This window comes from Arachis stenosperma, chromosome 1 (genome assembly GCF_014773155.1).
Source record: "Arachis stenosperma cultivar V10309 chromosome 1, arast.V10309.gnm1.PFL2, whole genome shotgun sequence".
NCBI classification, from domain to species: Eukaryota; Viridiplantae; Streptophyta; class Magnoliopsida; order Fabales; family Fabaceae; genus Arachis; species Arachis stenosperma.
The window spans coordinates 2798507-2912664 of record NC_080377.1 but is presented as its reverse complement, the minus strand read 5'-3'; the positions used below and the strand labels follow the sequence as shown (position 1 = coordinate 2912664).

At 28.2% G+C, this 114158-nt stretch overlaps 8 protein-coding genes across 9 annotated transcripts; 3 read left to right on the top strand and 5 right to left on the bottom strand.

Moving 5' to 3' along the window:
• The first annotated feature begins 26487 nt into the window (after positions 1–26487).
• Positions 26488–33088, top strand: LOC130936533 (indole-3-acetate O-methyltransferase 1-like). The gene is made up of 4 exons (XM_057866622.1): positions 26488–26638; positions 27315–27734; positions 30280–30555; positions 32566–33088. Exons 1-4 carry the CDS (start codon positions 26525–26527, stop codon positions 32923–32925), a joined length of 1170 nt encoding a protein of 389 aa, XP_057722605.1. The 5' UTR covers positions 26488–26524; the 3' UTR covers positions 32926–33088.
• A 359-nt stretch (positions 33089–33447) lies between these two features.
• LOC130962187 (65-kDa microtubule-associated protein 1-like) lies at positions 33448–38353 on the bottom strand. Its single transcript, XM_057888353.1, has 10 exons — positions 38240–38353; positions 37295–37388; positions 37008–37211; positions 36626–36883; positions 36332–36547; positions 36005–36160; positions 35614–35925; positions 34863–34950; positions 34102–34250; positions 33448–33919 (listed from the first exon to the last, which is right to left on the bottom strand). The coding sequence occupies exons 2-10, from the start codon at positions 37364–37366 to the stop codon at positions 33623–33625; spliced, it is 1752 nt and encodes a 583-aa protein (XP_057744336.1). The 5' UTR covers positions 37367–37388; positions 38240–38353; the 3' UTR covers positions 33448–33622.
• Positions 38354–46753: 8400 nt separating this feature from the next.
• LOC130940711 (uncharacterized) lies at positions 46754–48841 on the top strand. Its single transcript, XM_057868963.1, has 3 exons — positions 46754–47151; positions 47696–47848; positions 48390–48841. The coding sequence occupies exons 1-3, from the start codon at positions 46834–46836 to the stop codon at positions 48453–48455; spliced, it is 537 nt and encodes a 178-aa protein (XP_057724946.1). The 5' UTR covers positions 46754–46833; the 3' UTR covers positions 48456–48841.
• A 577-nt stretch (positions 48842–49418) lies between these two features.
• Positions 49419–52784, bottom strand: LOC130935792 (grpE protein homolog 2, mitochondrial-like). The gene is made up of 6 exons (XM_057865691.1): positions 52479–52784; positions 51801–51984; positions 51528–51721; positions 51285–51452; positions 50647–50775; positions 49419–49926 (listed from the first exon to the last, which is right to left on the bottom strand). The coding sequence occupies exons 1-6, from the start codon at positions 52620–52622 to the stop codon at positions 49855–49857; spliced, it is 891 nt and encodes a 296-aa protein (XP_057721674.1). The 5' UTR covers positions 52623–52784; the 3' UTR covers positions 49419–49854.
• A 3194-nt stretch (positions 52785–55978) lies between these two features.
• LOC130974036 (EH domain-containing protein 1-like) lies at positions 55979–62605 on the bottom strand. Of its 2 annotated transcripts, none has more exons than XM_057899112.1 (16): positions 62521–62605; positions 62250–62329; positions 61956–62024; positions 61207–61273; positions 61001–61059; positions 60865–60907; positions 60720–60781; positions 59900–60013; positions 58914–59016; positions 58791–58840; positions 58102–58230; positions 57754–58005; positions 57561–57640; positions 57195–57321; positions 56261–56404; positions 55979–56164 (listed from the first exon to the last, which is right to left on the bottom strand). In XM_057899112.1, exons 1-16 carry the CDS (start codon positions 62603–62605, stop codon positions 55979–55981), a joined length of 1650 nt encoding a protein of 549 aa, XP_057755095.1. The 2 variants fall into 2 exon arrangements, with proteins under 2 accessions (XP_057755095.1, XP_057755658.1); XM_057899675.1 differs by having other exon boundaries at positions 61216–61273.
• A 4410-nt stretch (positions 62606–67015) lies between these two features.
• Positions 67016–68908, top strand: LOC130943739 (protein transport protein SEC13 homolog B-like). Its single transcript, XM_057871745.1, has 2 exons — positions 67016–67225; positions 67841–68908. Exon 2 carries the CDS (start codon positions 67845–67847, stop codon positions 68748–68750), a length of 906 nt encoding a protein of 301 aa, XP_057727728.1. The 5' UTR covers positions 67016–67225; positions 67841–67844; the 3' UTR covers positions 68751–68908.
• A 1930-nt stretch (positions 68909–70838) lies between these two features.
• On the bottom strand, positions 70839–77513 carry LOC130936444 (uncharacterized). Its single transcript, XM_057866515.1, has 4 exons — positions 76941–77513; positions 74662–75111; positions 72641–72965; positions 70839–71220 (listed from the first exon to the last, which is right to left on the bottom strand). Exons 1-4 carry the CDS (start codon positions 77379–77381, stop codon positions 71087–71089), a joined length of 1350 nt encoding a protein of 449 aa, XP_057722498.1. The 5' UTR covers positions 77382–77513; the 3' UTR covers positions 70839–71086.
• A 10017-nt stretch (positions 77514–87530) lies between these two features.
• Positions 87531–93914, bottom strand: LOC130932830 (aspartyl protease family protein At5g10770-like). Its single transcript, XM_057862265.1, has 3 exons — positions 93634–93914; positions 89593–90045; positions 87531–89210 (listed from the first exon to the last, which is right to left on the bottom strand). The coding sequence occupies exons 1-3, from the start codon at positions 93812–93814 to the stop codon at positions 88381–88383; spliced, it is 1464 nt and encodes a 487-aa protein (XP_057718248.1). The 5' UTR covers positions 93815–93914; the 3' UTR covers positions 87531–88380.
• Between the last annotated feature and the right edge of the window lie 20244 nt (positions 93915–114158).

Below are 114158 nucleotides of genomic sequence, written 5' to 3'. Positions count from 1 at the left end.
CCAAAGATATTATTAATTCTCATGAGATTAAAGTAATTAAGTAACTCAGGTTAAAATAAACACACAATTAGAATATGACACATCAGAGAAGGTAACTTACATGTTGCTTTAGAAATGGTAGGATAGCATTAATTTTAAAAAAGTTGATTGATGGTGACTGAAAAAAAGATTAATTTTCTAGCATTACTTTTATAATAAATGCTATGGTGCCTATCACTTTGTACCTAAGTTACTAAAAAAAGTAAATAAATAATATTTAATAAATTTGACATGGTTTACTTTTTATTTTAAACATTTTATTTTTTACTTTAAAAAGAAAGTTAGACAATTTAAACACCATAACAAAGATACCATAAAACTCACCTACTTTTATAGTTATTATATCTTTCTTTTCGAATAGAAGTTACATTTCGTAATGAAATAAGATGGCTCACATTGTTTAGTTTTATTTTATCATCGTTATGGTTATATAATATTAAAATGAGAAGGATTTGGATGCCAAACATGCGGACATAATAAGTCTTGGTATTAATTTTTCTATAAAAAAAATTACAGATAATGAAATTTGTAAAGAATTAATAATAAAATTTAATCAATCATATCAAAATCAATTATTAATAATGAAATTTGATACATTACTCTGTTAAGTTTTATATCTTCCCATGATTTAAAAATAATGATTAACCAATTTAAAAAAATGGTGTTGGTTGTGTTTCCAGAGTTACCTGACATCGGATGTGGATTGGACTTGCTTACGAGCGAGTTCCAAACATTTAATGAAGTGGTCTTTGACTTGTCCTGCGTCAAAGAGTCGCTATCCGAGTTGTATATTTGAAAAAGTGGGGTTTAGTACTTGCAAGACATGCCGATACCTAAGTTAGTAAGGGGTTAAGCAGGTTTATAGTATTAGAACTTAGGTGTATCTGAGTGTGTCAGAGTATTTATAGAAAATGAGTCAATAATCATCGTTAAAGTAGTTCCACTTTTGATAGTGGATAACCATCCCTTTATTTTAAGGTTGTTGAGATTTCTCTTCTAGAAGTGAAAGAGAAATTTACAGAAACGGTTATTCATTTAGATAAGTGTTAAGCGCCTGACCATGACTCGGACCTCTTGGTAAAGGTTGAATTGGTGGTAAAGGCCAATCTTTTTAATTAGGCCTTTTAACTTAATTTGAGTCTTACTTATTATATAGGACAAAATATGATCAGCTTGTTTAATTAAATATATTGTATAATTTAGTTTAAAATGCTAACTAATTATATCCCCATTTTAAAATTCTTTCCCTGATATAATTAGCTTAGATTTTGCATTCAAGTATTTTTAGGTTTAAAATTATGATGTGTACATAAAAAAAAAATAAAATCAACGATCAAATCATAAGCATTACGTAAATTTGACTATGCATTCCCTAAATTTCATACACATGTCTTTCCCAATATAATTGAATTTAAGACTCACCATATTCTCTTGTCCTGATAATGATTTCTTGATTCAACAGTCTTCTCGTATACACAAATATGGTTGCTTCAAATAGATCCAACTAAAATATCAACAACTTCTTAATTCATGCAACAAGATAGGCATGTGAGTGCATTGCCTCATTTTCACCAATGCTAGTAGCTTCTTCTTTATTAGGCTCATTATTATTTTGTTTATGAAATTGCACTATGGGACTTGGAGACTATAATTTATTTCTACCTTATTAGCCAATCAGCATGGAATAAATTTAATAATTGGTAGAGTCTAGTACCTAATAAATGTCATTTTCCTCGAAAAACAGAAAGTCAATTTTATTAGTAGTTTTCTTTGTCGTGTGTTACCCACTACCAATGTCTTTTTATTTTGCCCCAACAAATATTGTTAGAATACATGCTATGTTAGAATAAGTTTGGGAAAAATGTTACTTTTAAAATTTGCATAAGTGGATGAGTATTCCCTTAAAATCTAAGGGTTATAGCAACTTTAATAAAATCAATTTTAGATATTATTTTTTATTTTTATAGTATTAAAATAATTTAAAATTAAAATTTGTATTAGATATTATTTTTAAAATGATAGTCGTATTAATAAGGAGAGATTTATTATTTTAAAGAAAGATTAGTGATATATTATCACTTATATAATCTATTAAACTCATTAAATGAACATTAGAATGTTATTATGGTAATGTTGTTAATATAATATTACAATAAATATTCAATTAAAATATACTCAAATAAAATATATGTATTCAATTATACTCTTACATTTTATTATTTTATTTTTTATTATCTTCTTATCAATTTAGTAAAAAAATAAATTTAAATTAATTTAACATAAGTTTTTTCAGTTATTTATAAAATTCTAATTTTTCTTTCAATTTAAATGTACAAAATTCTAAATCCTCACATTCACATAATTCTAATTTTTTCTTATTTTTAAAATAATTAAAAAATAATTTAAAATTTTAAATTAAAATAAAATCAAGCATTGAAATGATAAACCTCACATTGAGTTTCAAATTAACTTTTATGAAATATGGTCTCATAAATATTTATGTGACACTTTGTAGGATTCAAAATGAAATAAAACTAAAATCAGGTAATGTAAATGCTCTTAGCTTGTATATTTTACAAATTTTACATTTTTTTGAAAACATAATTTTTAGATGGTTTATAAATATGAATATCTTTTATTTTTTGAGTTAGTTTTTAAAATTGAATTTACATCTATATAATTTTAAATTTAATATGATATTAAAAATTTAAAATCTATCTGATCTAATATATTATTGAGTTACTCAGTTATAAATATTTACATTCTAAATAATAATTCAAGAAAATAAAAGAGATATATATAAATCTTAATCATTCATTATTGTAAGAATCTTGTAAGAATCTTGTAAGTATCTTTATAAGTATTTTAAAATTTTTTAATCTATTATATTTAACATCTTTTTTATTTTTAAATCCCAAGTCTCAATAATCTAATCGCTAGGTGAAGTTTATCTGAACTTTTATTAATAAAAAGATATAAATTTTGAGATTTGATTTTCATGATTAAAAAGTAAAAGAGAACAAAATCATGAAATTTTATAATTAGAATACACATAATAAAATAACACAAAAATATTATACTACCTTTATGGTCTTTAAAACTTTTTATTAGATCTTCATTTTTGTATGAAATGTATATTCTTAGTTTCTCATTTAAAAGGTGGGAGTAAATAATAAAAGAAATGTATATGAGGGTGGATGAATATTACGTGGCGAAGCCACAAAAAAGATTATTATTTCTTTTAAATTTAAGGGAAGTTAATTAGTTCTGATAAATTCTTTTGGACAACTGATCCAAAATTCAAAAAAGCTAAATATACTCAATAATAAAATTTTACACTCCAAATAATAATTTAAGAAAATAAAAAATATATCTATGAATCTAAATTATTTATTATTGTAAGAATTTTGTTAATAAATAATTTGTGAGTATGTTTATAAATATTTTTAAAATTTTTAATTTATTATATTTAACATTTTTCTAATTTTTAAAACCCAAAGTCCCAACAGTCTAATGGATACGTGTAGTTTATCTAAACTTTTCTTGATAAAAAATATAAGTTTTGAGATTTGATTTCTATGACTAAAAGGTAAAAGAGAACAAATTCATGAAATTTTATTATTAGAGTATCCATGATAAAGTAACACAAAAATATTGTATTACTTTTGTTTTTTTTTATTTTTTATTAGATCTTCATTTATATATGACATATACATTCTTAGTTTACCACTTAAAATGAGAATAGACCATAAAAAAAATTAGATAAATATTACTATTGGAATCATCGGTACGTAAAGAAGCCACAATCAAGATTATTAAGTTTTTTTAGTTTAAGAAAAGTTAATTAGCTCTCAATTGGTTTTAATAAATATTTTGGATAACCTATCTAAAATTCAAAAAAAATAAGTATACTGTTATAAATATTTATACTACAAATAATAATTTAAGATAAAGAAAAAAGATATATAAGAATCTAAACTATTCATTATTTTAAGAGTTTTCTCAATAAATAATTTAAAATTATCTTTCTAAACATTTTTAAATTTTTTAATCTATTATATTTAATATTTTTTTATTTTTAAATTTCAAGTTCCAACCGTGCAGCCTGTGAAGTTTATTTGATTTTTTATTTATAAAAAATATCAATTTTAAAATTTGATTTCTATGATTAAAAGATAAAAGAGAACAAAATCATAAAACTTTATTAGAGTGTACAGATAGAGTAATATAAAAAAAATTATAAAAAAAATTATAACCATCGGTTATGATATTACTTGTTGGACTATCGTGAAAAGATATTAAATTAATGGATCATTCATTTTATAAATTTTTTATTTTTTTTGTTTTCTTTGACGTGACACTAACTTTAACATTCATTACACTTGTAACATTAACAATAATCAAGATTATTATCTTTGTTCATTTAAGTTAAATTAATTAACTCTTAATTAGTTCTAATAAATTTTTTGGATAAACGACCTTAAACTTGAGAAAACTAAGCATACTTAGTTATAAGGAGACCACTTTGATAAGATATTAAAAATATCTTTTTTTTCTAAGAAGTTTACATGTATCATTATATTATTGGATATCTTTATTAAACCGGTTAATAAATTATTTTTTAATAAACCAAAATAAAATCGGTTTATTATAGCAACAATAATAAACCCAATTATCCGCATTATAATTATTAGATCCGATTTGATGTGATCGATTTATACAATCTAAATCCAATCATGTTTAAATTTTTTGATATAAAGACAAATATATCCTTAATTTTTGTTAAAAAAAACTATGACCCAATGGGTTATGTAATTAGTCGGTTCGACCGAATCTAATAACAATTAAGTTTATTGTTATTATTATAAAAAAAAATCAATTTTATTCTAGTTTGTTAAAAATTTTAAAAATAACCGGTTCATTAATACGTCCAATAATAATGCGACACATAAGTGTCTTCACAAAAAGACGTTTTACGCATCTTTTTAGAAGCATCCTCCTAATTATAAATATTTACGCTCTAAATAATAATTCAAGACGATAAAAAAATATATAAATATAAATTATTCGTTATTTTAAGAGTTCTCTCAAAATCTAATTTTTTAATATCTTTATAAATACTTTTGAATTTTTTTATCTATTATATTTAATATTTTTTATTTTTAAATTTCAAGTTTCAATAATTCAACCACTATTTGAAATTTATCTGAACTTTTATTTATAAAAATATAAATTTTGAGATTTGATTTTCAATAAAATCTTATCATTAGAGTACACATAATAGAGTAAAACAAACATTGTACTAATTTTGGTGTCCTTTAAATTTTTTATTAAGTCTTTATTTTTATATGATATATACCTTCTTAATTTATCATTTAGAATGAGAGTAGATAATAGAAGAAATTTATATAAACGTGAGTGAATATTACTATTGAAACTATCTCTAGAGAAGCTATTAGAGTTGGCAATCTATACCCTACCCGCAGGTACTAAACTCGGACCAATCCGTTCGGGTAGGATTGTCTACCCGACTCGTTGCGAATAGGATAGGGTGCAATGCAGATTTACCCGCGGGTAGGGTAGGGTACGGGTTCAGGTATATCCTACCCTACCCTACCCGCACCCCCTAATATATTATAATATATATGTAAAAGTTATGTATGTAGTAAAGAAAGTGAATATTGAACCCACAATCTTCCTCTTATAAAAACTTGAAATAACCACTAAGTTAGTTGATGATCATATTATTTGTAATTTTATGTTAGATTTTTTTAAGATTTTTAATTTTAATTTAAGCTTAATTTTTTTATTTTATTAATATCTATGAAATTTAAAATAATTGAATTTTATATTTGCTTAATTTTTTTATTTTTCTGCGGATAAATTCGGGTAGGATCGGGTTTAGAACTTTAGGGTACACGTAGGGTTAGGGTTGATAAATTCTCAACCCGCGGGACAGAGTAGGGTAGAATTTTAAAATATTTTTCAACCCATGGATAGGATTGGGGTAGTATCCAAACCTTACCCTACCTTATTTATTGCCAGCCCTAAAAACCACACTTGAGATTATTATATTTTTTTAATTTAAGAAAAGTTAATTAATTAGTTCTTAATTGATTCTGATAAACTTTTTGGATAATCGACCTAAAACCCAAAAAAAACTAAGTATACTCAATTATAAATATTTATACTCCAACTAATAATTCAAGAAAATAAAAGATATATATATGAATCTTAGTTAGTCATTATTATAAGAGTTTTCAGTAAGTGACATAAGAACTCAAAAATAGAGATTTTCAATAGTATATTTATTAATCAATTGAAATAGTATTTCAGTACAAATGCGCAAACAAGTTTATATACATATTTTTGTATAGCCTTTTGAAAATTTTATTTGTATAGAAGGATTCTTTTCCTCGCGCAAAAAAAAAGGTCGTCAACTCCATTTATTAAAACAGTTTACATTGAGTCTATGCAGATATCCCTTTTAATTTTTATTCTTGCTTTATTTCTTAATGATTATTTACTTTCCGAAATTATTCGTGAGTATCTTTATAAATACTTTTAAATTTTTTAATCTATTATATTTAACATCTTTCTGATTTTTAAATTCAAGTCCCAACATTTCAATCACTGCATGAAATTTATCTAAACTTTTATTTACAAGAATTATAAGTTTTGAGGTTAATTTTCATGACTATAAAATAAAAGAAAACAAAATTATAAAATATTATCGTTACAGCACAGATGATAGAGTAACGCAAAAATATTGTATTATTGTGCTATCTTTGGATTTTTGAAGTTTTTTTACTAGGTCTTCATTTTTATATGACGTATCACACTCTTATTTTATCATTTAAAATGGAAATAGACAAAAAAAAGAAATTTATATAAAAATTGATGAATATTACTATTGTATCAGAGCCATAATTAAGATTATTATTTTTTTATTTAAGTTAAATTAATTAGCTTTTAATTGATTATAATAAATTTTTTGAATAAGCTACCTAAAATTTGAGAAAATTAAGCATTCTTAGTTATAAATATTTACACTCTAAATAATAATTTAAGACGATAAAAAAATATATGAATATAAATTATTCATTAAATTTGAAAAAATTAAACATACTTAGTTATAAATATTTACACTCTAAATAATAATTCAAGACAATAAAAAAAATATATGAATATATATTATTCATTATTTTAAGAGTTTTCTCAAAAACTAATTTTTGAGTAATTTTATAAAATATTTTTGAATTTTTTATTCATTATATTTAATATTTTTTATTTTTAAATCTCAAGTTTCAATAATTCAACCACCTACCATTTGAAATTTATCTGAACTTTTATTTATAAAAATATAATTTTAAGATTTGATTTTCAATGGAATTTTAACATTAGTGTTCATGATAGAATAACACAAATATTGTACTACCTTTGATATCCTTTAAATTTCTTATTAGGTCTTTATTTTTATATGATACATACATTCTTAATTTATTATTTAGAATGAGAGTAGATAATAGAATAAATTTATACAGATATGAAAAAATATTACTATTAAAATTATCTGTGGAGAAGCCACACGTGATATTATTATATTTTTTTAATCTAAAAAAAATTAATTAATTAGCTCTTAATTGACTCTGATAAAGGTCTCAATTAACCGACTTAAAACCAAAGAAACTAAGTATATTTAGTTATAAATATTTACACTCTAAATAATAATTCAAGAAAATAAAAGAGATATATATGAATATTAGTTATTTATTATTGTAAGAGTTTGTTAGTAAGTGATATAAAGATTCAAAAATAAAGATTTCGAGTAGTGTATTTATTTTTTTTGGTGACTGGAGTAGTGTATTTATTAATTCAATTGAAATAATATTTCAATATAGATACATAAATAAATCTATATACATATTTTTGTATAACTTTTTGAGAATTTTATTTGTACAAAAGAATTCTTTTCCTCACCCAAAAGAAAAAGTCATCAACTCTATTTATTATAACAGCTCTCACTGAGTCTCTACATCTATCCCTTTTTTATTCTCGCTTTCTTAATGATATTTTCTTTCCGAAATTATTAGCGAGTATCTTTATAAATACTTTTATATTTTTTATCTATTATATTTAACATCTTCCTGATTTTTAAATTCAAGTCCCAACATGTCAACCGCTACATGAAGTTTATTTGAACTTTTATTTAAAAAAATTATAAGCTTTGAGGTTTAATTTCCATGACTATGAGATAAGAGAGAACAAAATTATGAAATATTATCGTCAGAGTACACATGATAGAGTAACGCAAAAGCACTGGGTTACCATTGAATTTTTAAAATTTGTTATTAGGTCTTCATTTCTATATGAGGTATACACTCTTATTTTATTATTTAGAATGGGAATAGACAATAAAAGAAATTCATATGAAAATGGATGAATATTACTATTGGATCCATCAGTATCAGTGTCAGTATCAGAGCCATAATCAATATTATTATCTTTTTCTATTTAAGTTAAATTAATTAGCTCCTAATTGGTTCTAATAAATATTTTGGATAACCCATCTAAAATGTGAGAAAGCTAAGTATACTTAGTTATAAATATTTATACTCTAAATAATAATTTAAGATAATAAAAAAATATGAATATAAATTATTCATTATTTTAAGAGTTTTCTCAAAAAATAATTTTTGAGCATCTTTGTAGATACTTTTGAATTTTTTTATTTATTATATTTAATATTTTTTTATTTTTAAATCCCAATTTTTAATAATTCAACTACTATTTGAAGTTTATCTGAACTTTTATTTATAAAAATATGAATTTTGAGATTTGATTTTCAATGGAATCTTATTGTTAGAGTGCACACGATAGAGTAACACAAACATTGTACTACCTTTGGTGTTCTTTAAATTTTTTATTAGATCTTTATTTTTATATGATATATACACTCTTAATTTATTATTTAAAATGGGAATAGATTATAGAAGAAATTTATATAAACGTGAGTAAATAGTAAAGGTAGAGAAAATCGAGATTTTACGTAAAATCGAAAAAGTAAATAAAAAACGTAAAACGTAAAATCTTAATAAGATTTAAATCGTAAAATCGTCAGACTTAGTACAAATTTCGTAAAATCGATAAACTCATTTAAAATCGTAATATCAGAAGATTTTAAGAGTTAAATCGAGATTCTAACTACTAAGACAATAAAAAAATTCATATAAGAGTGGGTGAATATTACTATTAGAATGATTCGTAAAAAATTCACAATTTAAGATTATTATATTTTTTTAATTTAAAACAAGTTAATTAACTAGCTCTTAATCAGTTTTAATAAACTTTTTCGACCTAAAACTTAAAGAAAACTAAGTACAGCCAATTATAAATATTTACACTTTAAGTAATAATTCAAAAAAAATAAAACCGACACATAAATTTTAGTTATTCGTTATGGTAAGAATTTTGTCAATAAATTATTAGTGTGTATCTTTATAAATATTTTTAAATTTCTTTATCTATTATATTTAACATCTTTTTGTTAAATAAAGTTTATCTTAACTTTTATTTGAAAAAAAATATAAGTTTTGAGATTTGATTTTTATGGCTAGAAAATAAAAGAGAATAAAATTATGAAGTTTATGATTAAAGTACACATTATAAAATAACACAAAAATATTGCGCTACGTTTGGAACTTCTAAAATTTTTTATTAGATTTTTTTTATATGACATATATACTCTTAATTTATTATTTAAAATGAGAATAGACAATAAAAAAATTCATATGATAATGAATGAATATTATTATTGAAACTTTTCGTATCACCGTATGTAGAGAAGCCACAAATCCACGATCAAAATTATTATGTTTTTTTATTTAAAAGAAATTAATTAACTGTAATAATTTTTTTGAATAACCGACTTATAACTCAAAAAATTAAGTATAGTTAGTTCTAAATATTTGCACTCCAAATAATAATTCAAAAAAACAAAGAAGATATATATGAATCTAAAATTATTTATTATTTTGAGGATTCTATGAGTGAATGATTTGTGAATATCTTTATAAATATTTTTAAATTTTTTAATTTATTATATTTAATATTTTTATTTTTAAATTTTAAGTTCCAAACCATCCACCTACTTTGTGAAGTTTATCTGAACCTTTGTTTTTAAAAAATATAAATGTTGAGATTTCATTTTCATGATGAAAAAATAAAAAAAGAACAAAATTATGAAATTTTATTGTTAGAATATACATGATAGAGTAACGTAGAAATATGTATTATCTTTGTGTCCTTTAATATTTCTTACAAGGTCTTTATTTTTATATGACACATACACTCTTATTTTATCATTTAGAATGGAAATAAACAATAAAAAAAATTCATATGAAAATAGATGAATATTATTATTGGATTCATCAGTATCAATATCAATATCAGTATCAGTATCAGAACCATAATCAAGATTATTATCTTTTGAGTTATTATTCGCATACAAGCGATTAAAGCTTATAAACCTTACAAGTTCAATTAAAACTAACTCAAAACGCGCTTCGAACCATTCTTCTTCTTCGTCTTCTCCTTTTTCTTTTTTTTCGTTTTTTACCTTCTCTTTCTCCTTCTTCTTCTTGCTGCACGTTCTTCTTCCTCTTACTCTTCTTCTTCTTCTTTATTTACGTTCTTTTCGCTTTGTTTTCTCGTTTTTTTTTTTTCGATTTTTCATGGTGAATAGTATATTTATTAATCAATTGAAATAGTATTTCAGTACAAATACATAAAGAAGTTTATATACATATTTTTATATAGCCTTTTGAGAATTTCATTTATATGGAAGGATTCTTTTCCTAATATAAAAGGAAAGATCGCCAACTTCATTTATTAGAACAACTTCCATTGAATCTCTCTACCTATCCCTTTTTTATCCTCGCTTTCTTAATGATTATTTTTTTTCCTAAATCATTCGTGAATATTTTTGTAAATACTTTTAAATTTTTTAATTTATTATATTTAATATCTTTCTAATTTTTAAATTAAAGTCTCAACATTCTAACTGTTATATAAATTTTTTAATGATTACTTGATTTTAAAAATTTACACTCAAAATAATAATTTAAAAAAAAAAAGATATATAGATATAAAATTATTCATTTGAAGAGTTCTGTCCGTAAATAATTTTGAATATCTTTAAAAATATTTTTAAAATTTTTAATCTATTATATTTAATATTTTTTTTTAAATTTCAAGTTCCAACAGTCTAATTACTCTTTAAAGTTTATCTGAATTTTTATTTACATAACAATATAAATTTTGAAGTTTGATTTCCTTGACTAGAGATAAAAGAGAATAAAATTATGAAATCTTATAATTAGAATACACATGATAGAATAACACAAAAAATATTATACTACTTTAAAATTTTAAAATTTTTTATTAGGTCTTTATTTTTATAAGACATACACTCTTAATTATCACTTAAAATAAAAGTAGACAATAAAAAATTCATATAAGAATTGATGAATATTATTATTGAAAGCATCAGTATGTAAAAAAATTTCAATCAAAATTATTATATTTCTTTTTATTTAAAAGAAGTTAATTAGCTCTTAGTTGGTTCTAATAATTTTTTTGGATAACCGACTTATAACTCAAGAAAACTAAATATATTTAGTTTTAAAAATTTACATTCCAAATAATAATTATTCAGGAAAATAAAGAAGATATATATGAATCTAAAATTATGCATTATTTTGAGGGTTCTATGAGTGAATGATTTGTGAATATCTTTATAAATATTTTTAAATTTTTTAATTTATTATATTTAATATTTTTTATTTTTAAATTTCAAGTTCCAACCATTCACCTACTTTGTGAAGTTTATCTGAACCTTTGTTTTTAAAAAATATAAATGTTGAGATTTCATTTTCTTGATTAAAAAATAAAAAAAGAACAAAATTATGAAATTTTATTGTTAGAATATACATGATAGAATAACGTAGAAATATGTACTATTTTTGTGTCCTTTAATGTTTTTTACAAGGTCTTTATTTTTATATGACACATACACTCTTATTTTATCATTTAGAATGGAAATAAACAATAAAAAAAATTCATATGAAAATAGATGAATATTATTATTGGATTCATCAGTATCAATATCAGTATCAGTATCAGAACCATAATCAAGATTATTATCTTTTGAGTTATTTTTCGCATACAAGCGATTAAAGCTTGTAAACCTTACAAGTTCAATTAAAACTAATTCAAAACGCGCTTCGAACCATTCTTCTTCTTCGTCTTCTCCTTCTTTTTTTTCTCTTTTTACCTTCTCTTTTTCCTTCTTCTTCTTCTTCTTGCTGCACGTTCTTCTTCCTCTTACTCTTCTTCTTCTTCTTCGTTTACGTTCTTTTCGCTCTGTTTTCTCGTTTTTTTTTTCGATTTTTCATGGTGAATAGTATATTTATTAATCAATTGAAATAGTATTTCAGTACAAATACATAAAGAAGTTTATATACATATTTTTATATAGCCTTTTGAGAATTTCATTTATATGGAAGGATTCTTTTCTTAGTATAAAAGGAAAGATCGCCAACTTTATTTATTAGAACAACTTCCATTGAATCTCTCTACCTATCCCTTTTTTATCCTGGCTTTATTAATGATTATTTTTTTTCCTAAATCATTCGTGAATATTTTTGTAAATACTTTTGAATTTTTTTAATTTATTATATTTAATATCTTTCTAATTTTTAAATTCAAGTCTCAACATTCTAACTGTTATATCAATTTTTTAATGATTACTTGATTTTAAAAATTTACACTCGAAATAATAATTTAGAAAAATAAAAAAGATATATATAGATATAAAATTATTCATTATTTGAAGAGTTCTGTTCGTAAATAATTTTTGAATATCTTTAAAAATATTTTTAAAATTTTTAATCTATTATATTTAATATTTTTTTTTTAATTTCAAGTTCCAACCGTCTAATTACCCTTTAAAGTTTATCTGAATTTTTATTTACATTACAATATAAATTTTGAAGTTTGATTTCCTTGACTAGAGATAAAAGAGAATAAAATTATGAAATCTTATAATTAGAATACACATGATAGAATAACACAAAAAATATTATACTACTTTTAAAATTTTTAAAATTTTTAATTAGGTCTTTATTTTTATATGACATATACACTCTTAATTTATCACTTAAAATAAAAGTAGACAATAAAAAAATTCATATAAGAATTGATGAATATTACTATTGAAAGCATCAGTATGTAAAAAAATTTCAATCAAAATTATTATATTTCTTTTTATTTAAAAGAAGTTAATTAGCTCTTAGTTGGTTCTAATAATTTTTTTGGATAACCGACTTATAACTCAAGAAACTAAATATTTAGTTTTAAAAATTCCAAATAATATTCAGGAAAACAAAGAAGATATATATGAATCTAAAATTATGCATTATTTTGAGGGTTCTATGAGTGAATGATTTGTGAATATCTTTATAAATATTTTTAAATTTTTTAATTTATTATATTTAATATTTTTTATTTTTAAATTTCAAGTTCCAACCATTCACCTACTTTGTGAAGTTTATCTGAACCTTTGTTTTTAAAAAATATAAATGTTGAGATTTTATTTTCATGATTAAAAAATAAAAAAAAGAACAAAATTATGAAATTTTATTGTTAGAATATACATGATAGAGTAACGTAGAAATATGTACTATCTTTGTGTCTTTTAATGTTTTTTACAAGGTCTTTATTTTTATATGACACATACACTCTTATTTTATCATTTAGAATGGAAATAAACAATAAAAAAAAATTCATATGAAAATAGATGAATATTATTATTGGATTCATCAGTATCAATATCAGTATTAGTATCAGAACCATAATCAAGATTATTATCTTGAGTTATTTTTCGCATACAAGCGATTAAAGCTTGTAAACCTTACAAGTTCAATTAAAACTAACTCAAAACGCGCTTCGAACCATTCTTCTTCTTCGTCTTCTCCTTCTTCTTTTTTCGTTTTTTACCTTCTCTTTCTCCTTCTTCTTCTTCTTCTTGCTGCACGTTCTTCTTCCTCTTACTCTTCTTCTTCTTCATTTACGTTCTTTTCGCTCTGTATAGAATATTTATTAATCAATTGAAATAGTATTTCAGTACAAATACATAAAGAAGTTTATATACATATTTTTATATAGCCTTTTGAGAATTTCATTTATATGGAAGGATTCTTTTCTAGTATAAAAGGAAAGATCGCCAACTTCATTTATTAGAACAACTTTCATTGAATCTCTCTATCTATCCTTTTTTTATCCTTGCTTTCTTAATGATTATTTTTTTTTCCTAAATCATTCGTGAATATTTTTGTAAATACTTTTGAATTTTTTTAATTTATTATATTTAATATCTTTCTAATTTTTAAATTCAAGTCTCAACATTCTAACTGTTATATAAATTTTTTAATGATTACTTAATTTTAAAAATTTACACTCGAAATAATAATTTAGAAAAATAAAAAAGATATATATAGATATAAAATTATTCATTATTTGAAGAGTTCTGTTCGTAAATAATTTTTGAATATCTTTAAAAATATTTTTAAAATTTTTAATCTATTATATTTAATATTTTTTTTTAAATTTCAAGTTCCAACAGTCTAATTACTCTTTAAAGTTTATCTGAATTTTTATTTACATAACAATATAAATTTTGAAGTTTGATTTCCTTGACTAGAGATAAAAGAGAATAAAATTATGAAATCTTATAATTAGAATACACATGATAGAATAACACAAAAAATATTATACTACTTTTAAAATTTTTAAAATTTTTTATTAGGTCTTTATTTTTATATGACATATATACTCTTAATTTATCACTTAAAATAAAAGTAGACAATAAAAAATTCATATAAGAATTGATGAATATTACTATTGAAAGCATCAGTATGTAAAAAAATTTCAATCAAAATTATTATATTTCTTTTTATTTAAAAGAAGTTAATTAGCTCTTAGTTGGTTCTAATAATTTTTTTGGACAATCGACTTATAACTCAAGAAAACTAAATATATTTAGTTTTAAAAATTTACATTCCAAATAATAATTATTCAGGAAAACAAAGAAGATATATATGAATCTAAAATTATGCATTATTTTTAAGAGTTTTATCAATAAATAATTTGTAAGTATTTTTATATATATTTTTTGAATTTTTAAATTTATTATATTTAATATTTTTTTATTTTTAAATTTCAAGTTCCAACAATACAACTACTTTGTAAAGTTTATCTAAACTTTTATTTTTTAAAAATTATAAATTTTAAGATTTAATTTTCTTGACTAGAAGATAAAAGAAAAAAAAATTATCAAATCTTATCGTCATTAGAGTGAGCACATGATGGAGCAATATAAAAATATTGTATTATTTCTGTGCTCTTTAAAATTTTCATTACGTCTTCACTTTTATATGACAAACACACTCTTTGTTTATTATTTAGAATGAGAGTAGATAATAAAAAAAATTCATATAAGCGTGAGTGAATATTACTATTAGAATCATTCCTAAAAAAAATTACAATTAAGATTATTATGTTTTTTAATTTTAAAAAAGTTAATTAATTAGCTCTTAATTAATTCTAATAAACTTTTTGTGACCTAAAACTCAAGAAAACTAAGTACAGCCAATTATACAGACACATAGATTTTAGTTATTCGTTATGGTAAGAATTTTGTCAATAAATTATTGGTGTGTATCTTTATAAATATTTTTAAATTTCTGAATCTATTATATTTAACATCTTTTCGTTAAATAAAATTTATCTTAACCTTAATTTGAAAAAAAATATAAGTTTTGAGGTTTGATTTTCATGGTTACAAAATTAAAGGGAATAAAATCATGAATCTTATGATTAAAGTACACATTATAAAATAACACAAAAATATTGCGCTACATTTGAAACTTTTAAAATTTTTTATTAGGTCTTTATTTTTATATGACATATATACTCTTAATTTATTATTTAAAATGAGAATAGACAATAAACAAATTCATATGATAATGAATGAATATTACTATTGAGACTTTTGGTATCACCGTATGTAGAGAAGCCATAAATAAATCTACGATAAGATTATTATGTTTTTTTATTTAAAAAAAATTAATTAACTGTAATAGTTTTTTTGAATAACCGACTTATAACTCAAAAAGTTAAGTATAGTAAGTTTTACATATTTGCGTTTCAAATAATAATTCAAAAAAATAAAGAAGATATATATAAATCTAAAATTATTCATTATTTTAAGGGCTCTATGAGTGAATAATTTGTGAATATCTTTATAAATATTTTTAAAATTTTTAATTTATTATATTTAATATTTTTTTATTTTTAAATTTCAAGTTCCAATCATCCAACTATTCTGTGAAGTTTATCTAAACCTTTGTTTTTAAAAATATAAATGTTGAGATTTCATTTTCACGATTAAAAAATAGAAAAAAAATAAAATCATGAAATTTTATTGTTAAAATATACATAATAGAGTAACATAAAAATATGTACTATCCTTGTGTCCTTATGTTTTTTACAAGATCTTTATTTTTATATGACACAAACTCTTAATTTATCATTTAAAATCAAAGTAGACAATAGAAGAAATCCATATGAGCGTAGGTTGAAACTATCAGTGAAAAAGCCACAATCAAGATTATTATATTTTTTAGTTTAAGGAAAGTTAATTAATTAGCACTTAATTGGTTCTAATAATCTTTTTCAATATTCCACCTAAAATTTAAAAAAAATTAAGTGTACTCAATTATAAATATTTACACTCCAAATAATAATTTTAAAAAAATAAAAGATATATATTAATTTTAGTTATTTATTATTGTAAGAGTTCTATCTGCAAGTGATCAGTAAATATTTTTATAAATATTTTTGGATTTCTTTATTTATTATATTTAACATTTTTTTATTTTCAAATTCAAATTTCGACAGTCTAACCGCTATATGAAGTTTATCTGAACTTTTATTTACAAAAGATATAAGTTTTGAAGTTTGATTTCTATGACTAAGAGATACCAAAAAATTATAAAATCTTATCGTTAGACTTAGAGTACACATAATAGAATAACACAAAAATAGTATGCTATCTTCTTGGCCTTTAAATTTTTTTTTATTAAATCTTTATTTTTATATGATATATACACTCTTAATTTATTATTTAAAATAGGAGTAAACAATAAAAGAAATTCATATGAGTATGGATAAATATTACCCATGGAACTATCCCTATCACCCTATGTGGAGAAGCCACTAATTCCTCAGTTATAAATATTTTCACTCTAAATAATAATTTAAAAAAATAAATAATATATATAGATCTTAATTATTTATTATTGTAAAAATTCTGTCAATAAATCATCTGTAAGTATCTTTATAAATACTTTTGAATCTTTTATTCTATTATAGTTAACATCTTTTTAATTTTTAAATTCCAAATTTCAACCGTTTAACTATGAGTTAAAGTTTATCTGAACTTTTATTTATAGAAAACATAAACTTTGAGGTTGGATTTCGTGCCATGATTAAGTTCTCAACACTAACCTAATAATTTATATTCTCAAAAGACAAGATAAAAGAGAACAAAATCATAAAATTGTACATATGATAGAGTAATACAAAAATAGTATGTTATTTTTGTGGCCTTTAAACTTTTTTACTAAAAGTTTTAATTTTTAGTTGACATATACACTCTTAGTTTATCATTTAAAGTGGAAGTAAATAATAAAAAAATTCATTTAAAATGGAGTAGTGTTCAAGGGATTAAATTAGCAAAAAAAAATTACTATGTCACTCAAATAAAATAATTATTAAATTCAGATAATAATTGAGTTAATTGAATTTGTCATCTCAATACTTTTTATTATAAGATCAACGTTTTTTATTTTATGTGATGTCATACTTTTACGGTTGGATACTTGGTCAAATTTTAAAATTTGTTAGATTATTTGTCTTTTGTGTTTTTTAGGATTCTTTCCGCGTCAAAATTTTTTAAGTATATATTATATTAATAGTTCACTCTTTAAGAAGAAATCTTGCTTATGTTTGTTAGACAAATTCATATTCATCATTTCCATATATAAATTCATAAGATATATATATATAGTTTTCAAAATTATTTTGTACACAACAAATTAGTCTTATATTAATCACAGTGTATTTGTATATATATATATATATATATATATATATATATATATATATTAATTTATTTTTAATATATATTTTATATTTTAATATATATTTTATTTGAATAATTAATTTAATAATTGATTTTTTTGTGTATTGTAAGATGATTGATCTTTTTTACTTTATTTTCATGTGATAAACTGATGTTTTTATACAAGGGAAGAGAGAGAGGTAGGTAAAATTGGACTACAAATTAAAAATTGGCGACACAATAGTGCTTCAAACTGTTTTCTGTCACCTTTTCATTAATATAGACAAACCAAAGTTGTTCATAGACATACATAGTCTTAAACATGAAACAGCAAGCATAACTTCGTTACATGAATATTAATCATTAAAGTTATATGTGAAACTATATAACTTAGATATTGTTGGGAAAAAGATCCATGGAGGTAATAAATTAAAGCACCAAACATGGGGCAACATGTTGCAATATATAATATATTATTCAAATTTATAAGGCCCCCTCATACATTTGTCTCCATGTCCATAGTTCATTACCTGAAGCTGGGGGGGTTCATTCAAGCAAAAATATAGACATTACACATTGCATAAGCTTATACGGAAAATAAAGGTAAATAATGAATACTATCTTTTTGACCATACCACCATTTTTATGAACACTCTTCTGATGAGTCTTCTCTTATTTGTTAAAGGTTTTAATTTTACATTCTCTTTTGGCTTGGATGCCCTCATTTAGTAACCTCCGGTATGGATATCCCCCCAAGCATAATTATTTCAATTCCACCAAGTAAAATTAGTGATGATGATTGTTCTTGAATCTTGACCCACTAATCAAATATCATGTTAAATTTCGATTTACACTGTATCTACTATAAGCTGAGATATATATGGACTCATTTCCACCTTAATTAGGTTTGTTGAATATTAAATGAGTAGAAGAAGACACATTAATAATTATAAATATTTTTAATGCGCTCTTTACATAAACTTGTTTTGTTTGTCTTTTGTTTAAATTATTTTTTATTTTTTAGGATAGATAAGAATTTAATTATAAGATTTTTTGTTAAAGAAATTTTGTTATCATGTTATAAAATTATTTTTTATAAAAATTTAAACTAATAAAAAAAGATACATAAATTATTACATCTCTAATAATGTTATATCCAATTTAATAATAATGAGAGTTTAAATTAACACAATATCATCATATTATTTAGATAGAAAAACTACTCGTATAATTCTATTTGATTAATTTTGAAGGGGGGGAGGGGGGTTTCTTGAGATAGCTCATCAAAATTTCTATAACCAAAATATTTATAATTTAATTCTTGTTACTTTAATTTCATTCTTCCAAATAAAAATAATTTTAGTGCAAGATACATGCAATAAATATGTTTATTATATATCAACACTTCAAGTTAAAAAAAAAAAAAAGAAAAAAAAAATAAACTCTACATGAAGACTAACAATAAATGTCCTCGTCTTGGAAAAATAATTTGTCGACACTTTTATTCATCCAAACTGAGGATAGTGTGCACAGATTGACTGATAATTTTCTTTTCTGTGGAATTTTTTTTTTCCTGATAACATTTATGAAGCACAAAGGATGTACATACACATTATGTTTTCTACTATTTTTGATCAAATTTTATAATTTACCGAACTTATTAAAGGTATGGAAAGCATCACAAGAAAAAGGACAAAGGTTGCGGCTACAAGCTATGTCCTCTAGAATTTGCATGGCTAATTGTGGATATGGGCAAATATTATAATGTGTTGCCAATTAAAGGCAGGAAATACAAGCATTGTGCAATTATAAGGGTAGTTAGGTTGTTGCAGAAAGAGGGTAAAAGAAGATCCAACATAGTTTCACGCCAGTCGCCGAATATCACGCCTGCTTTGGACTTTGAATAACGTTAAGGCGGTTATTAGATATCACGTTTGTTTTTGGACTTTGAACAACGTTGAGGCGGTTATTAGATAAACTTATTTTAAAATGCGAAAAGATAAATTTAGAATTACATTTATTTATGACAGATATCACGCATTCTTTGAATTTTGAACGATTTAAAATGTAAGAAGATAAACTTAGAATTACATTTATTTATGACAGATATCACGTATTTTTTAAATTTTGAACGATTTAAAATGTAAAAACTGACTATTAGATAGACTTAGAATTACAATACAATATTAAATTCAACTTTAATATTATTAAGATGAAATTTTGTCATTTTTTTGGATAAAATTTTATATTTGATGTCAATCTTTTTATGTTAGAAAATAAAGAATAGTATTAAGTGATAGAAAGATCAAGAACATTTACAAAAATTATATATATTACAGATATCTAGTTAAATTTTTTCACTCATATTTTATTTATTACAGATATTAGGTATATTTTACACTTTAAACGACTTTAAAACCTGAAGGCGCTCATTAAATAAACTTAGTTAGAATTATAATACAATATTAAATTCAACTTTGATATTAAGATGAAATTTAGTCCATTTTTTAGTTAAAATTTTATATTTAATGTCAATCTTTTTATTTCATAAGATAGAAAGTATATTAAATAATAGAAGGATCAGGAAAATCTACAAAAATTACATATATTATAGATATCTGTTTGAATCTTTTTTATTTACATTTATTTGTTACAGATATCAGATATGTTTTGGACTTTGAATGACGTTAAAACGTAGAGACGGCTATTAGATAAACTTAAAATTACAATATAATATTAAATTCCACTTTGATATTAAGATAAAATTTAGTCTATTTTTTAGTTAAAATTTTATATTTGATGTCAATATTTTTATTTTAAAACATAAAGAATAATATTAAATAATAGAAAAATCAAGAAAATCTACAAAAGTTACATATATTATTGATATCTCTGAATCTTATTTATTCACATTTTATTTGTTATAAATATCACACATATTTTTAATTTTGAATGACTTTAAAATATGGAGACTGCTATTAGATAAACTTAGAATTATAATATAATATTAAATTCAACCTTGACATTAAGAAAAAAATTGGTCTATTTTTTAGTTAGATATTTGATGTCAATCTTTTCATTTTGAAAAATAGAAAGTGGTATTAAATGATAGAAGGTTGAAGAATATCTATAAAAAACATATTACAAATAGAGTTTTTTCCACTCATATTTTATTTGATATAATTAATAAAGGTTAATTTTACCGGAGAATTTGCAACCAAACCTTTTTTTTTACGTGACATTTTTTATATGTACTAAATTTGTGCAATATGTTGAGGGTGTGGAAATATCCTTGATAGGTTATAGCTGTTTAAAAAAATTTAACTTCTACACATAAATCTTATGAAAATATTTAAATTTTATATTCAAATCTAAATATATATATAAATTAAAAAATAATTTTAAATGTTAAAATTTAAATATTAAAAAAATATTTAAATTTTAAAAACATAAAGCTTTAAATTAAAGGATAAACAATATATAATTTTTTTATTCTATTTTATTCAATTAATTGATATTACTTGAAAAAATTGTAACCTTTTTTATCTTATATTAAATTAATTAAACTTTATTTTATAGTTGATATTTATTAATCAATACTACAAATTCATCATGCTAATATGCTATACATATATTTTAGTAGTTAGAACATATGTATAGCATGATGTATTTGTTATGTTTATTGATAAATATTAACTATAAATTTTTTTTAGCACAAATTTAATAACAAAATCAAAATAAATCTTAAAAAGAGATGATTATATTATAACTTACACAGTATTTATAACAATATAACTTTTTATAACTCTTATAAACTTAAGAATTATTTCTTGATACATTTTAATGTTACTATTTTTGTTGTGAATAATTAACAATGAATATAATTAATTTTTACTGTTATAATTTAATTACTGATTTATATGTAATTATTTATTTGTTTGTTGTATATGTATTTATTTGTGTGTTATAATCTTTGTTAAATTTATTTTTTATTATTATAGCATGTTATATATACTTATATAACTAAATATATTAATACTAATATATTAATATTAAATATAATATTAACAATTAGATATATATATATATATATATATATTTAAAAAAATCCTTTCTCGCTAAAAGCTATATGCTTTTTTGAATTTTTAAAAAATAGAAAAAACTCTTCTCGCTAGCGAATTGCGTTTGGAGTAATTAAAAACACTAAAAAAATTTCTTACGGGCCGGGTGAACCCATCAGCCTAAAATTTAACACTAATACAAGAAGTAAAACAAGATTTCTAACAAGCAAAACTATGCTGAAATTATCACATACAAAAAATTGTTGGTGCCACATTTTGAGAAACACCAAGCTCCTTAGCCAACAATTTTTGCACCCAAAGGACCTCAGCTTCTGCATCTAAACTTAGTAGAGGAACAGCTCACTGTTGTATGTTTCCTACTGCTCTAAAATATTGGTAGGGCTGCACACGGATCGGATCGGATATAGCATAAAATTTTATCCGATTCGCATTGCACTCATCGAATCGGATCGGATACGATATTCGCAATTTTTTAGGCTGGATCCGATCGGATATCGGATATATCTGCATAATTTAAAAAAAAAAACTATTTTAAGATTATGTTTGACTGTTTTTACAAAAAAAATCCAAAAAATTCATTTTTTATCTGTTTAAGCCTATTTACTCCTAAAATATTATCAATAACATTTCTTTTGAATAACAAAAACAAAATAATAACACAATATTTAAGTTTAATTATTTTAAGTTGAAGTACAACATAAACAATTAAAAACAAAATATCATAAAATTCATATCACATTAGGGTTTACTTTCTTAAACTATGCTATTTATATGTGATGTGCGGATATACAGATTTGCGGATCGAATCCGCGGATATCACTGCCGAATCCGCAATCCGATCCGACCATAGTGCAGATCCGATCCGATCCGATGGCTCTGCAAATCGGATAATATCCGCAAAATTTGAATTGAATGCGGATAATTACCGCAAATATGCAGATATTATCCTATCCATGTGCAGCTCTAAATATTGGATTGCCACCTAAAAAAACACAATATTCAGATCCTCCAAGTTTTAAGGTAAAAAGCATTTGAGGTGGTAATGGTTTTGCTCCATTCATCCTTGTAAGAGTTAAAAGATCTAGAATATAATTGAATTGTGGAATGTGTAAGTCACCATTGCAAAACAAATTAAACTCAAGTCCAAGAAAGTAATTTACTCTCAAACTATTCACATAAATTTATTAGAGACAAATAAAAAATATACTATATTTAAAATATTATATAAAAAAGAATAAAAAAGTATTTAAAAAATATATAATATTTATAGAGATGTAAAAAAGAATCAAAATAATTATTAAAAAAATATAATATAGAATATTATAATTATTAATAAATCTCATTATAATTAAATATTAAATATTAACAAATTTAATTATTTAAAATAAATAATATTTTTTAAAAATAGCATTAATATGTATTGGTACAAGAACTGTCATGTTAGTATATTTAGCTCTAAAATTTATGTTCATGCGCGATAAAAGAAAATACTATATATAATATTCACAGAAATATAAAAAAAAATTGTAAAAAATTTTAAAAAATATATAAAATAAAATATTAAAATTATTAATCTATAGAAATATAAAAAAATTATGATAATTATTAATAAAAAATAAAAATAATATTAAAATTGTTAATAAATTTTAATATAATTAATTATTAAATATTAATTTGTGTATAATTGCTTACGCAATTCCTTACTGAAAATTGGATGAAAAGAGAGAGGTAACTGGCATTAAATGCTTAGGTGTCATAATGTAACATATTATATTACGATAATTTTATGGTATTTATGAGTTTTTATCTAAATTTTATTTAATTTATTTTTTGTAGTAAGTTTTGATTTTTTAAATTATTTATTTTTATATATTTTAAATTAAATAATAATTTTTAATTTTTTTTTAATAAATAGGCACTACTTTTTAAATACTATAACATTTACTATTATAGTATTAGAATTACAGATTATTGATAATTGATTCTTTAAAATATAAATAAAAAACATAATAATAATTAATAAAAAATATGAAATAAAATATTAGAATTATTGACAAATTTTAATCTAAATAATTTAATGTTAATTTATATATAATTGATTATATAATATTTTTTAAAAAATAATTAAAAAAAACGTATGCAAACTGATGTGCGGCACGTTAGCGTGTTTGGGCTAGAACTTGATTTTTTTTTTTTCAGTTTTACAAAATATCCTCAAGAGACTCGTTGTATAGGCTTATCCAATTAATTATAGGTTGCACATCGCAGAGATTAATAATAATAATAATAATAATAATAATAATAATAATAATAATAATAATAATAATAATAATAATATAATAATAATAATAAGTTTATGTATAATTGTATGCTGCAAAATTAGGTCCATAATTATCGCTTTTTTTAACCATTTAACTATGCATGCATCGTTTGTTCCCTTATTATACGTATCATTAATTAGTTAATAATTTCAGTTGCATCTATTATATATTATTAAAATCAAATTTTTTAATTAATAATATAACTAATGTGACATATTTTTAAAAATATATTTTATTTTTAATTTAATTATTTAAATACATTAATTAATTAATTAATTAGATCAAATTAAGTATAATTAATTCATTATATTAATTATTTAATTTTATTGAAATAAATAAATTGATTTTATTTTAATTTGCATTAATATTTTTGTTTTATATATTTTGATTGATAGTTTTTAAAACTGTTATAATTAATTATTTATTTTATTTGACTATATTAACTATGAGTCTATAACTAATAAATTATATTAATCATATTTCTTCGATCTTAAAATTTTTATTTTTAAATTTTAGATTTCTAGTCATTTTTTTTTTCTAAAATTAAGATAGCATTTAAAGAGAGTGATATAAAGTTTAATGTGAGATCAAAGAAATAGTAGAAGAGTTTTTTTAATTGAAGTTATAAATGGCTATCGTAATAAACAATAAACTAAAAAAGAGAAATACATTAAAAAAATTAAAAAATTTATTTTTATTCATCTCTTGACAAATCTTCACTAACTATCTTATAGTCATAGAGTAGAATTAGAATATTAACACATGAATCTTACCGAATAAAATGGAGTTATTTGTAAAGAGAAGTTAGGATCTTAAAATATTTTTTAGTCATTGTTTATAATTTAGTAATTGTGCAGTTATACAAGGAAAAGTTTAAGGGCGAACAACTTTATTAAATATTAAATAAGATAAAATTTAACTATTTTTTTATTTTCATAGTATTATCATTTTTTTTCAATTCTCCTAAGATTTTATATATACTCGTTACAAATGATACTTTGGTTGAGAACCACCATCTGAAGAGAATTATCTATGGAAGATTGTTGCTACATAAAGTTTCCCTGGTTGTATATGATAAAAAAATATTTCTTTAAAAGAAGACCTAAAAGAAATGGTTGTATATAATTTTTTTTATATAATTTCTATTATATATGTTGTAAATAATGAATAATAGATAATAAATAATTGATAAAGAAGTAATTGAAAAATTCACACACCGTTGTCATTTAAAAGTTCTATACAAATTAATTTCTTATACATATTCATTTATGTGTTAAGAAAAGTGAGTAATTTTATACTATTAAATAAAATCTCACATTATTAAAAACATACCACTCATTCCAAAAGTTTCGACTAATAAAAAAAAGTAACACTATACAAATATTTTATTGACTCATTGTACTTTTTCTTAAATAAATAATGAATTTAAATTTTTTAACGAAGTATATATATAAAAAAAAATTTCATTGTACATGGCACAGATATCTACACAGGCTACACACGAATTGCTTAGTAATTGTAAAAATAAAAATCCGGCGCCAATCTTGGTCCTTCGTTGATGCATGTGAGGCCCATATTTTATGATTCAACTTTTTATATTTTTGTATTTTCCCTTTTGAATTGGTAACTAATCCATAATAATTGTTGCTCCTTTCTTGTCCTTTGTATACATAGCGGCAAAGAGTATATAAAATAAATATATATATTTAGCAGCTATAATTATTGATATACGTACTACTCTTGTCTCCACTCCTTTGTCTATATATATCAAACCTCTTCCTCCCTCATCACCATATCTACACACACACATACATAGCCTCTTCTTCCTTTTATTATAGATGTTGCCCGCCATGGGAGACAATGTTGTAGTGTCCAATATGGAGCTAGAGAAGTTGCTTAGCATGAAAGGAGGCAGAGGAGAAGCCAGCTATGTCAACAATTCCCAAGCACAGGTACGTACCCTACTCTAATCTATTTTCTACCTCACTTGCTACTAGATCTTTAATTTCTCATCACCTACACCAAACAAAAATACGTTTTTTTTTTCCATCAGTTTGATATATTTATTTAGCTTTATTAAAAGTTTAAAATGAAAAATATTATGTAGCAAGAAAGTAGTAGTCATATGTTTCTAACTATATAAACAATACACCAACTTAAATGAAAAATATGAGCCATGATAATATAATAATATATGGTAAATTATATGTGGTGGCCGTTCTATTGATTATTAGATTGAGGGGCATGTGTCCCCAACTAAGAGTCTAAGACTTGAGACTAGCTACTTTAGAACTACGTAATATTTATATATTTTATTCGGATGATTTTTTTATACATCTTTAAATGTTGTATTAACGCAGAATATTTATGCATTGAATTATTTTTTTAATTTTTTAATATAATTTTTTGAAAAAATTGAAGTAATAAATAGGTTTAGGTGAATACTCAGGTGCAATTAACTTCATGTGAAGTTGATAGTTGAGATTTGAGAGTCACCTGTCAAATTATTTAACGATTCTCAACTATCAACTTCGCATAAAATTGACTGCACCTGAGTTTTTACCATAGATTTATTTGTATCAACTAAATTTTTTAGATCCGTTACTGATTAGACGATATTATATGCAGGCCATGCATGCGAAGTCAATGCTTCACCTTCTAAAAGAAACCCTAGACAGAGTTGAAGTAGATGCATCAAGAGAGATGCCATTTGTGGTGGTGGATTTGGGTTGTTCATGTGGGATCAACACAATAAACGTTGTGGATGTGATGATAAAGCACATTATGAAGCGCTATGAGGGTTTGGGATTGGATCCACCCGAATTCTCAGCTTTCTTCTCCGATCTTCCTAGCAATGACTTCAACACTCTCTTTCAGCTCCTTCCACCCATGCCTAACTATGGAGTCAGCATGGAAGAGTGCCTCGCCGCCAAAAACCACCGTTCTTACTTTGCCGCCGGAGTACCCGGTTCTTTCTACCGGAGGCTTTTTCCGGCCAGGTCCATCAATGTTTTCCACTCTGCCTTCTCTTTACATTGGTTATCTCAGGTACTCTGTTATTTATTTTTTGCTTATTTTTCTAATATCTATTACTTCATGTCTAATTTTTGTTGAATTTGTTTTTTTTTTTATAATAAAATTTAAATATTTAAAGTTCATGAATCTTTAACATGTTTTGTTACTCTTTGCATTTTTGTGGTTTCTACTTCCTTTTTTTTTTTAGTGGTGTATTTAAACTCTAAAGTCATTCTTGTCATTGTTTTGGTGTTCCCAAAATTAGTAGACAAATTATTTTCTCCAAAAATGATACGACAAATTAATTAGATGTTCAAACTTCTCTTAATTTGAAATACCCTTTAAAAAAAATTTAGAGTCAGCACTTTTATTAGATGTAATCTCGTACCATTAAAAATATTAATAATAATTAATTAATAGATATAAATCGCAAAAGTTACAGATAATAATATTTTTTATATTTTTATTTTAGACTAATAATATAACATTTATTAGAATATATTAGTATTCATTAGAATTATTTAATATATCTATATATTTATTATAAAATATTATATTTTTATTATTTTAATTTTTTTAATATCTGTATATACTTTTATATATTATTGGGGCCATTCAATAATACAGAATACTTTGAATATAAATAGTTAATTAGTAACTGAAATTGAATATCAAGGAAGCATTCTTCATTTCTCCTTTTTGTGATGACTTTTCTAAAGAAAACTCTTCACCTGTGAGTCAATGCAGTAATTTGATTTCTATTTTCTACGACATAATTAATATGAATAGTTTGCCACTTCCCGAGGATAATATAATGGGAACCCGTTACATGTGTAAAGAATTTATTTTGAAGGACAAGTCCTAAATTATGGTCAAATTTAAAGTATAGTTGATGCAACAGCACCATAGGGTCACAACAGTAGATTTGAAAAAATGACCTTATTTTCAGGGACATCGTGAGTAGTGACGTATATTTGGATTGGTTCTCAATTCATGCATATAATAGCAACAATAATGCAACAACATAATATAATGTTTCTTTAACTCCACTCTCAAACTTATATATATCTCTATCTATCTTGAGGCCGGCTTTATTTGATTTCCAAAAGAGACACATAATACTGATTATTGGTAGTAATGTGCTGACAAAGGCGGCTCCATTTAAGTTAAAGAAAAACTCATGTACAGTCATGTACAGTCAATTTTATGTAAAATTGATAGTTGAGAATTATTAGATAAAAATTTAGTCAAATCAATCAAATTATTTAACGACTCTCAGCTATCCACGTGAAGTCGACTACACTAAATTTTTATCTTAAATTAACTAGAGAAATTTTTTATATATTTTGACCACGGTTGATTTGGTTGGCCATATGTGCTCGTTAATTTTTTTTCTTAATAATATTATAAGATGAGCATAATTATTATTTTTAATTAGTAATTAATCTATAATATTTAAAAATATTGATTAGAAATATGATACTAAAATGCTAGAATAAAAATATTAGATTACTGAGTAATTAAAGAATTAGTTAATATAAATCAAATTGTTAAATCTTAAATTTTTTTTTTGAGATATCTTTTTCTAAAAATATACAAGAATATACATATTTATTCAGATATATTGTTCAAAAATATATGTATGTGTACGTTTTTTATATGTTAAAATGTTGGTGTAGTTTAAACAAAATAATATTTGTATTTTTACGTGTTGAAAATTATGTGTATTTTGAGCTCAAAATTAAATGGATTCTTTTAAATACTTTATTTTAAAATATATGTGTACATATAAATTGTATAAATATGTGTATCTTGTTTTTAAATAATATATATTTGTGTATTTGTATTAAAAATATTATATATTTAGTTTGACTATAAATATTGACAAAAAATTTTCACCATGTAACAAGTTTCTCATTATTTTTTCTGTACATCTTTCTTCTTTGTACACTTTTTTATAATATATATATATATATATATATATATATATATATATATATATATATATATTATCTTTTTATCATCTTTTATCAATTATTTTTTAATATCTCAAATAAAAAAATTTATAAAAAAAGAATACATATATATAACCTTTTTAGTAACTTATTAAGTTATTATATATAAATAAAATAATTATATTAAATGTATACTAAAAATTAGTTATTTTAAAATATATATTTAAATATAAAAATATAAACTAAAAAATATATATTTATATGTAAATTAAAAAAATATTTAAAAATAACAAAATTTATTATTTTTATTAATAATTAACTAATAATTTTTTAAAAATATAAATTAAAAATATTAATAAAAAATAATAAATTCTAATCCCCTTAAACTTTTCTCGTATATAATATATAAAATGGTGAAAACTCAAATGCAGTCGACTTCACGTGAAGTTGATAGCTGAGAGTCGTTAGATAAAAATTTAGTCAAATCAGTTAAATCATCTAACGGCTCAGATATCAACTTCATGTGAAATCGACTATACCTGAATTTCTACCGTATAAGATTGATTTAGTGGTGAAATCATATTGTGAATTTGGTGGTGTTTTGGTGAACGATGCATGCATAGGTGCCAGAAGCAGTAACGGAGAAGAGGTCAAGTGCATACAACAAAGGGAGAGTGTTCATCCATGGAGCGAATGAGATAACAGCCATTGCATACAAGAAACAGTTCCAAACAGACTTGGCAGCGTTCCTGAGGTCAAGATCTGTGGAGATGAAGAGAGGTGGGTCCATGTTCTTGGTTTGCTTGGGCAGAACCTCTGTGGACCCCACCGACCAGGGTGGTGCTGGTCTCCTCTTTGGGACCCACTTTCAGGATGCTTGGGATGATCTTGTCCTTCAGGTAATTATTCTCTGTTCTACTCCTACACTACATTTTTATGCAACAGTGTCTTGCACTTGCACACTACTTATTAGAGCATGTTTTTCTCATTGCCAAACCCAAAAGAATTTAAAAGGCTTGGTTAATCATGTGTTTTTTTAGGTGTGTTAGTTTCTGAGTTGTTTAATTTAGTGTAGGTAGATTCTAATGAATTAAAATAACTACTTCCTAAAACCTTTCATTTTAAATGTTGTCCAACAAATTATTAGAATAAATTACCATTTGTATCTATAAAAGATACAGATGCTGACAAATGTACCCATATAAAAATAAAACAACAATTATAACCATGAAAGATGACTTTTGTGTGCCAAGAATACCCGGACGTTGATTACACAATTGGTCCGTTAGGGTATTCTTGACACACGAAAGCTATCTTCCGTTAAGGTATTCTTGTCGGCGTTTATATCTTTTATGGATACAAATGGTAATTTATTCAATATATTAATAATCTTTGAGAAACATTGAATATTCTTTCTCCAAATAGTAAATCTTGAATAATTTTATATTAAAAAAGACTTTGAAATATTTAATCATTTAATTAGAACTTCTTATACTAAACATTCTATTAAGTGTTTTTAGAAATAGAACACTTGCTTAACAATAATGACTAAAATAATGATCAAGAGTTACTATAAGTGATACAAAAACTTATCTTATTGTCATCATTAAAATAAGTTGATCTCATATGTCTGTTGCCCACCCTCAATTTCATCATCATGCCGGGCAAAAATAATAAATAATAATTAACTGTTGGATGCTGGCTAAGGTCCATGATATTGACAAACGATTAGGTCTTGGATGTTTAGAACACATGTAATCATCATCTATCATCATATCATCAAGATAGACAAGTTGGATATATATGTTTGTAGTTTTTTAACATCTATTTTAAAATATCTGTCGAATTGAAATTTTGATTAACAAAACTTTGATTAAGAGATATAAGAATTAAGAGTAAATAACATATCTTAGACATGTACTAATCTTTTATTTATAGCATTTAAAAAAATTAATTAAAAAAGAATCCATACTAATATATTGATTTTAGAGTAGAGGACCCACATTTATATTGGATCCATTAATTTTATTTTTTTTATCTATTTATATCGATCTAATAATGATTTTAGAGTAGAGGACCCACAAGCACTAATAACAAATACTAATGCACGCACCAATTACTTACTTGAACTTGTACCGTAACATGTTAATCAAGATAGTACGGAATGTAATGAGACCCTTATACTTAAAACCTTTGTCCTAGCATACGCACATAGTACTAATTTATCTTAAAGGATAATAATTCATGTACTTTTTGGGCCACAATAGGAATAGGACGACCCTCAATTTCTGTAGCTAGTGATGAACTTAATTATGTACTAACTCGTTTGTTTTGGGTTAACACAACCTCTCTTTACATTATATTTAGCTGACAACAAATTAATAAACGTTTTTAAATCATATTTTATATTAATTAATTATTTTTAATTAATGATTATTTAAATTATATTTTTTTAAAAATATAAAATTAATAATTATTAATTAGTTATTTAAAATTTATTAGTTAAAAATTATCAATCTATATTTTTTCTATTACAACCAATGAAGATTAATAATTGAGTTGCATGATGTGAAGAATAATATTTCCCACTAGGTTTCAGAATGATCAATTGTTGGTTACTTGCCTTTCATGCTTTTAATTTACAACCAATAATAATAAAGGCAAGTGATGGTATGTGGATTGAAATAATGAGAAAGTCGAGACGACTAACACTTTTATTAAAATTTAGTGTACTTAACCAGCAAAAGAAGAATGAATAATTTAATATTATTAGATATAATCTCACATCATTAAAAGCATTAACGATAATTAATTGATGGCTACAAATTACAAAATCTACCGACGCTAACACTCCTCTTGAAATAATAGTATGGACAGTGATTTTGATTGTTGATGAGCACCACATGCAGGGGTTAATTAGCAGTGAGAAACGTGACAGTTTCAACATTCCAGTTTATGCACCAAGCCTACAAGACTTCAAGGAGGTGGTTGAAGGCGACGGATCATTCGCCATCCACAAGCTGGAGGTTTTCAAAGGAGGAAGTCCTCTTGTGGTTGACCAACCGGACAACGCCAGCCAAGTCGGAAAGGCCCTGGCCAACACCTGCCGGAGTGTCTCCGGCGTCCTTGTTGACGCCCACATCGGAGAAGACCTTAGCCACGAGCTCTTTCTTAGAGTGGAGCACAGAGCTACCTGCCATGGCAAAGACTTGTTAGAACAACTTCAGTTCTATCACATAGTTGCATCCCTTTCTTTTCTTCAATCATAATTTACAATTCACTTAGAACAAAAAGGGAGGGGGCAAAATGTTATGTGTACTTATTTTGTATTATATACTAATTAAGTTTCCATATATATGTTTCTTTACTATTAAAGTACTGTTGAACTTATGTATCCCAGCGAATGATATTAGCCTATGAAATAGAAATAAATACATTAAAAAAATGTGTTGTTCACTTGTTTCCCGTTCAAGAAAAGAGAGAGGACCCTTTGTTTGATTGTCAGAAATTATAATAGATTACTTTAAAATTTTATTAGATTAAAACCAAATTATAAAAAAGATAAATATAAAAAATACATTATACGAGAATATTTGATAACTCGGTCAAATTGTATATCTTAAAAATTTAATGAGTAGTTTACTCATGAATTAAAGTTAAAACTTGAGAGTATTGCTAAACATTTTCCAATGTTAAAAACTTGTATCTTCTATAATTAAGTAAGGACTTTGCTTTGTAAAGTTCATGCAATAATACCACCATGCATCCAACTCTTTTACGAACCAGCACCAAAGGATAAAAGCAACATGTATTAAGAAAACCTTTAAATGACAGATACAACATACACATCTCAGAACAGTTCCTCTCTAGTTGCTTGTAACTGAAAGATTATATTCCTACAGCAATAACTAGTGAAGTGATAATGCTACAAAGATGAAAACTATGGTTGAAAATACATCTCTATTATTAGGGTGATGCGGGGACTGGTTCAGAACCAGAAACATGGGAAGCAGCATCTTCTTTTGATATGGAAACATAATTCAGGGGAGCAGATTGTCTATCCCTTTTCCCATCTTTTGATGTAGACTTGCTTCCATTCTGATGGGCATTCAGAGAGAGTCGTCGGTTAGGAGTGCCGTTAGCTCCTCCGTTAGCACGAGGGCCAACTACCTTCTTGCTGCCAACCGGCCGAGCAGGGCTGGGTTTTGTGCCAAAAGGAGAATCCTGTTCTGTGTTTTGCTGTTCATGATACTTCTTTTGGTCCTACAACATGTCAAGGTATGGGTGGTCAAATACTCATTCCATTTGTGTTACTAGTTACTAACCAACTTTTTGGGAGAGCTAAAAGTTCATAATTCAACAAATATAATGGTGACAGAAATAGGGAAATCTGATAGTTTACTTTGACTAAATGACTAATCAATTATCTCACTAGAAAAACTTACCCTCATCCTTCGTTTTTCCTCTTCCCTTTCATGCCTGAGCATGGCGTATTCATCTAACATAGCAAGAAGAGGAACACCGTCGTATGCGAATGACATGTCATGAACTTCTTCCCATGCTCGAGTTCTAGCAACCAATGTGTCAACCAAAGCTGCATGTTTTCGTGTAAAGAACCAAACTTAATTATTCTGGGCTCATGTATGCCAAGAAACTAGTGAAGTATCACTCACCAAACAAATAGGAGTTAAATGCAATACACTCAGTTGTAAATAGAAAGAGTTTTGTGTTTGATTGCATTCATGTCTACCAACCAACAATAACAGCAATCCATGTAAGATTGTATACTATAAAATAAGTCAAAAGAATTTATAGTTATAATAAAAATATTAATGTATTCTTCCAGAGTGATCATATTGCTACTACTTTTGATAATGATACTCCACATATTATGTTTTTTGCATTGTATATTTGCATGAATTTGTAAAAAAAAAAAAAAAAGGAGTGACATTATTGAAATAGGAGTGACAATATTCATTCCCAATTTTCAATCAAAAATAGTAACACAGAATTTCATCTAGACCAAGTTATCTTATTGTTTCTGATCATACAAAGCCCACATTTACATATTTAATTGAAAGAAAACTTTAAGTTACTTCAATAATGTGGCACATTCTTTATTACTATTAGTGTAAGGGTTTCTATGCTGATGATGCATAAATTACGAATAATTTCTGATGGATGTTAAGTCTTGACCTACAAATACCTGGAATTTTGTTGACTAGTATCCTAGCTTTCTCTGCACGTTTCAGGTTTAAGTGAGCACCTCTGCTTGCATTATACCTGTTATCATCCTGCTTCGCAATGCAGTGTTAGAATCATATGGGTAAAATAACAAATTAACAATCCATATAAAGAACATTGTCTGGTACTCTAGTTTTCTAAGTGGCAACAGGACAAGGCATATTGCTACATCATAGCATATGAACTATGAATGATCTGATACCAAATATTAATTAATAATAATGAAAATGAAAACATAACATCAAAGATATACAGTTCTACAATAGTCATTAGTGACGATAAATTGGTCAGCACAAAAACATTATGGTTGATTACTGCTTATATTAGGCAAAACAAAACTCATTAAAAAATACAAGGGAATATGCAAGTCAAACGATCAAAGTATTCTTGAAAAAGAATCACATAATAGAGAGATGACAGTATGTAATTTCCAAGAGACAACATTGAAGTTTCATTTTATCCTTTTTGATGCATGAATTGACATCAAGCTGTTAATCTAGTAACATTAGCATGTCTTATAATGTAATTTCTGTGTTATAGTGATATTTGTCAGTATTATAGCTTTATGCTAATGATATATTAGCTGGAATTCTCACCAAATGATGCTAGTTTCAAGAATTTCAGTTTAAATTAGTAATTTAGAACTGAGAAAAAATAGTGCAACATCAACCAGAGAGAGACAGATAAAACAACAAAAAGGTTCTTATTCATACCCGATTATAGTCTTCAAGCCAGCTCTCTTCCTCACATGCTGACATCCACTTCTCAACCTTGTCCAATATTTCTTTTCGGCTTAAAGCTTCTTCTTTCGCCTTTGCTATTTGATTGTCCATGTCAGCCAGCAATTCAGTTGGTTCGATGTTTCCAGAATCAATCAGCGACATAATCTTCTCTCGAGCAGCTTCTGGCTCTATTTCAATATGAGCACGGGCAAATATCTCTTCAAGTTCTGCTTGCTTCTTGAAAGCAATTTCTTTCATCCTGCTGGCTTTCAGCTGATCGAGCCTCTCTACTTCCACTTCAGCCTTAAAAACAAAACAATGAACAATCAGAGACCATAACATTTGGAGCCCGAATCCATAGCTTTCAGGTGGTCACCAATACCTGCTCAATCAGATCCAAAGCAAGAGCACCAGGAACAGTGACTTCATCCACAGAAGTTGACATATTGCAGGTAACATGGTCAAATAGACTTCTCTCCTCCGGAGGAGTATCCATTAGATTCCACAGATCAACCAACTGGGAAGCCAATTCTTGGAGCTGCAAGGGTGAATATATAGATCACAAAAAGAGTAATGAAGATTGAACACACCACTTTTCCTTGTAAACATGAATGAAAATCCTGTATAACTAGCAACCATATAAGTAACAAACACCGGTACATTAAATAAAGTATTACAAAACTAACATACAGTATTATAAACTCATTACCTTGTGTAGCCTTTTCTGTTTTTCTTCATTCAGTGTTGATACTGTATTAGCCAGCCGAGCTAGTGTGCCGTTGCTTATGCTTTTGGAGTTAACACTGGTAGAATCATCTAAGCTCGGATGAACCTCAGTCACAGTACTCAAGAAATCCATACCAAGGACCGAACAAAGATCATGCACAGTACTCACAAATTCATGAACCTTGTGCAACCTCTCACTCTGCAAGGGAAAGCAACCAATTCTCAACCTGTTTGTAAGTGAATAATTGAATTTCTCAAATGTATAACCATTATATACCTTTTCCTTTTGAAGTTCTTGTAGTTGGGATTGAAATTCATCTAATTTCTTCAAGGACAGATTAGACTCATCAACTGCGGGCGGTCCTGTCTGATCACTAGGACTCAAGTCGCCGGCAATCTCTCCACATATCTTTTCAATCTGCGACTGCACATCCGAAAACTCCTTTACTCTTTCATCCTTTTGTTGCCATAACTTTTCAAGTATTGGTGCTATAGCTGCAAGCTGTTCCTTGATAGTGCCCGAAGTTTTTTCTGGCTGGGGGCCAAAAAATACACATGGGAAATCAGTTTGCCACTTTAATATCTAAAAACATATAAAACAATTCTATTTGCAGTTTCTATTGATGCCAATATAAATGCATATTTAAGTAGTTACTAACCATTCCAGCAAAGCCCTTCTCTCCAAGAGCCGATAGAAGATTACAAAGCTCAATCTTAGCATCAGATAAAGATTGAAGAAGGCGCGCCCTTGACTTAGCAGCCTGTTCAACCTTTCTCTTGTACACATCCAAGCACTCTTGCTCTATTTGAAGAAGCATCTTGTCTCGCTCCTCATCGCTCTCACCAACTTCATCCCATATTTCCTGCAGCAAAAGAAAATAATCTCAATAACACACAGACCATGCACAACGGCTGTCACACGAATGAAGAGCTTAAATAAAGTTACCTGCAGCTTATTTAACAAGGAACCACAGGTGTCTTCTCCAAGAAGAGGATTTTGTGAATCTGTCACTGCCATTGAAGTTCCAGCACACCCTAGTCTGCACAGAACAGAAAAAATGTATCAATAAACAAATAAAGAGAAAAAGAGAATCATATGGAATTTCTTTCCCCTTCCCTCAAACATAAGAAATTCAAATATCTCTTTATTTAATTAAAAAAAAAAAAAACTTGATATGCCAAAATGTCCAATTTATATATGTAGATATGTGTTGCTGTCGAATTCAATGAACTACATATGCTAATATCTCTTGGCAGATATAGCAACTATGGACATCATTTAGCATTGAATCATAATATATAATGTAATACCTAAATAAACACAATGCAGAAATAATCACAACAAAATAACAAACAGAACGGGACAGGAATGAGAAAGCAAAACCTATTTTCTCAACCTTAAAAATTAAAATGCTTTTGACTCATTAATGATATTTTCTCCAGTGACGGAAGAAAAATTGAAAGAATAAAATATAAGAAAAAAAGAGATAATTAGTCTCAGAATGGAAAGAGAAACGAGAAGGATCATCATATTCAACAAAGTATAGTAGAAGCGGAAGCATCAAATTCATCCTAAGAGCTAAAATCAACAACACACTTTTGACTCACAATAACTACAAAGAACCAAACACAACAACATTTTGCAAGTAAAAAAAAAAAAAACCTGAACATGAAGCTACAGTGAAATTCCACTGAAAACACAATGAATAACAAAATCGATAACAGCAATAACAGTAAAATAATGTTGCAAAGGCAGAATGCATAGAAAGGGAAACAAGTGGTATTAGTAAATAGATCAGGAGCAAGAAGTGGAACACATTGTGAGAGAAGAAAAAGAAGAAGAATGAGGTGAAGGCGGTGGAAGGTGAAAGAGTTGTGTTGGTTTGCTTACCGAGTTGGATCGTCGCTTTGAGAGTTTCTTTGGTTTTCAGATCTAAGCAGTACACTCTTGTCACAGACACAGACACAGTGCGTGGATTATGCGAGAGAAGAGAGAGAATGGGAGTGTGTTTTGATTGTCCGAGTTAGCATATTGGGCGGGGTTGTAGAAGGTAATTACGAATATGCCACTGCGTCTGTCACCTCACCTACGCTACACGCTCTTTAAATCATGGTCGCTCCTTGTTGACTTATACGGGAACAACATTTTCGTCATTGACTTAGTGTCGTTATTATTCATCATTCAACAATAATCGCTATATGGATTCGAAATTGAATATTATCACACTTTAAGATTACGGTGTGAAAACTAAATTGGTCAAAACTTAGGTAAAGTCGATTTTACTAAGGTTAATATCTGAGAGTCGTTAAATAAAAATTTAGTTAAATTAATCAAATTATCTAACAGTTCTCATATATCAATTTCATGTAAAATCAACTATACTTAAATTTTCACTAACTAAATATTACTTTTTTTATACAAAATTAAAAATCATAAAATAAAAAAAATTTTAGGTGGTCAATATTTTTTATTATTTTTAATTTATATTTACCTTTAACATTTGGCAATAAAAGGGATCGATTATTAAATAAAACACATGTATTTTTTAAACAGATGATTATTTATGAAAACAATAGAGGGTAAACCAGAGCATTTGTCACCGTAACTAGTACAATTGTCATAAGAACTTTCTGGAAATGTAACAAAAGTACAAAACTAGCTTTGGTTCCAAGATTTAAAGATCGAAGTCGCAGACACATGATTGAAGAAAGAGATAAAAAGTTACCACCATATCGCGACTGATTGTTAACATTGGTTGTTTTCAAAGCAAGTAATTGAAATGTAGCTTTTTCCCATGGGTTCTTGTGGAAAAAAAATAAATTGTTTTGAATATCTTATTATGTGTGCCTTCTGCCAACGGGATTAGGTTAAGAAATTAATTAAGAAAGGTGAAATTCTTAGGTCAAGGAGTAAATGACCAAATAATTATTGTATAAAGTGGAAAAGACAACAGCCTAATGACATATTTGGCCTCTACTAAGAGTATGGGGTAAAATTGGATCGCCACTATTGAGAATGGGCTACGACAATATTTGTGACGCACAAGTACGTTGTACGTTTACTAGCTATAGTACTTTTAATTCCTATGGCAACAACTAATTATGTTGTGAACCCTAAGTAAAGAACTAGAGACTCGTTTTGACTAATCCCTTCACAAGTTCTGGCTTAAATTCTGAAATCCGAAGATTTTCAATCTTGCGATTTGCACGAAGATGCTAACTCTCAATGGGTTAAAGGAGAGTCATGGTGGATAAATTTTGAAAATGATGGTGAATATTGATAACGGTTTTGTTACATTTAAATTTTTTTGACAATTAAATTTAATCAAATTGGTACAAAACCAATAAAAACGCGCTCTCGCAATTGTTAAATAGCGCGAATGTTATTTGAAAAATATTTTTTCTTTTTCGATCAAAACTGCAATGCTCAAAATTCAAATGACGTTCAAAATTATCGCAAAAACTTAAGGAAATTTTAAAGTTAAGTCCGAGATTAAGAGAAAGAAGCAAAGAAAAAAATATAAATACAGCTTGGATAAGCCTTGAACGTATCATAACTACATTCCACTACGAATTTTTCTTGTTGACATCTACAGAGAGATTTACCACACAGAGAAACTTTCACCTCCTTGGACCATCAAAAAAAATAGAAGTCAGACAAAATATTGTAAATACCACAAGATATACAATCATTCTAACAATGATTGCTATGACTTAAAAAATATGATAGAAAAATTGGCCAAAAAAGATCGGTTGGAAAAATACTTGGTAGAAAGATCGGACGATCAGAAAAAAAGGAAAAGAGAGGAAGAAGACAAGAGTCGGCTAAATAGGCCACCACGAACCTCTGAAAGACACGTCCACATGATTGCAAGAGGATTTGCAGAAAGTGGAATAACTAAATCCTCCCGCAAGAGATATTTAAAAGAAGTCTATCAAGTCGGAGAGGAAGACCAAGCTCCCGATCTACCTACTATTATCTTCACAAAAGAAGATATCCAAGGGATAACACTAGACATGACCACCCTGTCGTGATCACAATCATATTTGTGTTTATATTATAAACGAAATATATGCATTTTTTTAAATTCTATATATCGCGTTTCAAATGAAATAAAGCTAAATAAAATAGTGTCTTATTTCATTTATAGTATAAATGAGATATAAGTAATATTAATTCGTTTACATTATAAATAAAATATATAAAAGATTATAAATTAGTAAATATGTCACGAATAATTTATATCTATAAATAAAATATTTAAATTATTTATTTAAAAAGATAAATGTTAAGGTTGATGTATATAAAAATTAAATTTCCACATATGGTATTATTGTTAGCACAACTATATTTATTAATTGTATATAAAAATTCAGCTATTACTCTATTAGTTATTATTTGTTATTTATATAAATATATATTCTATTTTTGATGTATATATAATATCTTTGTTAAATAAAATTTTTAAAAATATAAATCTAATAAAAATAAAAAAGCTTTCTTCAAATATCATTTTTCATTTCTAACCTCTACTAACTAACGGAGGCTTGAAAATTATAATATTTTAAATAAAATTAAATTACATATCATTTTCACTTCTAACCTCTACTAACTAACGGAAGCTTGAAAATTATAATATTTTAAAATTAAATTACATCAAAAAATGAATTAATAATTATTATTTAAATCGTAATAAATTATATTAATTTGATCTCTTAAATATATTTAATCTATAAATATAACTTGTCAATAATAACGAGATATAATTTTGGAAATAAAAGTAGACAATAACAATCAGACATGTATTATTTTATCTCATTGCACCAACATTAGATAAGTAATAGAAAAATATAAACATTTTTAAAAACATATAGCGATAAATAATAATTTCATTTTATTTAGTTTGAAAAATTTTAGATATAATAAAAAATATTTTTAAAAAACTACATCAACACAGGCTAAAATCACCTAAACAAAGGGCGGTAAAATAATTTCCACCAATATTTAGGTAGAGAAAAAAAGAAATAAAAAAGAATTAGGTATTTGTTAGAATAGAAATAAGCATTTTTCTTTTTTAAAAAAAAAACCTAAACTATTTTTTATAATTATCTTAAAAGACAAATGAGGCTTTTAGCAAAAAGGTAAAACAAAATTGGCCCTTAATTTTTACTTTCATGAGATTAATTAATCTCTTTATTAATTTTTTTGAGCTAACAAAATATATTTATATGATACATTAAACTATTAATTTGTCTATTAAATATTAATTAAAATTGACAACTTTTTTTTTATTAAAACTTTTATTGTCTTTTTGAAATAATTATTAGGATCATTTAAATATTTTTTTAATTATTTTTTTATATACATTAATTAATTTTACGGTATAAGAATTAAACAATATTGATAATTTTTTATTTTTTTACTTACAAAAATTGAATAGAGAATATAAATTTTTTATTCTTTTAAATGTTACTTAACAAAAATTGTTAAAATATTATATTACTAGAATTATGTTAATAAATTTTAGGTATATTCCATTTAAATTAACCATTATAATTTACAAAAACTCATTATTATTAGGACCTAGGACCGTGCCTATGACAAAGTCACTGGCACATACATCAACTTAAAAGGTAAAGACAAGTCAGGTGGAGCCATTATTAGTGGAGAAACAAGTTTGGCTTTAAGAGTTTTAAAGACATGCAGTATTCTTTGTCAAAAATAAATTGAGTATTTGTAGTTAACTTGATTATTCAATGGTTTTGTAATTTTTAAAAAAAAAATTATAAACTTTTATATAGAATCTTACATGTCCTAAAAAATTCATAATTACTTTCACATTTATAAAAGGTGATAATTTCTCAAATACTTCTACTTTAATTTGATCAATTTCTATGTTTTTAGTTGAGATTCAATACCCAAAAATAATGTCCTCAGTTATCATAAAATAATATTTTTTTTTCAATTCAAAATAAAATTTGTTTCTTGACACCTTCTTAGAACTAAAGTTAGGTTTAGGCACGTGTCAAAAGTGTCACCAAGGCAGAATCTGTTGAGCATTTATTCCTTAGGTGTGAGGTAACATGGCAGGTGTGGTGCAAGTGGCTGAGGTTACTAGGAAGGGAGTGGGTGATTCCCGGAACTGTTAAAGAAATGTTTGAGAGTTGGCATGGAATGCATAATAGACAACAGGGGAAGAAGATGTGGATGTCAGTGTTCTTTGCAGTGATTTGGAACATCTGGTTGGAACGGAATGCACGAATCTTCAAGAATGCAAGAGCAAGCCTGGAGGTCATACACACAAGGACGTTGATGAGCTACACGGAATGGAGTGGTGGTGATCCTGGGGGAGGATGAGAGTACTGGGGATAGTAGGGGTTGGTTTATTTGTTGGTAGCTGGTTATGTGTCTTCTTCTTTCTTTTATTTGCTCCACTTTAATGTGTTGAGCCTCCTTTGTTTCAAAAAAAAAAAAAACACAGAAAAATCATACATAAATACTTTGATGAACTTTTCTATCATATTAAAAAAAAATAAAAAACATGCAGATTTGAAAAGTGGCGAATACATTACACAACCCGAAAGGCATTCGACGGTAGGCAAAAACACCGTAGGAGCATGTAAAGGCTACCTTTTCTTGATCCACAAGGTCAACTGCAATTTCGTCGTACGCTAAGTATCTATCCAAGAAGCAATAGGAAGTATGCCTTGCTAACCTCTCAAGTATTTAATCAATGAATGGTAAAGGAAAGTGATCCTTTCTAGTTGTCGAGTTGAGTTTTCGGTAGTTAATACACATCCTCCAACTAGTGATAGTTTTTGTAGAAATTAGTTTATTTTTCTCATTGGGGACCACTGTGATCCATCCTTTTTTGGGCACGACTTATACCTAGCTCACCCAAGAACTGTCAGAGATGGAATAGATGATTTTTGTATCCCACAACTTCATTACCTCCTTATGAACAATTTCCTTTATTGATGGATTAAGCCTTCTTTGTACTTGCACCACAAATTTATAATTCTCTTCTAGTAAAATTTTTTGCATGCATATATATAGTAGGACTTATTCTCTCTAGGTCACTGATGGTCTACCCAATAATAGTCTTGTGATCTCTCAGCACCTTAAGTAACCCTTCCTCTTCTAACTTGCTCAAAGATGCATTTATAATTACTGGATAAACCTCACCAATTTCAATGAACACATATTTTAGTGTTGGAGGTAAGAATGTTAGATCCAATTTAGGGGATTCAGCTTCTTTTTTCTTCTCAATGGTATTGGTTCCTCTTAGCATGGAGAAGTGAAGCTTAAATTTTTCTTTAGATAGGTTCACTTCTATCAACTCTTCTTTTACTTTCAAGAGTAGATGTTGAGGAACCTCTAGAAAATTGATGAGAGATTCTTCTTCAATAACCTTTTGTACTAATAGATTAATTAGGTCAACTTTCATACATTTTTCTAAATCACTAAGGTATGGACCCTACATTGATTGTCTCATATTCCTTCACAGAATTTGGGATTGTCTTATTCAGGAAGAAATTTTTTTGTTTCTCTGTCAATTACTTGGCAATTTGCTTTACTTTTACTTCTAATTTTTTTATGAAAATTTCTTAGTTTTTAAAGTTTGTTTTTGTCTCTTGCATGAAGACTTGGGTCTATTGAATAAATTCAGCAGCGGATTGAAATAGTTTCTCTATAACAAGCTCAAGAGAATTTTGGGGTTGTATCTAGTGTTCTTGCTATTGGTATAAAATGTTAAAGTATCCTTGCTCTTGGCTCCCCCAACCAACATTAGGATAATTCTTCTGTTCAGAAAAATATGGATCATTCCCTGAACTTTGAAAAATGTCTCATGTAGTTGCCTTGTTCAGTGGTGGACTAGAGTAGCTCACACTTTTCATTCTTGTATGCACCTCCACATAAGTCACACATAAGAACTTGTAAAGCTTGCATTTGTTCTATTTGTGTTGTGAGTAAAGAGACTTGTTGGAAGTGAAGTTATTGAGTATTAGGATCATATCCGTAGTGTCTCTTTCCATCGCTCCCTTGAAAAAACAAAAATTGAAATCAAACATACCAGCAGAATAAAGGAGAAGAATAAAGAAGAATTAAAACAGAATAAAAAAAATAATAAAATAAAATAAAATAAAATAAAACAAGATCTAAGTTAGTAATTTAATTAGACGTATGTTGTCAATCTCAATTAATACCCGACAACGATATCAACAACTTGATGAGCAGAAAACTATACTCTCAAATATTAGCAAGTGCACCAAATCGCATCAAGTAATATTATGGTGAGTGGATATCATTTACACGAGAATTAAGGAATTGAGCAAGTAGAAATTCGATTGAATCGCTAATTAAATCAATTAAACCTGGATTATTGAGGGTTGGAACCGTGTCTTGCTTAAAACTTTGAATGGTTATAGACTTCGAATGAATCTTGAATGCTGGATGCTTGTGAAGGCAATGATGAACGTATATTTGATTGGAGAACACGATGATTGAGAATGTTAATAGTTCCAGAGATGTTTATTTTTCAGAAAGATTAATTCTTATGTATATTTATTTTGATGCATGCAAAGATCTTTTCACCACAAATCATATATAATTAAATTCAAATTCCTTGACAATTTAATTTCTCTTTAATTATTCTAATCGTCAATTCCTTGGTGAACCAATTAAAAAAAGAGGTTTAGCACAATTCTGGTTTGATTTCACACAATATTCAAAGATAGTTCTAGTTCAAATTATATGTCACATATCCAAACTAGTCCCAAACAGTTGAAATTCGTAAGAAAAAAAATGTCGCACATTTTTTTAAATACTATCCTTAGTCAAGTTAAAAAGTCACGAGAAAGGGTTTTCAAGTTAATTCCGATAATAAAATTTTTAAAGTAATAATAGAATCCAAAACAGAATTAGAATATTTTTCAATACTTTTAACCTTTAAAGAATGAAGAACAAAAATTTAATTTTAAAAATAAATCAATGCATAACTTCAAAATAAAATAAAACACTTAGATCAATAATTTATGAAAAAATAAACAGAGTTTCTAACCCTCAACAAAAATAAATTAGTTACTCATAGAAAAAGATAAAAACAAAAAATGAAAACTATACTAGAAAGACTCCCCTCTATTTCCTTCGAAATTATTCAAATACCTAAGTCCATGGAATATAATCATGCTGCTATTAACAACCAGCTTTCAATAGAACTTTTTATTAATTCAATTTTCTCCATTAAAAGCAACTCCTTTTACGATCAATGGAGTGCTTTGGAAAATAAGTAAAAGTAATAAGCTCTTGAAAGAAAAACAAAGCAAAATAAGAAAATAGACACATAATGCAAACGAAAGAAAAAGAAAGGAAAATGATAAAAACAATGATAAAATAAAAGAAACGAATGAAAAAAAAATTGTCCACCACACACAACTCTTACCAGAGTCATTATTTATCTTACCCAAATTACTTACACAAATTTCTTGTAGAGTTGTTATAAGTCAACCTCTTGAGTTTGATGTTGACTAGTTCTTACTTGAAACTCTAATGTAGGAGGAGGAAGAGGTTGTGATTATGGTTCTTCATGAGCTTGCTCCTGAAGGTACCTTCTTATTCTCTTCATGCTTGTTGCAGTGATTGGTTTGTCTCTTGAAATAGGAATGTTTTGCTCAATCATTACTCTCGTGGCTTGACAGAAATAGTGAATTAGGCTTGAAAAGTTAAAACATTGAAAATGCATATTTCATGAAAATTATAAAATCAATAATGATAAACTTTTACTTTATCCTTTTATCAACTTAATCACTTAAAAAAATCTAAATTCATGAAAAAAATAATAAAAAATAAAAAATCCTAAAAGACCCTAATTATTTTTCTAAAAGATAATGAGATCCCAACAAAATTTTTTATCAATTTTAATTTGAACTTAACATATAGATCACGTAGTTAACGTGTAACATAGACCTATTTGGTTAATTAATCATTAATGCTATGTTTGTTTGGAGGGAAAATAAAAAAAAAAAAATATTTTTTATTATTTGATTGAAAAGAGAAATAAAAAAAAAAATAAGACCAATTTTTTTCTCTCCACTATTAAAAAAAATAAAAAAAAACTAATTTTTTCTCTTTATTTTTAATATTATTTTTTTATTTTTTAATATATTTTATAATACAAAAATAAAATTATCTTTTTATATTTTTTTTATTTTTTTTCCAACCAAATACATTTAAAAAAAATAAAAATCCACTCAATTCCCTTACTTTTCTTTTCTATTTCCTTCCTCCCTATTTTTTTGCTTTCAACTAAAACTAATCAGTCTCACTCGCATAATTAAAGATCCAAAACCAAAACCTTAAAAAAAAATTCCGGGGGCGTGATGGGTATTCCACCTAAAAAAAACAAATAGTGATCATTTGGGTGTTTGACTTTTTGTTATCACTTATCAGTATCGCGAAACGCAGCAAACCGAAACCCTCCGGAAATGGAAGCGGTGGGTTCAAGGCTAGGCCGAGCCTCCTCCCGCTACGGCGCACCCACCGTGTTCAGCGGCCCCGTCAGGAAGTGGAAGAAGAAGTGGGTCCACGTCTCTTCTTCCTCTTTACACACCACCAATACCACTAACACTCACTCTCACTCCACCACAACCAACACTACCACCAACAATAACGTCAACAGCGCTTCCTCTCGCCTCCTTCTCCGCCGTTGGACACCCATCACTGCTTCCTCTGCTGCCGAAGACGACGGCGACCCACCCGATGTCTCTGACGAGCCACCGCGAAGGAAGTTCCGCTATACTCCTGTAAGTTCATGCTGTATTTTTTTTCTTCTTCTTTTGAAATTGGATTTATTGGCTTTTGATTGAAAGTCCTAAACTTGTTTTTCATGTGCACTTTGAGGGATTTTGGCCTTTTGTGTAACACTTTTTTAATATATATTTTTTCCCATTGTTCTAGTGTTTGCATGTTTGCGAGAATTGGAATTTGGGGTTTAGGGTTTAGGATTAGGGTTCAGTCCCACCTCGAAATTCAGGTTGCACAAGATCCGTGTGATTTCACAGCCCATCACAGGGGCCGTGTGACGATTTCACATGTAGTTTTTTAATGTGGGTTGTTGAAATAGAGTTTCTTTTCATGAATCATGACCCTTCCTTATTTATTTTTTGCTTCCATGGTTGTTTGGGTTTCTTGTGTTGGCAGTTTTATTTTTTTGGTAACTGTAGATACAGGATCATGAGCTTATGAAGCTTGAATAAACATAAATTGACACTTGTCGGTTAAATCCCATTGTTTCATTAGAATGTTGATCATAATTATGAGTGAAGCGTGGTCAATGTGATTATGTAGATTGCTGTGCTTGAAGAACAGAAGAAGGCTGTTATTGAAAAGGTTGAAGATGAAGTCATAGCTGATCGTGACCAATTGCCCGAAGATCAGAGAAATGTGAATCATGAGATCCACGGAATGCTGAATATGAATGAAATGTCAGAGGAGAGCAAGGTAACATTAACTGGCTATTTTATTGATCTGCTTTCTATATAACAGTATATGAAAAAGAATGAAACACATTTCTTGTGATTTGAATACAAATCCTAGGCTAAATTAGACATCCTTTTATCTGTGTAACATCTTACAAAATACAAAGGTGTCAAGTGTAATGTCACCTAAACTTAGTGGACATCTTAGAAGTCAAGTGTTATCATGTGAAATTTCACTTTAGGGATGTTAATGTAATTTACCCATTATTCAACCTATTAATGTGGATCAACTCTCTGGTAGAGTGGTAGTGTAGTTTTTCCATTTAAGATTTGTGGACAGATCAATCTATAAAATAATACACCGCCAAAGCAGAGGGTTGATCTTTTGTGTGTTCATGCGCTAAACATTACTGTTACTGTAAGTGCTATTTATGGATTATTTATCTTATCATCCAATCTGAAGGTACCAAAATCTTTGTGGTCAATTAAGTCTCATCCAAGAAATGATTGTCAAACAAACTGATTTTTACACAAACCTCTTTCGTAACTAATTTTTGTTGCAGGATTCTAACATTGGTGAGTTGGATCTCGGTTTGAGCTACCCTGGCATCAACAGCAAAACACAGTGATGTCCAATTGGAGAAAACATACCCAGTGGTGGGTGGACCATGAACTGAAAGAAAAACCCTATTTAAGTATTACTTAAAGAAATACCATCTAGCTAAATATATGACCATGTGATGTACCATCCTATCTTGACATGATTGCAGTTAGTTAGAATCTCGTGTGCGGAGTTAGTACTGTTTTACTAGTGCTAGTAGTAGTATAAAAATCAGGAACTAGTGTAGATAAGCTTAGGTTGATAGATATATTGCTAAATGCATCGTACATGGATACATCATACGTGGTGTGAGTCTTAGTTTATGTAGATATAAAATCTTAGGTTGCTCTAAATATCTAGCTCCAATTATGCATTATTATGTGCAATAGTAGATACTAATGTGGCATTGGTTAATATGATAGGTATCCGATTCAGAAAAATCTTTACACCCTTAGCCTATTTCTCGTGATCAAATCCTAGTAGAGAAGAAAAAAGCCAATAGTTTGTTAACTTTGTCCAAGTCTTCAATCATTTAAACTTTTGAATAAGCTAGACTGTCCTATCTTATATATTTTTAAACGGAGGAGCCGCAATTTTGTTTAGGTCGAATGTAATTGATTTAAGCTCTCAAAACTTAATTTTTATTTTCGATGCTTGTTCACTTGGTAAATTAATCTCGTCAGCCACTCTACTAATAACTCAATTTGATGTATTTACTAAGGACAAGAAGAATGTAAGAACTCCGATTTATAGAGGTGTACAGATATATTAATAAAATAATGATTGTCATTAATTATATATTTAAAATTTTTTTAATTAACAAATAAAAAATATGTATTAATTATTAAAAATACTAATACTGAAATAATATCTATTATAAAAGGTGTTCGTTTAACGCAATTGATCTCCAATATACCAAGAGTTAAAGTAACAATTAATTTGAAGCAGATTGTAAAACACAAAAATAAGCATGAACACGGCTGCATAATTTCTAAATTTTAATTACCCATTCGACTTTACCGAAACCGTATCCGTAACTTTACATAATATCCATGTATACGGTTGATCTTCCAAAGAGATAAATAAAAAATTCTTACATGGACTACAACAGAATAATTTTCAGGCAATCAATGTAGAGGTGAGAGGTCCCACTTCAAAATATTTTACTGGACTGAGTTCCTATGTAAAGAATAGCACAGAACAAACCGACCAAAATCCCTGGGAATCGAAACCTTAGTATGGAATCTTATTATAAAAAAAATTATAAATAAAACTCCGAACGTAGGAGAAAAAGAATAGTATTTTGTGAGTGATTAATATTGTATGGTATAATTCAAAAGATTAGTGGACGTTGTCCACACCAAAAAATTAAAAACTCACTATTCAGGCATTCTCTTTTCTTATATGCCAAATCACTAAACTGCTTGTTAATCCTCTGCTTGTTGGGTAACACCAACTTCTGCCGGACGAAGAACTCGCTCATGAAGCATATAACCTGCCTGCAAAGGGCAAAAATAACAAGAAAATAATTTCATTAGCGAACTGCGACTTTCCAATCTCATATTATTATTGCTTTTCAAAAAATAGAAGCATATTTATTCAAACAAAAGATTGCTACAGAAAAAGAATTAAGAAAGAAAATGCCTTGACAGTCAGTCATCTTTGCATTTCTCTATCATGGTTTACACTTTTTTGTTACATTGACAATAACAAAATTTGAATCTCATATCTCATGCATACCACTCAAACAGTCAAACCTCAGCATTTCTTTTAGAAGTTAATCCAAACAAGTTGTGCAGACCAGACTTCAAGAAAGTTCAATCGAGAAAAAAAAAAGCTATTTAAAAAAAAATACACAAATAATCGCCTTCCCCTGGGTTCCTTTTTCGTTTTTGAGAAGCTGATTAACAGTTATGTTATATCAGTACAATAATATTTGAACCAATTTTCAAGTAACTTAGAAGTATTTCTTTTTGCCTCAAAGGTACAATTTTAAAAGCTTATCCAAATGTGCCCATAAAATGAGATGATGAGTATGATCAATCTTATATATGAGAAGTTTACTATGTAAGACACATACATCAGCTAAACTTTTAATAATGCGAATTTGGTCTCAAAGAGCATCTACCAAATAGAACACATCAACAATTTTGAAGGTCAAATCAAGGGGGAAAAGAAAATCAAATCACGATTCTGCAACAGAAAATACTGAAAAGTACCTTCAGAACAACTCCAACGGTGCCTGGGGGCTTGGAAGCATCAGGCATCTGGAAGATGGCATTATGCCTGTGAGGATTGAATGCCTCATTTGTGGGATCAAATTTTTCTACACCAAATTTCTTGAATACCTGCAAAAATATATTGTTAAACTTAAAGAATATGTTTAAGCACTAGCCAGAAGTTCTGTCATATGGTAGCACAAAGTCTGAGCACATAACTGCATAATAATAAGACCTTAGGCTTATATTTTTTACTTGGTCAATATTTATGACATTAAGGGACTACTTGTAATTCTTGTAAGGCAAGTAATTGGAAATGCTTTTTATAAAATAGAAGGATCATATTGTCAAATTGGTACAGCAAAAAATTCCTATCTTCTTGATGCATGGTGCAATTAAACCTTTTTTGTGGTCCCTTAGTTTTCTTCATTTGTCTCTACTCTGTTTTCTTTAATGCGCCCTAAAACCTGAGCTAAAACATCCTACATATTTCCTCTAATTGCAAACCATATAAATGTGGAGCAATGCAGAATGAAGTAAGAATGTAAATTTACATAACCATTTAAATAATACATTGGATAATGTAACAGCTTTGACGTTGCAACTAAACAGCCATAGAATCAAGTTAAGCAGTCTACCTCTACAAGCTGTTTTTCAGTCATTTCAACACCCTCAAGAAGTGTTTTTAGAAGTTGTGCAGCTTCAACAGAGTCATTTGGTGCTTCAATCTTTGAAAAACTCTCCTTTACAACAGAGGAAGCTCTTCCCAAGTTATCAGCAACATCTAGTAAACTCTTCGCAAAATTCTACACCACATTTGAAAATAGTCAGCACAGAGTTGAGGAATAAACAACCGTAGGAGAAAAGGTCAGATCTGACACCTGTATAGCAAATTTTTTCGAATTCTCTGCTTCACGTCTAGTCCTATCCATGACATTCTCCATCTCGGCATAAGTACGGAGAACTTTATCCTGCATTTTCTCAATCTCTTTTTGCTTTACCTTCAAAAGTCCTTCTTTCTCAGCTGCAAGCTTTATTAAATCATCCCTTGATAGGTCACATTCACTCCCTATATCTGAATCAGAAAATGCAGGGTATTTAAAATCTCCATTCTTGTTCTTTTAGTAGATCAATTAAATTTGATACTGAAGTACCTGATTCTTTCGTCTGATCCATAGATTTCGCTTGATTACTGTGATCAGTTACATTAGCTTCTTCAGTTGTCTTTGCAGGGTCATCACTTGCAGGTTCAGGGGAAGCCGATGAAGAAAAATAAAATCTTGGATTTGAAAATGAATTTATTGGTAGGTTCAATAAATTGGATTGAATTGGAATCAGCTGGAATATAAGTAAGCACATACGGAAGTAATCAGAATTTTACAATTCGTGACTAAAACAAATTTTACTCAATAGAGAATTTTAAGGGACAACATTAGATACTAGAGTACACAAGAACAGTGAAAAAATAGTTAGGAGATATACATAACTAGCAGATTACAGAGTTCTAATCAATCACTATTTCTTCCATAATCATCAGGTACAACATGACTTCTCAAAACATTTGCAAAACAACTAACAAACAATATTTTTGTAATGGAAAAACAAATTGAAGAGATTGATTAATAGCCAACTTGTTGCAAGCTAAAAATTGAAGATTCACAAATACCTTACATCAATAGATAATACAAAAAGAAAAAAAAAATCTCAGATTGAAAACAATGCGAAAACCCATCAAATTTCTAGTAAGTTCTAAAACCCTAGCAAAACCCTACAACACAAATACAAAAAACGCACAGAAAAAATCATTCTTCAACCGATTCTGATTAATTTACCTTGTTTGGCGATTGATGCACGAGGGAATGAAAGTGATTGGAGAGCGTTGTGGGCATGGATTGGGGCTTTGCGGAAGCATAGAGAAGTGTAGAGCTTCGACACAAGGACCTTGAAGAACGAGAGAAGACCCTGTATAGCGACATCGCTGAAGAGTAAGAAGAAGAAGAGGAAGAGAAGTGATGATTTGGAGGGAAAATGGTTAATTGAAGAAATTGGAATGAGAGGGTTTGGGTTTGCAGACGGAGAAGTAACTATGAATGTTTATGAGGGAAAAGTAAGGGAAAGAAAAATGAATGGAAAATTTGCTTGGGAAGAAAGAAAACTAGACAAGTGTTCCAGCATTTGTTTTATTTTATTTTATTCTCAATTAACAACACAAATAACAACTTTGCACTGGATTTATAGATTAAAAAAAATTAAGTTCTTCAGAAAATTCTAAGATAGACTTAATATTAAGGAGAAAATAGTCACCAACAAAAATATTAAGGACAAAATATGTATAAAGTAAATTTGGAATTATAAGATTGGAATTTGTAAGTTATCGAATGATAATGTAAGATAAATTTTTTTATTTAAATTAAATAAATATAATATTTACTAAAATAAATAAACGTTGAAGAAATTATTAAAATACATTTTAGTCACATCTTTTTTTATTTCGGATGCACTGATTTTGTACTGTGATAGAGTATCTGCAAATTATATCTCAAGTGCAACCATGATATGAACATAAACATATCTCAGATACACTACACTTAAAATACACGTATTTTCTGATTCAACCTAGTGCATCCGAGATTTAAAAAAAAAGCTTTAAATATCCCTTCAACATTCGAGATATAGTGAATTGATAAATTTTACAAAAAAAATATTCCATTAGTAATTTTACTAAAATAACATTTAAACTTATTAAGTGCAAATAAATCTTAAACTTCCATTTTTTTTTGAAGTAAAATGTTTAATAATAAATTTAATTATATATTTGTATTTAGATTTATATAATTTTTTAGACAATAAATAATTAAATCAAATATTTCTATTGATATAATAATATATAATTAAAGAGATTATATCTAGTCACAAAAAAAAAGAGATTATATCTGATTATACATGTAAGAAAGAATTTTAAATGTATCGAAAAGATCAGTATTCCAGTTATTTTAACTGTTGATCTGAATTATAAAAAATATATATAATATATATTAATTAAAATCAACGATTAAAATAATTGAAATACCGGTATTCTTGGTATACTTAAAAATTTTCCAAAATGTTAAATTGTTAATACATGTTTGGTGTTGATAAGATCACTGAATAATGATTGGATTGGTTACACAACTCACTCCATCTTAGTGCACCTTTGCTTGATCCGTTGATGAAATACTGAACCGGACGGTTAGATTGGACCGGGAACCGACCGACTCATATAAAACGACGCCGTTTTAATTTTGTTAAAAAAAAAAAACAAAAACAAAACCCCCACCCACCCCACGCGAGTTACCCATCATTAGGACTTGAAGTGAGTCGAGCCAGCTCGAACTTGGCTCGTTAATAGCTCGATAAGCTAAGCTCGTGAGCTAGTGAATCAAGTTTGAGCCTGGAATTGAGCTCATAAATTAAATGAGTCGAGCTTGAGCTTAGATAAGCTCAGCTCATTAGTTCGTGAGCTGGCTCGATTATATATATATATATTAATACACATATCCTATATACATTTAGTCTATACTTTTAATATTATATATATACATATAAAATAGCAATATATAATTATATATATTAATGATCTTAATTATTTAAAATTTTATATTTATTTATTACATATAATTTTGATGTAGGACATAAATAAAAAATTTATATTTATTGATATATAAACAATATATAAAATTGTTCTTTTTAAATATTTTTTAAAATATATAAGTTATAATTTATTGATATAAAATCATAGATTTTGTGTTTATGTTTCTATTATTTGAGCCAGCTCGTGAGCTTTCGGTGAGCCGAGCTTGAGCTTAAGAAATAGGCTCGATTGTTAATGAGTCAAGCCGTGAGCCAAGCTCAATTTTGGTGAGCCGAGCTTAAGCTTGGTCTAGCTCGGCTCAGCTTGGCTCACTTCCAGCCCCACCCACCACCCTACCAAACATCCCCTCCTTCGAAAGACACACACAGAGCACAGCAAGCCCTAGCTCCTTCCCAACCCAAAAATCCAGCTTTTTGGATGGAACCACCGCCGCCGTCCATCTGTATCGGAGTCTCCGCGGCCTCTTCGTTCTCCTTCTAGCTCGGCATGTCGTCCATTCCCAGGTGAAATCACTGCTCGAGGCCTCCAGCTGGTGCGCCATGGTGTCGCCATCGTCTTCCTGCCAGTGGAAGGTTAGTGAAACTGTGATTTACTGATTTCTGTTGATTTACTGGTTTGTGGTTGAATTTGTGATTTGTAATTTCCGTTGTCTTTTGTAATGCTGTTGTTATTGTTACTTGTTATACTGCTCAGTGTTTTGTTGTTGTTACTTGTTATGCTGCTGTTGTTGTTACTTGTTATGCTGCTCAGTGTTACTTGTTATCCTGTCGTCTGTTATTGAAGCTGCTGTTGTTGTCATGCTGTGTGATTTACTGATCACTGATCAGTGTTTTGAATTTGGAATCTATGACAGTGACTTGTTAAGCTACTATTATTGTTATGCTGCTGTTTTGTTATGGTACTGTGATTCTGTGATCACTAATCAGTGTTTCGAATTTGGAATATGTGATTAGTCAAGAAGCAGTTGCTGATAACAATGCATCTTGTTAATAATAATTCGCCTGTCAATCCTCCTAATTCGAATGATGCTGCTAATCCTAATCCTCCTAGTTCTAACAATAGTCAGTTGCAAGGTTCTTCTAATTTACGGGAAAAAACAGATTTAACTTGGAAATATGTTGCTTTACAAGTAGTGAATGGAAGACCACAATATCAATGTTTGTTTTGCCTACAAGTTTTTAACGGATGTTTATTTATAATTTATTTATTATTTTATTCTAAAACGATTCTTTCGGTTAGACTAATGAACCAGTAAATCAGTAGCTAGAGCGATTTGATAACCATTCCAGTTTTTCAAACCTTGATTTGTGCCACATCCAATTCATGGTGATTAAACTCTGATTATTTGGATCCAAGATAGTTAAGTGCGAGATCGGAGTTACCTTGTATTGACTTGCATTGTAGGGGTGATCAAGATGGAATTTTGGTTCAACACAGTGAGATAGCTTTTTGATTAACATCAAATCCTAAACTTAAATCGTATAACCTTAAATTAGGCGTTAATTGAACAACGTTTATTTACTCATTGACCTCTCAATATTGGTATAATGCAACATTGGCCACCGGAGACTTAACCATAAAACAATGCCATATCATTAATTATTAATACAACACACTAGGATGATTCACAAAAAAGATCATATGACTCATGCACTTGTGTGCTTATAAAAACATACTACAATGCCAAAATTGCCATGAAACTTAACCATAGGGGTTTCTAAAAGTCTTCAAGAGGTTAGGAATATCATAACCTAGCATGTCATCCACAGCGTCTATCAATTTTGGTCTCAATCTCTCAAACTTGTCGATGTTGTAGCCACGCAGTTTCTCTCTAAATTCCTCAACATTTGGAAAGTCACCAGGTGGTAAATGGAACTCCCTTTGTACCTATTTCAATTTTCAAATTTTACCACACATTTTAGATCTTCAAACATTATAATATACACATAAGTAACAACTTTTACAAGAATTTTATAATATTACCTTGGCGAATTCTCCTTCCAAATTTGCAATGAGTTTTTCTTGTGCTTTAGTTTTGCCCATGATTGAAGGCATTTGCTTTTTAAGATGACTAATAATGTAAGCATGTATCTTAGCAGCTCGAGCTCGTTTCACGAATTCGTTGATCTACATACATAACATGCACAAATTTTACCTAATTACTATGCAGGGAAATATATTCAATAAACAATACATACATATTTAAATTAATGATTAACTAGATTGTCAAGTATGAAATATGTACATAGAATTAAACTACAAAATTGGCAACATTAATTTTTGTAAGAGGAGTGTTAGAGGGCCAGCAATTTTTGTGTTTTGTAACCATCAATTGGCCATCAATCATGTTTTTAATGGTGTAAGATTACATTAATTGGCCATCCAATGGTGAGAGATCACTCACCTTTCTTTTGATGGTTAAGTGCTGGCTACAAAATACAAAAGTTACTGGCTTCCTAGACTTTCTCTTTTTGTAATGATTGACACTTGTGAAAACAATTTCCTAAAAGCTAGGTTTGAGAAAAAGACTAATCGGCTGGTTTAATCAAGTAATTTGAAAATTGACCACTTGGCCAATCCAGTTTGATAAAAACTTATTCACAAAATTTAAATTAAAAGAACTATTTTTAAAAATATATTTTTTATTATATTTATTTTATCTCAGGTTAAATTTATAAGTGTTTGAATTTCTAATTTACCGGTACAATAGCAAATTTAATTTATACAACCTTGCGTAAAAGCACTCTCAAATTAATAGGATGAATTATAAACTAGTTCATATTATAGTTCACCAATTAATTTAAACATATATATATATATATATATATATATATATATATATATATTGAAATTAATTCCTTTTTATACTTCTCTCAAAAATTAAATTTTAAGCAAAATATATATAAAAAAAACTCACTTTTCTATCACAAGCTTTTCTTGGTATATCTTTTAGATCTAAAAGAAGGTCATCTTGTTCCTTCTCAAAGAGTTCACCACCAAGAGGACCATTGTCTGCATAATCTATTGGCTTGTCATTGAAGGAGCTACAAAAATAAATTGATTTTTTTTATTATCAAATATTTTCGATACGAATAAAGATATAAATAGATAAGTGAAAATTTAGGTGCAGTCGACTTCACGTGAAGTTTATAACTGAGAGTCGTTAGATGATTTGATTGATTTAACTAAATTTTTATCTAACGACTCTCAACTATCAACTTCACGTAAAATCGACTGCACCTGAGCTTTTACCAAATAAATAAGATAGAAGACATGATGGTACCCAATATAGACACGCATAACCTCCGGAGTATTTAGAACCTTCCCAAGTGACCACATTAATGCTCCATAAATCCTCATTAACTACAACACATACATGGTTATAACAAAAAAATTTAGCCTGTTTTATTTATATTTATTAATTACTTACCATAACAATTAATGAATGTTAAATAAAATAAGTTGTTTTAATTTACTTGTTGAGTATCAACTTGGTGTGCCTTATTTAGAACGACTCGAATCTTGTCATCATGACCACGTAGGGATGAAATGACACGCTTGAATTCATCACTAACATCAAGCTTATGAGGATCAAATAGAAGCAGTATTAAATCACATTTAGCAGCAAACCATGATGTTACTCCAGTAAAATCATATGCTCTTTGTGTCCTTTGTTTTTCTCCAGATAGAACTCCAGGGCTATCTACAAATGTAATTTCCTCTAGTAGCTTTATTGCATAATCAAAATAATAATAATTAATTAGTTGCTTTCAAATAGTACCAAGAAATTAAATAATCTCATTATCATTAATTATTATACTTACAGGATGAGGCATTTGAGAGCACTCAAATTTTGACAAAAATGCTGAACCAAAACTTGATAGACCACTAAATGGCATGTCTGCTTGAACAGCAATTGTATTCCCAGGAATGCTTCTTTCATCTGGTCCAGCCTGAACAATTTATTTTATTAATATTTAAATATATATTATTTTTTGAAAATATGAAATTTTCAAATAATTAGAAAAGTAATTAAAAAAATGAATTAGATTTTGTTACCAAATTTCAACTACCTTTAATAACCTTACAACTTAGAAGTAATTAATCTTGGTAAGAAAATAAAAAAAGATAAAATGTTTGAAGATTAATTATACTGAAACTTAGTAAAAGTAGATATATTTAATTATTCTGTTGGTTCTTATTGTTTCGCAAAATTTTTAATTAAATTCCTATATTTTTTTTCTTTTAATTGAGTCCTTGCACCAAATTTTTTTTATTGGGTTCTAATCTTTTTTTCCTTTTATTTGGATCTCTGTACCAATTTTTTTAATTAGGTCTCTATTCGATTAAACTAATTACTATGAAAAATGACCTAATTGAAAAAAAAATTTGGTGCATGGATCAAATTAAAAAGAAAAAAAGTATAGAGACCTAATTGAAAATTTCGCAAAACTATAGAGATCAACAGAATAATTATACCTAGTAGATATTAATATAAGAGGTAAGTACATACCATAACAACAACAAACCTATCTGTTGTAGGTTCTGGTCCAATGTGAGCTCCTACAAAAATGCAATTAGCATGTTGTTATGATAAATGTTAGCATATATATATTGAGAGTAGAGAACTACTTGCCTGGATAATTAGTATTAAGCATATGCTTGATAAATGTTGTTTTGCCAGTTGAGTATTGACCCAAAAGTAGAACCATAGGTTTGGCATCAAAGTCACTATTTGTCTGCAGTATATACAAGTATTATTGGAGTACCAATTAGCTAGGTATCTTTCTCTGTATTTTTTTTATTTGAAGGATTTAGTTTAGACTTTGTTTGATTTATATTTTCAATATTTTTTCTTTTTAAGATTTTATCAAAGAAAAAATAAAAATAAAAATTGATATTTTATTATTTTTATTATATTTACTATTTTTTTTATAAAATTTTAAAAATAGAAAATACTAAAAATAAAAGTTAAAATAAAAAACCTTTTTTCAAATCAAATAAAACCCTACTTTATCTTATTAAAACTTTCTATTTTTTATAGTATCTTTAATGCTCTTAAAATATTTTTTAATAAGATCTGAAATTTAAGTTATCAATATACATTCAATGCATTGACATCTTCAAAAGCTTTCATTATAGAGTTTAGATTAAACATTCAAATTGACCTCTTAAAATTTTATATAAGATATTTTATTTTCTAAAAAAAATTATTCTTTAAAAATCTTCAAAATTTGCTTCCAATAAAAAAATTGGTCTATTCAGTATTCTGAAAGATAAAATAATTTATTTTATAATAATATTTTTTTAGAGACTTAATTATCTTATAAGAAAATTTATCAAAATTTATTTGTCTAATATATATATATATATATATATATGTTAAAAATTTAATTAAAAACAATAAAATAATTAATTTATTTAATCAAAATAATTTTTAAAGACTTCTGGCGATTAAAAATTTATTGCAAATCAAAATATTTGACCTAAAATTCGTCGAAAATCAGATTTGCTGTACACTATAATTTATTAACAATATATTAGAGTCAGAGAATTGGTTAATAAAACTCTTAATACATGAAATAAGACGAATTGTATAAACAAAAAAGGTGCAGTACTAACCAATAAAGGAGAAACAAAATCATTAAAGCGGTAAGTGGCTTCTAAAGGCCTCAACTTTTGTATATACAGTTTCTTCAAACCATCAATAATTGATGTTACGGCCGAAGCAGGTATCTAAAATCACAAACACTTAGTCAAATTTCTATATACATTTGGCTATCTAACTAAAAATTAATAACAAATTTTCAATCAGCAATCAGGTCCTTTTTTATATATATTAATTGAGTTTTTACAATGCTTTTAATTTTGTAATTAGGTCATTTTCATATTAAAAATATTAAAATTAACAGAAAATTTTTCTCAAAATACATATGGTCAAAGATTTAATTAGGTTTTTAATTATGAATAACTTTAATTTACGAAGAAATATTTAGGTAACTTTAACATTTTTTATACTATGAAGGATCTAATTATAAAATTAAAACCAATGTAGAGACTCAATTAAAAAGAAAAAGGTACAAAGACCTAATTGTAAATTTAATAAAACTATAAGGATCAATAAAATAATTAAATCATAATAATATTGTACCTAAATTCCTGAAGGTTATTTGGTGTATTTCTTAAGTCAAGAATGGGGCGAGTTCAATTTAAAAGAACCTTAGAGAATTGTTCTTTGTATTTTCCATTTTTTTTTCAAAAATCATAGGAACTCATCACATAAAAATACCTCTAAACTAATTTTTCAAGAAAATTATTTAGGTTATAATTAGTCATAATCTAAAATGTAGAACATATATACATTATTTTACCTCTTAATTAATAGATGAGGATAATAATGCACACCTTAAACTAATATACAAGAATAACAAGATATATCTACCTTTTGTGACGACTTTGATGCAAACCATTTACTTGATATTGATGGAGAGGGAGAGGGAGGAACTGCATTAATTACTACCAATTAGTAAAACCTTTCTTTAAAAAAATTTTTTTTTTTCCAACAACATGAGAAGCATATTACATACCATTACTAATTGTATCATTTTCTTTGTGTTTATTCCTTTTTTTCTACACAACAAAACCCAAGTGTTGATATTTTTGCTACCAAATAAACATAATAGCTTGACATGATTAAATAAAGATTGAAAAGTAAATACTTACTGCTAGCAATTTATCTAAACCTTCCATTTTGGGAGGTTTTAGGTTTTTCAAATAATGACCTAAAACAAAAGTTAAGCTTCTCTTAATTAACAATATATCAAGTATATCCTCAAAATTAACTCAAGTAAATAACATGAACAAAATGTGCATTGCAAAATATTTAATTTTGGAGATTTAAAGTTATTTAATCAACAATAATAAAAGACTAAACTTACAATCACTAGAGATCAAGTCATGTGTAATTGGTTCCCCAGATTGGGCTGCTGACATTAGCTAGAATCAAATTAAAATAACTAAGTTAGACCTAAAAATTTATTAGCATTAATTAATCTTTAGGATAAAGTACTAAATTGGTCCTCTACGTGTTTGGGTATAATCCTGTTTTGGTTCTTAAAGTTTAAAATGTCCTATTTGAATATAAAAAAAATTCATTCAATTTCAATATAGTCCTACCGTGAGATCAAAGTTAATTAATTAATAGAATGTCATACATGATAGTAGTACAAGAATAAGGTCGATAATCTGGAGATCAAGTACAAGTTCCAAAGGCACAAAATCAATCGTGGATGCATCAATATATTTATTTATCATTCTCTTTAGTTCTATAGAAAATATTTCATTTAAATTGTAAGAAAAATGATAAATAAATGTATTGATATATCCACAGTTGATTTTGTACCTCTGGAGCTTTTATTTGTTCTCCAAATTATCGACTTTGTTCTTGTACTGCTGTCATGTAGAATATTCCGTTAATTATTTAACTTTGACCTCACAGTGAGACTACATTAAAACTAAATGCAACTTTTTTGAATTCAAATAGAGCACTTTAAACCTTAAAGACCAAAATAAAATTACACTCAAATATAGGAGACCAATTTAGTATTTTATCCTAATCTTTAAAATGAAAATTTTAACTTTTTCTTTTGTATTTGTGTATGTCTATGTGTTTAATTACCTGCATAGCAATAACAAATTCTTGGAAATCCAGATATCCTTGTCTCTTGGTATCTGCAATAGCCCAAACCTAATTTTGCACCAGAAAAAAAAAAGAATTCAAAAATGATAATTAATAATTAATAATATTTCAATCAAAATATTATTGGAAATTCAAGATAAACATATTATAATGTTTGTTCTACAAGACAATTCCAAGAAATGAAAAATCCTCCTAGCTAACCATTATTATGATTGAAATTAACAATCTACAAAGACACTATTCTTATAAAATTGAAATAAATAAAATACAAACCTGCCTAAGATCTTGTCGTGACAAGTTAGACATGGCAAAAAATTTGGTGGCATCACTCCCTGTAAAGCGGCCATCACCATCTGAAAAATGATACAATTTATGTGTTTAATTAATTGTTCAAGAGCATTTGGAATTGAAAAAAAAAACAAGTACTTATTAATTAAATACTTCACAAAATTAAGGGCTAATACCAAACCCTCCAAATATTTTCAATTAATGAAATAGAAATAACATAAAAGGATATATAAAATTATTATTCAAAGAATGAAACCTGAATCTGCATAGTTGAACCACTCTTGGTAAAGCATTTGTTGATCTTTGGGGAATGAATCAAATGGGACAATGGCAAGATCCATTATGTGAATTTAAATATTTAATTTTTAATTTTTTTGGTGAAGACTAAATGCAAGGAATGAAGGTTTGAGAGGTTTTGTCACCAGACAAGGATCCTGGATTCCATTATTTTGGCATTGTGTTCTTGTTGGAAAAGATTATTGAAAATTGTTGCTTTTATCATTTATATTGATTTCGGATATAGCGCATGGGTTAATTTGAATTCTCACTAACAAAAAAGATAAAATAAGAAATTAGTGGTGTTTTCTTAAAATTGGTCATTGGTGAAAAGAAGGCATAGTCAGAATTAGTATATATGTGATGACTCATTATCATCATAATGTAAAACAAAAGTCCTTGCCTAAATTGAACTTCAATCCAATTCAATCAGTCATAATTTTTCCCATGAGTTCATTTTATTCACAAAAAAAAAAAGCGAATTCCAAATGGGTGGTTATTGTATTTATTTAATAATTTACTAAAATATATGCATAATCTATTTGGGCCACTTTATATAAGGTATTCATTTGATTTCATGAAAATATTTTTTATTAATATATATATTATCTTGAGAATAAAATTATATTTCTTATTTTATATGTATATGATATTTTACTTGCAATAAAGAATACGTGGTTGTTAAATGAGGTGAAATAATTTCTTTTAGGCATTGTGATATGAAAAAATATAGGTGATACATTTTACTTTATGTCATGGGAATAAAGATTTATCAGATAACTATAAAGATATGTCTCAAAAAGTCTATATTAATAATGTGTTTGAGAAATTTATAATGCCAAGTTATTCATCCGGTATTGCATTTATGATAAAAATGACAAGTTCTACTTAGAATTATATCCAAAAATAAACTTGAAAATGAATAAATACAAAATATTTTTTATGTTACATTATTTTTGTTGTTAATATGTTAAAAAGATATCAAAATAATTTATGTATTTTTATTGGAGAGCTTTAAAAAAAAGTCTTAAGGTATCTTTAGGGACCAAAAACAATAATACTTACTTATAAAAGAACTGACAATTTACAAATTGATGGATACTCAAATTCAGATTTGGTAGAATATGTTGATTCTATAAAGTCAATATTGAGATACATCTTTATATTCGCAAAATCGATGGATCAATATCTTGGAGAAATGATACATAATTACCTTTTGTCAATTCTATCATGAAAGTTGAGTGTTGCTTATTTTGAAACTGTCACGAGATACAATTGAATGAAGAATTTTATCTTTTGTGCATAAAATATTGAATTCTAGACCATTAAATTTTGAGAATATATTGTGACAATTTGGTCGTTGTATTTATGGTTAAGAATAATAGAAATAATATAATCGAAGTAAGCATATCAACATTAAATATGTAACCATTAAAGATTTAATTAGTTTTAATTAAATCTAATAAACATATAATGATAGTTAATGAAGATCTATCATTATGATTAATATAATTTGTCTTAACTGTTTGAATATGATAAGTATTTTAGAAGCCGATATATTATTGACAATCTTAGAGGTCACAAATGTTGAACCAAGCAGGGAGAATGATAGAATTTTTTTATTCTATTTGTAATCCAATTCATTAAATAGAAATTAATTTATGTAATATTATTGATTATTGAGTAAATATCTTTTGGTTAACTTTATTAGCAGTTAATAACAGTTAATTTATTTATTTGTTCTTTGATGAAGAGAATCTATATAAGACATAAAATTTAGGTCACCAATTTTAGCTATTGAAACACTCTAGTTCCATCTTTGTTAGTGGTTAATGAATTGTAAGTTCCTAAATTAGGTCAAGAACAAGAATAAAAATGAACAAGATTAAACAGGTTGCGGTTAGAAGTACTTGAATTACTGGTATTTAAAGAAATTAAAATATTAACACCACACATATTTACTGTATATTCATGCTCCAAATCTATTATGTGCACATTAGAAAATAAAATTTGCAATGCATTATTCTAGGTTTAGAGGACAAAGTCAAATGATATGGCAGTAGAAGAAGATTAAAATATATTGTGAACCGTATTCTTTGTTTGTGTCTTTTTTAGATTTGGCTATGATAATATACCTAAAGGAAGAACCTAAAGTTCTACCATAGTCTCTAGTTGAAAGAAATTTTCTCTCACCACTATAGAGTGAAAATAGGCTAAGTAATTGTATTCACAAATTCATACACCCATTCACACAAACAACTATATTGGTTCTTATACTTGACCACGTGGGTTAAACCCATGTTTCAAACCATGTTGCAGTTTTATCGAGGCGAATAAATCTACCATTCATATCAAGCCTTATCTACAAAAATTTAATTTTAATGTATTATCATTGTAAAACTGTATTACATATGTATCTAATCACATAATATCACATTAGAAAAAATAACTACTTTTTATATTTATTGTATGAATAATAAAATTTTACACTATTAATCCATCAAAATTAAACTCTATCTACAAATATTTTTTCTCGCTTGCTCGTGGGCTCTCTCTTCAAATTAAATACGTTGTAAAACGCAGCAACCTAAAATAGTTACTTATTATTTAAAAGATAAAGCCCAACTATTACAAAAAGAGAAAGAACCCAACAAATTCAAAAAATGAAAAATAATATGAAAACAACAAGAGTTTCGCACGTTCTCTTTCTTCCTTTCTGTTTCATGGTGGATTTTAGCCCGCGCTCGTCCAATTGAGACTAATGGAACGCTTTGTACGGTCTGTGTTCGTGTCAGTCCAAATAGTCGACAAGTATATTGGTGACTCATCATGTGCAATATTGCTGTGGTAATTCTGACCTTTAGACAGGTCTATATGGTCTTTTAGTAATTATATTTTTTTATGTTGCTTTTAGGGTCGATATGTGATATATAGGGGTGTTATCGGTTTGGTTTGTTTTGGTTTTGGATCAAAAATCAACCGAACCGATATATTCGATTCTTACAGATACATAATCGTTCAGTTTGCTACTTTTACAATAATCGAACCGTACCAACAGCAATTTGGTTCAGTTGATTTTTTTGGTTTTTAATTTTTAATGAGTAAAATATGAATCACAATAATTAGAGGTTCAAAATAGTCAATAAACTAAAATAATAAGAGTAAAACATTGAAATGGTTAGGAGTTAGAGATTTTTGCTGTTAGGTTAAAGATTAAAATGGTTAAAACATTGAAATGGATGCATATGTTCGGTTCGATTTGGTTCAGTTCGGTTTCTATCGAGCCAACCAAAAATCAAACTGAACCGATCGATTTTGTAAGAAAAAACCGATTTTTTTTGTTTTTAAATCGGTTGTTGTAATTTTCGGTTCGATTTGCACTAATTTTTGATCCAGTTCGATAACTTACACCCCTAGTGATATACATATTTTGCAGATCTAATGTATAAATATGTTATTATTTTATTGCAAGTTGGGCCATTTTATTGGGCTTGTAAATATCTTTTGGGCTAATTTAGTGATTTGTGTTTGTAAATCTCCTAAGTTGGATAATAAGTGAAATTAGAGTTGGACTTTCCTGATAAGTTAAATGAGTTGAATTTTAAGATTGGTTTAAGAAGCACTTTTGAGGAGGTTAACAAAAACATTATAAAATAATATAAAAAAAGAAAATATTATAACTAATGTTATGATTTGGTGGAGTATTTATTGGTGTTATTGTTGCATAGCATATTACTAACTTGCTCTAATTGATCTCCAATAGAACATACCTCAACTAGAAAATTATATACAACAAAAACATTAAACGAGTATTTCATTCTTTCAAAATAGTAAAAAATGCGGAACACAAACAAAATGTACTTACCATCAACACTCAATCTTAAAGAATACAGATGTGTTGCAACTTGCAAGTCTTCAAAATGTTTATACTTCAAAGTGTAGGTTGCTTGTCTATGTTTTCATGGCTGCCACAACCATTCCAGACTGAATGTATAACTACAGCTCTTTTAAGATGTTGGCATACTAAAATTCCCTCTTGCGGGCTTTTTTTTTAATCAATGGTATGAAGTATGAACTATGAATGAATTTTGTTTTTCATTTTATATATTGTTAAAGATTTTCCTTTCTCATTTTCTCTTTTTATTTTTTATTTTTCATTTGCCTTTTTTTTGTCATTTTCTCATTCATGGGCCAAATCGCGAATTGGGTCAGCTCTTATGATAAAGGATACGTATTCAGCTCAATAAAATAATTCGGGCCATAAATCAAGTTGAATTAGTCTGATGGTTAGTTGCTTAAATAAATGTTGAGGGTTCGAATCCCGCCTTATGCATGCAGTAATCTCTTGTCTGTTGAGAATACTGTGAAAAACCAAATAAATAAAAAAAAAACAATTCGGGCCGCATTATATCTGGGGTAGAGTCCAACAATTTATTAAATATGTGGTGCCTTTTTCAAAACCGAAATCTTTTAGGAGTCAAAACGCAATTTCATGATAAACCTGAAAACCCATATTAGAGTGTGTCAGACTGTACGCGGGCTAAAATCCACCCTGTTTCATCTTCTCTTTTCTCAAACTCGATCTCGTTTCATCTCACACTTCTCGCTAATTGAAATTCACGCCGCCCTCAACGGCTGCTCCGGCCACCGCCACCGCCTCCTTCTCCCTCTCTTCTACTTAACAGGTACCTTTTCTCTCTGTTGTTTAGGGAATCGTAGATCGGTTGAAATTCGAACCTAGATCTTCAGATTTCGTCTCCATTTTATGTTTTCTTTGCATTGTATCGAAGATCCGTCCTTTTTTCTCTGGAATTTGGTTTGATGTTTTTCTTGCTCGTTTTTGTAATCCCGCCCCCACTTTGTTCGATTTGTCTACGTTTGCTAATTGCCTTCGATTCTGTGATCCCCTTTCCATAAGCCCTGACACGAAATTCTCTCTCACTTCTTGTTTCAATTTTATGCCAAATCTAAACCCTTGTTGCATTGTGTTGATTGCTGTCATAACAGTTATTCTGTTCTGTTCTTTTTTTGTGGGTTGTGGTAATTAGCTATTATGTTTTTGTTGAGGGGTTAGTGATGCAAAGTAAATTGATATTTGAAGCATGAATAGTTGCTTGGATAAACTTGTACATAATATTTATGTACATTGTGTTGAATCTTATATGTATGGTTTGTTTGATGTATGTTGGCTTTACGCTGTAGTGTGCTTAAGATTGTCGATGACAAAAACAAAAAGATAGGAACAACATCGATACCAGAAAAACTAAGTATTTGACATTTTTTGTGTGTCTTGATACCAGAAACATGCCTGCTCAGAAGGTTGAAACGGGTCATCAAGACACAGTCCATGATGTTGCAATGGATTACTACGGTAAGAGGCTCGCTACAGCCTCATCTGATCACACAATTAAGATAATTGGGGTTAGCAACTCGGCCTCTCAGCATTTAGCAACTTTGGCCGGTCACCAGGGTCCTGTATGGCAGGTGGTATGGGCCCACCCAAAATTTGGCTCTTTACTTGCTTCATGTTCCTATGATGGGCGTGTCATTATTTGGAAGGAGGGTAACCCAAATGAATGGACTCAAGCTCATGTCTTCGATGACCACAAGTCATCGGTAAATTCAGTCGCATGGGCACCTCATGAGTTGGGTCTCTGTTTGGCTTGTGGTTCATCTGATGGTAATATATCTGTTTTTACAGCAAGAGCAGATGGTGGATGGGACACCTCGAGGATTGACCAAGCTCATCCAGTTGGCGTAACTTCTGTGTCATGGGCACCGTCAACGGCACCAGGTGCACTTGTTGGTGCCGGGTTGCTTGATCCTGTACAGAAGCTGTGTTCTGGTGGTTGTGATAATACTGTTAAGGTATGGAAGCTCAACAACGGACTTTGGAAGATGGACTGCTTCCCGGCTCTTCAGATGCATACAGATTGGGTTCGAGATGTTGCTTGGGCACCTAATTTGGGACTTCCTAAATCTACTATTGCGAGTGCATCCCAGGATGGAAAAGTGATTATGTGGACTGTGGGCAAGGAGGGAGATCAGTGGGAAGGCAAGATCTTGTCCGATTTTAAGACACCGGTTTGGAGGGTTTCATGGTCGTTGACTGGAAATATTTTGGCTGTGGCTGATGGTAATAACAATGTGACATTATGGAAAGAAGCAGTAGATGGGGAATGGCAACAGGTGACAACGGTAGAGCCTTAAAATTATCAATATAGAATTATGGAGACTTTTTCATTTTGGAATATCATTGACATCTTGTTCCTTTGCATATTATACAGTTAAGTAATTGTGCTTGATAATCCCTTCCTTGAATTCCATTTGATAATTTGTGCTTGCAAGAATGAAGTTGATTAGTGTGAGCTTATCTCCTTTGATGAGTTAGAAGGATATGATTCAGGTATATAATGAGACATTTCATAAGAATTTTGGAATTTTGTCCTGGCAGTAGTGTAAATTATGACTGTTGTGTTAAATTTTAGACGTGCATTTGTAAGCATTACTACATGTGCTATGTTTTATTTGCAATTCATAAAGTTAGCAATGGCATAAATGTATTGGTCCTCACATACATGTCATGCTTGCCAACGAAATTTATGTTTGTTCCTCAAGGACTCCTGTGATTCTTGATGGCAAGATTTTTTTCCCTTCTTGTACTGCATCAGATGGAGCTTTTTTGTTGTTCATTCCGTTGATCCATTTTGTAATCTTGATCCGCTTAACATGTAACTAAACTATTTTCAAGCATCATATTGGAGTGAGAAACTTGAAATATCGTGTTTTGAATGAGAATGAAAGGTGACGTGATCACAATTGCCCCTTGATAAAGATGTAGATTCAAATTCATCTTCAACTGCGATGGAACTTGATGTTGTTTTTGGCAACTGTTGTGATCACTTATCTGGTGGTTTGACATTTGCAATAGTTCTGAGTTCTTTTGATTGCATTAGGTCTTCTTTTATCTAAAAAGATTATAAAATAAAAGCCTACGTAGCTGGATGCTGTTAAGAAAGGAAAACTTTTTGCTATAGTTAATGGGTAAAGTTGTCAAAGCCTCCTGGTGTTTGTGGTTAAGGGTGAGCTTGTGAGGTGGAGTCTTAAAAAGCAAGGTAAAAAAAGAGATGGACTTGAAGAATGAATTGGAGGGTAATTTATTTTTCAAGCCAATTTTTCTTCCCTCTTTTAACATCGTGACTCAAAAAACACTACCGAGGATAGAGGTCGATGTTGTTTGTTTAGGGAATTGGGTCACTTAGTTGTGTCAATTAGATCACTTAGCTGAACAAAATCTGAATAGATGTAAGGGTCTGACAATGAATAAGATAATGTAGGATTTAGTCTCCATTCTAATTCTATCCACAAGTTTAAAATATTTTTAAAACTCAATTATATTTTATTTGTGGTTTGAGAATCCTTCAATTCTAACACTATCCACAACATAAAGTTTTTATTCGATTCTATGGTAACAAAATCTTTTTTTTTCCCAATCAAACACTTTAATTATTTGATGTTACATAAATATACTAATAAAATAGAAAATACAAAATTAAGTTTATATTAAAAGCAACAAATTTCTAATAAAATCTATGTATTATTTATCTCAAGTAATATTTATGAAATAAAAAAAGTGTTATAGTATCAATTAAAGTGGTTGGTGTTAAGTGGTTTGACGAAATTATTAGAGGGAGGAGATGTGGGTTTGATCCACCATTGATATATACTAATTTTTAACTTTCCCTACATACTATAACATATAAAGGGTTTGAGTAGGTCGAATTAAGTTAGGCCTAAACATGTACACGACTCTATCTGTAGCTCAACCTGACCCGCTGCGGATCGCATTGTTAGAAAAATGTATAATTGGAGTTCTTGCATTTAGGCCTTTAGTAATCAAATAGTAAGTTTTCTTTTTAAAATATTTTAACATTATCAACCATCACAATCCCTTCCCCATCTCACATCTCGTGCTTTGATCTTGAGAAGTAGTTGCTAAGTTCAAGTGTTCCTTCTGCATCGTGAAGCCAATAGAGTGACAAGGATGAGGTTGCTTCCATTGGTAATTTTTAGCTCTGGATATCCATGTTTATTTGTAAACCTCCTTTTGGTTTTCCTTCTTTAAAATTGCCTCACCAAAATAGCAAGTTAGCAACCATTCTACAGAGTTTGTTCTTTTATTTATTTATTAAAAAAAAACTTTGCGAGACTAGAAAACAATGCAACGCAATTATGCTCAAAGTAGCATAAAAATGTGGTAAAGCTCACGAAAATGAAAATTGAATAGAGGAACATATAATTACAAGAAGTCGTGGATAGAGAGAATAATACTCGGAAAACATGAAAGAAAACATTTAAATAATAAAAAAAAAGATTTCACATCAAAATTTGAAACCTATAGAAATAATCTCTTCCAATTTGTAGCCGCCAGCGAGAGGAGAAGCAGAGCAAAGAAAGTAGGTTATTCATGAAGTATAAATAAACCAAATTGGTTTGCTATATAAACAACTCATTTTCTTATTATTTTATTTAGCAATTAAAGAGAGTTAGAGAAAAATGGTTTTGCCAAGCAACCAAAGAACCAGCGACATCTCAATACCGAATATGGTGTTAAGCGTGCCCCTATCTAACATCACTCCGAACATCGTAATCCCTGCTCCATTGTTCTCAAAATAATTCACTGCAAAAATAACCAACATTATTATATTATTATTCATGACTAGTCATCACAAATATAATGCTTATTAAAAAGAAAAAATAAATGATTTTAGAGACATTATATATATGAGAATTTGTTGGGTACATAATAAAGAATATATACAGCTTAATTATTGATCAGATCTGTGTTCTAATAAAAAAATTGGTCCAAGCTTGAAGAATAAGGGAAAGGACGATAGGCTGTTCTTTTTAAAGGATAAACTTATGTTGGATCTGAATTGTTAATTGATGATTAGTTAAGTTCAATAAAGAAATCATCCATGATAGATCATATTCTTTTTTATGCTTATATTTTACTGCCGTCTACCTTGGTTGTGCATGTGATAAATAAATAAATTATTGATTCTGTTAGGGAGACAATGGATTATCTATACAATGTGTATAATAGCTATTGAGTTACAAAATGAACATCTTCATACTATTTCATCCGAATACTAGGGATAATAAACATCTTTCCAAAAATTTAAACTGATTTTAGAGTCCATACCTTTCGAATCTAGCGCTCTAATATTATGTCATGATACCACTCATCTCAAAAGTTTCAACTGATGAAAAAAGATAACACTAATATCTTTTAATATATTTTTCTAGTGTTTAAATTGTATTTTTATCAAAATATCTTTCAAAATATTTTGTAATGATTAAAATATTTTTTTACTAAGATACCTTTTAATATTATTTTTCTAGTGATTAAATTGTCACATCATTGCATATTATTTTAACATTAAATTAAAAAATTCTTTTCTGTGAGACTAATATAAAAATATAAAAAAATATTAAACCAAACTTGTAAAATCATATATAATAATATGTATTGATATTATGAGATTAACAGTAAAAAAAATACAAAAAAAATTATTGTTAAAAATTTTTTTGGTAAAATTATAATTTAATAACTAAAAAATTATTGAAGAGTATCTTAGTAAAAAAAATTTAATCATTAAAAAATATTTTGAAGGATATTTTGGTAAAAATATAATTTAATCACTAAAAAGTAAATTTGTTAAAAGAATATTTTAGTAAAAAAAATTTAATTGCAGAAAATTAAATTTTTGTTAAAAAATATTTTTGTAAAAGAATAATTTATTTTTTTTAAATAGTTAAAGTTAACGATAATTAACATAAAAAAATTAAAATGAGTTAAAGAAGATTTTTTTTAAAATTATAAAAAAATATACATTTTATAAATAAAGGTATCATTTTAACATTTCTTAAAAGAAAGGAGTAAAATTTTTTTCTTATTTAAACATTAAATTTTATACTACTCCTAACAATATGTAATAGTTAATAATCTATGTACTGAATTATTATAACAATATGCAAATTAAAGTGTTGTAAAAAGGGGCAGTGCAATATATAGCAAAGATATTAAGAGAACACACCAAGAGCTTGTCTCTTTTGATATGAGATAGTGCTGTAAGCATAAGACGGAATTAACTTGGTAGAATTAATGTCATCTTCTTCATCACCACCATCATCAGTATCTGAGGAATCTCCATCCGTACCAACATGAGGGAAGATTCTCTCTGTGGAATTCTCAGCTGCTGCAACTAGTCCATCACCGGCGCCTGCTCCGTCGAACGAATCCAACGTCGCACAAACATGCCACTTGGCAGCCAGCCCTGTGATCGCCTGTGCTCTGTGCGTGATCTTTGTTGCACTACGTAACAATATGCACAATGCAGAAAGAAGTGTAACGGAACACAACTGCGCCATTAAAAAAAAAAATTAATTGTAATACTAATTTATCATCGGATATTAGAAATAATAAACATCTCATGCCAAAAGTTTAAATTGATTTTGGAGTTCATCAAAAATCAAACTCTTGACCTTTCGGATTTAGAACTCTCGTATCATGTCATGATACCACTCATCCCAAAAGTTTTGGCTGATAGAAAAAAAAATAACACTAATGGTTATATTTCTAATACTGAATCGGATATTCCTAAACCTTTATTGTACACATTATACAAATATTTTATTGGTTCTCTATACTTTTTCTACGAAAAATAATAAATCTACCTAAAACGAAAATATCATAAAATATTTTACCCTTGTTTATTTTAGTGTTGTCATCATTTGTTATTTTTCCCAGTTTTGTAATGGACAATCATGAAGAATAAGATCTAGCACGACGAATAAAAGGAACATGGAGGCAACACAATTGCACAAAATAACGGACACGTCTTCATTTAAATAAAATTACTATGATCTCGATCACGAACACTTATTCTTATATATAGAATAATTTATAATTCAAATGAAATCAATGTTATATACTATGTAGTATGTACAGCTAATAATCGGGGTCCACAAGTGCGCATCCTTAAGATTATTCATCAAATAATTCAATTAAGATAGTAAACCAAATCTTGTTTAAAAAATGATAATAAGAATTAAGATAAAATTGAAAGGGAATGATGGACGTCTGGACGAGGAAGATTAAAAAGTAGAGGAAGAAACCAAACTATATTCATCTTTGGTGGTTATTTAATTTAAAGAATTCTGCTTTTTTTAATTTGTCTTACACTCATTAAACAAAAGGCATACCGTAAAAGTTTGGAAATAACTTTGATTACCTAATCAACAATATTAAATTGAAACTATAGAAATTTTCTCCTATAGATATAACCCACGGTTGAAGTTTACGTTAGCTGTGAGATGTACAAATAATCAAATTTGTTCAACCACTATCCATTAGTTTAACATTCTTTTCAATATAATTTTACTAATAAACCATCAAAAATACATTCGAATTATTTTATTATCAATAAAAATATTTTTAAATTAATTAAAAATGTGACAAAAATATACTCATGTGAACTAAAATGTCTTAGGTAATGAAAATTCAGAAAACATTTTTATCATATTTAAAAATATTTTTATCGATAATAAAAATTAAAGACATTTTCGTCTACACTAAAATATTTTTTGGTGGTAATTTTACGATTTTACCAAAAGACATTCCTAGGTGCATATTCACAACTAATTTGCTTTTTTTCTATTTGCTGATGGGAGAAATTTTGTATAGTTAAAAATTGTTATATAATAATTTAGTTAAATATATTAAATTATTTAATAATTTTTAACTTAGATAAAAATAATTGCATGTAATTTTTTATCTATCATTCTAAATTTATAACTTGTAAATTGTTTTTAAAATTTAATTTTAATTCACTAATAGCATTAAACATTTTACATACGTGTTTATTTAAATTTATTTTTTTAGATGAATCAACTTATAAGATAGTTATTTTTAATAATTATTACATAATTAGACACAGATATAAAACTATTTATCAAAAATTAAATTCTTGTTTTCGAGCTTAAAAATTAATTTATTCATAAATAAATAAAACTGAAAGAGTAAGAAAAGGGGTAACAAACAAAAGTGCATACATACCGCAAGCTCCCCGGCTTTGTAGATATTGACTTGATTTCTGGCTTTGGTAGTGACAAGAAGACACATGAGCTGGCTTCCAGTGACCAATACGATAGCGAGTATAATGAACGCGCGGTATCTGTGGCTGATGATTCGCAGGTGCCTCCTGATCCTCAAGTGCTCCAAGAGCACAGTAGCCACGTCCGAGTCCACGTGGAACACCGTGGCAAAGTCCTTCAGCCGTAGGATCTGGAGGTAGCAGATCAGACGGAATAGAATGCACACGAGAAATATTACGGTGGTTCGGTACAGCCAGGAGCAGAGTTCTAATATGCACAACACTGTACCAGTGACGTACACGCTACCAAAGAAGGGTATCTGTGACGATGCTGATGCGTACCACCATATTTTGTATGCACTCTCCGCAGCGAAGCACGGCACAACAAATACCGATATGATCTTCAGTGACCTCTGTGTTTGTTAACACAAATTTAAGAAAATTAGTTAGAGAAAGTATAGGGAGATAAGGGCCTAAGTGTATAATGCGTACAATGGAGAAGTTTAGAAAGTATTAGAGATATGATCATTAGTGTTACATTGTTTTGTCAGGTTATGCTTTTGAGATGAGTGGATTCATGAAATGGTATTAGAATTTTAGATCCGAAAAGTCAAGAGTTTGATTCTCGGAGAGCTCCAAAATTAACTTATGTTCATTTTATTCATAGACCAAAGATTTGGCTCATTGTACACATTGTACGTTTAGAACATTGGCTCCCTAACACTATCCAATTAGTTAATTTTAATTTAAATATGAGGTAAAAATAAGAAAAATATTACTCACTTAAAATTTTTCCTAATTCTTTTATCATATACACACATCTAATTAGTGTTTTTATAATTAGTGCTAGAGAATATGTACGTAATTCATCAGAATAATGTTTATTTAAATTATTAGAGAACATATGCTTAGCTCTTCATAGCATGTTTCTAGTTTGAATAAATGAACAGTAAGAACCACTATGGATTGTTCTAGCGTAGTGTGATCTTGAATTCTTGATAATGATGACGCCATCTGTGTCTTTTCCGGTAAATGCGGTTATTATACAATAAAATTAATCACTAAAATTTATTATTATTATATTTATATATAAAAAAATATATAATTTAATTTATTTTTAATAAGTATTTATATTCTAATATATATATATATATATATATATATATATATATATATATATATTAATGATTCAGTTTGATAATTAATTTTAGTATATTCTTATAATTCATATTTTTAATTTTTGTTCACTGAGCTAATCATGATGACTAAAACTTGGATAATGGACATGGAAAAATGAAAAAAAGGACTGTATGTAATAATACGTCCTTCAAAAATGTTCATAATTGTTCATTTATTCATTTATATTTAAAATATATTTATAAATTATTATTTATGAAAAAACAAAGAAAAATCTAAATACTTTTAAAATATGCATTAAATATATATTTTTTAAATTCAACATTTTTCACCAAATTTATAATCTCTATAGGTGTTTTCCTTTGTGTTGTTTATTTTTCCCGGAGGTTTCATCATCTAATACTTAAATGACAAAGTGAGAGTCTTTAAAGCGTGCTCTTACTCATTATAACAACTAAAAAGTTGACAAATATGCCACATTCTACAAAAACAAATGATTGAAAAATACTACTACAAAGTCAAAACAAGATACATAGAATTACGGATTAAGGTTTCTACTCTGAGCTATCTCAATCTTTTTCAATCGCTTTAGAAATTTCCAGCTGTTTCCTTTTGTAATACAGTAGTAACCAAGCTAATATTCTTTCGAACTTAAGTTAAATTAAACTAAAGCTATGGTTTTCTTCATCACTTCATCATGTCTCTGTCTAAGTTAAACCTTTACCAATATTATTGACAATTAAAAATACATAAAAAGATTTACGAAATTGCATTACTACTAACTATAAATGGGGGTTTGCCTTTCTAGATGGTTCTCTGACTTTAGCAACATTACAGCGCAAAATTAGCAAGAATCTCACGCTCAGAAATGTTAAAAATAGCACTCGTGTTAGAGAAGTTATTCTTAGGTGCTCTCAGAGTAGAAGAGTCTTAACTGCGACTATCTTCTAATTGGATTAATGTCTAAACAGACATAAACACGGTAATTAGAGAATGAAAAAAAGACAGATCAATTTGAAACAGATGAAAAATGCTCTGTTTTATTGTGTTGAGCTCTTTTTTAAAAAAAAAATGCAATGTAAAAGAGAGAGGGAGAGAGACATACGTTGAGTTCGAACATGTAGTTATTCCTAACGGTTTCGCTCTCATCGCGGAGCTTATCAAAGAAAAGGAACCTTCTGAGTCCGTACTGTTTAACGAACCCGGTGAGGCAGAGGAACGAAACCGCCGCCATGCCGCTCAGTGACACCTGCACGACGCTGTCGTAAGGGCGGGAGTGGTGGGAGTCACAGGAAGGGCAGGACAGGAGGAAGTGTGACACGGCGGGTACGGCCACCGTGAAGAGGAGGAACACCAGCCACGACAGCGCCGCCGTGAATTTGTTGGACTGGTCCATGCACATCCACCGGAGGTAGGAGCGGAACGTGCGGAACTCGTCGTTCACGTTGGAGACGCAGCGGTTGTATTGTTTCCTCCGGTCCAGGAGCGGTTCCTTGTTGGAAGAAGAACGATCGGCATCAGTGATGGTGGTGGTGCTATCCGCCATGGCCACCGGGGAGGAAGATTAACTAGAATTTAGAAGTTAGAAGAGATGGTTTTGTTTAATTTGGATCGAGAATGGGTTTAATTTCCGATTTATTAGGATGGCAATTTAACTCCTGGAACCTATTTTCGGCCTTTCCTGTCTGGAACTTATATATACTTGTGAGTACTCCTTAGCGTGTCTATTAATTTTATTTTCTTTTTCTAAATTTATGTGTTATAATTTGAAAATAATCAATATCGTATGGGAGAAATTCTTATTAGAATCAGTCATTTTAAGTTTTTTTTTTGTCATTATTTAGTCGCTACAAATATTAAATTATTTTTAATAAATAAATTTTATTAATTTATATGCGTAAATTTTAAAAAAATTTAAGTACAAACAGTATGTATTAATTTATGTCCGTTAAATTCTTAATAAATATATGTATAAATTATTATTAACTAAAAATGATAATATTTGTTGATCATATAACGTTATTTTATTATCATATGAGTAAATAACTATAAAAATGCCTCTAAAAGATTTTAGGACTCTAGGTGCTTGTAAAATTATTTCTAAAAGATCAAACAGACAAAAATGTCTCTAAACATATTTAAAATTTGAAAAAATAACAAAAATAATATATTTTCATAAGTGATAAATAATTTTGTATTTAACAAATGATTTGTGTATTTTATTTAAAATTATAAAAATATTTTGATAACTATGTAAAAGGAGAATACAAAATGTTATAGTAAAATTCAATTTCAATTTTTTTTTATATTTTTATAAGATTTTTTACCATTCACAAAAGTCAAACAATTATGAAACAAAATACATAAAATTATTAAATTTTAATAAAGAGAAATGTATATTTTTTAATTAAACTTATAAAAAGTGACATCAAAATTTGATTTAAAAATATTTTATGGGAATATATATGTATAATGTTTAGTTATGTTTTTAAATTTTTTTATGTTATTTTTTGTGTTTTGATCTTTTGGTAATACTTTTTGTAGTATATTCTATTCATATGGATACATATAGATTTAGTTAAGATGATAAGATATTAAATTTTATAATGAATGGTTGTGGGTTTCAATTTTATAAATGTAAAAAATATATATTTTTTTAAATATATTTGTACCCTATATAAAAGACGTTGAAAATTGTCGAAATTATCGGTAAAAATGTAAAAAAAAAAAAAAAATCCGACCATAATTTTATTATCGTTGAATTTATCTGTAGATAAACGCTAATTGTATAAATATTGCTGGTAATGATTTATCAATGGATTTTTTATTTCCAACACTATTTTTATCGGTGAATTGTTTGCAGAATACTAATCTAAAATGATGTTATTATTGAATTTTTTCTGACAGTGATGATGGCTCTCTTTTTTTTATTTTGTTTATGGTCTTAATTATTGGTAAAAATTTATCTCAGACAATAATATTATTGAATTACGACATAATATTTTAAATCTGTGAAGTTAACATATAAATCTGTGGCTTATCTAATGACTTATATAGATGATATAATTATAACAAGTAGTGATCAATAAGAGACTCAGAAGTCAGAACTTCATCATCTAATGACCTACGTGAATAATATAATTGTAACAAGCAGTGATTAACAAGAGACCCAGAGTCTCATCATCCGTTTGAATAAAAAAAATTCCTTTATAAGAATCTAATTAATTAAAAAAATAATATAAAAATTTAATTATAAATAAGTGAAACTATATAAAGACTAATAAAATAATTAAATTAAAAAAAATATAATTATATGTCTCAATAAAAATTAAATTTTAAATATAACTATTCTAAGTATGATTTTTAATTTGTATATTGGAGTTAAAATAGTATTTTTCACTGTTATTGGGATTTTGTGCGTAATCCGCGGATATAGACGATAGCTTAAGACAAATCTGAGACTTAGATTTTCAGTTCCACAAATTGATGGATCAATTTTTCTCAAATCGGACCCTTAGATTTGAATGTAATTGGGACATGTTTTTGTATCAATCAGACGATCAAAAATAAATTAGTAGAGATTGAACGGTGAATGCAGTGATGTTCGAAGACATGTTTCTATGTCAATCAGACGATCAAAAATAAATTAGTAGAGATTGAACGGTGAATGCAGTGATGTTCGAAATCTGAGACTCAGATTTCACTCTTTATCAATCCAACGAGTAGGATTATATCAAAAATTGAATTGACAAAAATTATTTTATATTTAAATAAATTTTTAAAAATAATTTTAAATATTAAATTTTTTTTATTTAAAAAAAATATTCATACGTATTTAAAACTTAATAAAAATATTTTATTTTTGATAAAAAAAATTTTCAATCAAATAAACCCATGGAAACCAAGACTAAATATATTTACCTTCCTTCTTTCGTGGAAAACACTTTTTGCCTAAAATTTATTTTCACCATAATAAGCATGCACTTCATTAATGTCTTTTCAACGTCAACATCCTTTTTTTTATTTTCTTTTCTTACTGATAGAAGAAATTTTATTTTCAATATAACAAAAGTTCCCAAAGTATTTATTATTTTTTTTCCTTTTTTTATTTTTAAAATTTGTCAAACTCATTCACCAACTTGGCCACCAATAGTGTGATGGATTCATGGATTTGTATGAAGCATTGCATTATTATTATTTGCCTCAATCACCGCGATACCACAAATTGTGTTTAGAGAAAAACCACACCAGAACCAGCCGGCGACGGAACTGTTCACATGGGTCGGATAGATCAGAGGGGAACCAATGCAAGGCAAGGCACCCACTTTAATACAAAAATATTACATGTAACTATGTTAGCAAAATTATAGGTTATTATATATGATAACAATGATAACCAAAATCAATTTGAATTTATCTAGTGAATTAGATTACTAATTTGTTAAAACAAGTTTTTTCTAGAAGCGAAAATCTCGATTCTTTCAAAGAGTGCAAAGTCTAAGTCTTCAAGTGATTAAATTTAATCCTTTTGACACTATCATAAAAATCAACCACAAACAAAATATAAACTTCAAAAAATATTAAACCTAAAAAAATATAAATATAAATGTTACATTAATTAAATAACTGTTCAAACAGAATATATTGTTTCTGAGTCTTTTTTTTTTGGTACTCTTCTTTCTTTACAACCTAGATTCTCTTAATTTATTTAAATAAATATCAGTTTAAATTTTATTTCATACATATAATAATTTATTATTTAACAGCAAATTTTTAAGTAAAATTTTAATTCATAACGAATTGATTTTTAGCCTATTATTGAATTTGAGAATACTGTAAAAAAATTAAACTAAAATAATAATAAGCAAATAAATTTTTATTTTACATTTTTATTGGTTTTAGTATTATAATGAGTAAAGTATCGTTTTTGTCCTTAATGTTTGGGATAAGTCCTATTTGTGTCCCTAATGTTTAAATCGTCCTATTTGTATCCTTAACGTTTATAAAAGTGATTCAATGTTATCCTACTATCAATTATACTAATAAATCAGATTATATTTTTCAATTATTCTTATTTGGATGTATTCATTCTCAATTAGGTCTCACTTGAATGTGTTCGATTTTAATATTATACCTACTATTTGTGTTTAGATTCAATTATGTCAATGAAAAAGTGAATTATGTAAATGTTGTAAGAATTAGTTTCAACTTTTGATGAGCTATTTTTTGAAGTGGATCATCAATTCTATCACAGGCATTTATATTTTAACTTCAAGAAGAGATGTTTAAAACTCAAACTAAAGTGTTTATGATGTATAATTGATAACAGAATAACATTGAATCATTTTTACCAACGTTAGGGATACAAATAGGACAATTTAAACGTTAAGGACACAAATAGAATTTACCTAAACGTTGAGAACAAAAATGATACTTCACTCTATTATAATATATATATTTCTGTTCTTTAGTTTTTTTGGTAGCTAAAACCGAAACTTTTCAATTTTTAGAACCAAATATTTTAAGGTTTATTCAAACCTAATAAGAATAATAATGACAACACAGAAATCCCCTGGCTTTTGCAGATTGATTCCTTTCTCCTTGTTTGTTTATGGAAACGATGAAGTTACAAAGCAATAAATAAAATCCAGTGAACCGAAACTTGGCTTAACCTCATTTGCAAGATTTGCTTCTTTTGGAGCCATTCCTTCAATGATTATTATTTATTAATACAAATGATTAAGTAGCAATGGTGCCACGTAAGAATCGTTTTGCGGTGGTCAACACAGCTGGTTCCAAAGTGGTTGTGCTGACCAACCACAGATTATTATTGTCTGCTAGCAGGATTAATTACTACATCATAATATCATATCATAATCATATGCTTTAGATTCAATCCTGTCTTTAATTAACTTATAATTCTTAGTTAGGAAATAGGTACATAGCAGTTCAGTTCATCTTGACAATAATCTACTACTCCAAACAAAGCTAATTATATAATAAATATTAGATGAACTTACTTTTAGAGTGATAATTTAAATTAGTTCTATCTTGACAGTTCTTAATCTTTTAAAATATTAGATAAATTAGGGTTCAATAATAAAACAATGGATAAATAAATTAGTCTTTTATCTTTTAAATTTTCAAACAATTTAATCTAATTCTTTAATTATATTTTTTTTAGAAAAAATATTAAATTATTAATGATTAGTTTGTCATTTTTTAAAAAATATTGTGCTAATATGATAATATATTATTAAATATTTATATAAAATATTTTTATACTACTAATAATAATGCATTAAATTTTATGTTGGGATTTGATAACTCACCTCGAGTTTACTACATGTATAGTTTGGTTTTTGCGTCATGTTGGTAGATTATGAAAGGAAGGATATAATGTTATGTAACTATATTTCAATTTTTTTTTTATCAATACAATTAGGTAACTAATGAAACAAGTTTTTATTCAGTATTTTTTTTAATTAAAATTCAGCTAATAATTGAACAAACACATCCTCAGATTTAATGTTTCTACATTCTTATACTGCATTTAAATTACAAATACCGTAAGCCTAAAAATTAGAAAATTTAAATTAAAATTTCATCCGTACCCTAATAACTCGAATACACGTTATATCTCGAAATCGATTTACAAAATATTTAAACCTAATCTCATCAGGTAATTGTGTGGCACCTCAATAGTTCCTGCGTGAATCTCGGCCAAAGTATATACAGGTCGGTTAATACTTGGCAATAATAAATAGAAGAGGATCAGAGCTATGGAGGGCAGATGAGAATTACACAGAGTACCAAAATTAAATAGCTTTAATTAGAGTAAAACCCCTCTCCGGTCCCTAACTATTTACGAAATTGATCTGGCGCCCCCTCATCATTGGAAATTAACAACGCGGTCCTTAACTATTCTCTCCGTGTGACCAAAAGAACCCTCTTATCGGTACCTCCGGTTACTTTTTACCCGAAAACCGACAAGAGGGTCCTTTCGGTCACACGAGAGAATGGATAAGGACCGTGTTGTTATTTTCTAATGGTCAGTGGCGCCAGGTTCTTTTCTAGATGGTTAGGGACTAAACACTACAAGAAAACAACTCTAAAAGCGTAGAAAAAATCTGAAAAAAGTGTGGCGATAGTTTTCGCCACACTTTTGGTGACTTATCGCCACGCTTTTTTTTGCCACGCTTTTTACAAATAACCACCCTTTAAAGCGTGGCCGTATGTGAGAGATATGGCCACGCTTTTGAAGCGAGGCGATAGAGAGAGATATGGCCACGCTATCAAAGCGTGGCGATAGAGAGAGATATGGCCACGCTTTTAAAACATGGCGATAGCGAGACATGGTCACGATTTTAAAGCGTGGCCACAGCCAGAGATACAGCCACGCTTTAAAAATTTGAGGGAAAATCTTTACGTTCACAACATACCAGCAGAATCAGTGACCTTTCTTTTTTGTTGCATCAAGAAATTGAATAAAAAATCAACTAATTCTCTTTGTATTCAATTTCTTGATGCAACAAGAAAGAAATACCTCAATATAATTTGTTCACTGGTTTGGAAATTAAATCGAAGAAACTCACTCAACTTTAGGCTAAATAAAGAAAACTCTAAATTCTCCGACATAAAATTCAAATTAGTAACTAAATAAACAAAATTAAAATACGTAAAATTAAATTAAAATTAATTCGTCATATCACGAACATTTGAATGAAACAAATATCACTTCTAAAAATCTAAAAAGAATATTTAATCTCTACGTGTAACCTTACTATTAAAATTATGGTTGATGAATTTAATTCCACTAAAAAGAAAAGCAGTTTAATTTTTTTAGAAAAAGGTGTATGGAATAATAATCTTGAACTAACTTTTTTTTAGGTTCAACAATATAGAACATATATGTCGTTCTTAAAACCCTAAATCCAAGACATAATAATGCTTAATCAACCCAAATAATTATCACTTTTGTGTTAAGTCTCGTTGTTAATAATTTCGTGCTATCTATTAAGTTTAATGTTGTTTGCTCTCTGTCCACATGTAAAATATGGCAGAATGCATTAGATGCAAAACTTAAAACAATGCTTTTTTTATTTATTTTTCAATTTTAAGTAAAATTCCTCCCCGGTTCCCTTACCATTAGAAAATAACAAAATGGTCATTATCCATTCTCTTTGTGTGACCGAAAGGACCCTCTTAACCGGAAGTACCGGTAAGAAGGTCCTTTTGGTCACACGGAGAGAATGGTTAGGGACCGCGTTGTTAATTTCCAATGGTGAGGGGGCGCCATGTCAATTTCGTAAATGTTTAGGGACCGGGGAGGGGTTTTACTCCTTTAATTAAGATATTCTAAAAATTGATATTGACTTGACCATCGAAGTTATTTTTTTTTTTTTTTTTGCAGATTCTACGCGCAGGTCAAACTTCAAAGGAATCCACAGTATCTCCCAGGTGGAAGAATAAAGAAGCACTTCCTGGTGTCAACGAGTTATACCTCGTAGAGTACGATTTTTTACTGAAATATTTGACGTCTACCGTAAGACCAAATACTACATATAACCCCACGATTACCATTTATCTTTCTTTTGTAGGAAGACAATCATGACCAAAAATGCCGTGCCACCAGTTCCTCCAGGCGAAAGTGAAAAAGATGACCGACCTTTTAGCCAGCAATGCAAGTGGGAGTAAAGAAGATGGGGAGAAAAAGAATGCTGACAAGGAGAGTCTCGAAAGGAAACACCATTCTGAGACAAACACACCTTGGAGATCATCCCACCAAAGTCTACAAAAAGAAGGAGAACCCTTTCTCGGCAGAGATAATGAGTTTTCAAATGCCGAAGAATTTCACATTGCCAACAACACTAAAACCATACGAGGGAATTGGCGACCCCAAGATACACTACAACAAATCTGGCATATAGCGGCGATTGATTTTTCAGATAGCGGCGGCTTTCTGATTGCCATCAAACGTATAGCAGCGGTTGATAGACCGCTATAAGATAGGGCACGGCTAAACCCTTAGCGGCAGTTTTGTGCAATCGCTGGTATAATTGTCGCAAAATGGTATTTTGCGGCAGAAACGTTTGTGGCGATTAACGGCCACTGCTAGTTTCGGAACCCGATTGATGCCCATGTTGCAGCAGTTAACCAACCGCCTTAACCGCCACTGTTATATCACTCGTAAAACTAGTTATTTTTGTAGCGGTTAATAATAATTGCCGCTATTTTTTTTATTTTTCATTTTTTATTTCTCCAATTTATATAAATATTTATTTCAAGTCACTATCACCATTTTTCTATTTTTTTATTCGAAAAGTTAGATATTAATTTAACTTATTTACTTCCTAATAAAAAACATAATTCAAGTAAAAAAAATACTAGAAAAATCCAAATTATATATATAACTGCAAAAATATAAACTGTTAATAGCAATTTGTCTCGAAGTGCATTGCTCCTAATGCAAAAAAAAAAATCCTTAAATTGTTAAAAAATCTCTATCTAGTTCTGTGCGTTCTCCAAAGATTTCAACTATGCAGAACGTTAAGTGAAAAAGTATCTCCTTATTATTAGATTATGTATCTTAATAAATTCTCCAAGATCTATTTATTTTTTTTATGTTGTCTCTGCGTTTAGTTTTGCTGCCATTGCCTTCAATTTTGTAATTTCATGTTGTTGAATTATGTATCTAAACAGATTCTCTATGGTCTATCTCTTTGCCTTTTTTTTTGCTGTCTTTGCCTTTAGTTCTGCTGCTGCTGCATTTAATTCTGTAATTTTATTATGATATTCTTCAATTTGCACTCTAGAGTTCAATTGTTGTATAGCATTACGAATAATTTGAGTTGAATATGGTCCAAAATCTACTCCTAAACTCATCTTGAATACTCCTTTCCAAAAATACGTGCAAACGAATCAATTTCAGACATAAATAAGTGACATGGCAGTTAGTTAGGTTTCAGAGAATAAAACATAATAGGAAAGGTGAGAGAAAGGTTAGAGAAGAGTGAGCTAAGCAAAATGTGAAATCCATTTTCCAGGACTTGAAGGAAGGGAAGAGTGGTTCCTTCTGCAATTCTAATTCATCTATTATTTTCATATTTTGTTTTATATTTCAGTGACTAAACTCAGTTCGATTCTATCCACATTAAACTTATTGAATCGGATTGGATTAAATATCTATATTTTTTATATTCGCATCCGATTCGATTCACACATTAGGTATGATATATATTTGCAAAATAAAAATAAAATATATTAATAAAATTTATTGCTATAAACAAAAGTCAACAAAATTTATTTTTTTATTCTTTTAAATATGTTTATTTTTAAAATATTATTAAAATTTTTGTTAAATAACAAAATTAAAATAATACAACATATATAAATAATAATTATTAATTAAAATAAAATATAAATACAATATATATTATTTATTTATTTATTTATTATTTAGTCGGATTTTTGAATTTAGATGTGATATTAACAATTCAATTTGACTATTGTGAATTAAATTCGATCATCTTATGAATTAGATTATATCCACAAATTGTGAATCGAATAGAGATAAATAATGTAAATTTTAAAATTTATAATATGATTTGATCTATGAATAATTGAATACTATTTTGTTGTCTTTTCTAATTGCGCTTCTCAACCCCTGTGCAAGGTAGATAGTTAGAAAAATATTTTCATGGTCACTTCTCTTTTTATCATTAATTCTATTTCTTCGCCTAATAATAGGATAGTTTGGGAATTCTTTCTCTCTTAGGGTCTAAACTAGAAGCTTCTATGGTTTCATGGTATGTAATAATAAAAGTATTATTTATACACTAAAATTAGTTATTAAAATTAGTTATAATATATTTATATATAAATATATATGTTATTTAATTTATTTTTAATATATGTTTTATATTTTAATATTTTTATATTAATAATTCTCTTAATGGTGCCAATGAATTATAATTCAAATAATATAATTTTTTTATATTTATTTAAAAGGTCGCGAGTTCGAGTTTAGCATAGTGTACCTGTGACCCTTATCAGTAGTACTAATTTATAAATTATAAACTACCTTGCCAATATATAGCACTAAGCTTCTAGTTACTTCACTTAGCCAAGAATTTCAATCGGTATGGCTAGATTTTTAAGAACATCTTATCACCCACTTCAAATTCGATATATATCTCTCTCACTGTCTTTAGTGGAAGCCATGGATGCGAATACCCTGTGTTTTAGATACCATGCGAAGAAGTTAACAAACCCAAAACAGAGTAGGAAAAATAAAAGCTATTTTCACAATCAACACTATCTCACTTAGGAAACAAATATATATGAATAATATATAGAGTAAACTATTACAGTAGAATCATACATGTTTTATTTTCTAATTGTACTTTTTAAAATCTATATATTTATTATATTTAATGTTGTATTATTTTATGAGATAATTATTTTTCTTGAAATTAAAAATAAGATTAAAAAATTATTTTATTTCTCCACTTGCTAGCTATTGATCTTCATATCAAAATATATTAGAATTAATATTATTTTTCATTCAAATTTTATTTGTTATTTATACTTTTTTCATTAATCTAACAAGTTATTATGTTTTTCCTTTGGGAGAGGCACACATATGATCTTCAAACTAGAACAATAAACTAAATAAATCAAAGTAAGCTAGAAGTTCATAAGCATTTGATTTATTCAACAATCCATTACTGAAATTTACATTTTGCTTCACATTTGCTTAATTATCTTACAGTTGCAAACAATCATATATATATATATATATATATATATATATATATATATATATATCATGATTCATGAGCCATGATAACCACTTCAATTTATATGTTACAGTTACACTTTAATTTGCCCATTAATATTTTTCAATATAGCAACTAATGTTTTCATTATTTTTTCCCCAAACCTTGAAACTTTACCTATTTTGTTTTTTATTTCCCCTTTCATTTCTACCTATCATCATTGTTATAATAATAGCAATTCATAAAAATGCCTTGAGCAATTGGGGTTCCTTTCCTTTCTCCCTTACTTGCCCGTAGCTAAACTATAACATCATATCATTGATATAAGAAAAGTTCTTGCATTGTTCAGACACATGTTTAACAAACTTTTTCGGACATACTCAAATAAAAGTTTATGGACTCCATAAATCAGTATATTTTGCATAAAACTTATGGAACCATTTAGGAAAATTATTTGCAGGTATTTCAAAAATATAACCGTTAATCTTAATTATAAGATCAATTGTTTGTATTTTTGAAATATCTGAAATTCTTATCGATTTTATTATGAGTATGCCCAAAAGTGATATGTTAAACTTGTGGTAAAAATCAGATGAAGTCGACTTTAGGTGAAGTTGATATTTGAGAGTCGTTAGATGATTTGATTGATTTGACTAAATTTTCATCTAACGATTCTCAGATATCAACTTCACGCGAAGTCCACTGTACCTGAGTTTTCACCTAAACTTGTACTTATGCAAGAATCTCTCCTTATATGATGTAAAATCACTTGCATCCACCGGCTCCAAACCCTACCTTACCACCATTAACATCATACACTACTTGTAGTGTCTTTTGTTGCACATTTCCAAATATTGTAACATCACTATCATCCCCATTGGGTGCAAAACCCAAGCACACTTGTTTCACACTAGCAACATAAAATGTCCCGGCCGCCGCGAGATCCACCGTGGCACCCCCGGCGAATTCAAATACTATTTTTGGGAAAATTACCGTTTTGTATGCACTCAAGTCATAGCATGTGTCCAATATGGACAAACTGCTCGCCATGGGGTACCTTGCCATACCTTGTCGGAATGCTGATCTTAAGGCGGTATAGGCCGTTGGTGGAAGCCGGGTGATCACGGTTCCGGAGTCTATAATCGCGCCGCCGGTGGAAAATGTGGAGGAAGAAACAGGGAGCTTGGTGTCCCCAACAGTTATTCCGGTGATGTCTAGGCCGTAAAAGGAAGCGCCGGCCGAGTTGGTCGAAAAGGGAGTGTATTTGACATAACTAGAAGCTCTAGAAGCACCAAAGGCAAGGTAACCTACATTGCTTGCGGTGGAAGGAAGACAATAGGAGAATATTTTGTGATATTTTGCGGCGGTTTGTTGGACAAAGGAAATAGGGTGGCGGCCGAGGCCTAATAAGCCAGCCGAGCCGCCGAAGAGGCCTTGGTTGTTTTGGCCACAACCAAAAAGGAAGTCGTCCACATAGTCGGTGCCGGTCACCGTCAGCCGCTCATGGCTGAAAAAGCCAACAGAGAAGGATGAGTCACCGTACTGGATGCCATATACACAAGCCTTTGATGTTGAAGCACATCCTGGGTCATTTCCTAATTTATAGTAAACCAAAATTATGTTAAAAAAAAAGATGACCTAAAATATGTATTATACTTTGTTTGGTGAAAACTCAGGTGGAAACGACTTCACGTGAAGTTGATAGCAGTGAGTCGTTATATAAAAATTTAGTCAAAATCAGTCAAATCATCTAACTGCTCTTCGCTGTTAACTTCACGTGAAGTCGACTGCACCTGAGTTTCCACCACTTTGTTGTGGATTTTTACAAAATCTCATTATCGTTTTATCTTTATTTTAATTATAAAATATTGACGTTTTGTATGACTGTCATAATAGTGTAACATACTAAAATTTTAGCCACAACTTGCATGATTTATGTTAAGATTAAGAAAAAGAAAATGTGAAAATATTTTTTACCTGTGGCTGTAGAAAGTTGAGTACAAAGTGAAGAAGTGCATGTAATATTGGAATATGTTGAAGACTTTGATGGATCAAAAATGTCATCTTGTTGCTTGTAACATGATTTAGCACAAGGCTCACACTGAGTCCAAGTGAGATCACTTCCAGTGTCAAATATAAGAGACAAGTCCTTTTTTGGTGTCCCAAGACCCACTACAACAAAGTAGTTTCCTGACCCAATAAGGCTTCCAGATTTGGCAGGTAAAGTGGCAGAATCTAATTGCTTCAATCCAAGTTCATCATCATGGCCCAACATGTTCTTGGATATCTTGGAGTTAATGTATTTGACCCTTTCTTCGTCTACATTCAGAATCTCAGTGTGTGATGTTGGGCCCTTCTTTTCTTTGTTTAGTTTGGAGCATGGCCCATGTTTGTGTACCACATCCAATGTTGTCTTCATTTTGTTAGAACCTGGATTATTTATTCAATTAATTTTGTCAAAATCAGACCTAAAATATTAATAATAATAATAATAATTAATGGTGTCAAATAATTGATATTGCCTTAAAATATTTTATTATGTTGTCATTCAATAATAAAATTGCTATATCATTCTAAAATTAGTTATCTCTGTTTAGTTATATATAGTTATTAAGAAAATTATTAAATTTTATTTGAAAATCTAAAAATTTGAAGAAAAATGGATAACAATTTATTAATTACAACATATTTTCTCTCTCAATAATTATGATCTCTGTTAATATTTTTCTTTCAATAAATACTTAAATGCTATAATAGGTATAAATTAATTAATGAGTTATTGAAATATGAAAATGATAGTTAATTTGATAAAAATTAAATAAAACTAAAAAGAGACATTTATTTTGAAAGGAACGGATTATATACTTAAACAAGTAGTAATATTTAAATGGTTGTGCAAATATAAAAATCTGATTAGAGAATAGTATAGAATTTTTTATATTATTAATATATCATAATTAAATCCGATCATCTATGGTTAAATATTTATTTTAAGACGAATAATAAAACGAACTTCATTGTAATGTCGTATATATTTTCTTCCTCTTTAATTTGAGAATGGCATACAAAAGGTTAACTCATAATTTAGATGGAATTATCTAATAATAATAATAATATAATATAAAAAATATAATGATAATTTAAGATAGCAAAGTTTCACCTAATTTTCTTTGAATGATAAAAAAAAAAAAATCATCCTTGTCAAGACATGTACAAAATACAATGAGATTGTGTGTTGTTTATTTTGTAGTGTACACGATATTTTTGTTGAACATATATATCCAACAACGTTTTAATCGACACGTAGGTTAAAAAAATAGTGACCAAACATTTTAGTTTTCTTCTTTCTTTGATGTTGGACAAACTTGTCTTTGATAATATTCCACCTTTCATTTCAAGATCTTTTCCTCTAAAATTTGTCCTATATATATTTTTTCTTCTAATGAAAGTATGAACGAGTATATGTCTATCTTCGACTTTATATATGTAGAAAAGTTTCATACAAGAAATGATTGGGTACGAAAGTGTCCTCTTCAAAATAAGCCACTTGTTTTTTAACCATTTCTTTTATTGTTTTTTAGCTTATTTTGGTTTGGTTAGGCGAAACGCCAAACGTGAATGAATAATGTTTTCTTCGAAGATTACTAATTTGTAAAAATACAAAATAAAACGCGTCAACTAGTTGAACATACAGTCATGATTTTCAAAGCTCTTTAATTATTGGTAAAAAATAAAATAAATAAAATAAAAAATAACAAAAGGTTACAGAGTCTGACAAAAAAATGGATCTTTTTCAATTTTTTTAATACTTATAAAATAAAATGTGATCTCTCACATTTAATTTTAAAAATAAAATCAAAATTAAATATAAAAAATAAATAAAAAATAAACGATCATAATTAATATCATCTAATTTTTTTTTATTGAAGAGGATTCTATTCCAATAAAACCATAAGTCCAAATACTAGCGGTCGTCGCTGACCCATGTTAATAAATTAAATTCAACAATATAATTATATCCCTAACATAAATTTATAAGGAATTAGTCACCAAAAAAATTTATAAGAAAAGAAAAATTATTTAATCCAATTTACGTGCAATAGATAATGATGAAGTCTAATTCTCATTAATAACGTTAGGAATTAGTTATACATTAATTATAATGTTTAAAATTTGTGAGACCAATTATACCGTCAAACATTTTATAAATGATATGATAAAACATAATTAAATAACATTTATAATTATATATAATATTTATAATTATATATTTATTACATCTAAAATTATATAATTATTTTAAAAATAATTAATTTATATTAAATAAAATATTTTTGAACTGTTTGGACTAATTTTTATTATTTTTTAAATATTATTGTTAAATAATAACACGTGAATCTTTTTAGTGTGTAAATTATCATTGAATCATAATTGGGGTCAATTATTAAGAAACAACTTTTTTTTCCCTCTTTTTCTAATGTTGTTTAGTTGCAGGATATATGCAAATATAGAGGCTACAGGCAGGTCCGTTTGTTTGAGCATTTTTGAAGAAAAATAAATTATGTAATTTAAAACTTACAGTTAAAAAATATTTAAAAAAGACCTCCAAAGAAATATTTTATTTTATTTTTTTCTTTTATTGAAAAGAATAATTTTATAAAATAAAATAGCCCTTATATAAATTTTCCCCGATATATTGTTTGCACCCTTATATAATATAATTATATAGTTGTTATTACTGACGAATTGATACTATCGTTAAGTTGTTATAATATCTTATTTATTCAATAATAATTCCTACTTTAATTTTTCTTAATTGATCTTATATTTTAATATTTTATACCATTTTTTAAACTAATAATTATTAAATAAGTGATTAAATTAGGAAATATATATATATGAGTGATTGTTTCCTTTTTCACATGTGATCGTGGGCTCCATATGAATATTCATTGGGATAATGATGATGGGAACCCATGAAAAAAAAAGAGAGCACTATAATAACTTGATTGATTTATTTGCTCCTTCCTCTCTCTATCTTTTCCGAATTTCCGGATAATTATTTTCATAAAGGATTCAATTCAAGTTCTCTGTTGTGGCAAACGGTTTTTTTAATAAATATTTAGACAATTAAAAAATTTCCAATAATTTTACACATTTGTATAAATTATTAGTTCAAAATAGTTGAATATAGACATGCAATATTTTGTGATATCTAGAATTTAGAGTTTAAATTTTATTATTAATATTGTATTTTATTTTATGAGAAAAGTGTGTCTTATATATATATGAACCCTGTTTCTCTAACCCCTATCCTTTTCTGGCCTTTTATCCAACAAAAAAAGGGTTCCCAAATACTAGAGCTAAAACCAACTATTAAGTGTATGTTTTTTTATTGTATAAAAGATAATTTTTTATTTTCTTCTACTTTTTTATTAGTTATTTAATACTTAAAATAATATATATAAAGTGACATATATATAAAAAAAATACCTATTTAATTTAGGCTCATTAATTAATTTATTTCTGCACCATGCATCTAATCCTTATTAAGTGATGCTAAGTTTAGAGGGAGGCTAGCTTTTTTTTTAATTTATTTAAAGAAAAAAAACACGCACATAATTATTTTTATTTAGATAGATATATAAAGAATAAATGATTATTTTTATCTATGAAAAATAAAAATGTTAACATTTATACTCATATTAAATTAAAATTAAATTTGTACCACGTAAGATGCATTCTGTATGATAAAAGTACACTATTTTTGGAATGTTACATAGAATATTTTTATCACATAAAAGATATTTTATATAAATATAAATTTAATTTTAATTTAATATAATTTTTTATCTTTTATAAATACAAATGATTATTTATTCGATATATAAACATACATAACTATGCAAGAATGCATATCAAGTATATTAAAATTGAATACTCCAATAATGATATGATGATAATCAATATGCTTATAATAATTAAATATGGAAGAATATTAATTATTGGGGTTTTGACCTTTGACAGAAGAGGAGCTGCAAGTAGGTGATGGCAGAAGAGAGCTGAGACGAACATGGTGACTATGATCATCATCAATGTCCTTGTTACTTCTTTGGAGAGCGAAACCCTTTTCCAAGGAGCACAAGAAAAACAACAGAACACATAGAAGAGAAGAAGTAGCTAAGGATAAATAAGACATTTCCCTTCCCTTTTTTTTTTTTTCCTGAAGGGATAATAATAAGCTAATAAGCCTGTGTGCCAATTTTGGTGTTCTAAGGAAGCAAGCTAAAATGCACACTTCGATAATGTGTCTGGTTCGTTGGCTTTTATAGGCTATTCATTTCCATAGGTGGGGATCCAATTCATTTATCGATTCTTACACGTCATCATTATATATAACTAACGATAGTATAATACTATGGAAGCTTTTTTTTGGATTGTTATGTATAACTAACATTAAATTAATAATGAAGAAAGATATTCAACCAAAAAAAAAAAGTTAATGAAGGAAGAGAGTACTTATTAGTTGAATATTTTTAACTGAATTTATTGATTATTAAGAATATAATTAATAAGTCAATAACAAATAGCATATAATATTGTATTATTTTTTACGGTTATCTATGGTTAGATATATGTTTGATTCTGTTAGAAGTGAGAAAGATAAAGCTCTTTCTTATGACATGTTTCTAACTTGTATTTTTGAGTATTTTAGTGTTGACTTATCTAATGAGAATTATGAAAATAAACATTCATATTTAAAGGAAGGTGGTTCAGTAAAATAGCAAAAATGACCAACTCGTTCTGAGAGAGTGGTTCTAGATGATGAGTTCATTTTTGAGAAATCTCCTCCACCTTCTACCGAAGATACTTCCATCTCTACTGGACAAATATTTACTCTGTTTAATATTGTTAGGGATGTGGTCCAAGGGTTTGTCTCCCAATCCAGTCACATGATTGCCATGAGTAAGGAACAAAGGAAGCTAGCAAGTAAGCATGAGAATTTTTTTCGAAAATCAAGGGATATAGTGGCTGTATGTATGAAGTTCATTCATAATCTTCAACAAGATGAAGATCATGCCACTGATGCTGAAGAGGAAGCTGATTTGGAGGGAACTGGTTCAGATGCCTAGATTTGTCTCATGAAGTTGCTGCTGTCTGCTCACTTTTGTCTCATGAAAACTGTTTCTCTTGTTGCTTTTGAACTACTTTTATTATTTTGGATGCCTGTAATACTTTAACTACTGCTGCATTTACTTAAAATTAATTTGGTAATTTAGACTGTGCATTAACTCTTTCTTGCAGGTTTCAAGGTGTTGTTTTTACTTGAATTTGCCTATTTTCCTCCATTGATGATAAAAAGGGGAGTAATAGCACATAAATAGCAGGATTGTGAATCTTTGATTATTTTTTTGGAATGTTGATTGCTGCTGCTGCAATGGACAATCTTTGCTATGGGCAATTTTTTATTTTTTTGGCATGAAAATTGAATTTTGCTTTATATGATATGTTGCTGGTTTGCCTTTGTTAAACTTAATGCTTTGCTTTGATGCTACATAATATGTTATACTGGGCGGGATGTGTGTTGTTGGTCCCTTAGTCAAATTGAATTATGTGTAGCTCTTTTTGTATTCTCTATAAGAATAATAAACAGGAAGGAAGAAAAGAGCATAAATCTAGAGGGAGCTACTCTTAAAAAGGAAAGGGAGAGCAATATAAAAGCAAATGACAAAAATCAAAGGGAGTTCTCAAACCTTACCCAAATTCATTTTCTTTTGATCATTGTTTCAATTATGTTTGTCATCAAGGGGGAGATTGTTGAGTTAAGAAATTAACTAAATTAATTAATGATAACAAATATTATTTTATTGGACAAATTAAATAATTAGTGTTGATTATTTATGATTTAATATTGTAGGCTAAAACTCTTTGTTGCAACAACCCAATTAGATGGAAAATAAAATAAGACTGGCAGGCTACAAATCAACAACAGTCAACAACCCAACACAAAGCAAGCTGAATCTACTTTAGTGGGCCACAAATCAATAGACGCCCAAAGTTGATGAATAGGATGCAAATGGGCTGAACTTGAAAAGAACCAACCCAAGCCCGATTTGATATCACTCAAGCAAATTCCTCCAATTTGCTTTCACCAAAAACAACTTTCACTTTTTTCCTCTTGGTCAGAAATTAGAAAAGTGAGAGAGAGCTTCTTTCCTAAGATATTCACCAAAAAAGCAAGAAAGAGAAAGTTAAGCAAAAGGTAGAAACTGTATCAAGAAGTCAGAAGTCAAAATGTGATTTCATTTTCTTATACATGCATCATATCTTCTTCTCTTCATCTTCAACGTTCTGCCAATTCATTCTGGGTTACATGGGAAAGATGATCTCTGCTCTTCACTGTTGTACATCTACGGCCACAAGTGTGTCTTGGGGACCAAGTTATTTTTTAATGGCCAAGATCTGGGTTTACCATTGAAATTACTTGTTTCTGTTGTCCTGTGGTTTTCGGTCAACAAGAGAATGTCAGAACTAAAGTTCCTATTTTGAAGATTAATAAAAAAAAAAAAGTGAGATGGTGGGTTGGTGAAGCACAAAACTCGAGGATTGACCTAGGAGAAAGTAACTCAACAACATGCAAGGAGATACAAAAGAAGTTGGTTCACCATTCTGAAGCCAAGGAGAGACAACTAGTGTTTTGAGGTTTATGTTCTGAGAAGAGCTCTTTGAAGAAGTTCATCTACTTGGACAGTGCTTTCTAGTCAAAGGAGCATTCCGTCAGAATGAAGAACTGAATCAGAGGCTAGCAAATCTAGTTTATCACATAGCAAATAGGCTGTTGAAGCATCAATTTCCTTCATATTTTACAGATTGTAATTTACTTTTCAATATTTATCTTTCTGCAATTTTTTTAGGTAAAAGGTTGAATGAGAGAGTCATTGAAAGAGCCTAAGAGTGGAAAGAGGCAGAAAGATACACATGAGTGAAAAGTCTAGAGTTATTTCAGATTTCTTTAGGTAGATTTCGTGTCTTGTATCTTGTACCTGTGAGGTACCTCTTTCTTAGTTGGGTTAGCACTAAGAGTGAATAGTTAGGTATTAGCATAACCAAATCAAGTTAGGTTAGAACTTGAGAGTGAAAGGATTGTGTCGATCCTGTGGAATTAGTGTATGTAATACCTTTACTATAGTAAAAGAGACTAGATGTAGGTTGCATTACACAAGGCAACTGTGTAGTGACCCTCAGTTTTAAAAATATAAATATAAATAAGTTATAATTTATTTTATAAAATTAAAATTTTCTTATTTTTAGAAAAATTATTCAATTATCAGAAATTGAACTAATAATTTTAATTTAATCAAATTCATGTTATTATTATTATTATTATTATTATTATTATTATTATTATTATTATTATTATTATTATTATTATTATTATTATTATTATTATTATTATTATTATTATTATTATTATTATCATCATCTGACTTTCCTATTTTGATTACCTATGCTTTCGTTTATATATATATATATATATATATATATATATATATATATATATATATACCTTATTATTATTCACTAAAGTTTGTTCCTGTATTATTATTATTATTATTATTCACTATTTAACCTAATACTTCAATCATTATATATATATATATATATCCACTAAAATTTATCACTATCGTTATGTATACGTATACATATAATATTAAGCTTTGTAATATAATATTATGCTATTATAATTCATTCTTAGCTTCCTTCTATATAAGTATAATTTATTATTATAATTCTCTTTCATAAAGTGTATATATAATATAAAGGAAGCTAAGGCGGCGTACTAATCATACATATATATATCATTAACGTATGCGAGAGGAAAGAACAGAAAGAAAACGGAGAGAGAAGACCGAGAGAGAACGTAAATCCTTCTGAACCTCCGGCTTCGATTTCTTGCAATCCGTAACTCCAATAAAAAATCTAATTCGGTAAGAGTATTCGTAACCTCTTCCTCTACACGTTGGCACCATTTTTGATTAGTGGAAATTGACAGTGACGTAACTCCTCTTTCTTTTGAGTTTGGCCAACGGAAGTTTTAGGAGGCATAGACGATTCTGGACATTTTCTTCTTCGATAGCTCAGTCAGAAAGCTTCTCCGGAGCTTTGAATATTTTGATTCCGTACGAAGGTATGGTTTTGGTTTCTCGTAGTTAATGTTTAATGTCACGTGAAAACTTAGGCTAGAAGACCTTAAGATAGGAATGAAATGAATGAATATTTGATGGATTGTGTATATGGTATAAAATGTGAGGTTTAGCTGTTGTCAATAATTTGCTGTTGAAGTTGGTCAGTTTGGAAAAAGATTTAATATTGGTATTTGTTTGATTATGAAATAATTTGTTATTGAAAATGATTTGAAGGACTGAGAGGTGTTTGATTTGATAGTTGGGACCCTTGAAGGGTGGCAGAAATTCGAGCTTTAGAGGAGATACTGCCAAAACTTCTATAAGAATTGGAGTTTGATTTGAGGTGGTATTTTAAAAAGAAAGAGATTATTATGTGGCTTGTGTATTTGAGACTATTTGTTGACCCTCTGCCGCAAGATGTGACCGGGCACTTTAACTCCCCGGATTCCCCCATGGGCATGCATATATATATGAATATGGAATATTATATTTGAGCTTGGAGTTTAACTCCATGGAACATTATATTATTGAGCTTGGAGTTTAACTCCATGGAATACTATACTATTGAGCTTGGAGTGTGACTCCATGGAATATTATATTTGAGCTTGGAGTTTGACTCCATGGAATATTATTGAGCTTGGGGATGCACGCACAGAGGGACTGTCCAATGGTTAACTACCAGGACTTGTCGGGTTGGCTGTATAACCGACAGATGAGACTCATCAGCCATAGGACAGGCATACATCATATGCATTTGTTTGTTTGCTTGAGTGTGCATTGTTTTGGTTTGCTTAACTGTTTAATTCTGCTTATCCACTACTTGTTCTACTTGCTGTAAATGCTTCTCTACCTATGTTTTTCTTGCTTGAACTATATGTGTATGTTTTCTGAGAAACCCTTCTTGGCGAAGGTGTGAGGAGAGAGGATTGTTCCGCCAATGATTCGGAGGATTAGAGGAGACAGAACGTGAATTATTAGGTTAAAGTTAGATTCAGAATTAAAATACCTTAGACAACTTACCCAATTTCTGGTTTAGTTGAATTCTTAAGCTGAAATCTGAGTGTCGAAGTTCTAGGAATGCCTCTGGCTTTCCCGAGACCTTTTATATTAACTATGCGGGCACCTTTACCATACTGAGAACCTCCGGTTCTCATCCCATACTATGTTGTTGTTTTTCAGATGCAGGTCGAGAGACACCTCGTTGAGCGTTTGGGTATCCTCCTTACGAGCGAAGAACTGTCTTTTGGACTGTCATATTTTGTTTTAGGCTATGTATATATATTTATAGAATCTCCGCATGTATATTTTGTGTTTTGTCCCTCCTAGAGGTCGACTTGGAGATACAGGGGTTTATTTTGTGGTTTGAGTTTTATTTTGGGTTGTATATATACATAATTATATACTCTGGTCGGCCTTAGCTTCGCAGGTCGAGTCTGGAGCTTGCTATCTGAGTTTTGGAACTTTGATATGTATATATATGTGTTCAGTTATATTTCGATTTTACCTGTCTGTTTTACGAATATCCATGCGAGTGTGTCACGATTTTCTGTTTATCAATTTGTTTAGCTTGCTCTTCAAGGCTCCTAAATATGATTTCACCCAACTATATCTATGTAGATATCATTTTCTTTTAGAGGTCGTTATACCTTGCCACCTCTGCTTTACGACTTAAGCGTAAGGCCCTGTGTGGTAGGGTGTTACAAACTGAACCATAATACATGATGGTGTCAGCTTCTCTCTTTCCTACTCTGTTCTGTTTTCTGATATTCATGAGACAAAAATAAATTGTCTCATAAATTTTTCGTTGCTGAATTTAAACAGAATCAGAATTAAAAGTTTATTTTAAAAGGTTATTTCAGTAACATAAAAGAAGGTCATAAATTCAACCCCTCCTTCTCTAAGCCTTCTACAACCTTCAACCTCTTTCATCCAAAATTCGCTTTTTGAGAGTTTAGCATATAACTTCTGTTTTCTCAAAATGATTAGCACAACTCTCAAATGTTTCTCGTGATCTTTGTCACTTGCGGAATATACTAAAATATCATCTATAAAAACTACCACAAAATTATTTAGGTAAGGTCTAAAGATATGGTTCATATAATCTATAACTACTGCGCAAGCGTTAGTCAAACCAAAGACATTACGGTGTACTCATAATATCCGTAACATGTTCTAATGGCGATGTTAGATATATATTCATCCCTTATCCTAATCTGATAGTATTCTGATGTAAGATCAACTTTAAAAAATATCTTAACCTTTCTTAATTATTCTATAAAATAATCAATCCTTGAAAGAGGGTACTTATTCTTAATAATTATCTTATTTAACTTGTGATAGTCTGCACACAATTACATACTTCGATTTTTCTTCTTAACTAACAATACTGATATTCTCTAAGATAAAAGAGTAAAACGAATAAAGAGAGAAAGAGAGTCGCATTTACATGACATACTAAAAAGAGAAAAAACAATACATATATAAAAAGAAAAAAAAAACATTCTGCATCACAATATTAGTTGATCAAAATGTTTTATAACTGACTAATTGAAGTTATTTTATAAAAATTTTAATAATAATCTTATATAAACATGTACCTTTTAACAACAAACAAACCCATTATATATTTTCTTACACACCCCCATTATATTTATATGGATATGATTTTATGGTATTTCCATTTATGGTGACTTTCATTGTACCCCAACGTTTATGCTCACCTTCCCTCAATAATTGTTACTACATAGAAAGGTTGAGAACCTAATGGGAAAAGACGGGATAAGCCAACGACTGGAATAAAGGAAATTCACATAATTTAAACTTGATTATAAAGAAGTAACTTTCAAGAAACCTGCTGAGTGTTGTCATTTGATTTACAACTCTTATATTTGTTTCTTTTGATTAAGAATATATCATAACATGCATTTTTTTTATTTTTTATTTTTATTATTGTAATTGTAGTGGTGTTTTTAAATAATGTAGAGAATTGGTGTATTTTTTTTATATGGATAATCACAAATTTGATCTTCAGATTTGTGATTTTAATTTTTTTAAAAAAAATTTACAAATCTGAGAGTCAGATTTGTGTTTTAACGTTAAAAATTTTTTGAAACATGTAAATCGGACCCTCCAATTTGGGATATTTTGATTTTTTTTTATTCAAAACTTACTCAATTTTTTATCTCTATCCAAAATTGAGGCTCAATTTTCTACCTCTACCCAAATTTGAGCCTCCGATTTATAGTTTTTAATTTAAAAAAAATAAGTATCTCCATATCCATAAAAAATATACCAACTCTCTATAACCATGTATAACACACTTCTCCAATCCATTACCAAAAAAATTAACCATTTTTCTTCATATATATATATATATATATATATATATATATATATCATCGGTCAAAGTTGCTGCAATATGTACTCCTCTACTTATTACCATTTTCAATAGAGGTGGAAATATACCCGATAGTTTATTTGCCCCTAATTGACATATGTTAGATGGTGATTTCTGTGGTGGCTATGTTTTGTGGTGGCTATGGTGACCACAAATAGGTTTGCCAATTAAATATGGCCATTTGGCATCTGAAGGCATTTTACTAAAAGTGTTGCCTAAAGAGAAAGTGTTACCCTTAATCGTTAACTTGGCTCTGATACCAATTTTTCTTAATGCAAGTTTTTGAAATATTTTTCTTGGGTTGGGTTTGCACTATTAAAATCTTCTATTTCTTTTAACAACTTTTCTATTTCTCTTGATATGCATTCTATACAATTTTTACAGAATTGTTCTACTTCTTCTCTATTTCTTGTGTAAATGTTACTATTCTGTAATCTTACTTCATAATATCTTTTTTGACTTTTTTGAAGATCTAAATCATTTTTTAAATCTTGTAACGTTTGATTTGCTAAACCAGGCATTTTATAAGCTTTTTAGATTATAGGATTTTGTAAAAGTGATAAAGGTACTTGTAATTCTCGTTCAGATTCAATTTGTTCTTGTTCTAGGGGTTCAACCTGTAGAGGTTGCATTACTTGAATATTTTGAACATGTATTCTTGATTCAAAAGCTTGTAATGCAATCATATTTTGTATGTGAAGATAATGTAATCTACGAGCACGATAAATCTGTTTATTCTTAATATTTTCTTTTAAATTTTTGACTGATTTTTTAGTTTTAAAACGTTGTATTAATTTTCTTGTTCTGATTATTTTCTTATTTACCTTTTTGATTTCTGCTTCTAAATCCGAAGATTCAATTGCCAAATTTCTTATTTTTATAGCTATAGCCATTATTCTTGTTTTCATATTTCTTTTAATTGTTTTTAAAGAAATAAGACTTTTTTGAAAATCTTTCATATTAAAATTTCCGCATCTTCTGCCATAGCTTCATTGTTATTTTCTAAAGATTCTATTATTTTTTCTAATTCTTCGACTTCTTTTTTCAGATTGTTATAAGATAATACTAAAGCCTTGAAAGCTCTTTGATTTATTTCAGAAAACCTTAAATATTTCAAATGATTTTCTCTTTCAAAGAGTTCTTGTTTCTTATTTTGATAGGACACATATATTTCTTCTTTATTTATTGTCATAGCTTGTTTTTTAAGGTTTCATTTAGTGTTTCAATCTTTTTTGTCAAAACTCTTATTTCAGAATCTTTTTCATCTTCTTTTAAATGGGATAAACTTAAAGGACTATTGATTTTAGATTCTCTTATTCGAAAACTAGAGGAACACGATTTTCTTGATGGTTCCCTTAATAATAAAACTGGTTTTTCAATAGGTTTGCGACTTGGTGTTTCAGTTTTAACAACCTTCTGGAATAAATCATCAATGTAAATTCCTTCTTTGTTTTTAAATTCTATACTATGATGACTATTGGTTAAAGCATAGTTTATTGCATATGTAATTGAAAAAGGTTCGTCATTTTGTTCCATTAAACTTTGTCTATGAAACTTATAAGCTAAGCTTATGGATCTATCAAAATTCTTTGTAGATAATGGGATAGCATATCCAATATGGGTATTAAATTTAACATTTACATTTGCCAAATTTCCATGAATAATTCCAATTATTTGATCTGTGGGATCAATAATTCTTTTATCACAGATTGCTAAACTTATTGGTGAATTAATTCCCTTCATATATGTTGATTTTACTAAAACTTGGATAGTACTAATATGAATCCATCCGATCTTAGATCTTCTTTGTTGATCTTTAATTTTCTTTATTTGTTCGTTTATTTGTTCTTCATCTATTAGAGCTATTTCAAGTTCTCCATTAGCAGATTCTATTTTTACAGGTGCTTCAAATTGCATTTTTCCATAATATATTATGTTCTTTCTATTAAAAATTTCTTTTAAAAGGCTTTGTTTAAAATTCTCATTTGCTTTGAGATCTAGCTCTGATTTTAAAATAGCTTGTTTTTCACTATCAAGTAAAGCAGTTATTTTATAATAATCAGATTCTTCAGTTATTTCCAAATTTTCTAAGTAATTCATAATATAAAAAGATTAAGATGAAGATGTACCTTTCTGGAGATGAACTTTTATTTAATGTTATTTTACACTAGGTGTTTTTCTCCAGAGGGGAGATTTTACAAATTAACTCCAGAGGGGAGTTTCTTAGAATTATTTTTCTAATGGATCAGATTCCAGAATCGCCTCAGCTACTTCCTCTTTGCCCTCCTGGCTTGTGAGTACTCTAAGCTTCCTGCTTTCTGATTTCTGATGCCTCTAACAAATGACTTAGTACTTTATTTATAATGGTTGGGTCTGATGGACAAATCCCATCCTTACCCTTCTTGTGACGTCATTGCATGCGTCACTGAGCACTTAGTTTATACCAACTACATTATTGGTGCTTTTGTGGCGTAAGCTCTTACGTCATTCCACAATAATGTTGATGGACGACTCAGATGTCTCATCCTCTTCTTTTCCCACGTGGGTGGGGTCTTCAACATTGTTACTTTCTTCAGACATTTCTGAGGCGCACAGCTGGCACCTATGGTCTTCTTTGTCTTTTAGTAAATGGCATAGATTCCTTCTTATCCCGTCAGGAAGCTTTTCCAGTAATCCAGAAAAGTTGTAAAATGCTGATTCAAAATCCACTAGGAGTCTCATCTCTCTTGATTCAATTTGGTTTTTCTTACTAGAAACAATTAGAGTGTTTCTGCTTTTGTAGTTTATTCTTGTTCTGGATTCTTTGTTTATTTTTTGGGCTCTCTCGAAGACTCTTGCCAATGTGCTGGCCAATCTTCCTTCGTCGCTATAAATTGATAGATCTTGAACTTGTTCTATTGGTTGAAAATCTCCTGGGAAAACTGACATGAAAACTACTTGAAATGCTGGGATCAAGCATTCTCCTTCTTCATTGAAGATTGGCTGACTACTTGTAAATTTTAGGGATATATCCCTTGGTTCTCTTGCATCAATCATATTTTTAAATTTTTTCACTGCATCTATAAAACCTGCAGGAAATTCTTTAATGATATTTAAATTGTCAAAAATTAGGATCGTATCAATTAATCCGTATTGGAAAAACTGATATGTATCAGAGGGTGAAGCTTCTGGGAAGATTACCAGCTTCGTTAGCTGTTCTTTGTTAATGGGATAATATCCCAATATTGCTCTTTTGTCTAGAGTCCAGTTTAGAACCAGATTAAGGGTTTCTCTACAGTTTGATCTGCAGACCCTTTTCTTGTCATTTATTTCGGCCTTTGTGGGAATATTTTTTAGCATTCCTGTTCGAACTTGGGCTGGATTCTTTTGGACTTGGGCTGGAGCTTTGTCAGCTCTTCTTAGAATTTGTTCTGGGTGGAGTACTTCATATTCTCTGAGGGATTCTTTTGCTTCTTCTATTGTTAAGAATCCTCCTTTGTGAATAGTTTTGGGCTGGTGGGTGAATGGGGCTGCTTTAGCCCAATCGTCGTAGACTCCTTTCATTGGGCCATTATAGATGACATAATATTTTTTGTCCTGAGTTGATTTTTTAACTATTTCTGCCAGAGTTTTATTTTCAGGGATTTTTTCAGAAAAAATTAGTTTTGGTTTTGGGTTTTGTGGCTGGTCCACCACGCTTAGCTGGCTGAACTCTGATGGTGTTGTGAGCATTGGTATTGGAGTGGGTAATGTTGCCTGCTGGGTTACTTTCATGGCTTCCATGGCCTTCTTGATGGATTGGATTTGAGCTTTTAGCTGCTGACAGTGATTGCACCTTTCAAGCTCTTGTTCAAGCTTCTGGATTTCTTGATTCATTGTGTTGACAATGAACTCCATTCTCTTGTCAAAGTATCTGCAATAATATTTTTATTTCCTTTAATGTATTCGATTTTTATTGGATATTGTAATAAAAACATTTGCCATCTTACCAGACGACCCTGATTATAATCAGATTGTAAATTATATCTAATAAAACCTGTTAAATAACTTGAGTCTGTTCGTAATGTAAATTCCTTTGGAAGTAGATCAATTCTCTATTTCTTAATAGTTTTTATTACTGCTAGAGTTTCTTTTTCATGGGTAGTATACCTCTGTTCTGTTGGTGTGAATGTTCCAGAAATATATCTGCATAGTAATTCCTTTGAGGAATGTTTAGAATCTAGTGATTCTTTTTCTTTGTTCAAGCTTTTTTCAGCTTTTTTAGCTTTTAGACAGCCTGACCAGGTCTTGTCTGAAGCATCTGTTTCTACTATTAAATAGTCATCTTCTTCTGGAATATAAAGTTCTGGAAGATTTTTACAAAGTTCTTTAATTTTTTGAATCTGCAGGCTATCCTTTTCTTCCCATTTCCAACTCTTTTTTTATACTTATTTTTGAAAATAAGTTTTTAGTATAATCTGTTATATTCTTTAAAAATCCTTGATCAGAAATATAATTTATGCATCCTAAAAATCTTTATAATTGTTTTCTATCTTCCATTTTATCAGGAAATAAATCTACTTTTTCTAATATATTTGGTTGAAGTTTTAACCTCCCTTCAGTAGATAGAATTAATCCAAGAAATTCTATTTCTTGTTTTGCTAGCTTAGCTTTCTTTTTACTAAGGACTAAACCTCTTTCCTTACATCTTTCTAAGACAATTAGTAATTTTTGAAGATGATCCTCTTTATCTTGCTTTGTAAAAATTAGTATATCATCAATGTAAACTAGAACAAATTCATTTAAATCTTTTAAATTTTCTTCCATAAATCTCTGATAAATACCTGGAGCTTGTTTTAGTCCAAATGGTAGGACATTCCACTCGTAGAGTAATACTCCTGTTGATTCTTTTGTTGGACAAGTAAAGGCAGTTAATTTCTTTGTTTCTTCGTCTAAACGAAGTTGCCAATATCCTGATTTTGCATCGAGCGATGAAAACCAAGTTGCTCCCTTGATTTTTTCTAGAATGGAATCCTTTCTTGGGAGCTTATGAGCATCACCTATGGTTGCTTCATTCATTTTTTTATAATTAATAACCATTCTTCGTTTTCCTCTTTTAATTTCGTTATTGTTTTCAATATAAAAAGTTGGGGCCGCATGAGGGCTTTTACTTAGTCTTATAATTCCTTTATTCAAAAGATCCTTACATTCGGATGAAAATTCTTCCTTATCTCGAGCTGAATAGGGAATTCTATTTGGAATATTTATTTCCCTTGTAGGAACTTTTAGCTTAATACTTATTAATTCTTTGTTTGTATTTTTAATATCTAAAGGATTTTCAGCACAAACTTCATTTAAAAGTTCTTCTATTTTAATTTCAAGGTCATTTTTTGGAGTTTTTATCTGAAAATATAGGTTCAAAATTCAAATAATATTCTTCTAGAATTGAAAATATTTTGAATTTTAGAATTTCGTTTATAGTAGTAGTTGGGATTTTTATTAATTTTGCCCTTTGATTTAGAGAGGAATCATATGGGGCTTTTAGAACTATATATGTTAATTCTTGGATAAAAGGGTGATATAGCTTAAGGAAATTATTTCCTATAATTAAATCTATTCCAGATTCTAATCTATATATAGATGGAACGATGAATCTGTAATTTTGAATGAAGACTTCAATCATTTCTGCTTTAAAATTAATTTTGTGTATAGATTTATCGGCTATTCTAATTCTTAGTGGATTTTTTAACTTTTTCCAGTTAAGTCTTATATTTGAACTTGCAAAACATTTTGTTGCCCCTGTGTCTATGAAGGCATTAATAAATTTTTCTGTAATTTTTACAGTAATAAACGTAGCGCTATTACTCAGTTCCTGAGTTTGTCTCTGAGTCTGTTTCTGAGACATATTCAAAAATATATTTTAGTTCATCATCAGATTCTTCTAGAGGTTCCATAAAACAAGTTTTTGCGACTTCCAGTTGTTTAGTTAGGTCTTTTTTATCCTTCTTCTTTGGACATTCATTTGCATAATGTCCTTCTTCTTGACAATACCAACATTTACAGTTTTCTTTTTTATTTGGGCAATAGTTTTTTTGTTTTTTATTGATACTTCTTTCCCTAAAATATCTCTTTTTTCTCCAATTTGGATAATATTTTCTTTTTTTAAAGTGATATTTTCTTTTTCTTTGGATATTTTTATAAGGATGGTATTTTCGAATATTTTTATTAGAACCATATTTTTGAGGAATTTCTTCGTTATCTTGACAACAAATTCTAATTATATTATTAAATCTTTTTTGAGTAGCTTCTTGCATACAGCGTTCTTTTATTTTCTCTCTTATAGCAAATGTTGCTCCTCCGAAATTATTTTCAATTGTTTTATTATTTATTTCTCTTATAAACCTTCCCATAATAATTTCATTAGCAGGATATGGAAGTTTTGTGATATACATGCTAAGATAATGATTTTTATCTTCTTCTTTTAATTTATAATAATATATTCTATATTCACAGATATAGGATTCTATATAGCAAAGATCGAATATCTGAATATTTGCCAAATGATTTTTTGCCTCTAAATACTCTTTTTCAGAAATTTCTTTTCTATGATTTATGACATTTTTTCCAAAAAATTCTTTGTATAGCACCCTCATTATGTGTGCTATTCTATCATAAGCTGTTGTTTTTTCAGCTAATTCTTCTATTATTTTATTATCTATTGATAACATATAATTTCTTATGGTTCCTTTTGTGTGGAATCCTATGAAATTCCAGATATCCATTTCAGATAATTCATTTAATTTTGGGTTTGTATAAGCTTCTAATAGAAAAGAGTTCATCCAATCTTCGAAAATTTCTTTTTCGTTCTTTTTGCAATCTAGATCAAGCATTTTTTCTCCTTCCAAATCTTGAATTTTAGGAATGTATTTAGATGGTATTTTAGTATATTTCGAATTTTTGCTTATAAAACCTTTTTTGAAAGCATAATTTTCAAAACCTGTTTCCCATTTAAATTGGGTTTGATTATTATTCCCAGATGTTCCAGCTTCATCCTTTACTTGTACTGGATGTACTGGTTCTTCATCACTTGAATAGTCTAAAACATATTCTTCTCTTTCAGAAATTTCTGGTTCTTCTTTAATCTGAAAACCTTGTTCCATAAGATTGTCTTCTTAAGCCATTTTTAATTGTTTAAAAAGCATTGTAACTTCTTCTAATTTTTCATCAATATTCATAATTTTAGAGGTGGTCTAATCTTTAGATTTGTTGTATCAATTTTATTTTGGACTTCTTCTTTCTTAGGAATTTCTTTTTGGAAATGTTTATCAAGAATTTGTTCAATTTTATTTATTATATTAGGCTCTTCTTTTTCTTTATTTTTCTGAAATTTTAGCGAAACTAAAATTTCTTCAAGCATATCTATTATAGAATTTAATTGTGGATTAAAAGTATGATGAAGATGGGGATAATTGTCTCCCTGATAACATTTTTTAGAAACTCCATGTGAAATATACGTTTTTTCGGGCCTTTGAAGTCCTTCAATAAAACTTATAGTAAAATAAAGATTTTGAGAAAAATCATTTTGTATTGATTTTAAGAATTCGGTGTCATTGACATTAGTTAAAATCTTTAATTTTTGGTCTATTAATTTTGATAGATTAATTATTTCTTCTCTTAAATCCTCTAATTTACTTTTTTCCATTAAGTGACGCTTTTCTTTGTGAAAGGTTACGCTTAAAAGCGTAACCTTAGCCACTACTAGCCACTATAGCCATAGTCACCAGAGACTTGGCCATGTTAGATATGTTTAGATCTATTAAGATATAAATAATTTTTTATAATTAAAAAAATTATTAAATTTTATAAATTTATTATATTTTATTATCAATGGTTCTATATATTTTAAATACTTTAAGTTCAAAATTTTGATATAAATAATTTTTAAGTATATTTTTTATCTTTAATATTTGTAATTTTCTTTAAAAATATTTTTAACATTTAGTTTCATTCAATTTTGTTTTTAAAAATTTTTATTTGTATCAAATTATTCCAAAATGTTAGTTCCATATAAAATTTCAGTGACAAAATTAAAAACCTTTTAAAATAATTTTGACATAAATTAAAAAATGTTAGAGACAAAATTCAATGAATCGAAAATATTGGAGACAAAACCAACAAAATTAAATATTAGAAAATATTTAAAAAATATATAAACATTAAAGATAAAAATATATGCTTTATTTTTTTAATATTTTAAAAAATCTGTCAATTCTTTGAACAAACTTTAGACTAGATCAGACTCAATAAAAAATCAAACTCAAAAATATTTTGTGACCAATTAATTACATTACAATCCTAATTCTTTTTATTCAATCCGATGAAAGTCCCATTTCTTCAATGTAGAAGCCCTAAGTCCTTCTAAGCAGCACACTTTCCATCTCCCATTTCTCACTCAATTTTTTTCTTGGCCGAAAAAATAATTATTCCTTAAATTCTTGGAGTGTGTTTATGAACCGATGTTTATATTTTTATCTATTAATACAACGAATAAAGTATCATTTTTGTTTATGCATAAGATAATTAAATATCAAAATATGCTAACGAGTTATAGGTCAAATGATATAGTCTCTCCATAGTTATTTAAAAAATTGCGAGTTCGAATTTTTTTATCTTTGATAAAAAAAAAATAAATATCAAAATGTGATGCTGAAGATTTTTTTTTTTGTTATTTGAAATATCTAGTTGAGCAAAAATAATAACATATTTGGTTGATTCAACTTGAATTAAATTTAAATATATAATGACTGAAGTGGGACTTGAACTCACCCACTCTGAAGAGGACAAACGGCTCAACTATCATAATTATTTTAGTTTTATAACTAACGACTTGACTAGTGCGAGGTTTGTCAAGTTGCATATTTTTTGAGTAAAAATAGATATTATTATTATTATACTAAATGATTATTATTATTATTCATTATAATATTATATATGTATTTTTGCAAATATGTATATTAAATATAAAATTGAAAGCCATTTTAATTTTACCACTAATAAAGTAGTTGAAGTAAAAGAAACTACCTTTTTAGTTACTATGTTAATTCCAAAATATCCTTAATTATTTATAATTAAATGTTTGAAATTCAAATAAAAATGCACACCAATTGAAGTTATAAAAAAGATTTAATAAAAGTACATTTTTTTTACTGTTATTATTGAATTATGCTAGCTAAGAGTGTCTTTTAATTCTTAATTTAATAAAAAGAATACAACGGATATAGTTATTTGGAGAAAAATTCATTATCTCTTGTCTTTTGGAAATAATGGCAAGTGCACTACTGAGTGTGAGTTGTAGAAAACACACATATGCGGTTCTAGTGGGTAAGTGGATTATTTTTTTCCCCTTTTTTGAAATAATTTTTTTAGGGCATGTTCGTGAGTTGCGAAGAAAAAGAAAGAGAAGACTTAAAAAAAAAAAAAGAAAGAAAGAGAGGACTTAAGAGTTTTAATTCTCTATTGTTCACGAGTTTAAACAAAAATGTTTGAAAGATTATAGAAAATTAGCTCAAATTAATTTAAGGTTATTTTATTTTATATTATTTAATTACTACTAAAATAATTAAATAACATTAAATGTAATAAATATGTAATTATAGATGTTAAATTAAATAAAATAATTTTAAGTTATTATAATTTTATTTTTTAATTTAATAACATATTAAATTTAATATTTTCGTGACACAAATAATTACGGATAAAATAATAAATTCTCAAATAAATCTTCTCAATTTGAAAGGACTTGAAAATTGAAGTTATTAAGGAATTTGAAAAGAGAGCTCACAAAAACCTCAAAAACCTTTAATTTGTTCTCTAAATAATAAAACTCATAAATGGAATTTAATCCTCCAAAATCTTCAAAACTCAATAATTAAAACTAAATTCGTGAATACATCCTAGAGTGATTGAGCAGAAATTAAATAGTTTTTCTTTCTTAACCAAATATTTCATTTATTGAGATTAGTAGCTTTAACTTAATTCCAAAAATTAATTTATAAGGTGAATGATGTCACACTTATATATTTAGAAAATCACTAATTTTTATTGAAAGAAATACTAAAGAAAACAACTAAAAATGCTCAATTACTCATACATCAAAAGTTTAGAAATACAGTCAAGAAGGATGCCAAAATTACAAGTTCTGAAGTCTTGAAAATATAGAATTTTCGATTATTTAGTTTATTACTGAGGATTTCCAACATGCCACATTAGAAGATGATGAGCCTTTAGTGATAACAACTAATTACGAAATGGAATTGTAAAGAGAATCTTGGTTGACACAGGGGCATATTCGAATTTGTTGTTCAAAAACACGTTTGGTGCTTTAGGCTTTAAAGATCAACATCTCAAACTACATTTGCCTAGGGTAATGGGTTTGGAAGATCACTATATCAAGCCCGACGGGGTTATCGACCTCTTCTTCACAATGGGGGAGGGTCTGGAAGCTCTAGTTGGGTAGGCAGAGTTTGTCATTCTAAAGGATTCGACAGCTTCTAATGTCATTCTCAGATGAAAAATGCTTAATGATTTTTGTGCATGAAGTATCTGACGATTGAAGGTCGGGTAGCAACAATCCGAGAAGATCAAGTAGCAGCTATCAAATGCAACAATGCAAGTTTAACCCTAAGGGACAAGGCAAAGGAGTCGACATGTGTATTTTTAGTAGATTTGGATTTCCAAATTCAGGAGAAACCAAGACTTGAGCCCAACGAGAACTTGGAAAATTTTCAAATTGGAATGATGCAGAAAAGTACACATTGATCAATAAAGACTTACCCTATTCCTTGAAGTCAGAACTCCAAATTTTCTTAAGAGGTAATGTCGATTTGTTTGCATGGAAGCCATCCGATATGTCTGGAATTGATCCCACGTTCATATCCCATCAGCTTGCCATTGATCCCTTGTACAAACCGGTCATACAATGACATTACAAGATATCACAAGACTGAGCTGACGAGGTCAAAAGACAAGTGCAAGGACTGTTGAATGCTGGTTTTATTAGAGAACTCACATATTTAACATGGTTGTTGACAATATGATTGATTCTTCATCTGGTTATTGGACACTAAGTTTTTTAGATATGTACAGTGGTTATAACCAGATGAAGATAAAATTGCATTTATCACTCCATGAGAAATTTATTGTTATACCGTAATGCCATTTGGTTTAAAAAAATGCAGAGACCACTTATCAGAGATTGATGGCTAAAGTATTTACAAAGCAGATCGGGAGGAATTTAGAGGTTTACATCAATGACATGTTGATAAAGACCAAAGCAGATGCCAACTTGATTATTGATTTGCGAGAAACCTTCCATTGCCTCTGACTCCATAAGATGAGATTGAACCTAACTAAGTGTGCATTTGGCGTTTGAGGAGGAAAGTTTCTCGAGTTCATGGTAACCCAAAGAGGTACTGAAGCTAACCCTGAAAAATGTCAAACTATTTTGGATATGTCAAGTCCTCAGAGCCTCAAAGAGGTGCAAAAGCTCACAGATCGTTTAGCTGCTTTGTCGAAGTTTCTAGGCACCTCTATTGAAAAAGCAAAGCCTTTCTTTAAATTAATGAGAAAATGGGTCACTTTTGAATTGATAGAAGAGTGTGAGGATGCCTTCAAATGCTTTAAAACTTTGTTATCTTCTCCTCCTATCCTAGCAAAACCAGAACCCAGAAAGCCGTTATATTTATACTTATCTATAACCGATGAGTCTGTAACTTCAGTCTTAGTGTTGGAAGGTGAAAGCAAACAATAACGACCTGTGTATTTTATTAGTAGGGTCCTTCAAGGTCTCAAATTAAGATACTCAAAATAAAAAAAAACTCACTTTTGCACTATTAATATCGGCATGTTGGTTAAGACAATATTTTCAAAGTTACCTAATAATTGTACGAACCGACCAACCGATTAAAAAAGTTTTGCAAGAACCAGATTTGGCAGGTCAGATGATGAGCTGGTCGATAGAATTATCACAATTTGATATACAATACGAACCACGCTTTGTTATAAAGGCACAAGTGATGGTAGATTTTTTTTGCCAAAATGACCTACTCAACTCCCGAACAACCAACTTGGGAGCTCCATGTTGATGGAGCTTCGAATACGAGATCTGGGGGTGCAGGAATCATCCCGAGTAAAGGCGAAGATTTGGCCATTATTGAAGCTCCATCAAGTTTGATTTTCCAATCTCAAACAATCAACTTGAATATGAAGCTCTAATTGCAGGATTGGCATTAGCATATGAGGTCGGAGTAACGAAGCTTACAGTATTCAATGACTCCCAAATTGTAATCTTCCAAGTTAATAGTGAGTATCAAGCACGGGACCTACTATTACAATTATATCTAAAGAAAGTACAAAGCAAAATTTTAAACTTTAAATCATTTTGTATTAAGCATGTGCCCCGAGAACAAATCACACAAGCTGACGTCTTATCAAAGTTAGCCAGTATCAAATCAGGAAGTGGTAACCGAAGCCTAATTCAAGAAATACTTTCGGAGCCATCCATAGGTATTTCCGACATTACTGTGTCACATAGTGGAAATGTCACTACCTAGTTAGATCCATATGGTATTCTTCCTAGCAACCCGAAGGAAGCCAGGAAGTTACGCCTAAAATCAGCCAAATATACCATGATTAATGAGCAATTATATAAAAGAGGCATCTAGCAGCCCCTACTTAAATGTCTAAAATCTCAACAAATAAATTATGTGTTGCAAGAGATCTATGAAGGGTGTTGTGGACATTATATGAGAGGCAAGTCGTTGGCATAGAAGGTCATAAGAGCCGGATATTATTGGTCCACAATAATAAAAGATGCAATAGAGTATGTAAAGAGATGTCAAAAGTGTCAGATCCATGGCAATCTCCACCAAGCCCCACCTCAGGAGCTCGTTTTCGTGATTCTGACAAGACCTTTTGCAAAATGGGGAGTAGATTTATTAGGA

Coding starts and splice junctions, on each gene's coding strand:
- LOC130936533 (XM_057866622.1), top strand. CDS start 26,525: ATGTTGCCCGCCATGGGAGACAATGTTGTAGTGTCCAATATGGAGCTA. Junction 27,735..30,279: donor CTTTACATTGGTTATCTCAG/GTACTCTGTTAT, acceptor ATGCATGCATAG/GTGCCAGAAGCAGTAACGGA. Junction 30,556..32,565: donor GGGATGATCTTGTCCTTCAG/GTAATTATTCTC, acceptor CACCACATGCAG/GGGTTAATTAGCAGTGAGAA.
- LOC130962187 (XM_057888353.1), bottom strand. CDS start 37,366: ATGGCAGTGACAGATTCACAAAATCCTCTTCTTGGAGAAGACACCTGT. Junction 36,548..36,625: donor AAGAACTTCAAAAGGAAAAG/GTATATAATGGT, acceptor TTTCCCTTGCAG/AGTGAGAGGTTGCACAAGGT. Junction 35,926..36,004: donor CTTTGGATCTGATTGAGCAG/GTATTGGTGACC, acceptor TTTGTTTTTAAG/GCTGAAGTGGAAGTAGAGAG.
- LOC130940711 (XM_057868963.1), top strand. CDS start 46,834: ATGGAAGCGGTGGGTTCAAGGCTAGGCCGAGCCTCCTCCCGCTACGGC. Junction 47,152..47,695: donor GGAAGTTCCGCTATACTCCT/GTAAGTTCATGC, acceptor GTGATTATGTAG/ATTGCTGTGCTTGAAGAACA. Junction 47,849..48,389: donor AAATGTCAGAGGAGAGCAAG/GTAACATTAACT, acceptor TTTTTGTTGCAG/GATTCTAACATTGGTGAGTT.
- LOC130935792 (XM_057865691.1), bottom strand. CDS start 52,622: ATGTCGCTATACAGGGTCTTCTCTCGTTCTTCAAGGTCCTTGTGTCGA. Junction 51,985..52,478: donor TGCATCAATCGCCAAACAAG/GTAAATTAATCA, acceptor CTTATATTCCAG/CTGATTCCAATTCAATCCAA. Junction 51,722..51,800: donor GGATCAGACGAAAGAATCAG/GTACTTCAGTAT, acceptor TTTCTGATTCAG/ATATAGGGAGTGAATGTGAC.
- LOC130974036 (XM_057899112.1), bottom strand. CDS start 62,605: ATGGATCTTGCCATTGTCCCATTTGATTCATTCCCCAAAGATCAACAA. Junction 61,274..61,955: donor AATTTGTTATTGCTATGCAG/GTAATTAAACAC, acceptor ATTTGATTCTAG/CTAATGTCAGCAGCCCAATC. Junction 57,641..57,753: donor ACCAAGTTGATACTCAACAA/GTAAATTAAAAC, acceptor TATGTGTTGTAG/TTAATGAGGATTTATGGAGC.
- LOC130943739 (XM_057871745.1), top strand. CDS start 67,845: ATGCCTGCTCAGAAGGTTGAAACGGGTCATCAAGACACAGTCCATGAT.
- LOC130936444 (XM_057866515.1), bottom strand. CDS start 77,381: ATGGCGGATAGCACCACCACCATCACTGATGCCGATCGTTCTTCTTCC. Junction 75,112..76,940: donor ACTACATGTTCGAACTCAAC/GTATGTCTCTCT, acceptor TAACAAACACAG/AGGTCACTGAAGATCATATC. Junction 71,221..72,640: donor TCAAAAGAGACAAGCTCTTG/GTGTGTTCTCTT, acceptor TTATTTTTGCAG/TGAATTATTTTGAGAACAAT.
- LOC130932830 (XM_057862265.1), bottom strand. CDS start 93,814: ATGTCTTATTTATCCTTAGCTACTTCTTCTCTTCTATGTGTTCTGTTG. Junction 90,046..93,633: donor CAGCTCCTCTTCTGTCAAAG/GTCAAAACCCCA, acceptor TAAATAATCCAG/GTTCTAACAAAATGAAGACA. Junction 89,211..89,592: donor TCAACTTTCTACAGCCACAG/GTAAAAAATATT, acceptor ACTATAAATTAG/GAAATGACCCAGGATGTGCT.